Genomic DNA, 144,179 nt, shown 5'->3' with positions numbered 1-144,179 from the left:
GCCCATTTTATAGGAAAATTGAATATTTTAAAAGTTTGCTGTGTGTCATCATTAACAACATTTATAAACAGGAATATACTTAAGATTTTTAACAGAAGTATTTACTATTTTAAAAGAAGCAAATCCTTAATGCTAATAGGAATATATCTAATGTTTACTCAAATATAAATGCTTTCAGTCCCTCAGATCTAATTTTTTTGTGATTTCCTTAGAACAATAAATTTAATCAGATAGATATGAAATCATCTTGCTATTAAAATTGTTTTAAATAAGGATAACTATCTTAATGATAAAGCTTTATTTGAGAATGGGGTAGAGGGAAGAGAAATTCTAGAGTTTAGCAGATGAAAACTTGCACCTTAGCTCTACCACCAACTGACTTCTTGATTACCAACAATAAGCTAAACTTGTAAGAGGAAATCTCTTTTTCTGTAAATAGGAAGATAATTTTTACAATCTTAATGGGGTTTATGTGAATTAATAAGATATCTGGATGTACTTAGCACTCCTCCAGCCACTGGTATCGTTTATTTTCATATAGCATTTACAGGATACATTATGTAAATCATGTTTTGATTTAGTTATTCTCTTCAGAATATGGTCTGCATTTGTTTTGTTGTTTGCTTGTTTTTTAGTATAGGGTTTTGGTTTTGTGGAATGTCAAACGCTTCCAAATGATACAGTTTTACAAATTCTAATTAGACAAGCTTCTTTCTTTTTATTTATTTATTTTATTTTATTTTAAGTTCAGGGGTACATGTGCAGATCTTGCAGGATTGTTACATAGCTATACACATGCCATGGTGGTTTGCTGCCTTCATCCCCTGTCACCTATATTTGGTATTTCTCCTAATGTAATCCCTTCCCAATCTCCCCACCCCTGCTATTCCTCCCCTAGCTTCCTCCCACAACAGACCCCAGTGTGTGATGTTCCCCTCCCTGTGACCATGTGTTCTCATTGCTCAACACCCACTTATGAGCCAGAGCTTGCAGTGTTTGGTTTTCTGTTCTTGTGTCAGTTTGCTGAGAATGATGGTTTCCAGATTCATCCATGTCCCTGCAAAGGACACGAACTCATCCTTTTTTATGGCTGCTTAGTATTCCATGGTGTATATGTGCCACATTTTCTTTATCCAGTCTATCGTCGATGGGCATTTGGGTTGGTTTCAAGCCTTTCCTATTGTAAACAGTGCCACAGTGAACATACGTATGCATGTGTCTTTATAATAGAACAATCTATAATCCTTTGGGTGTATACCCAGTAATGGGATTGCTAGGTCAAATGATATTTCTATTTCTAGGTCCTTGAGAAATTGCCGCACTGTCTTCCACAATGGAGGAACTAATTTACACTCCCACCAACAGTGTAAAAGCGTTTCTGTTTCTCCACATCATCTCCAGCATCTATTCTCTCCAGATTTTTTAATGATCACCATTCTAATTTGACTGGGATGATCTCTTAATGTTGTTTTCATTTGCATTACTTAATAGCCAGTGATGATCAGCATTTTTTCATATTTTTTTGCCACATAAATGTATTCGTTTGAAAGGTGTCTGTTCATAGCCTTCGACCACTTTTGGATGAGGTTATTTGTTTTTTTCTTATATATTTGTTTTAGTTCTTTGTAGATTCTGGTTATTAACTCTTTGTCAGATGGGTAGCTTGCAAAAATTTTTTCCCATTCTACTTGTTGGTAGTTCACTCTAATGATTGTTTCTTTGGCTGTACAGAAGCTCTGAGGTTTAATTAGATCCCATTTGTCTATTTTGACTTCTGTTGTCATTGCTTTTGGTGTTTTAGTCATGAAGTCCTTGCCTATGCCTATGTCCTGAATGGTATTGCCTAGGTTTTCTTCTAGGGTTTTTATGGTGTTACGCCTTATGTTTAAATCTTTAATCCATCTGGAGTTAATTTCAGTGTAAGGTGTCAGGAAGGGGACCAATTTCAGCTTTATGAACATGGCCAGCCAGTTTTCCCAATACCATTTATTAAATAGGGAATCCTTTCCCCATTGCTTGTTTTTGTCAGGTTAGTCAAAGATCGGATGGTTGTAGATGTGTGGCGTTACTCTGTTGTTACTTCAGAGGCCTCTGTTCTATACCATTGGTCTATATCTCTGTTTTGGTACCAGTACCATGCTGTTTTGATTACTGTAGCCTTGTAGTATAGTTTGAAATAAGATATTGTGATGCCTCCAGGTGTTTTGTTTTGTTTTGTTTTGTTTTGTTTAGGATTATCTTGGCTATGTGGGCTCTCTTTTGCTGTTTTTTCCAGGTCTGTGAAGAAGGTCAATGGTAGGTTCATGGGGACAGCATTGAATCTTTAAATTACTTTGGGTAGTAAGGCCATTTCATGAAATTGATTCTTCCTAACCATGAGCATGGAATGTTTTTCCATCTGTTTGTGTCCTCTCATTTTCTTGAGCAGTGGTTTGTAATTCTCCTTGAAGAGGTCCTTCACGTCCTTTGTTAGTTGTATTTCTAGGTATTTAATTCTCTTTGTAGCAATTGTGAATGGGACTTCACTCATGATTTGGCTCTCTGTTTGTTATTGGTGTATAGGAGTGCTTGCAATTTTTGCACATTGATTTAGTATCCTGAGACTTTGTTGAAGTTGCTTATCATCTTAAGGAGATTGTGGACTCACATGATGGGGTCTTCTACATATGCAATCACATCTTCTGCAAATAGTAACAATTTGACTTGCTCTTTTCCTAATTGAATACCCTTTATTTCCTTTTCTTGCTTGATTTTCTGGCTAGAATTTCTAATTCTATGTTTAATAGGAATGGTGAGAGAGGGCACCCCTTTCTACTGCAGGTTTTCAAAGGGAATGCTTCCAGTTTTTGCACATTATGATATTGACTGTGGGTCTGTCATAAATAGCTTTTAACATTTGGAGATATGTTCCATCAATACCTAGTTTATTAAGAGTTTTTAGCACAAAGGGCTGTTGAATTTTTTGAAGGTCTTTTCTGCATCTATTGAGATAATCATGTGGTTTTTATCTTTGGTTCTGTTTATGTGATAGATTATGTTTTTAGATTTGTGTATGTTGAACCAGCTTTGCAACCCTGGGATGAAGCCTACTTGATCTTAATAGATATGCTTTTTAATGTGCTGTTGCATTCAGTTTGCCAGTATTTTATTGAAGATTTTTGCATTGATGTTCATCATGGTTATGGGCCTGAAATTTTCTTTTTTAGTTATATCTCTGCCAGGTTTTGGAATCACGATGATGTTGGTCTTATAAAATGAGTTAAGGAGGATTCCCTCTGTTTGTAATTACTTGGAATAATTTCAGAAGGAATGGTACCAGGTCCTCTTTGTACGTCTGATAGAATTTGGCTATAAACCCACCTGGTCCTGGACTTTTTTTGGTTGGTAGGCTATTAATTGCTGCCTCTAGTTCATACCTTGTTATTGTTCTATTTAGGGATTCAATTCTTTCTGATTTAGTCTTCAGAGGTGTAAGTGTCCAGGAATTTATTCATTTATTTTATGTTTACTGGAATAGATGTGTTTGTTAGTAATCTCTGATATTTTGTATCAGAGATTAGTAGTTTGTATTTCTGTGGAATTGATTATGATATCTCCTTTATCATTTTTTATTGCATCTATTTGATTCTTCTCTCTTTTGCTTTTTACTAGTCTGGCTAGTGGTCTATCTATTTTGTTGATCTTTTCAAAAAACCAGCTCCTGGATTTATTGATTTTATTGAAGGGTTTTGTGTGTCTCTCTGGCCTTCAGTTCTGCTCTGATCTTACTTATTTCTTGTCTTTTACTAGCTTTTGAATTTTTTGATCTTGCTTCTCTAGTTGTTTTTTTGTGTGTTTGGTTGGTTGGTTTTTTTGCTTTTTTTATTGCATTTTAGGTTTTGGGGTGCATGCGAATAACATGCAAGATTGTTGCATAGATACACATGTGGCAGTGTGATTTGCTGCCTTCCTTCCCCTCACCTATATCTGGCATTTCTCCCCATGCCATCCCACCCAGCTCCCCATCCCCTACTGTTCCTCCCCCGTTTCCTGCCAACAGACCCCAGTGTGTAGTGCTCCCCTCCCTGTGTCCATGTGTTCTCATTCAACACCCACCTATGAGTGAGAACATGCAGTGTTTGATTTTCTGTTCCTGTGTCAGTTTGCTGAGAATGATAGCTTCCAGGTTCATCCATGTCCCTACAAAGGACATGAACTCATCATTTTTGATGGCTGCATAATATTCCATGGTGTATATGTGCCACATTTTCCCTGTCCAGTCTATCATCAATGGGCATTTGGGTTGGTTCCAGGTCTTTGCTATTGTAAACAGTGCTGCAATGAACATTCGTGTGCATGTGTCCTTATAATGGAACAATTTATAATCCTTTGGCTATATACTCAGTAATGGGATTGCTGGGTCAAATGGAATTTCTATTTCTAGGTCCTTGAGGAATCACCACACTGTCTTCCACAATGGTTGAACTAATTTACACTCCCAGCAACAGTGTAAAAATGTTCCTATTCTCTCCAGCATCTGTTGTCTCCAGATTTTTTTTTTTTTTTTTTTGAGACGGAGTTTCGCTCTTGTTACCCAGGCTGGAGTGCAATGGCGCGATCTCGGCTCACCGCAACCTCCGCCTCCTGGGTTCAGGCAATTCTCCTGTCTCAGCCTCCTGAGTAGCTGGGATTACAGGCACGTGCCACCATGCCCAGCTAACTTTTTGTATTTTTAGTAGAGACGGGGTTTCACCATGTTGACCAGGATGGTCTCGATCTCTTGACCTTGTGATCCACCCACCTCGGCCTCCCAAAGTGCTGGGATTACAGGCTTGAGCCACCGCGCCCGGCCGTCTCCAGATTTTTTAATTATCGCCATTCTAACTGGCATGAGATGATATCTGTGTAGTTTCGAGTTGCATTTCTCTAATGACCAGTAATGATGAGCATTTTTTCATATGTTTGTTGGCCTCATGTATGTCTTCTTTTGTAAAGTGTCTGTTCATATCCTTTGCCCACTTTTGAATGTGCTTGTTTGTTTTTTTCTTGTAGGTCTGTTTTAGTTTTTTGTAAATTCTGGATATCAGCCCTTTGTGAGATGGGTAGACTGCAAAAATTTTTTCCCATTCCATTGGCTGCTGATTCACTCTAATGACTATTTCTTTTGCTGTGCAGAAGCTGTGGAGTTTGATTAGGTCCTATTTGTCTATTTTGGCTTTTGTTGCCAATGCTTTTGGTGTTTTGATTTTAGGTCTTTTCTCACTTCTCATATGGGCATTTAGTGCTATAAAGTTCCCTCTACATACTGCTTTATGTTTCAGTTGTGGCATTAACCTGTTTATATTTAAGGTTAATATTGTTATATGTGAATTTAATCCTGCCATTTTGATACTAGCTGGTTGTTTTGCCCATTAGTTGATGCAGTTTCTTCATTGTGTCTATGGCCTTTACCATTTGGTATACTTTTGCAGTAGCTGGTATTGTTTATTCATTTTCATGTTTAGTTCTTCCTTCAGGAGCTCTTGCAAGGCTGGCCTGGTGATGATGAAATCTCTCGGCATTTGCTTGTCCATAATGGATTTTATTTCTCCTACATTTATGAAGCTTAGTTTGGCTGTTATGAAATTCGGTGTTGAAAGTTTTTTTCCTTAAGGATGTTGGAATATTGGCTCCCACTCTCTTCTGGCTTATACGGTTTCTGCTGAGAGTTCCACTGTGAGTCTGATGGGTTTCTCTTTTTGGGCAACCTGACCTTTCTTTCTGGCTGCTCTTAACATTTTTTCCTTCATTTCAACCTGGTGAATCTAGCGATTATGTGCCTTGTGGTTGCTCTTCTTGAATATCTTTGTGGTGTTCTCTGTATTTCCTGGATTTGAATGATGGCCTACCTTGCTAGGTTGGGGAAGTCCTCCTGGATAATATCCTGAAGAGTGTTTTCCAGTTTGGATTTATTCTCCCTGTCACATTTAGGTACATTGATCAAAGTAGATTAGGTCTTTCCATATAATCCCATATTTCTCGGAAGCTTTGTTCATTTCTTTTCATACCTTTTTCTCTAATCTTGCCTTCTCATTTTATTTTATTGAGTTGGTCTTCAATCTCTGATATCCTTTCTTCTGCTTGATGGATTTGGCTATTGAAACGTGTATGCTTAGCAAAGTTCTTGTGCTATGTTTTTCACCTCCATCAAGTCATTTGTGTTCTTCTCTAAGCTGGTTATTCTAGTTACCCTTTCATCTATCCTTTTTTCAAGGTTCTTAGTTTCTTTGAATTTGATTAGAACATGTTCCTTTAGCTCAGAGAAGTTTGTTATTACCCACCTTCTGAAGCCTGCTTCCATCAATTCATCAAACTCATTCTCCATCTTGTTTCATTCCCTTGCTAGTGAAGGAGTTGTGATCTCTTTAAGAAGTAGAGGCATTCTGGTTTTTGGTGATTTCATCCTTGTTTTGCTGGTTTCTTCCTGTCTTCATGGATTTATCTAATTTTGGTCTTTGAAGTTGGTGACTTTCAGATGGGGTCTCTGAGTGGATATCCTTTCTGTTGATGTTGAAGCTATTTCTTTCTGTTTTTTAGTTTTCCTTCTAACAGACCCCTCTGCTGCAGGACTGCTGGAGGTCTTACTCCAGACCCTGCTTGACTGGGAATCATCAGTGGGGACTGCAGAGCAGTAAGGGTTGCTCCCTATTCCTTCTTCTGGTATCTTCATCCCAGAAGGGCACCCACTAGATGTCAGCCAGAGCTCTCCTTTATGAAGTGCCTCTTTGTATATATGGGGGTCATGGAGTCACTAGAGGAAGCAGTCTATCCCTTATCAGAGCTCAAGTGCTGTGCTGGGAGCTTGGTTGTTCTGTTTAGAGCTGCTGGGCAGGGATGTTTAAGTCTGCTACAGCAGAACTCACACCTGCCCCTTTTCCCAGGTGCTCTGTCCCAGTAAGGTGGGGTTTTATTTATAAGTCACTGATGTGCTGCTGTCTTTTTTCAGAGATGCCCTGCCCATCAAGGAGGGAGGAGTCTGGTCACAGTCTGCCTGTAGAGGTGTTGCTGAGCTGCCCCAGGCTCTGTCCAGCTGCTATGTAAATGTCTTTACAGTTTTGTTTTGTTTTTGTTTTTGTTTTTTTAAAGGTAAGGTTAGAACTGCCTCAGTAGTGGTGAACGGCCTTGGTAATGGTGAACTCCCTTGGTAATGGCAGATGCCTTTCCTGTCACAGAACTCAACTATCCCAGGTCAAGCTCAAACTGCTGTCCTGGCTGTGAAACTCTCAAGCCAGTGCATTTCAGATTGATGGTCTTTGTGGAGGTGGGACCTGTTGAGCCAGATCACCTGGCTCCCTGCCTTCAGCCCCCTCTTTTTTCAGGGGAAAGTGCAGCTCTGTCTCTCAGGCATTCCAGGCACCAGTTAATATGGCCACCCATATTTATGCAGATTTTTGTGCTGGAAACATGTGGTGCTTGTCGGCTGGCAGGAATCTCCTAGTCTGTGGATGTAAAGATGCAGGAGAAGCACAGTATCTGATCTGGATTGCCAGAGTGTCTGGATAAGCCCCTAATGGCTCTCTTGGGTGGGGGTTGGTCCTCCAGCCTTGTGTACTTCCAGGGTGAGACAGTGCCCCACCCTGCCTCAGCTCACCCTCCTTGGGCTACACCCACTGTCCAACTAGTCACATCGAGATGCACCTGGTACCTAGGTTGGAAATGCAGCGATCACTCATCCTCTGCATCACTCACACTTGGGAACTGCTCTCTGGAACTGTTCCTATTCTATCATCTTGGCGGAGCTCTGATAAGCTCTTTTCTTGTAGAGATTAAAGGGGCTGTAGATCTTTTATATCTAACTAGTTCAACCACATGTCTCTAAACACAGTCTTTTAACCTCTCTACTTGGCACTTTGCCCTCCAGCACATACATTCTAATGACTTCAGTGTCTGGCCTCTAACTTACTTCCTACTTCCCTAAGATGTTTAGGGAAATCAATTTGTTTTTCTCTCCCTTGGCTGCTCTCAATGAGGTATAATATTAGAACTTGATAATTTACATTTGAATAAATAATTTAACCAGTCAGGCGAGCATTTTTAAAGCGACCAATGCCTTAAAGTAAAGGAATATGTTACTTATTATATAAATTGAGCTAACTGGCTTTTGTGGTTTATTTGAATAAAGGGAAAGTTAATTACTTTCTAATGTTTCTCAAGCCAAATTATGATCTCTTGCCTCATATATTTCTGAATGTTGGCACTGCTCAGTAAGAAGGAAAAATAGTTGCCATCCACATCTGAAAGGGTAAGTCACACTACCTGCTAGGTATTAATACTCCCATAATCTTTTTGTGTGTTAAAGAGGTTTAGTATTACTCCTCATTTTATCTTAGTGAAAATCTAGTATCCTATCTGCTCTTTAGTAATAAGCCCAAGGCATAATCACTTTAGTTTTTGAGTGGTATTTAATTTTTCCAGATATTTTATAAGTACTTCACAAGTTAACTTACACAGTATTAAACCATAAGAAATAGAAGTAGTATTTTACAAAATGAGATATATCAGTCAACAATTTTATATTATTGAGAAAGTTTATTCTACAGAATTCTTACCTATGATTTCCCACAATAAAGGGGAAAAGTACTTGATTACATTTTAAGTGAAACAATGTCAGAATAATTTTCTACATTCAGTTATTAAATTTTTTATTTAGAAAAATTTCAAGGACTATTTTCTTCTGAATGTTTCAGAATTAACTAACCAAAATTACTTGAAGAATGTACCTAAACATGGTGACATTTTTAAATCTTACTTTTTAGAAAAAGAAATTCTTTCTACTAATAAAGTTTACATATAACATTAATTAACACATTAAAAATACAAAAACATATCTAGAAATAACAGTAATATTAGCAAGCATACACACGAATCCTTTTTGCTGAGTTCCTTTAATTTGTGAATGGGCTGTTGGGGTACTGGTAGAGAAATCATAGTTTGGCCAATTACGTAGACATTGATGCATACAACTTTGGGTTCAGATCTTGACTCTGCCACCTAACAACTTTGACCCTAGCTGCTACACCACACAGTCAAGGCTCAGTTACCTCAACAGAACATTAGAAACAGTAATAACCAAACTTTGTGAATAATAAAAAAATATATAAACTGTATTACTCCATCTGGAGCTAAATAATTATTATTATTCTGGATGAAAATGTGTCTATATCTATATTTTAAACCTTAATTGCTAGAAAGTTATGTGACTGAGAATATTGAGTTTCCACATACATTTTTAAGGCCTAAACACAAGCCTAAACACAAATTTAATTAACACACATTAATAAGTGTTTGTTAATCAATTATTCTGAAAATAACTAGTTGTTTTACAAAATTCAATTTTTTAATCAAACTGATTGTTGGGCATGCATAGATAATTAGAGATCAAGATTGTGTTCAGTTGTTATACTTAAAATTACATAAATTTATATATGTATATATCAATGAAATATTAGAGGTGGTTAAAATCAATACGCACAAAATGAATTTGGATGAAAAATATAATTGAGGTTTGTCAAAAATCATTCCAATTCAATAAAACTACTGAGATATTCCCTGGTAGAAATATTAACAGTAGGAAGCAAGAGCTTCCAAAACGCAGAGACAGAAATTGTCAAAATAGCCTGCAACATTTATGTGTGTTTGTATTGCTAGGTGTAATCAAACTGCCTGGGGTTGGCTTTCTGTTCTATGAAATAGTGTCATTTTAAGATCTCAGAATTGATATCTGATATCTGTTGGTAATAAGGCACTCAGAATAAGCCGTAAGCAGCTATTCTTTGGTTAACAGAACTTCATAATTTTGAGTCTATGTACTGCTGGTATCCATGCTACCAAGGATACATTGCAGATTGACCCATTGAGCAAACACTGGGGTACTTGAGAAAAGCGATTGCCTCATAGCTGAAGAATGATTCAGTTTTTCAATTTAATTGTTGAGAGACACCTCTGTAATGTTTTTAGTTGACATTCCTGTGGCACACCCATATTGTCACAGAAAATGTTTGTGCTTCATACATCTGTGTTTAAAACATGAAAAACCATGTATACTGCTTGAAGATCTGCCCATTGAGAATAAATTTCTTAACCATAGTCCTTCAAAACATCCTTAAGAGGGAATATGGTACTGTAGCCATATACTTTGTTATTAATTTGATTATTATGAATATATGATAGTTGTACATATAGATAAGTAAATGTGATATTTTTATTCAACCATTCAATGTGTAATGTTCAAAGATTAAAAGCTGTCCACTATTAGTCAGGCTCAGTATTTTTGCCCTTCAGTCATCTGACAAGATTCCTTTGATATCCCTGAAACCCATCATCTGGCAACAAATACTTATTCCATGTGGAGATAAAACCTACAGTATTAATTGTCAGAAATAATTTAATGTAAAGATTGTGAAAAGAGTTTAAGGAAATAAAAGGCAAAATTTGAACATTAATATATCATGGATGTAGCAAATGCAGGATGCAATTAAAAACCCTAGGGCTGAGCAAACACAAAAACCAGCTGAAATTACAAAAGTTTAGAGACTTGGAAGAGGAAGTTAACAACACTAAAACTTAGACTTTGTTGGTAGAGAAACTTGATTTTTAATGAAAGAAACACAAATAATGTATACACAAGGATAAGCAAACAATCGTGCCCTTAATATATTGCCAATTTTACATTATGGGTTCACAAATTTTGCAGCAAGAATTGTTTTGCCAGAGACTGTAAGTTTGTATTATAAAACAGTTAATTTTCCTATGATGTAGAAAACTCTATACAGTTAGATTGGATTTATATTTAAACTCATGCTTAAGCAGGTTAAATATGTACTGGTTTTTATACACCTGTGGAAGAACACCATTTGCCACCTAAGGAGATTCTTCTCATGCACAAGTCAAAATGAAATCAAAAATTCTAACTGGCCTCTTTGAGCTCACTGTTTTCTTTCCTTTATGCATTCCACATAGACAATTTTTTAATCAAATCTTTCTAAAGCATTGCATTTTTACCTTTGTTAGGAAACAGGAAAAAAGTCATAATGTAATTTACGTTTTTCATGACAGTGTATTTTTAAATTCCCTTACTCACCCTCCATTCCATGTTAACCTTATTTCTGTTCTTTTCTGTGTATTGTCTATATGCTAATACAATAGAAAAAAAACATAGAGTAATTCTGAGTAATCTTGTATTGTCTTTAGATTACTGATGCATAGAATAATTTGTAGCTAGAAGCATTAGTAAGATTTCACTTACTTTTAAAATTATAACGAAACTAGGCATTTTCTATTTGATGTAGACATAATATGCTTATTTTCCAAGTATCAGCTCAAGTTCCATTACAGCAATTTTACAGGACATTGGTGTTTTGTGTAAATCAGATTTTTTTTTCCCCCTGGGAACGGGACTATAAGGGCAAAAAATGGTGGCATGGCTTCTTTAGATATCTAAACTCACCGTGGATGTCTGTGAAGTGAACTGGGTGAGCTGGATTAGCTAAGTGAACTAACCCTGCAGGGATTGCTCTAGAGGAGGAAGATGCAAAGGGGAATTGTGGAAACTGAATTAGAAGCACAAGTCCTCTAGCCTTATCAAATCTCCTGTGACAAAATCATGGCTCTGAAGAAAATGGGACTCTCTTTAAAATATTAATTCTTAAATTATTGTCCCTAAATCCTTGGAGAATTCTCTGGTCCTTTTGCGGGGTAGGGGGAGTCAAGGAAATACAACCTATTTTTATGATAATTCTAAGATGTTATCTGCCTTTTTATTGTGTCAGTAAGCACACTGATTGTGAAAAGTAATGGGAGATAAACTTCCAGTAACATTTAAGATAGCAAGACAGTGTCTCCACACTTTATTACTAGCTACTGTATTGTAGTTACTAATAAAATTCATTGCCATGCACTGCCATATAATCCAATATCGGTTTAACTTAAGAACATCTTTAAATGGGCAGAAAACAGTATTTATAAACAAAAGCTTGATCCTTAAAGCACTCACGTCTATTTTTAACATTCTCCTGGACAAAAGGAAATATACACTTAAAACAAGTGAGCCTTTACCAAAATATGTTGGTTGTCTCAAGGAACATCAGCATTTTCTTTGAGTAGCCAGCAAAACTAACCATTTATTTCTTAGACCAGAATTTTTACTAAGGATGATGACTTAGAGACAAATTATTCTAATTCATATCTGGGTATTTGAAAGATGTCTCCATAAAAATTAGCAAAATAAGCCTGTCACAGAAGACAACTGACAATATATATGGAAAATAAACTTTTATAAAACAAAAATTAGAATTTTAGAGGTTTATTTCTATCACTATGAACTTGATGGCCTCTGAATACATAAAGGAATATTCTAACTAAATGGATAATTATATTAAACATGTTAATTTTTGGTACTGTAAAATGAAATTTGGCTACATTTGAAAGATGTTCATCAATCAGTGAACTCATGTTTTCCAAATGACAAAGGCATAATGTTATAAAATTTTGTATGAATAAAAGATTGATTCAAGGTTCTTCATAGGTCAATTGATTCTAATGTAACAGAATATAAAATTTTGATATTTTTCAGTTTCTATTTCTAAACTAACCTTTAAATAGCTTTCACCTCTTATTGAAGAACACTACCTACAATTACATTAAAGTACCCCTTCGTTTTTTCCAACTAAATATTTACGTGAAACTTGATTTTCTTTATATACCTCAGTCATCTTATTGTAACAAATTTAATGAAAAGCAGATATGAGAATTCAGCTGCCTTCTATTAAGGCAGACATTAAATAGATTTGAAAACAATGTAAAACAATAACATTTTTCACACAAATGCAATTTGACTAAGTTTATAGGTAGCAAGTGGAAGGGCATAAAAGAACATCATATAGCATGTAACGCCATCTAATTCGATTTTTCCTGTTATTACTTGGGACTATGTGAAATAGAATAATGAGTAAGAAAAATATCAAAAATCTCAGGTACCTTTCATTCTCTTAATTAGGACATTGGGAAATTGCTAATGTTTGAATAACAACAATATACTTTATCAAGTATTTGTGTTTATTTCTTCTATAATATTTATTTATATATTATTAGTCAATGAAGATAAATCTCTTATAAAAATATTATCAAGACACATGCGCACATATATTCATTGTGGCACTGTTTACAATAGCAAAGACTTGGAACCAACCCAAATGGCCATCGATGATAGACTGGACAGGGAAAATGTGGCGCATATATACCATGGAATACTATGCAGCCATAAAAAACAATGAGTTCGTGTCCTTTGTGGGGATATGGATAAATCTGGAAACATCATTCTCAGCAAACTGACACAAGAACAGAAAATCAAACACTACATGTTCTCACTCATAGGTGGGTGTTGAACAATGAGAACACATGGACACAAGGAGGGGAGCATCACACACTGGGGTCTGTTGGGGGACACTAGGGGAGGGACAGCCAGGGTTAAGAGTTGGGAAGGGATAACTCTTTATATTTAATGTTTAATATCTCGGTAGAAATACCAGATATAGGTGATGGGGAGATGGAGGCAGCAAACCACCTTGCTATGTATGTACCTATGCAACAGTCCTGCATGTTCTGCACATGTACTCCAGAACCTAAAGTGCAATTTTATATATATATATATATATATATATATATATATATATATATAAAGAAATATTTACTTATCAAATTTGTCTATGAAAAGCAAAAAGTAGGTTCTCAGGACCTCACTTTTGATGTATCTCTAATATTTTGATTAGGTATATAGGAAATAACCTAGATTGCTGTGTTTAGTGTGAATCTTCCTGACAATGAATGTGATAAAACTGTATTATGTTGTGAAAATTTTATCTTTTATTCTTAAAAATGTGCCATTTCTCTTTATTCTTCCAACAGAAAATTACCTATTAATGCATAATAACATACATATGGAAGCTCATCAATGATTAGCTTCCCCATGATCATACTTGAGGCAAAATACAAACATCAGAAAGTCATTGGCAGAGCTATGCTCTGAAATCAGGAGTAAAGTAGCATGATTTCAACCATAAAGGCAGTATATTTTTATTGGTTGCATTTTAGATTATACAAGGTTATGATACTTTTGAGTGAGCTGCATTCCTCCATTAATTTCTGTCATTGTGGTGAATATTAATAAGCACATCTTTTATCATCACAATATTAAACTTTATAACACAACATCTTGTCTTTCCCTTTGCCAAGATTTTTAAATAGATGAAATTTTAAGAATATCCACACTAACGTCATTAACATCACTGAAAATAGCTACAAACATAGTAGGAACAGTTAGTCTCTGTCGAGTAACATACATATATGTTGTATAATTAACTTGCCAATATACAGTTTGAAATTAGATGATCAATATCTGCATATTCAGAAACAATGTTATGTCAGAATTACATTGCAATGCACAATTAAAATAAAATGATTTTCTCTTATTCAATAGCCCCTTAATTCTGTGTTAAAGTTTGATAAACAAATCTATAAAAGATAATGTTTTGGTAATAACTAACAGTAAAAATCATTGGCAAAGGAAAAATCAACTAACTGGTTTTTAGTTGCCACATCATCACAGAATAGTGATTTTATTAGTTTCTTCTTTCCTAATAACAAATTACCACAAGTCTAGTGACTTAAAATAACTGAAATTTATTTCATGGTTTCCACAGGGCAGGAGTTATAGTACAAGGTAATTAGTGCTCAGGACCACCATGTAAAAATAAATATGTCATCTGGAGTCCCAATTCACATTCATGCCTCAGAGTACTATCAAAACTCATTAATTATTGGCAAGATTTATTTCCCCAAAGTTATATGACTAAGGCATCCTTATTCCTACTAACTTCTGAATAGAGACCACATTCAACATATGGGGGCAATGCTCAGTTCTGGCCACATATCCCCCAAAAAAGTTCACAACATGATTCTTTGCTTTCTTCCAAATAAACAGGAGCACATCTCTCTGACTTTTAATATTCCACCATATGCTACAAAGAGAGAAAAATACAAACATACACACACACATGTGAACGCACATGCACACACACAATCCCAGGAGTGACTCTGCCCTCACCATTTGCCATATAATCTAATTTAATCTACAGAGCAATTATGCTTTCGTATTCACAGATTCTGCCCACTCTCACTTAAAGGGAATTAATTCAAGGTACGTATTTACGCCAAGTAGGAAGAATCTTGGTGATCATCTTGAAATTCTGTCTCCAATAGAAATCTTTTAACCCATTTGGTTTTAAATAGAAAGTTTCAGTTCAGAAAAAAATAATTTATTGCATTATTTCCAAACATCTTTCTTTGTAGGAATAAATGATATTGGTATCATCTTATGACATTTATTGGGATATATACTCACCTTCAAATTGATGGATAATATTTATAGTCCCTCACTCTAAAACCAGATATAGAGATCAAATCATAAGTAAATTAATACAGAATTTTATTACACCCCTAGAAACAACTCTACTGGAAATAATATTTGAAATATATATAGATTTTAATTAACAAAAAAATTAAACTTTATTTTAAATCAGGACAAACATATGAAGGAAATTGGTGTATATTATTTTAAATGTGTGTGTGTGTGTGTGTGTGTTTTAATTTCATTTGTTGCTTGACACAATAAATGTATTTTCTGCAGAGGGTTACAGTGACAATTAGGAGAGTTAATGTGGATCTTTCTCATGTGAGAATCATAGCAATAACAGGTGGCTAGAATTCAGAAAAAGACCTTAGGCTTAATGAGATGTAGACAAATTAAACTCCCATCAGGTAATAAAAATCTTAACCTAAAAAATGTTTAATCTTACATGGTTACAGTTTGAAGCTACTGGTTAATTTTTCCTAAGAAACTTTTGGCCAGATCTTATGTTAATATATTCACATTTTAAAAATTATTTATTTATTTGTTACAGTTAAAGTTATAGGGTACCTATGCAGATCATGCAGGTTTCTTGGGTAATTTACTAAAAATATTTATATTTTGAGGTAATATTTTCATAAAATTGATCAATAAAATAGCAAGATTGTACTATTTTATCAGTCATGACTTCAGAGTCATCCCCAAAGAAACAAAAATGTCTTTTAAAAACACAAGGATAATATTATGAGAAATACATTGTTTTAGCCTAGGTACATCAGATTTCCTTTAATATTTAACAACTAGATACAATTTTTGGAGTATTGCTTAATGTATGTATTATAAAATGTGATATATTTGGATAAATAAAAGTGTCTAATTTTAAATACTTCTTTGCATTTATTTAAAATCTTATTTTATCTGCAAAAAGGCATTGTAAAATGGCAAATGCAGTTCACATTTCTTAAAAAGAAATAAATGCAAGAAAACTTATTATTGAGATAGCAATAATTTGAGTGGATTTAGAATCTCTGGAAGTAAAACATTTCCCAGTTTCAAAGTTACACAAATAACAAACCAACAGCTACAACAACAAAATGACTTGAGAAGAAAAATATAACCTGAGGCAAACTTTTCTATTTAAAGCATAATAAAAGCACAATAATAACAGTTAAACATTTCAAAAGGGGCAGCAATGAGGAGAGGCCAGTTATATATTGAAGGACTCTCATGAGTATAATGTTTATGTATATATATGTGCACTAATTTGCATACTCACACTGGCACACATACGCAAAAACAATACGTCTATTATTCCTGGTCCCATTTATGGTGTGTCATTATCTAATATCAAAAATTCACTGAAAATATACAGAAAAATTCACTGTAAATCTTTCTTGCAGTCTTTAAAGAAAAACAAAAAATAAATTAAAATATTTTATTGGCTGGGTCAATGTCTCAATTCTGGCACATGTCCCCAGTCTTACTTGTCTGTGCTAAGTTCAACAAACTACTCTTCCTCCAAGGATAAAAATAATACCTTTTTCTCTACCCCTGTGACCTATCATATCTGGTCTATTCTTCTTTATTAAATTTCACTTCCCAATTGTAAATCAGCATAAGAATTTTTCAATTATTACTTTTTTTTTTTTTTTTTTGAGATGGAGTCTCACTCTGTCTCCTGGTCTGGAGTGTGGTGGCATGATCTTGGCTTACAGCAACCTCTGCCTCCCGGATTCAAGTGATTCTCCTGCCTCAGCCTCCTGAGTAACTGGGATTACAGGTTCTCACCACTATGCCCAGCTAATTTTTTGTGTTTTTAGTAGACATGAAGTTTTACCATGTTGGCCATGCTTGTCTAGATCTTGTGACCTCATCATTTGCCTACTTCAGCCTCCTGAAGTGCTGGGATTACAGGCATGAACCACCATGCCTGGCCAATTATTTATCATTAATATATAATAAATCTACATATTTTAGGGTACCTGTGATAATTCGATACCTGCATATGATATGTAATGATAAAATCATGATAACTAGTATATCCATCACCTTAAACATGTATCTTTATGCTGGGAACATCTAAATAATTCTATTCTAGCTGTTTAGAAATATACAAAACATTTTTAAATTGTAGCCACCCTACTGATCTATCAAACACTAGGTTGTATTTCTTCTAGATAACAATTTTTTGTATATATTAATAAACCTCTCTTTAGCCCCTCCTCCTTTCTATCTTTCCTGGCCTCTGGTAACTACTGTCTTGATGGGATCCACCTTCTTAGCTCCCAAACATGAGTGAGAGTATCCTACTTATAGCAATCAGGCAAGAGGGGAAAAAAAAGGCATATTAGTTGGAAGAAAAGAAGTCAATTTTTTTTTTTTTTGCAAATGACATGATCTTGTATTTAGAAAAATCTAAACATTCCAGCAAAACCAGAATGAATGAATTAATTCAGTAATGTGCAAAATACTAAATCAACATACAAATACCAATAACACTGTGCAAAATACTAAATCAACATACAAATACCAGTAACACTGTGCAAAATACTAAATCAACATACAAATACCAGTAACACTTATTTGCCAACAGGGAACAATCTGAAAAAGGAATAAAAAAAGCAACCCTGTTTGTAATAGCTAAAAAATATAAAATACCTAGAAATAAATTTAACCAAAAGCAACCCTGTTTGTAATAGCTAAAAAATATAAAATACCTAGAAATAAATTTAACCAAAGAGTAAAAAATCTCCATGAGAAAAACTATAAAATGTAGGTGAAAGGAATTGAAGAGGACACAAAAAAAGGAAAAAAAAAATATGCTCAAGCATTGAAAAAACTTAATATTGTTAATATGTAAATGTTATTCAGGATGACTTAAAGACTCAATTCCTATCAAAATACTGGTTTTTTTCCAGATGTTTTTAATTGGGTGTTCAATTAAAGCACAAAAGTAAGGTGACAGAAACAGGATTTTTCAGAGTTCAGTGGGCAAGAATGGAGGAAAAGCTGAGAGAACCCATTTATGATTTTTATCTGATAGAAAACATCATCCATCAAAACAGCTCTTTGTGTGTTTTAATCACATGATTTGATATACCTTTTCTCATTATCATAGTAAATGTTCTTGAGTATGTTGTGTATTGTAAGGTAATATGTTTTGTATACTATAAAACCTCCTAATCTCTCAATGGCACTTCCATGTGTGAGGCAGTTACAAAAGTGAGGACCCAACACAAAGACAGAAAAATATAAGGGTTTTTAACAAATACAGAATAATTAAATTCTATTGCTTTGTATTTTTCTTTAACAGTAATTATGTTTTTGAGATACAATATATGTATACATTGTGAAATAATTAAATCAAGCTAATTAATCCATCACCTCACTTAAAATTTTTTTGTGGTGAGAATATTTACTTTTAGCAATTTTGAATTCTGAAAGTATTATTAACTGTGATAACCATGCTGTACAATGGATCACTAAATCTTATTCCTGCTGTCCAATAGAATGACCAGCATCTCCCTTTTTTCTCACCTTTCCACCACCCTCTGGTAACCAGCATTTTACTCGCAACTTTTGAGTTTCACTTTTTAATATTTCACATATTGCTAAGATCATACAATATTTGTTTTTCAGTTCCTGAATTATTTTACTTAGCATAATGTCTTCCAGGTTTTTTCATGCTTTTGCAAAAGACAGGATGTCCTACTTTTGTAAGACTGTATAAATTATATTATTTTGTATCCTAAAAGACAGTTAAATTCTTACTTACATGTTGGCAACTAAAGCAAACAGAGGACAGATTTGTGTTTAACATGTAGTTCCTTTCCCAGATTTCTGAAGTATAGAAATAAATGCAAATATTTTACTTTGAAGCATTATAGGAACACAAGAAAGGACTTTTAGAACTAAAGTTTACCTATTCAGAGACTGAGTATCTGATAATATCACTGCCATATGGGAGACAAGGCAATTTATCTCCAAGAAGATAGTTTCAACATACTTTCCAGAATATATTTTGTTTATGTAAGATTTTTAGCACCTACCCTGTGCCAAACACTGGACCAGGTACCTTAAATAATTGAACTAGTTTTAACCTCACTACAGCTCCATGAGCTTATCCACATTTTGCCAAAAAAAAAAAAAAAGCATGAAAACCTACCAGTATGTGTTACTTTTTCTTACTGTTAAGTATAATAACTATTTCAAAAGCATTTACTTGAAAAAACTAATATTCTAAGAATCTTTCCATATTAAAATTTATGATTACATTTTAAGGATTTTTGAAAACTTGATGTTTACATAATGCCAGACACTAAACGCACAGTTGGTATTTTCTTCATAATCTTTTATTCATGTTCTCTTACCCCTTACCTTTTCTACACAAGGTCAGCTTCCTCAAAATAAAGGTAAAAGTAGAGAATGGAAAGCTTAAATAAAAAAAATATGTTACTTTCTTCCACTGCATTAACTGCTTTTGTATGCCTTTGCCTATGTCCATTTGATATAGTTCTAATCTCATTTTTGTTACTTCTTCTCAAAGAGACAAAACAGTTAAATATTCACAGTAATCTTATTCACATACTTCCTAAAATAAATTTGAAAGTGTATCTCACCATTCACATTTTACTTGACTTCTATAATTTTCCATTATTAAAGCTTAAAAGGTTACCATTAAAGGCTTATGAGAATTAATGATATGTCAAACATACAATTACCGCATTTATTTTTCCAGGAAGCCTGGTGAGGAACTGAGGAAGTGCAGAAGGGCAATAAAGTAAATTAGAAGAATGTAGTGGGGTTAATGCATGAGTTACTGCTATGGACAATTGATGATTGCACGTAGGCAAGTTGCAAAAAGAAAGACTGGGAAGACAAAAAAATAATTAGAGAATACTTGTTAGAAAGGAGTGCCAAAACAGGCAAAAACCAAACCAAACCAAAACAACCTTCATAGTGATTACCACTTTGGGAGATCTGTTTATCGTAATTAAATTTGACAGACACTTGTGGCCACTAACTTAGTTTAGTCAGGTCCAACTGTCAGAATGACATGACTTCTATCAATGTTGCCAGATTTGTGGGGTGTTGGAGCCAATATAAAATGGTTTTGAAGGTTATTTTGAGAATATAGAAAGCTACAAAATAAAAAAGCAGTGAAGTTTGTTTTTCCCTGAAGATTTCCTGAGTGAGCTTTGCAAAAACTTTTGAATTCTCTGAAAATATACTAAACCAAGTTCTATTCTGTTTCTGAACTGTTTGAACCCCTTGGGACCTCTAGAAATTGCTAACAAGCTCTTAACTGTCTCCATTGCAGCATATCATTTTTAGAAAGACCAATTTGTCTCATCTTTGGGGAATGTGTTATACATAGAATATTTCTGGGTTTTTGTTTGTTTGTTTGTTTTGTTTTGTTTTGTTTTTTGTTTTTTTTTTTCCTAATTTGTTTCAGCATAGCCTGGGAACTACTGAAGTTCTTTAGCCTCCATCAGATAGAAATAAGGAAGCCAAGAAACTCAGTTTTTAATACAAAGTGCATGGTTTTCCCATAAATTTTAAGTCCTTCTTTGATAAGTCTTTTAGTGAGAAGTGAAGGATATGCACTGTTACAGCTGTACGTACTTAGTCTAGAAATTTAAAACAAGCAAAATATTTGGTATTTGCAATGTATTTTGATTGTACATAAACTTTGATATTATTCCTTCTATTTTTTTTAAAGATAGGATCTCACTCTGTCTTCTAGGCTGGAGTGCAGTAGCACAGTCATGACTTACTATAGCCTTGACCTCTTGGGCTCAAGCCATCTTCCGAATCAGCTGGCTAATATTCAAAAATGGTTTGTGGAAACGGGGTCTCACTCTGTTGCCCAGGCCAGTTTGTAACCCTTGGGCTCAAGTAATCCTCTTGCCTCAGCCTTCCCAAGTGCTGGAATTACAGGTGTTAGCCACTGTGACTGGCCTACTTCTATGATTTTTCTTTCTCTTTTTAAATTAAACTATTGGCTTAAAGGTAAAATATACTCTAAAAGTATTTTTAATAAAAATTGTGAATAATTTTTCTATATTAGGGTACCTGTAATACATTCAAGAATGTAGCCAGAGAAAGGTTTATAGCTGTAAACCATTTTATTAATAAAAATAAAAATTATAAATGAATGAAATCTCCATGTTAAATGAGATGAGAAAAGGACAAAAGAAAAATAAAAAAAAGACAAATCAAAAATCAACAATATTTGCTTTATCAATTTATCTAAATTGAAAAACAAGATATATAATTACTAAATAAAAATAATCATTTTTGGTAAAAAATTTCAAAAGGAACCAATTACTAGCTACCTTAACTGAGATATATGTATAATAAAGTACATGGGGGAAGTAACCAGTGACATGATATATGTTGCATTTTAAAAAATCCTACAATCTCTCTGCTATAGCTTTGAAAGTTGTAATGGGAGTTTCCTAGGAAAATATGATTTGCCCAAGTTGACCTTGCTATATGTAAAGAATTTGAATAAGTTCATTTCTCTGTTAGGAAAAGAAAATTTATTAAGACACATCCTCAAAATCAATCATTAAGCCCAGATGATTTCAAAGAATTGTATCAACATTTCAAAGCCTGGATAGTCCCAATGATTTTGAAATTTTTTGCAGCTTATAAAGAAGAGTATTTCAAAAAATTAAAGAAAATTTAATAATTTTGCAAAGTATGACATTTATACCTAAACCTAATACAGTTAAAAAATAAAATTATGAACCAATATCAGTTATTAATATTTATTGAATTATAAAAATATAACAGAATATAACACATCATTAAGAAACTGATACCTTTTGGTCAAATGTGATTCATTCTGAGTACATGGTGTTGACGCCGTATTAGGAAATCCATTGATATAAAAACCATTTGAATCATCTGGTTTGATGATTTGCTAGGAGGACTCATAGGACTCAGCATAGTCTTATTCATGACTATGACATATTACAGTAAGAGGATGCAAAGCATATAATTAAAGGGAAAAGGCATATGTGGTAATGTCCAGTGGAAACCAAGTGTGAAAGTTTCTAAGAGTCCTTTCCCAGTGGAATCATATAGGCTGCACTTAATTCCCTCAGCAACAGCTTTTGACAGCACATGTGAAATGTTGTTACCAGGGAAGCTCATTAGGGATTTAGCACCTAGGGTTTCTATTAGGGTCAAGTCATGAGGCACCTTCTGCCTAGCACCTATCAAAATTGCAGACTCCTCGGAGGAAACAAAAAGGTTAGAATAAACCACATTGTTTATACAAACAGCTTAGGCACAGTTAGCCATTCTTATCCATCAGAGTGATAGTAATACTTCCAAAATCTAAGTTCTCAGCATCAGTCAAGGCCCAATCTTTTCATTAGGCCTTTCAAAGGATAGAAATCAGGTCTGCTGTATGTTAACTCTTTCTGCACACTGTATTCATACATCTAAGAGTACAAATCAGCCATTTTTCTCTCTAGAGAGATGGAAAATCCTTTGCAAAATGTATAATTTATTACTGAGATGAAAAAAATACAAAATTTGTAATTGATGTTTAATTTCTTAACACAATGAGAATTTTATATAATCTTAGTCCTAAAATTAGTATTTTACTTAATGCATAGTTTTATTTCCCATAAGATCTTAAAAAATGAATTGCACTCTTATTAGGAATGTTCAACCTACTAGTAGAGGTTAGCTAATTCACTTAGACAAAATGAATCATACAGAGCAGGCATCCCCAAACTATGGCCCGCGGGCTGCATGAGTCCTCCTGAGGCCATTTATCCAGCCCCCGGCCGCACTTCAGGAAGGGGCACCTCTTTCATTGGTGGTCAGTGAGAGGAGCACAGTATGTGGCGGCCCTCCAGCGGTCTGAGGGACAGTGAACTGGACCCTGTGTAAAAAGTTTGGGGATGCCTGATACAGAGACATAAGAAGCAGAAACAAAAAGGAAAACTGTAGTTGCAGATGATAAGGTTTTGTAACTAGAAAACCCTAGAGATTTAGTAATGAAACTAAACTTAAAATAAAACAATTCAGTAGTACAGCAGACATAAAAAATAGCATATATAATATAATATATGCTGATAACATAAAATATATGCTAATAACATATATGCTAATAACACAAAATATGTCAATTATGCTAATAATACATAAAATCAATATTCTACAACTATAAAATACTAAGAGATAAATGTAAGAAGAAATGTGTAAAATCTAAATGAAGAAATTTAAAAGCCTGAAAAATACAAAATTAGAATTATTTAAATGGGAAGTATTTTACTTTTGTGTATGATGCTTCAATTTTATAGAATATAGCTTAGCTCCTCATAAGTTAATTTATAATTTGACTGCAATCTCTACAATATGTAAATAAGTTCCTTTATATAATTAGACAAGTTGATTCTGAAATTATATGTAAAAATAAACATATAAAATATATAAATATAAACATAACAGTATACAAAATATACAAAAATATAAAAAATAAATATACAAAACTAGGAAAGACTTAAAAGAAAGCTGTGATATAGGGGAAGAAATTGGCCTAACCCAATATTAAACATACTATATGAAACCTTGCAATTAAAACTACATTGGTGCATGCAGACATACAGTGAAGTAGGATAAAGAAGGAATTATGTAATAGAAATAAATGCAACTAAAAATAAACTTTAGAATCTAAAGGTAGAATCTTAAAACACTGAGATGATGAGGAACTTTGTAATGCCTGGGTCTGAGTTAAATAGATAAACAAATCAGTTTGCCATTTTGAAAAAGAATCATTTCCCTTCTCCCGTTATATAAAATAATAATTACAAATAAATTTAGGATTTATTTTTTAAAGAAATCACAATATTCCAGGATAAGATAAAATGCAGATGAATTACTATATAACCTGATTTAGGTCACAATCTTCTAAGTCTGAATAAAAATTCAGAGGCAACGAAATAAATTCATGAAACATTTGACTACATTTAAAAAAAGACAAACTTTGCAAAGCAACAACATCATACAGGAACATCAAAATACAACTGAAAAACTGGGAGAAAATATTTGCAACATGATTTTAACAAGAAAGGATTTCTTAATACATATTGAGAGGGAAAGACTAAAAATTTGATAGAAACAAAAAGGCAGAGATGTAAACCAAGAACTCACAAAATATGTCAAAAGCCCTTAGAAATATGAAAATTTAACTTTACTAATTGCAAAGGAACTATAAGCATAGACTAAGCTGAGATTTCATTTCTTTTTTTTTTTGTCATTTTAGGGAAAGTTAGAAAGATGAGAAAGAGTGACAGAGAGAGAAAGACTGGTGGAGATATTACAGCATTCTGTGGTGAGGATACATGGAAAATGCACTCCCATGAACTTTTGAGGAAATGCCAGTTTGCGCAATCCTAAAGAAGGACATTTGGTTTTAACCAACAAATCTACATAGTTTCTTATGACTAACCAATTTCACTTCCACAAATTCAACCAGAAGATAGGATATTACAGATTTAAGCACAAAATAGGATGTATTACATACACACACACACACACACACACACACACACACACAATGTGTGCATGAATAATTGTAATGTTTTAAATAGTAAAAATTATCTAAATGTCCAAACAAAGGAGAATGACTAAATCAGAAATGTATACAGACACAAATGAGTACTATGTAGCTATAAAAATGGGAAAATTGTCTTTAAGTTAATATGGCATGGTTACATTACAATTATATATTGTAATATATAGCAGGGTATATTTAGGCGAAAAACACATAAGAAACTATAATATATTCTACGTTGTATTTAAAAGGGGTAGGAGATCAGAAAACATTCTGGTGGCTCCTCTAAAATCAAATGTGGAAATACTAAGCCAGAGACGGATAGGATAGGTTACCTATGCAGTGGTAGATGGGAACACAGTGCAAATAATAGAAGGAATGAAGGTGATAACATTGCGTCATTCTCTGAATACACATTATGGTATGCTTCTGATAATAGGAACCATGTAAATCTTTCACATATGAGAGAGTGTGGGCGAACAAAAATAATCAATAATCATGGAAAACATACCATAAATAGAATTCAAATGGAAACAGATGAACCAAACTAAATTCAAATAAATAATATGTTCACCCTGAAGTGGCTTATGAATTAACCCAACTAAAGCCTGAACTCTGCATTTGGACTATATGCCCTAAAGCTAAAAGCAAATACACTTTTAAACATATATTAAAGTCTAGCTAGTAAGTTTCTTTTTGCGGAATTTAGGTTCGCATTTCTCAAATTTTTAATTGTACAGTCTAAGATTGAGCAAGCAGTTAAATATATTATGAATAATTAGATATTTCTCACTGTTATCCTATCTTAACATTCTCTCACTCATGTGTTTCTTTTAGTTCTGTTTGAAATTTTGGAATATTTTCTATTTGTTTCATGGGATATTATTAGTTATATAGCATAGCATTTTTTATTATTTCTATAAAATGTTATCTTTATTTGCCTTTCCAAGTTTTGTCTTCAGTTACAGAGTCACATTTTTTAAATGAAGAAATTTTCATTTTTAAATTCCAGAAATAAAATGTATCTTTTGGTCATTGTGTTTCATCAACACAGCAATGATAACTTCTGCTTGTCTTTTCTTTTAAAGTTTTTAAAAATTTACTTGAATAATAATCGTACTTGGTATTTTGATATATATTCATAATTTAATGATTGTATCAAGCTAAATAACACATCTATCACCTCATATTTATCTTTTTTTGTAGTGAGGACATTTAAAATATACTCTCAGTAATTCTGAAATGTACAACATATTATTATTAATTATGGTCACCATTCTGTGCAATAAGATCTCAAAATCTTATTCCTAGCCAGGCGCTGTGGCTCACTCCTGTAATCCCAGCACTTTGGGAGGCTGAGGCTGTAAGATTGCCTGAGCTCAGGAGCTTAAGACCAGCCAGTGAAAGATGGTGATACTCCATTTCTACTAAAATACAAAACATTAGCCCGGCATGGTGACACATTCCTGTGGTCCTAGCTACTCGAGAGGCTGAGGCAGGAGAATTGCTTGAACATGGGAGGGAGAAGTTGCAGTGAGATGAGCTCACACCCCTGCACTACAGCCTGGGCAACAGAGTGAGATCCTGTCTTCAGAAGAAAAAACCTCATGTTTCTCTTCCCTAACTGAAACTTTGTACTTTTGATCACCATCCCCCCGATGCCCCCACCCCAAGCCTCTGATAACCATTATTCTGCTCTCTACTTTTATAAGATCAACATTTTAAAATTTACATATAAGTGAGATCATGAAGTATTTGTATTTTTTGAAACTATTCTGGCCCTTTAACCCACTTGTGAGTTTACCTGAACGTGGTTTTAAAATACTTGAGATCACTTAACAGACAAGAAAGTATATTGAACATATTGGTATTTGCAGAGGGAAGAATATGCAACAGAAATAAGGAGTTTACCATAATTCCTTTGACAAGTTGGGACATCTCTTATGAAGAGTACTTAGTGGGGCCTCCATTCTCAAGCCTAAGCAGTAATGAACCTTCAGCAGCTCAGCACTACTGACTCTCTTTTCTGCTGCTGGAATCAATGATTCTTTCATTGTGCAACAAGTAGAAATAAACATACTGTCTGTTGTTGCTTATTGAACTGGTTGGTATCATTGAGAAATCATGGGTCTTGAAGACTTCACTGTGAGCTCCATTGGAGAGTTAAAACTATTTCCAATTCACTGAGTTTGACTCCAATTTCACCAGCCTCCCTTCCTAAGACATCACAAACAACAGCATCTTACAATGCAAGCTTTTCTGAAGAATGTGAAGATGTAGTTCCATATTGTTTCTTCTGCAGATTCTCACAGTCATCAATGATAATGCTAATAATAATGGATTTAACAAAAATAATAAAAGATTCAAAAAAATTAATCATAAAAGTATGGAACATAAATGTAGGGGAATGCAATTAATTCAGCTAAACAATAAAATGAATGGAGTTTTAACTGTTGAAATTAAAAGTGCTCCGAATAACTAAATAAAATAGGCAAATAACTAATAGGTACAGAATAATTAAACCAAACTAAAATGATAACTGTCAGATGTATTGATATTTTTCTGTAGGCTATGAACATATTAGGTTAATGTCACAGGTTAACAAATATAATACATATACTGTATAAATACATTTTAGTTATAAATTTAATTATAAAATTGAGTAAAATAACACCAAATTAAAGGTAACAGAGTTTAAATAATATGATTCACTCTCTTTGACTGAGGTTTAGCTGATATAAAATATTTCTTATTCCAGGTGACTTATTAATACATATTAATCAGTTGTGTTATAAACACATAGTTAAGAACTGAAATTTTGATTAAATTCATCCAATATTTAAAAAATTTAAGTGAAATTGGAATATGGTAAAAATGTCCTAATATGATAAAGAATCTTTGCAAACATTTAATCATACACATCATAATAAAAGTAAAACATTAAATTCAAGGCCAGGCATGGTGGCTCATGCCTATAATTAAAGCGCTTTGGTAGGCTAAAGCAGGAGGATTATTTGTGGCCGGGAGGTGGAGACCAGCCTGGGCAACTTAGTGGGATTCCATCTCTAAAAAAAAAAAAAAAAAAAAAAAAAAAAAAAAATATATATATATATATATATATATACATATATATATATATATAAAACAGCTGGGTGTGGTGGTTCCTGCTTCTAGTCTCAACTACTCAAGAGGCTGAGATGGAAGGATTGCTTGAGCATGGGAGGTCAAGGACACAGTGATCACACCATTTCACTCTAGCCTGGGTGACAGAGACCCTATCTTTGAGTTTCCTGAAACCATGTCATCTACTGTGGGGATACCAAGATATCTTTCCTGGATTTCAGGAAACAGGTTATAAGACAAGGATAATGATATGCCTAAAAGCAAGAATAGTTGTGTGTTTTACAGAAAAAGTATTTCAGGATGTTATTTCAATATTTTGGATTATTTCTAAATTTAAAGCTAAGTCTAAAATCTATTTAGATTATGAAAGATGGAAGTTTATTTCAGTTTTCTGAATATTTAAATGAGTAATATTTAGTTTTACAAACCAGAATTTTCAGGATAAATCTCAACTTCACAGTGAAAAATTAACTTTCTACTTAAATGGAATTTCATTAGTTTAAAAAATGTATCTTTACTGAATCTGTAATAGAAAAGACAAAACAATTATAATACCTTGAATGCATTTCATTTTGACATCCTAAAATTTACACATATAACTAGTTTCTTGTCATAGAAATAAAAATATTATGCTATTTTGATTTCACTACACTAGGACACTTCTATTTTTTAACTGTTCATCATAATTATTATTTTAATTGCATGTGTAATAATTCATAGTATTGGTGTGTTATGATTTAACCTTCTTGTGTCAGATAGATTATTTTGAATTTTCAAATTTTACTAATACATACTATTGAGCAATATCTTTGTGATAATTTACTTTGTTTTTATTGAACCATTTTTGAAAATGTCAAAAAGGAATAATTACTTTGAATTATTAATATTACAATAATACATTACTTTTTATATCGTTGTAACTGAGTGAGTTGTAAGGAAAGGGCCACACTCTGAGATTGAATCAGGAGTCCTTTATTGCTAGGCAACCAAGAGGCAGCTCAGGCTCAAAGTCTCTAGGCTCCGAAGAAGGGGGCTTGATTCCTTTTTATATCTTACTTAGAGAAGAGGGTGACAAAGGGGAATTTTACAGAAGCAGAACAAGCAAGTTAGTGGGAGGAAACTGGTAACCAGGAGGCAAAAGTTTCCCATAGTTGCTGGTTGACAAGGGTATTCCCATACAATCATCAAGGAGGGTACCAGGGTACCAGGCTGGGATTTCCATACAATCACCAAGGAGTTTTTTGTTTTGTTTTGTTTTGTTTTGTTTTGTTTTGTTTTGTTTTGTTTTTCACAATAGCAGCTGGGCTTGCCAAGCAGGATGCTGTTACATGGGTTACAGGTACTGAGAACAGTGTGACCCAAACCTCAACTGTTCAAGGCTCTGAGTACAGCCTGATCCAGTAATGCACCTGAGAGGGCCATGGCAGGGAAAGAGAAGCTAAGATGGAGCTTGTCAGTCTTACAGCTAAGATGGAGTCAGTTAGGCTACCCCAAGTTAGGCTAGCCCAATATTAATAAAGCAAACAAAAGTCTTATGACTGTTGCTAGTCAAAGTCATTTTATTTAACAGAATTGTGCAGTTCATAAGTCCTTCTGGAGGTAAATATGCTAATTTCATTGCAATATTTTTAAAATGATATAGTTTTAGTCATCAAATTGTGTTTATTTGTATTTTTTTGTTTATTAATATTTGCAAACATCAGTGTTATTTACTTTTGTAAATTATATTGGAGAAATTGTTATTTATTCTTATGAGCAGGCAAATTAAATACCTAATTGCTTGCATCTATGATTAGCTACATTTTCCCAGGTAAATTACTAAAAGAAAGATTGAGGAAAAAATATCTGCAATACTATTTTTAAATGCCTTTTATTTCTTGAGCATGTATTGAGTTTTATTCTTAGTTGTAGTGTATAAAATATTTTTTATCTTATCAAGAGGATGCATGTCGCTTTGGGATTAGATTCTTAAAAGAATATGAAACTTTAATGAGTATGACACATGAGCTCTTACATGTCTGATATTTAACAGATCGAGTTAAATTAAATAACAAACAGACAGGTACCATGTGGTAAGCTTCCTAGGAGATATTACAGTACAATTCTACCCCTATTATAATGATTTCTTATGCTCATTTTTATATAAAAGAAGAGGAAATGAGGAATCATTATGAGCAAAGTTAAAAGCATAGCAGAGAATATCATTAGTGTAAATAAACTAAACCTATCTTCTGTTCATCTAATGTAAGCATTTGCGAAGGGCTTATATGACCAGATTACAGTAAAATTACATAGAATATAAAAATCTTCTTAGTCTTATAACTCCAGTGTTTGCAGCTCATTACTGCTAGAATTATTTTCTGTGAGAGAAATCTGCTGTAAAAATTCACATTAGATCCATTGTCTGGCTTTAAGTAACGTTACCTGTTTCAATTTATACAACTCTCTTTTCCAGACCTTCTTCTACAATACCATAGAGTCAAAACACTTGAAACTTTCTCTCATTCTCTGAATAGGCTGTACATCAAGTTTTGCATTTTTCAGATTCTTAGGATGTCTTTCCCTATCTGTGTTAGTTTCCTATTGCTATCTGTAACAAACTATCCCAAACTTCCCAGCTTAAAAACAACACCAATTACTATTTTATAATTCTGAAGATGTCTGAAATGGGTCAGCAGGATAGCATTTCCCCTGATGGTTCTAGGAGAGAATTAATTTCTTGCCCTGCCCAGTTTCTAGAAGATGTATGCGTTACTTGGCTTGTCGCCCTGCAGCAACTCAACCTCTGCCTCTTTTGTCACATCTTTTTCTTTGGTGCTAATCAGCCCACTTCCCTCTGGGATTTTTATTTACATCAAGCCCATGTGGTGGGGTAATATCCATTTTGGACATTTAATATAATGCCATTTGCAAAGTCCCTTTTTCATTTTAAGTAGCATATTTACAAGTCAAGATATGGACATATTTTAGAAGGCATTATGTTACCTACTATATATTTTCTACCTAAAAAAATGGCAATCATTCTTTCCATTCCAAGTTCAAATGTCACCCCCTCATGTGACTTTTTGCCTATCTCCAGTTGGAGGTGATGTGTTCTTCATTCTCTTTCTTCAGGGACTGTAATGGCTGATAAACTTACTTTCTTTCCTTTGACCCCTTTATTTTTTTCTATTCATGAAAGCTTTTCTTCACCAATCTTATTTTCATTAATTTGTCCAGCTTGTCTATCCATAGAGACATTTTTCCTTTTTTAAAATCTAAGTCTATCTTATTAATGTTTGCTATTTTTCAATATAATAAATTACATGTATTAAAAATGCTATTTTATGCCTTAGAAGTTGAGGAAGGCCAGTAATATATAATAACTGAGGAAAGTGGAGCAAGATGTATGACAACAAGGCTCCAACAGTTGTCCACCCTACAGGAACACCAAATTGAAGGACTATCCACACACAAAAAACCACCTCCATTAGAGTAAAAAATCAGGAGAGCAATCGCAGTATATAATTTTACCATTATATTAAAGAAAGAAGCACTGAAGAGGGTAGGAAAGACAACCTTGAATCACCTACACCAGCCCTCCTTCATCCCCCAGCAGTGGCTGCATGGCACAGAGAGACAATCTGTGCATTCAGGGAGGCAGCACACAGTAATTGTGGGATTTGACATTCGAACTCACTGCTGCCCTGCCACAGCAGAAAGCAACGCAGGGCATAACTCAGCCAGTGTCTACACGGGGAGCTTTTAGATCAGCTCTAGCCAGAGGCAAATCTTCCATTCCAGTGGTAGGAGCCTGAGTTCAGGCCAGCCCCACCACCATGGGCTAAAGGTCTGTGGGGTCTTAAATAAACTTAAAAGGCAGTCCAGGCTACAGAGACTGAAATTTCTGGATAAGTTTTAGTGATGTGCTGGTCTTGAAGCCAGTGGATATTTGGTGGAGATGACCTAGTGAAATAGCAGCTAGTGCAACCAAGGGGAGTCCTTGATCGTCCCTGCCCCAAACTCAGGCAGCCCAGTTGGCAGCTGTGGAAGAGACCCCTTCCCTCAACCTAAGGAGAGGAGAAGGGAAAGTAAAGAAGACTTTGTATTGGAACTTAGACATCAGCAAAGCTACAGAAGAATAGGGTATCAGGAACAATCTTGAGGCCACCATTCCAGGCCCTAGCTCCTGGTTGACATTTCTAGACACAGCCTGGATTAGAAGGGTACCCATTGCCTTGAAGGAAAGATCGATTCCTGGCAAGATTTATCACTTGCTGACTTTAGACCCCTTGGGCCTTCAATAAACATCAGTGGTATCCGAGCAGCTCTCACCGTCAGCCTTCAGTGAGACGCAGGGCCATGCTGGCTTCAGGTGTGACCCAGCATATCCCCATCTGTGGTAACCATGGGAAGAGATTCCTTCTGCTTGAGAAACAAAGAAGAATGAATGAAAGGGATTTCATCTTTCAGCTTAGGTCCCAGCTTAGCCACAGTGATGTAGAGAATCAAGTAGGCTCATGGGGTCCCCAGTTCTAGACCTTGGCTCTTGGACAGCATTTATGGGCCTGCTCTAGGTGAGAGGAGAGCCTGTTGGCCTGAACAGAGAGAATCAGGCCAGGCAGGATTCAATGGCTCTTTAGTGAACATTGGCAGTAACCAGGCAGTAATTGCCATCGACCTGGGGTGGTGGTGGCCATGGGCAGAGATTTTTCTACTTGAGAAAAAGGGAGGAAGAGTGGAAAGGCCTTTGTCTTACAGTGTTGGTGCCATTTCAGCAACAGTACAATACAGCACCAGGTAGATTCTTAAGCTTCCTTTTGTGAGGTCTGGCTACCAGATGGCACCTCTGGACCCAACCAGGGCTGGAGGCAACTCTTGTCCCTGAAGGGAAGGACACAGACCTGGTGGGATTTGCCACCTGCTATTTGTAAAGTCCTTGGGCTTTGAGTGAACACAAGCAATAGCCACGCAGTAGCCACTTTAAGCCTTAGGCAAGACCAAGTGTTGTGCTGCCTTTGGATCTGATTCAGCACAGTCCCAATGCTGGTGCTCACAGGGGCGCATGTGTCACCCATCCCCCAGCTCCAGGCAGCTCAGAACAGAGAGAGAGAGAGAGAGAGAGAGAGAGACACTTTGTTTGATTAGGGGGAAGTAGTGAAGGAAAAGAATTTCCAACTGATATCCCAGGGGATTTTCCAAGACTACCAAGAGAGTACCTGTATCAGTCTGTAAGAGACACAGTAATTTTGTGCATGGGGTGCTCCCTAATGTCTACATGGCTACAGTGACCAAAGACTAAGGTCATAACACCCAAGCACATTTGAATACTTGGAAAAAATTGCCAAGGACATGTATAAACAATCCAAGACTGCAAAAACTGCAATAAATATCTAACTTTTCAGTGCCCAGAAAACAATGGACATCCCCATGCATCAAGACCATCCAGGAAAATATGATCTCACTGAATGAACTAAATAAGGTATCAGTAACCAATTCCAGAGAGACAGATATATACACAAAATATAAAGCAATAAACTAAGACATATCACAATTAAAATATCTCCATTAAAAGAAAGGAAGGAAGAAAAGATCACAAAACAATCAGGAAACAACAAATGGCAGGAATCAATTCCTACTTATCAATAGTAACATTGAATGAAATTGGACTAAACTCTCTAATCAAAAACATAAAAGAGGATAAATAGATGAAAAGGAAAAAGGGCCCAAAATTCTGTTGCCTACAAGAAACGTATTTCAACTATAAAGACACACATCAACTAAAAATAGAAGGATGGAAAAAGTTATTCCATGCCAATGGTAATAAAAAATAGAAAAAAAACTTTATATATGCTTATATCAGACAAAATGGATTTTAAGACAAAAACTATAAAGAGAGACAAATGTCACAATATAATGATAAAGGGATCAGCTAAGCAAGAGAATGCAATAATTCTAAATGTATGTGCACCCAAACAATGGAGCACATATATTTAGAATTGTTTATATATATATATATATATATATATATGTGTGTGTGTGTGTGTGTGTGTGTGTGTCTGTGTGTGTGTGTGTAAATACTGTGTTTGATTATATATAATATATAGTATATATAATTATTATATATAATATTTGTTATATATAGCAAATATTATCAGACCTAAAGAGAGAGCTAGACCTCAAAAAATAATAGCTGGAGATTTCAACACCACAATTCAGCATTGGAAAGATCAGACAGACAGAAATTCAACAGTGAAACATCAGTCTGAAGCTGGACTAGAGACCAAGTGGACCTAATAGACATTCACAGAACATTTCATCCAATGACTACAGAATTCTCATTCTTCTCTTCAGCACATGGATCATTCTGAAAGGTCTGCCATATGTTAGGTCACAAGGCAAGCCTTAAAATTTCCAATATTGAAATTATATTAAGTATCTTTGACTACAAGGCAATAAAACTAGAAATAAATAACAGAGGAATTTTGGAAACTATGCAGAAACATGGAAATTAAATATTATTCTTCCCAATGACCAGTGGATCAATAAAAAATTTAAGAAGAAAATTAAAAAAAAAACACACACACATGGAAACACAACATACCAAAACCTGCAGCATTAATCAAAAGCAGTATTTAGAAGAATGTTTATAGCAATAAGTGCTTGAATCAAAAAAGTAGAAAAACTTGAAATAAACCACTTAATGGTGTATCTTAAAGAACTGGAAAAGTAAGAGTAAAGTAAACCTACAATTAGTAAAGGAGAAAAAAATCACAGCATAAATAAAATTTAAAAGAAAAATTCTGAAAGCTGTTTTTTTAAAAAGTTAAACAAAATGACAAATCTTTAGCTTGACTACCTAAAAATGAGAGAAGATCCAAATAAATAAAATCAGAGATGAAAAAAAGACATTTTAACTGATACTGCAGAAATTAAAAGGATTATTAGAAGCTGCTATGAGTACTATGTAGAAGGAACAAACCTCAACAGAATAAAAGCCATATAAAACAGACCCACAGCTAGTATAATATGAAATGCAGAAAAACTGAAAGCCTTTCATCCCAGATTTGTACAAAAACAAGGATGCCCACTTTACCACTGTTATTCAACAAAGTACTGGAAGTCCTAGCTAGAGCAAGCAGACAAAATACATAAATATAAAGCATCCAAATTCAAAAGGAAGAAGTCAAGTTATAATTTGCAGAAGATATGATCTTATATTTGGAAAATCTAAAGACTCCACCAAAAGTTTATTTGAAATTATTAATTCAGTGATTGAAGAAAATAAATTCAACATACAAAAATCAGCAACATTTCTGTAAGCCAGCAATGAAACATCTGACAAAGAAATCAAAAAACAACCCTCTTTTTCAATAGCCATACATAAAATTAAATACCTAGAAATTAACGTAATCAAAGAAGTTAAAGATCTTTGCAATTAAAACTATAGAAAACTCATTAAGGAAATTAGAGAGGATGCAAAAAATGGAAAGACACTGCATGTTCTTGCATTGGAAGAATTCATATTGTTAAAAGCAATTCTATATTATTTTTAGCATCTACAGATTGAATGCAATCCCTGTCAAAATATCAATGACATTCTTCACAGAAATTAAGAAAAACAATAGTAAAATTTATATGGAACCACAAAATAGCCAGAATAGTCAAAAATATCCCAAGCAAAAAGAACAAAAGTGAAGAAATCACATTACCTGAATTCAAATTATACTACATTGCATTAGTAACCAAAACAGCATAGCTTTGGCATAAAAACAGACACTTTAACCAATGGAATACAATATAAAATCCAGAAATAAATACATACATCTGCAGTGAATTTGTTGTTGACAAAGGTGCCAAGAACATATATGGGGGAAAGGAAAATCTGTTACACACATTGTGCTAGGAATACTGGATATCCACGTGCAAAATAAGAAAACTGGACCCTCATCTCTCACCATATGCAATAATCAAATCAAAATGGATTAAAGACTTAAATCTAAGACCTCCAATTATGAAACTTCTATATGAACACACTAAGGAAACTCTCCAGGACATTGGGCTGGGCAAAGATTTATCTGGTAATACTCCCTGAGCAAAAGCAACCAGAGCAAAAATAAAAAAAATGAGTTAAAAATTTAGAAAGCTTCTGCTCTGAAAAAGAAATGATCAAAAATGTGAAAAAAAATCCTCAAAATGGTACACAATATTTGCAAACTATCCATTTGGCAAATATAAATAAACAAAATACATAAGGAGCTCGAACAACTCAATAGGAAAAATAGTCTAGTAATCCTGTCACAAAAATGGGCAAAAGATTTAAATAGACATTTCTCAAAAGAAGAAATACAAATGGCAAACAGACATATGAAAAGGTGTTCACATCATTGATTATCAGAAAAATGCAAATAAAAGCTACAATGAGCTATCACCTCACCCCAGTTAAAACGTCTTATATCACAAAGGCAAAGGCAATAACAAATGCTAGTGAGGATGTGGAAAAAAAGGAAACTCGTATACTTTGATAGTGGGAATGTAAATTAGAACAATGCCTTCGGAGAACTGTTTAGAGGTTCCTCAAAATAATTAAAAATACAATTCCTGGATGATCCAGCAATCAAACAGCTAAGTATATACCTAAAATAAAGAAAATTAGTATATCAAAGAGATAACTGCTCTTCCATGTTTATTGCTGTACTCTTGCACAATAGGCAATATTTGCAAGCAACCCAAGTGTCATCCACAGATAAATGAACAAAGAACAGATCATATATATACCTAATCAGTACTATTCAATAATAAAAAAAAATTAGATTCTGTCATTTACAATAAGATGGATGGAACTAGAAGACATTATATTAAGTGAAATAAGCCAGACACAGGTATACAAAATTTGCATGTTCTCATTCAATTTTGTGAGGGAAGAAAATAAAAGAATTGAAATAATAAAGAGTAGACTCATGTTTATCAGAGACTGGGAAGTGCAGTGGGGAGGGCATATGGAATGTGGATTGTTAATGGGTACAAAAATAGAGTTAAAATCAATAAGATTTAGTATTAGCAGAACAGAAGGACTACAGTCAACAATCATTTATTGTACATTTAAAAATAACAAAAAATATAATTGGAATATTTTAATAAAAAGAAAGGATAACTGCTTGAGGTAATGGATTCTCCATTTACTCTGATGTAATTATTATATATTACATATCTCCATCAAAATATCTTATATACCCATAAATACATACACCTATTATGTATAGACAAACATTAAAAATAAAATCTATATGTTGAAAAGTAAAGAAACAAGTAGATAATATTACAATAACTGGGAATATGTAAAAAAAAATAATTTTTTAAAAAAACAGGTAGTAATTAAAGAGGTTTTTTTTAAAGTGTGTTAAATGCCAAAGCAAGTAGTATATTCAACATTTGATTTTAAAAGACTGAGCTCTCACTAGAAAATATTTAGTTGATTAAATATTTAATTATAAATACATTTTTATTATTTATATTTGAATTACTAGCCACATACCTAAATTAAATCCACCACTGAGTTACAATTTTCACCACTGGGATTTTAGGGCATGTAATTAAAGACAACAGTAAAGACAAATTAATTTTCCCTAAATATCCTATCACTGGAGAAAAACTTCACCTGGAAATACTGCAAGGATGCTCTAATCACATGGAAATATCACAAAAATGCACTAATGCTAATTAGCTATAAAGCTTTTATACATTCAAGTAATGCCAAATATTAATTTTTCCACTTTTCTTTGAAAAATTTACCAAAAGTATACTTTCACCTGAAATGGTTGAGTGAATTATAACCCATTTTTGAATGCCTGATAAATGTTGTGTTTATATATCTATGCACTGAATTAATAAATATCTTATTCACTACATGATACTGTACTTAGAAACATTTGGGAATATAAATTTACTATAAATGAATTTGCTAAAGATAATATGTGGATGGCAAATAAACACAGGAAAACATGTTCAACATTATTAGACATTGGGGAAGTTTAAGTTAAAAGCATGATAAAATATCACTACACACCTATTTAATGGCTAAACTTAATGCTACTAACAAACTCAAGTGCTGATGAGGCTGCAAAACATTGGAAACTCATTCCTTGTTGCTGGAAATGTGAAAGATAACAGTAACTCAAAATATCTCATAGTTGTTGCTTTTTTTATATAGAGTTAAATGTACACTTATGACACAACTGAGCAATCTTGTGTATCTATCATAGAGAAATACAAAGCCTATTTCAAAAGTGTATAAACTGCATAATTTCATTTATGTAACATTCTGAAAACGGCAAAATTTTAATGATGGACATCAGAGGTGTGATTGCCAGGGATGGGATTTAAGGAAGGGTGTGATAATAAAGGGAGTAGATTAAGGGAGTTTCCTTTAGATGATTAAGCTGTTTTATCCCATTTGTGCTAGTAGTCATGTGACTTTATACATATGGTGAAATTCCATAAAACTATACAGAAGAAAAGGAAATAGAAGAAGGAAGGAAGGAAAGAAGGAGGAAGAGAGGGAGGGAAGGGAGGAAGAGATAAAAGAAAATACTGGAGAAACCTGAATAATACAGTTTAGTTAATAGTATTGAATTAATTGTATTGCACTAACTAAATGTTAATTTCCTTGTTTTGATAATTATACTTTGATTACATAAGATATCATTGGGGAAATCTGTGTAAAAAGAAACACAAGAACTCTCTGTAATATTTAAAAGCAACTTCTATTTGAGTTTAATTATTCACAATTAACAAGTTTAATTTTTTACAATGTCATACATACCAAACTCATAAATGATAATAAAAATGATAAGATGATAAACCTACTTGTTCAGGAGTGAAGCTATCCTGTGTTTGCTAATATTCTTGTCGGCTTCCTTAATTTTTCTTGCTATTTGACATCACCTCTTTAAAGGCAATCATCTCAGTCAAAATTATATTTTATAGATGATGTGGTGTTATTGTCTTCTGTTGTGTGCATTATTGCTTCATTACTATGCAGTCAAGTTTTCTTACATGTGATAATACATTCAACAAAATGAGAAAATCCTAGATTTGTCTTTTATCATTCTGTTCCCCTAGCAATGTCCTCAGCAGGGACACTTTGACCTCTCAATGACTGTCATAACTGTGAATTTATGTGTAAATTATCAATGTAACTCATGCCGAATAGAACCACCAGTATGTCGGAGCACACAAGTAAAATATTTAGACAAAGAAAAATAGATGGAGTGGTAGATGAATCAAGGACAGAAAATAAATATCATCTGATGGTAAAAAGCCAAAAGGATGAGATCATATTGAAGAAATTATTCATCAAATCTGATTCAATACTAAGCTAGTATTGAGAACCGAGCAGGTATGAGATAAATGGGATTCTAGTAGACTCAGGGAGGGTACAGCCTCTGAAGTGTGAAAGAAGCTAATGGGAATTACAAACATCTGTAGCATTCTAGGATTATTTTGTCTGAAATAAGTTTGATTAAAATAGGAACAAGGCCTTGTCATTGACTTGTAGGCAATGCTCTCAGGCATAATGCAGCTTGAGAGAATGGAAGAAATCACCAGCATCCTATTGAGGTATGCATGAGGAAGCATTTATTCCAAACCACCTCCTATGTAAGATGTTGGCAAGGTAGTGATTGTTCTTAACTTGAGGCAATGATCTCAGAAAACTTTTACCTATGGCATGATGCCTTGAAGACAAATTTGATCTTTAAAAAGATACCTTAAATCATAAAAAGCTCCTTTTGAAGGACATCTAAGATTGCCTCTAAGATTTAATAGCTTTCTTTTTTTAACTGAGGTATTAAAAAAAGAGATTTATCCAACATAATACAGCAGTTTAGCATAATTAGATGTTTATGGACCAACAAGCTCCATTGTTGAATGATTATATCTCACCTATAGGCATATTCAATAACTATAATATAGTTAGATATTCCTAAAATTGACAGCAGGGTCAAGCCTTTGCTGTTATTTAATTTCTTTTTAATATATATATTTTATTACGTTTTAGGTTTTGGGGTACATGTGAAGAACATGCAAGATTGTTCCATAGGTACATACATGGAAATACAGTTTTCTATCTTCCTCCCCATCACCTATATCTGACATTTCTTCCCATGTTATCCCTCCCCAACTCTCCACCACCCCTGACTGTTCCTCCCCTAGTTCCCACCACCACAGACCCCAGGGTGTGATGCTCCCCTCCCTGTGTCCATGTGTTCTAATTGTTCACCACCTTCCTATGAGTAAGAACATGTGGTGTTTGATTTTCTGTTCCTGTGTCAGTTTGCTGAGAATGATGGTTTCCATGTTCATCCATGTCCCTATAAAGAACACAAACTCATTGTTTTTATGGCTGTATAGTATTCCATGGTGTATATGTGCCACATTTTCCCTGTCCAGTCTATCATCAGTGGGCATTTGGGTTGGTTCCAAGTCTTTGCTATTGTAAACAGTGCTTCAATGAACATTCGTGTGTATGTGTCCTTATAGTACAACGATTTATAATCTTTTGTATATATACCCAGTAATAGGGTTGCTGGGTCAAATGGAATTTATATTTCTAGGTCCTTGAGGAATCTCCACACTGTCTTTCACAATGGTTGAACTAATTTACACTCCCACCAACAGTGTAAAAGTGTTACTATTTCTCCACATACTCTCCAGCATCTGTTGTCTCTGGATGATTTGCATTTCTCTAATGACCAGTGATGATGAGGTTTTTTTCATATGTTTGTTGGCCTTATATATGTCTTCTTTTGAAAAGTGTCTGTTCATATCCTTCACCCACTTTAGAATGGGCTTGCTTGTTTTTTTCTTGTAGATCTGTTTTAGTTCTTTGTAGATTCTGGATATTAGCCCTTTGTCAGATGGGTAGCTTGCAAAAATTTTCCCATTCTGTTGGTTTTCAATTCACTCTAATGATTGTTGCTTTTGTAGTGCAGAAACTTTGGAATTTGATTAGGTCCCATGTGTCTATTTTGGCTTTTGTTGCCAATGCTTTTGGTGTTTTAGTCATGAAGTCCTTGCCTCTGCCTATGTCCTGGATGGTTTTGCCTAAGTTTTTTTCTAGGGTTTTTATGGTGTTAGGTCTTATGTTTAAGTCTTTAATCCATCTGGAGTTAATTTTAGTGTAAAGTGTAGGAAGGGGTCTAGTTTCTGCTTTCTGCACATGGCTAACCAGTTTTCCCAACACCATTTATTAAACAGGGAATCCTTTCCTCATTGCTTGTTTTTGTGAGGTTTGTTAAAGATCAGACGGTTGTAAATGTTTGGCTTTGCCTCCAAGGCCTCTGTTCTGTTCCATTGGTCTGTATCTCTGTTTTGGTAGCAGTACCATGCTGTTTTGATTACTGTAGCCTTGTAGTATAGTTTGAAGTCAGGTAGTGTGATGCCTCCAGCTTTCTTCTTTTTGCTTAGAATTAACTTGGCTATGTGGGCTCTCTTTTGGTTCCTTATGAAGTTTAAGGTGGTTTTTCCAGTTCTGTGAAGAAGGTCGTTGGTAGCTTGATGGGGATAGTGTTGAATCTATAAATTACTTTGGGCAGTATGGCCATTTTCATGATATTGATTCTTCCTAACCATGAGGATGGAGTGTTTCTCCATCTGTTTGTGTCCTCTCTTATTTTGTTGAGCAGTGGTTTGTAGTTCTCCTTAAAGAGGTCCTTTACATGGTTTGTTAGTTGTATTCCTCGGTATTTTATTCTCTTTGTAGCAATTGTGAATGGCAGTTGGTTCTTGATTTGGCTCTAAGTGCTCTAAGTCTGTTATTGGTGTATAGGAATGCTTGTGGTTTTTGCATATTGATTTTGTATCATTTAATTTCTAGTGTCAGATTCAGGCACTTGAATGAATTTTGAAACTTGTGAAGGTTTCCTAGATAACAACCTAAAAATAGTTGGAAAGGAAGCTTTTTTTAAGATTCTTGTTTCCATCAAAACTGCTACTTTACCACATGTGGTGCCAATACCTCTCTGTAACTTCGATTACTTACCTCAGTTTCCTCGTCATTTTCCCTGCCCCAACATTGATAATTTCAGTGAGACTCTTATTTGACCAAGGAAGAAAAGATAGCCTGGAGATTGTTTCATGTTCTGTGGACTAAGGACCAGAGTAATAATTGACTAAACTAGAAAAAATAAAAAATAAAAGTTTAGAATTAAAGGTTTTAGCTGTTTGCAGGGTGAATAGAGTTCTCTTAAAATGTAATTGAAATGTATGTTTTATCTGCCCAAGCTTGGGATTAAAAACAAAATAAAAGATTTCAAAATTTCAGCCTCCCACTACCTAAATTCAAAGTTATCACTTCTATACAAAATTGATATTTTGTGTTCGAATTTGCCTATTTGTGATGGTGGCATATTAACAGAGACTTCTGAGTAATATAAAGAGATTAATAATTTCACTTAGCTAAGCAGTTTACATAAAAATTAAAACGAACTCTTTGAAATTCACTCACAGGAACTTGCCTCTTTTGACATGATGTGAGCACAACAAAAGCCTATAGGATCCTATAGGATCAGACATAGCAACAGCAGTGTTACATGTGAACCAAGCAATTTTTACTTACATAAATTAACCATGCTTTAATTCCAAATTGTAAACCATTACATCATATTTTAACTATCTGGCTATCCTTTACCATGGCATTTTATTAGAATATATTATTTTGTTGCATCTATGATTCATCACTATTTTATATGCCACTAAAAACGAAGACATTCTGATTTTTAAATCATGACACAAACATTTCTGTACTTTAAAATTTTATATTCTACTTTTGAAAAAAATACAGTTAGACTCTTAGTTATAAATTATAAAGTAAAAATAGACTATGTTTTATATGTAATAAAATAAAGTTTTAAGTATAATTAATTGGTTATGTTATAACTGAACGTTCTTCACATTCCAAGACCAAATTATTCATAGTGTTTTAATTCTTAGCCATTAATATCTATCTTTTTCTGTAGAGTGCTTTTCTTTTAAGAGAGTTCCTCATTCAGCGTTTCTTAAAGATGGGAAATGTATTATACCTATGAGAAAATTGTTAGATATTTTGGAAGTTAAAAATCAGGGATGGGGAGAGAGAAAAACAATAAAAAGGTTGAATATATGAGTAGGCAATACTGAAGAGAATATCTGCAATCTAGAAAATTGAGACATCAGAAGCTACCTTAAAATCAGGCTAATATAAAGAAAATAATTGAGAAAAGTTAGAAAAAAATATAGGATACATCTCCAAAAATCTTATTGTCAATCAAATAGGCATCACGATAAGAGAAAAATGAGAGAAAGGGTGGATATAAAACTAACAGAACATATCTTAATGCTGAATAAAGGCCAGTAAATTTAGTGGATTAAAAGGCCTAAGAAACTCTGGGCAGAACGTCTAGCTACCTACATCATGGCACATCTTAGCAAAATTTTAGTGGCAAAATTAAAATTTAAAAATAAAAACATTTTCTATAAAGAAAAGAAATATGTCAGCCATGTTTTAAGATATCGATGTCATTGCTGATGATAACAGTGTAATGCCTACAAAGATTTTGGAAAATTAAGTTTACCCCATAATTTTGTATTACATAATTCAATGAGATATAATTAAAATATTCTCATATTTTCAGACTCAGATAGTTTATTGCATATTAGTATCCTCTGAAAGACTATTGGGATGTATTTCAGTGCAACCAAAATGAACTAGAAAATTCAGAAAGGATCATTGAAAAACAGAAACAGTGGTGGGGGAAATGCAAAATTTATAATCAAGTCTGAGAAATTGCTGATCATTCTTGTTAACAAGCAGGAATAAGATGGTACTTAAACCCTCCAGTTATTCCATTAATATAGTCTGATAAGTTATTTGTTTTTTGAGCCATCAACATTGTAAAATATATTGACAGATACTCTTATTTCTTAATTGTTTCATCATAATTTAGTATTTTGTAATGTGAGGCTTTAAAGCTTTGGGTTTTACATTGAGTGGTTTAGCTTAATTGCATTCATAGTCCAAATGTGTAGTGGTTTTCTCCTTATTGTTTTTATGTATTTTGATGTCATTTTTATTTTATTTTCTACTTCAGAATTGTTGAAAAGGAAAGTATGATTTTTAGAGGATTTTAACTTACTCCTCTATATTCAATTAATATATTTTTATTTATAGTTTTAATGATCACTCACTTTTTATTTTTTAATGAACAAACTAGACTTTACTTTTCTTCTCATTTTTGTAATAAAGAATAGTAACATTCCAATGTATTTTTAGTTTTATGTTATTTATGCTGTTTACTGTAATTGAGTTTAGCCTCAGTTCTAAATTAAAACTAAATAAATAAAATAATCCTTATTACCAAGATGGTATCAATTAGAATCTGACTGGATGGATTTATTCTTTGAGTAGTGTTACTTTTATTTCTAATTCTTTTTTTAAGAGCAGCTTGGAAATGATACATTATCCAAATGTTTTGATGTTAAACACATTTTTGGTTATTTTCATATTTATATAAATGTGTAGCTTTGCTTATGCTAAATTAAGTCTCATTATTCTCTCAGCCTTCTGTAATTGATCATTGTTGGAATGAATTCTAAATCCTACATCTTTTTCACACTTTACTGAATTTTGAAAAAGAGGAAATTTATGTTAGAACAAAAAATAATAAACATTCTACATAGAGAAGCAATATTAGAACCAAACTAAGAAATGTCATTTTTTGTATATATTGATGGATTTTCATCTCCTGATCAACAATAACTCTTTTATCTCTGCCTGATTAAATTTTCCACTAAAACTCTCAGATATCTTTTCACATGTTATCCATTTGTCTTTTGCCTTCATCCTCTCCTTGTGTACATTGCATTCAGCATTCAAACACTAGACTTTAAAAATTCGCAACTCTCAAATAACCCATTAACTCTATCTTATCCCTTGTGCATTGAATTAATGGTAGTTTCCCCTCCTTTATATGTCTCATAACTCAATTTCAGCACCCAAAATTCTAACTTCCAAAATAGCTCGTCTCAACTTTATTAATGAATTTTCTAGTTACTAAATCCAAAATAATTTGGATTTGAGAAATCCAAATTATTTTGGATTTGTCACTATTTGACACTTTTCACTATTTGACACCTAGAACATGTAACATTGCTTCATCTTGAAACCCAGATTCGTACAGCTCCCTCTTTCATTTCCTTTTTTTCTTTCTGTAGAAACACTGTATCTTGTTGGTTGGTCATTTATTCCCCGCTTCTGTTTCTCTGGGGGGAAAATCAGGATTTATTTTGGAGGTTATTTTTCCTTTGCATAATACTATAATGGTTCAACATGTCAGTATGCATTTGTCCAGATCCATAGAATGGAGGACACTGAGTGAACCCTAATGTTGACTATGAACTTTGGCATATTATAATGTTTAAATGGAGGGTTATCACTTGTAACCAATGTGCTACACTGTAGGAGATGTCAATAATGGGGAAGGCTATGCATGTACGGGGCAGGGGGTATATGAAAAATCTCTGTACCTTTCTCTTTATTATGCTATGAACCTAAAATTCTCCTTAAAACTGTTGTTAGATATCAAACTCTTCAATTATCAATGTTTTTATTTTTGAGAATTGTATATACTGTACATTCTAATTTAGTTTGTTTTATCTTAATATTATAAAACATAACTCAATATTGTATGACATAAATACAATACAATATTGAGTTACATTTTATAATATTTAATTATTTAGTCAGTTATATTTACTTTTAAAATTGTCTCATCTAACTTTAATAACATTTAGCAATTATTATTTTTTTTGATGGCTATTTCTATATAATCAGTATATACTCATGAGGAAAAATGATTCATTATAAAATTCATGTGACCCAATAGTTAATTAAGGACATAATTATTATCTTTTTTTTGCATTTTAGTTTATCTTAATGCAGTTTTCTCTATATTTTGTTTTGTTTTTTTCAGAAATCCAGTATCAATAGCATGCTTTTAGTTATCAGGAAATATTTTTAAACTGTTATTAAATAATCAATTTTATTGGTTTTTTAAAAACATTGCTCCTCTAAAGTTAGTGGTTTAGTCCTGATTTTGACATCATTATTCATTTTCTATAAACATTCTATGTTCTTACTCATGTGGAAGCTAATCTGTGAGGATGCAAAGGCATAAGAACGATACATGAGGCTTTGGGGATTTGGTGGGAGTGGGTGGTGAGAGATAAAAGAATAAACATTGGGTACAGTATATACTGGTCAAGTGACGGGTTCACCAAAATCTCAGAAATCATTGCTAAAGAACTTACTAATGTAAACAAGTACTACCAGTCCCCCCAAAACCTACTGAAGTTAAAAAATAAAAAAAAAAATTAAAAATGGAAAAAGTCAATCAAAAAAGAAATTAAGTCAAACAATTGAAGCCAGGGAGTAAGTTATTAATCATGTTGTGTTTTCATTGTACATGACAAGTAGTTTTCTTTTTCACTTTCAGGTTTTCTCTTTATATTTGGTTTTATTAGTTTTTCTATAGGGTGTCGGCATGTGTATCTCTGTTTTTATCCTAATTGGAGTTTCTTGAGTTTTTCAGATGTGCAGATAATTGTTTTTCAATATATTTGAGGATATTTCTACTATTCAGTCATTTTTTTTTTTGGTTATTTTTCTATTCATTTCTTTCTCTCTTCTTCCATGACATGTATGTTGGTACACTTAGTAGTGTCCCACAATTCTATGAATCTGTACTATTTTGTGATTCATTTTTCTCTCTGCTCTTTGGATTATACAACCTCTGTCTTTCTTCAATCTCACTGATTTTCCCTATTGCTATTTCAAATCTAGTCTTAAGACCCACTAGTAAATTTTTTGTTTCAATTATTCTATATTTTAATTTCAGAATTTCCAGATGATTCTTTTTTAATAATTTCAGTCTCTTGACTAATTTTCTGTTTTAATGAGATATTATCATTATATATGCCTTTACTTCAATAAGTTTATGTTCCTGTGGTTCTTAAGCATAAAATATTAAAACAGTTGCTTTGAATCATCTGCCTGCAAACATAACATCTGTATTATTTCACAAATATTTTTTACCTTGCTTATAGATCACTTTTCTTTTCTTTTTTTTTTTTTTTTGAGACGGAGTTTCGCTCTTGTTACCCAGGCTGGAGTGCAATGGTGTGATCTCAGCTCACCGCAACCTCCGCCTCCTGGGTTCAGGCAATTCTCCTGCCTCAGCCTCCCGAGTAGCTGGGATTACAGGCACGTGCCACCATGCCCAGCTAATTTTTTGTATTTTTAGTAGAGACGGGGTTTCACCATGTTGACCAGGATGGTCTCGGTCTCTTGACCTCGTGATCCACCCGCCTCGGCCTCCCAAAGTGCTGGGATTACAGGCTTGAGCCACCGCGCCCGGCCTAGATCACTTTTCTGCTTCTTTTCATGTGTTATAAATTTCATTGAAAAATTATACATTTTAGATAATATATTTTAGCCACTCTGAAAACTGATCCTGCCCCCGCCCTCAGACTTGTTATCATTGGCCTTGTGTATTGCTTTAACTTGACTACTTTAGTCAGTTCTATAATCTATTTTTATCACAGTATGAATTATTTGATGTCATTCCCCAGAGTAAAACCTTAGGTATGCATGCAGCTATGCTGGGAAGACAGTAGTTTAGCAAGGTTCTCTTTGTCTCTTTCTATTATAACTCTGTTTACCTAGCTGTCTCTGTTTTAATCTCACCCCATTGTCAGACTTCACTAATTGTCACTGTTTCCTTTATTGTGTTGACAATGCCCTGAATGACACATTGCTCCACAGTTGGATTTAATAAAGTGTGGGTTCATCTGCAGGAATTATTTATGAGGCCAAATTTAAGGTTTATTTTGACTCCAGAAGGACCTTTCTTTAGCTATTAATTTAGTATGGTTTGAATATTTGTCCCTGCCCAGATCTCATGTTGAAATGTTATCCCCAATGTTGAGGGTGGGACCTGGTGGGATATTTTGGATTATGGGGGCAGATGCCTCATGAACTGCTTGGGCCATCCCCTTGGTCATAAGTGAGTTATTTTGATTTCACACAAGATCTAATTTAAAAATGTGTGGCACCCCTGCCTCCTTGCTTCTGTTTTTTGCCATGTGATGTAGCCTGCTTCTACTTGACCTTCCATTATGATCATAAGCCTCCTGAAGCCTCCTAAGAAGCAGATGCTACTATGCTTCCCTTACATCCTGCAGAATTGTGAGCCAATTAAACCTTTCTTCTTTATAAATTACTCAGTCTCAGTTATTTCTTTATAGAAATGCAGGAACAGCCTAATGTAAAATTGATACTATAAGTGGGGCATTGGTATAAAGGTACTTGATGTTGTGAAAGAAATTTTGTCATTGTGCAATAGGCAGAGGTTGGAAGAGTTTGGAGGGCTCAGAGGACTATAGGAGATGAGGGAAAATCGGTAACTTATTAGAATTTAGTTAAATGGTTATATCAAAAGGCTAACAGTGATGTGGGCTGTGAATTCCAAGCTGCCAAGGTCTTAGAAGGAAATTAAGAACCTGTTGAGGACTAGAGCAAAGGTCATACATATTATACCTTAGTAAAAAATTTGACTGCATTCTGTTTATACCTAGGAGTCTGTGGAAGTTTGAGCTTGAGAGTGATGACCTGGGGTATCTGGTGGAAGACATTTTGAAGTATTAAAGTGTTTAAGATGTTGCATGGCTGCTTCCAGTGGCATATGCTCACATGCAGGAGCAAATAAATGAATCTGAAGTTGGAACTTATACTTAAAAGGGAAGCAAAACATAAAGGTTTAGAAAATTCACACCCTGGACATGTAGCAGAGAAAGAAAAAGCTTTTTTTGTGTGTGAGGAATTCAAGCAGGCTGTGGAGTAACTACTTGCTGGAGAGATTTGCCTAACTAAAAAATCTAAGTGCTGATAGCATAGATAATTTGAAAAAAAGGCTCAAGGGCATATCAAGGACCTTTGTGGCAAACTCTCCCATAGGCCCAGATACACAAATTATCTCTGCATTGCCTGACCCTTCTTGAAACAAAGCATTACCAATGTATAGGAGGAAAGATTGGTTTTGTGGGCCAGGCCTCAAGTCTCCACTGCCCTGCACAGCCTCAGGACACTGTTTCCCACAACCTGGCCACTCTAGCTCCAACAGGTACTCAAAGGGGCCCAGGTACAGCTCAAGCTGCCACTCTGGAGAATGCAAGCCATAATCCTCAACAACTTCCATGTAATATTAAACTTGTGGCTACACAGATTACAAGAGTGAAGGAGGCTTGGCCTCTGCCTAGATTTTAGAGGATATATGAAAAAGGTTGCATGTACAGGCAGAAGCTTGCTGCAAGGGTGGAGTCCTCAAAGAGAGCCTCTACTAGGGCAATCTAGAAAAGAAATGCAGGTTTGGAGGCCCTTCACCAGGGCACACGTGGTGGGGCTTGGAAAAGGTGGCCACCATCCTCTAGATCCCAGAATGGGTAGCTCTACCAGCAGTCTGCACACTGCCTGGAAATGTGACAGGCACATGCGACATGTGACAGCAACTGTGGGAGACAAAACCTGCAAAATCACAGGGTCAGAGCTGCTGAAGGCCTTGAAAGCCCACTCTTTCCACTAGTGTGCCCTGGAAGCATGACATGGACATAAATGAGACTATGTTGGGGCTTTAACGTTTAATGACTGCCTTGCTGGGCTTTATACTTTCATGGAGGCTGTAATCCCTTTCTTTTGGCCAGTTTTTCCTTTTTAGAACAGGAATGTTTACCCAATAACTATACCCCAATTGTATCTTGAAAGTAAATAATTTGTTCTGATTTTACAGTCTTACAGATGATAGAAACTCATCTCCAGATGTGACTCTGGACTTGGGAATTTTGAGTTAAGCCAGAATGTGTTAAGACCTTGGGGGACTATTGGGAAAGTATGGTTGTATTTTGCAATGTTAGAAGTACATGAGATTTGAGAGGAGCAATGGGTAGATTATATCATTTGGACATTTGTCTCCACTCAGTTCTTATGTTGATATGTAATCCCCAATGTTGAAAGAGAAGACTACAGGGAGGTGTTTAGATTATAGGGGCAGATCCTTGACATATGGCTTGGACAACACCCTTGGTAATAAGTGAGCTGTTGCTCTGTATTCACACAAGTCTAGTTGTTTAAAAATGTGTGACACCTCCCTTGCATCCCTGTGCTCTGCTTTCACCATCTGATGTCCCTGATTCTACTTTGCCTTCAACCATAATTGTAAGCCTTCTGAGGCTTCCCCAGAAATAGATGCTACTGTGTCTGTTGTACAGCCTGCAGAATGGTGAGCCAGTTAAACCTCTTTTTTTAAAACAAATTACCCAGTGTCAGGTATTTCTTGATACCAATGTAAGACCATCCTAATACACTAATCTACTGATGCTCTCTACTAAACAAGTTGACTCATTTAGTTTTCTGCTCTCATCAAGTTAACTAGTCTCATTTTAATTGCTCATGATAAAAATCTTCATTGGTTTCTAATATCTCACTGCCTTGTATTCTATTCCAAATAAAGTTAGTCTCTTTGGAAAGAATGTCAGAGATCTATGCTTTTAGGTTTGCCTTTTCCATTGGGCAAAATCTCTTAGTCACAATTTCAGATTGGGAACAGGGACATTGGCCGGCTTCTTTCAGGATGACACACTTCCTTTAGGAATATGGAGCAAGATAGGAATGGTAGTCTCTGGTATTCTCAGCTTGCATTTCCCAGCATATTTCCTCTGCTCCTTAAGTGAGTTGGCATAAAGACAAACAGGACCCCATTCACATGTAGACTTTTAAGAGATTATTTTTGTTGCTGTTCAGTCTTAAACTTGATCCCACTCTTTTCTTTGTAGCTTTATAGGTAAATCATCTCTTTTCCAAGTATCAGGTTGTAACTTCATCATACGAATTAGAGAGATGGCACACTTCTACCAATACTTCATCTTACAAATATAATTGGACATTTTCATTTGCTATTTTTTAAATTTACAAATATTGTCTTGAGTTCTCTTGAAGAAGAGAAGATTGCCATCATGTCTAGCTAGAAATAGAATTATGTGTGTTATTTAAAAATATGATCTGGGAATAGTGACAAAATTGAAAATAAAATGGAATCAGTGTGAGTTACTAAATAAACAAGGTCCTAATAATACCTAGCAATTATGATGCCTTGAAATGTTTCTTGTGTAGACTATTAAAAAATAAGTATCGGCCAGGCATGGTGGTTCACACCTGTAATCCACCAACTGGCCAACGTGGTGAAACCCTGTCTTTACTAAAAATACAAAAATTAGCGAGGTGTGGTGGTGGGTGCCTGTAATCTCAGCTATTCGGGAGGCTGATGCAGGAGAATCACTTGAAACTGTTAAGATGAAGGTTGCAGTGAGCTGAGATCATACCACTGCACTCTAGCCTGGGCAACAGGAGCAAAACTCTGTCCTAAAAATGGTAAGAAAAATATCAGTTATAATGGGATAAATGTACATTTTCACAGATATAAAATTATTACTATCAAAGAATATGACTGAATCTACTGATTATATTCACATATGTAAAAGAGTAGATGACTAGCAAGTTTTTATATCTGGCCATTTCTATTGTTTGGATACAATGAGATACAAATGAGATACTTATGGTTTAAAATTAAAAGCCAGATTATTTTAGAAATGATTCTGGTGCCATTAAAGGATTTAATGAGCCATCAGGAATATATTTGATATAAATATCTTGCTATTTACAAGCAATGAACCCACTTTCACTCCTCTTTTAATAAGTATATAAACATGACTGAAATCTGTTCTTATTTTCTTCCTATTTCTATTTGTTATTTAATGCTTCACTGGAAGCAGAGAGCCAAAAGAGTTTTTAATTTTTATTTATTTATTTATTTTTTTTGAGACGGAGTTTCGCTGTTGTTACCCAGGCTGGAATGCAATGGCGCGATCTCGGCTCACCGCAACCTCCGCCTCCTGGGCTCAGGCAATTCTCCTGCCTCAGCCTCCTGAGTAGCTGGGATTACAGGCACATGCCACCATGCCCAGCTAATTTTTTTGTATTTTTAGTAGAGACGGGGTTTCACTATGTTGACCAGGATGGTCTCGATCTCCTGACCTCGTGATGCACCCCCCTCGGCCTCCCAAAGTGCTGGGATTACAGGCTTGAGCCACCGCGCCCGGCTTTAAATTTTTTTTATTGTTACTCAAATTATCTTTGCATTGCCAGACCATTTTAGAAAGAAAGCATTACCAATGTATTACTATTATGAAGAAACCATTAAACTGGCAAGATCATTTTCTATGTCACAACAATTCATTAGTGGCAGTGAACATAATATAGGTGGAGGCTAAGACCTTCTTAGGGTATGTGTGGGTGCGTTTGTGTAATGTGATAGAAATACTGAAAAACAATATGTAATTTTGGTTATTTATATTTTTCCCTTCAACCACATACCATAAGATTTTTAATGATGGGTATGGTTATATGTATAATCATGGAAACAAAATGAACCAAAATAAGCATCCGTGATAGTACTTGGGTCTTCTGAATGATTTCTGTCAGACTGAGGAGTGGTATATCTTATCTCTTCTTGCATTGTACCTATGTTTATCTTAATTAGAAAAGAGAAAAGATCCTTTCTACTCCTTTCTTCTTAACCTTCTTCCTTATTGTTGTTTGTATGCTCACTGGGGACTCAAAACTGTGGAACTATGGAAAAATTAAGAGATAGGAAATATTTTATATGGCTGATCACTTTCATACTCCCAGAACATGCAGATATTTAAAACAGCTTCTCTGCAAGTTTCCGGCTGGCAGGACAAGTCAGCCATCAGGAGCCATTTCTGTGCTCTTGAACAGTTTCTTGCTGGGTTTGTTTTTCTTCAACCATTTCTTTGACCCAGGCAGAAACACATCTACCTTGGATGATCTTTTGAGTTCTTACCACAGCTCTTGGCCACTGAGAGCTCTACTTTCAGACTCTTCTGCTGATTTTTCATTGTTTCCTCTCTTCCTACATCATCATGACAATAACCCTATTGAACAGGGCATGGGATGGATTTTTCTCTTGTGGCCAGTTTTAGTGCATCCAATAGAAGCATTTCACCATTCCCTGCTCTGACAGAGAATAGTAAATGCTGAATGACCATATCTATTCCTATGCAGCAGCAACCCGGTTCTCTTTCTGCTTTGCTTTTCATGGTTGTAAGTTAGGTACATAACTTTGATGTATACTAAGAGCAAAGAACATGTTAAAACTCTCTTATGGCTCATAGTGTACCTTTACCTTGTACACTAATTATCAGAATTCTTCCCCATTTTTGGACATTCATACCTATTCGTACTAGTGTAACTATGACCTAAATTAATTTTTAAAACATATCATGATTGACTAACAGTCAAACCACATTGTCTATAACTATTCTCTGGACTTTTATTATGTATACAACTAATCCTAAAACATATTAGACAAAGAGACTGTGAAATCATATATATAATAGTTTAGTTTATGGCTTAAAGATAATTGATATAATCAGAAATTCACAGTCCAGGTTAATTTTTCCAGGAAGACTACTCTTTATGTAGTCATGAGCTCAACTATTCTTATCTTGATCTACATAGTGACTTTGCTATCTTGCTAAATATAATTGGGTTTTTATTGAAAATATTAATAACATTAGCTAGTGAATGTGTTCTTAGAAGATGCTGACAATATTAAATATGTGTTGTCTGGCTAAAATATTTTACAGGCACCCTCCCATCTCCCCCAACATTAATGGTCTTTCAAATCTGGTTGGGCTTGCATGCATTCAGTATTTTAAGTCATCAGTTTCTGGGTCTGATTGTTAAAGAATATTGTCCAAAGAATTTTGGTTTCTAAAACCTACCCCTAAGCATATGAATATAACCATATTTTCCTTAAGTAATCTTTCAGCAAAAGTGTTTTGAAAACACCCAAAGCCATGATTCCCTAAGCCCACAAAATAGGTTGCCTGAGTGTTTGATTCCTGCTTGCTGATAAATACATATGCAGCAGAATTAGGTCAAAGAGATCACTTGTATGCTGACACATTTCAAGTTTTTCAAACTACTTGGCTATCACCTGCACCAGCTATTGGAGATTTACCAAAAGGGCAGTTCAAAATAGTAATAAAAGGTAAAAGATAAAGGGGCTGTGGAAAGAGTATCAGAAAAGGCTTACAGAGAAGATGACGCTTATAATTGAGTATTACAAAGTTAGTAAGACTTTGCCATGTTGACTGGGGCTGACGAGGAAGAAATTCAGCAAAGGTAATATTATGGAGACTGGCTTAGAGAATATGGTTTCTTCAGGAAACAAAACTATGACTGAAATTTAAGAATTTTAATATAACTGTGCAGGCAGAGGCAGGATTTTAAAGGGGCCTATGTGGTATACTTCAGTATTTTTCAAACTTTGTTGAGCCCAACTCACTGAAAATACACTTTTTTATTATATGATCTGACAGAAACACAATGGAAATATGAATGTTACAAAACTATATCTTGCTAGTTAATATGTACTCTAATACTGTACCTGCTACTGTTTTCTTTTATATGTTCTGTATTATTTTGCTGAAATGCTGATGTTGAATAGAGCAAAACACACAGTTTGATAAACATTTTCCTAGAAAACATAGCCAGCTTCACGAGTGTGCAAGCACTAGAGTGAGGAATGGCCATCCAGCAGGGGGTGGGCTGCTCACAAATTGAGTCATGGGGGCTTCAGCAGTCTTCTCTTGTCTTTTCTTTCCTATCAGTGTAATTGCACAACAAATGCCCATGTCAAAGAGAGTGCTGCATTAAATAACAAAATACACCACGGCATAGTGAGAGAGAGAGAATATGGAAGAAAAAAGTATTTTAGTACCTTTAACACCACGTTTTCTACTTTCTGTACAAGAGTTACCATATTTTGAATTTTAATTTTGCCTCCCAAAATATGTTGCTAGTCTTATAGAAAAGCACAATTCAATTATGCAAGCCACATAGGTAATTTTTAATTTTTTTGGTAGGAACATTTAAATAAAATAAAAAGAAACACGCAAAATTTATTTTGTTAATGAAGTATTACCTCACTGTATCCAATATACCATCTTCTCTGCGAGCCTTTTCTGATCCTCTTTCCACTGCCCCTTTATCTGTAACCTTCCATTGGTGTTTTTGAATTACCCATTTGGTAGGTCTCCAATAGCTGGAGGTAGGTGATAGCAAGGTAGTTCCTAAATACTTGAAATGTGTTAGCATACAGGTGACCTCCTTGACCTAATTCTGCAGCACGTAAATGTATAAGCTATAAGCAAGCAGGTATCAAACACTCAGACAACCTATTTTGTGGGCTTAGGGAATCATGGCTTTGGGTGTTCTCAAAAAGCTTTTGCTGAGAGATTACTTAAGGGGAATATGGCTATATTAACTTTGGCATTAAAGTATTTAAATCAGTATATCCAAAATATTAACAAATCTATAAAATAAAAAGATGGAATATTTTACTTCTTTGTTCTACTGTCTTTGAAATGTAATGTGTATTTTATACTTACATATTATCTTCATTTAAACTAGCCACATCTATAGTGCTCAATATCCATATGTGATTTGCCATCAACATATTGGATGGTGTAGTTCTTAATGATAGGGAATAACGAAAATTTTAAACTAGTGACTGTAAGGTAAATTTGACATTGAGAAAGATTTCTCTCCTAGCAGGGTAGTGTTGAAGTACATTTTGAGGTTGGAAACCAGAGAAAGATAATTATGGTAGTCTAGGCAGGAGACAGGTGCAAGAACTTGGCATTAACTTGGATTGGGGTGAAAGCAGATTTGAGAAGTTAGTGAGCAAAGTTATCAGGACATGGTCACTGATTACATGTGATTATTTGTCGGTAATAGGGGAAGAAGAAAGAGATAAAGGAAAGGGACTAGAATAACTTCCAGGTTTGCAGACTTGGTGATTGGGTAGATGGTGGCACCATCCATCAGGATAATGTTTCCAAAATGTGAACCACACAGTGTATTTTCATTCATTTTGTTAAAATTTCTTTTAAAATACTATGTTGTTATCCAGGTGGCCTAAGATGCTTTTTGATTTAATAATTTTTGATTAAAATTTATCCTAAAATAACTTGTATTTTAGAATTTGAAACAAAATTATGTAAATTGTTTGATCCACTGGGTTTTGCCTAGGAGAACTCTGAGGGTTAGATTCAGGGAAGTCTAGTGCTAGGACATAGAAATCACTGGTATAGACCAGTTTTTTAATGTACATACAAGAAATCTAAGACTTAATGACATTACATGACTTTCCCAAGACCTCTGTGTTGAGACACAAGGTAGAGCATAGATTTGGTAAACCATATCTATTTTGACATTCTTCTTGCTTCTGCGACTTTTCTCAAAACTTTATTCTCTGCTGTTGAGCTCACCTTATACTTTTAAAGTACAATTATTGAATGATCATTCCCTTAGTTTCACCTTTAAACCTCTCTACTTTTGTCTTTTCAGTCTTCCTTAGATTCTCTCTGTAAGATGTGCCCTTGTGGTTTTTGAACACTGGTCTCTCCTTGGTTCCTTTGTTCACACCTGTCTTCTTCCTCAGTCAATGTGTTGTTTCATTTGCTTTTCAAGTTCAATATTTTGAAATACTCTACCAGCATGTGGTTTGTTAAAACTCTCCTTGGTTATTTATATTGCTCCATAACTTTGTTTAAAGGTTATATTTCTTTATTAAGTTGATTAAAGCGGAAAAAAAACTATCCATGGTTTTGTGTGAAATGCCTATGAACTTATTCTAAATAGTTCAGTTTTACACCTTCAAGATTGCATTTTTTTCCCAGTGAATTTAACCATACTAAATATTCAGTCTTCAATGACAACTTACAACACTGTGAAGAAGTAATACTGACACATTTGTTAATAAATAAGTTGTTAAGTTGTATATATGAATGTGTGAGTGTATGTGTATGCAATAGTTTATATGTGTATTTGTGCATAAGTGTATTTCTTGTGTGGTAGCTCTTAATATATTTTTAAATGAGCAAGTTTCTGCAACATTACCTCTTTGTGTAAAGCTTCCCAGAGTTGGATTGGCAATGCAAACCTATTTACTGAGAGGAATTGGATTCAGACATCATTTTCATTTAAGAGATTAGTAGTCTCATTAATGACTAGTCAATTGTTGAGGTGAGTACAAATTTAAACCAAGAATGATTGCTTAGCAGCATGACTCAATTTTTGGCTTACATTCACAGTTAGCGAAAGCACTATCCATTAAATCTAAAATTCCACCAAGCAATATAGAAATGTTACATTCTTGTCTACTATATCAGCTCTGGAGAGAAAGAATATCCTTTAAATCCCAATGTACATATTTATTGTCCTTCTTACTATTGCTTCTGCCAAGTGGCAAGCCTGTATTTATCTATCATGTAAATAATCACAGCTGATTAGGCATTCAAATTATATTTTAGAAGTATTTACTCTTTTGACACTGAATAAATTAAACTCATGAGGCCAATAAACTGCCCAGATTAATTTGTAACTTAATGTGACCAGAAATTACTTAAAATATTAGAATCTGATTAAACCTCTTGGGACTTCAGAGTATAATATTAGTAAATTTACATCTCAAGTTAATTGTCATGATTTTAGAAGAAGTTATTTGTTCATTTTTTCATCAAATCATACACACATATAAAATAATCTTACAAACAGAATAGCACTCTCCCTATATCCTTACTCCAAAAGAAACACATCTTAAACAAATGTGTAAAGAAAGCATGGACAATTATACTTTTTTATACACTAAAATGATTTTCCTTATTTCAGATAATCTCTGACAAAAAATGTAAAATCCATAAGTATAATGTGATGTACAAGGTAATGATGTAAGAGAGACAATTTGGGGTCTCTACCCCCAAAAAAGCAAAATAACTATCCAATACGTATCTGCAATATTTTTGCTTTTCCAAGCTTTTTGTTTGGTTAATTCAAAGGAAAATTTTATGAACACATGCCGTATAACTGCTGATTTATTTACTTTTTAAAATAAATACCTTTTATAATTATAATTATAAAATAAAAAGCAATTATCAATTATACCCATTAAGTAATATGCTGAACTATAAGTTTTAAAGAGTTGATGGTGAATAAAAAGCAGGAGAAAAATGAGGGAGAATGAAAGGCAGTAAGGGAAAGAGGAAGACGTATTGGCTCTGTGTACTATTGTTTTATCCATTAGTGATACATCATCAAAATCTACTTTGTCCAGCTTTTTACCAATAAATAGGTAAAAAAAAAAGTTTTAAAATAATAAATCATGAAGATATGAGGGAACAGGCCTCTGGTTGGAATGTGGGCAATAATAACTTGTTTGGAGGATGATCTGACAACCCACTTTTCCAGGTTGCATTCATATTCATAGATCCATCAATTTATCTTGTAAAAGATGTGTTGTAAAAATAAATTTGCACAATTGCATCAAGATATATGAATACAATTTTCCTTACAGCATAATTTACAAAATTGAAAAAATGTGGAATGAGCTTATTCATAGATAACTAGTTATATTATCTCCATACAACAAAAGACTGTTTAAAATTAAAGTATATTTATATATATTAATGTGAAAGAATACTAAAGGTACATTATTAAATGGAAAAATCTTATGTGACACAGAGAGTGATCATTCTGTATTTATTACAAAAACTAGAGTCATAGACACTCTCTTTACATATACAAAATTTATAATGTTACACAGGAAAAAATCACATTATTATCTGCATAGGAAGCCCCTGGATGGGGACATAAGACCAGGGTATCACCATAGCTCCTCAAAGGACTATAGGCATTCTCCAAACTGCCTCCAAAGATACCAGTGCTTAATGCTTTAAGAATAAATAAAAATTGTTAATTTGCAACATTGCTGTATCCTGGCACAGAGTGATGATGAAATTATATGACAAAATATGCCCAGTAGGCTGGGTGCCGTGGCTCATGCCTGTAATCCTAGAACTTTGGGAGGCCAAGGTGGGCAGATCTCTTGAGCCCAGGAATTTGAGAGAGCAGTCTGGAACACGTGAAAAAAACCCATCTCTATTAAAAATACAAAAATTAGCTAAGCATGGCAGTATACATCCATAGTCCCAACAACTCAAGAAGCTGAGGTAGGAAGATCACTTGAGCCTGGGGAGATCAAGGCTGCAGTGAGCCATGATTCTACCACTGCACTCCAGGCTGGGCAACAGAATGAGACAGTATCTCAAAAAAGAAAGAGAGAGAGAGAGAGAGAGAGAGAGAGAGAGAGAGAGAGAGAGAGAATAGAAAGAAGGGAGGGAGGGAAAGCAAGTGCAGAGTAGAAGATGTCAGTTATTCAGTGACAAATGTTTCCAGCTTTGAAAAATACAATTTATGATACTTTCTTGAGTACTCATAATAATCATCTCTCTTTTTGGAAAAAATATGCTTATAGGTCTTGCAATTTTATTTATAAACCTATCTACCTACAAAAATTAGAAATAACATTTATTTTTATGTATACATATAAATTATAGACTAATACACTGATTTTCTAATTTATAAATTAGTTAATTTAAGCATGAGCTGATGTCTTTGGATAAATGGATAAAATTGTTATTCTGAATTTTACAAAGCTGAAGACCAGTACAGAGCTTAGACTACTTTAATAAGGTTTAAACACCAGATGAGGCCTAGTCTGTGCAGCTGGTTAAACAGCCTCTTTATTACTATCAACTTATTAACAGAAAAATCCCAGGCATGGTCCCACTTGAATCCTATCTAAGAGCTATTGAGAGTGTATTGAGTTTTCTCAAGGAAGAAAAAAGTTTTTCTTTATAGTGCTTCATCAGCAGGTAAAAAGAAATAGGTTTGTACTAGAAAAAAAGTAAGGCTAGATTTTTCTGCTAATAGCTTGATAAACAAAGTTGTGAGGAGAAGACTAAAACAAAATATGAACTACAATAAATCATTTTCCATCTTAGTGAGGGAACATGTTCTGTAGAATTTTTAGAAAATTAAAGTTAGGTAATCCCCTCAAAAATGTAAAGAATAATCCATCTTCATGGCCCAAACTCATTTCAGATAACATATCTGAGAACAACGGGAAATTCTGAGTTGTGATATGGGTCTAATAACGCTGTAGAATTCCAAATCACAGTTAATATCTGCTACTTCTACCTTTCTTATATTTTTTTTCTATGAGAACAGCTACACTAAAATTTAGTTTCCAGACACTCTTCTGATTGGATGATCAGAGTCTTTTTCATATGGAATTCTTCAAAATGACCAGTTAAGGATTTTCTAAAACCAAAACACTTTAATATTCACCTTACATTATAATCTATAAATTGATTGCCTGGATGGCTAACTCCTTATAATCCCAGATTTTCAAAAGGCAGTCAATAAAATTATAAATGTACCATTCTCTCTCCATCCTATTCTACCATTACAAATTATAACTTCAGGTTTCTCAGACAAATATTTATAATGAAGCACAGGTGGCTTTCAGCCATGGCTATTCCACCACTTATCATTTTCATTCTCTCAGCCTGGTAGAGGCCTCATTTAGGAATGGCATTAAACTTTATTCTGTGAAGTAGAAGTGGCTATGAATTACATGAATATTCTGTGTTCGATTACATAAATTTATTGTTGATGTCCAGATAGAACTATTTATAAAAAGTGTTTTTTTACTACATTGTTGGTCAGTGTTGGTTTAAATTGAATATAAAAAAGTGATGCATTGTATAATATATAACATAAATGTGCTTTTATCCTTAATGTCATTGATTGTTTTAATCATGCTATTTGAACCAAATCATTAGATAATTTGATATGAGACAAACTAAATGCATGTATCAAAGCTCTTTGAGTCTAGAAACATATATACCAAGGCAAGAAATACTATTGACTTGTTAGGAAAACTGGCAAAAGAAAATATTCAAAGAGTGAGTGATCATGAGGCAAGTTACACTTTTTCATGACTAACCAAGGAAAGAAAGACAGACAAGTGTTGCCAAGAATGTGGAGCAAAGGGAAATCTGCTACATGTAAATGTTAATGTAACCAAGGTGCAACAAGTTTGAAAACTAGTTGGCATTTCCAAGTTCAATTTGAAGAAGTCTACATCATGTGAACCAGCAATTCTACCTCTGAGTGTATGCTTAACAAAGATGTATGCACGTGGGCAAGTTTTAAATGTACAAAAATATTCTTGGCAGGATTGTGTGTGATAGTCCATGGCTGGAAAGAGTACCACTAATTGGAAATAGGTGCAGTATCCACAATCATGTTGACTTCTATTAACTCTTACTACCAAAGACATACTAACAGCTATAAAAATAACCAACCAAAATTCAGTGGATTATTGTAATAAAAGTGTTACTTACTTAGTCACCGTCTAATGTGAGACAGTGATGAGGAGAGGTTATTTCTCCACTCAGTCATTCTGATAATCAGGTTGCCTGCATCCATCTGGTGGGTCCATTCTCTTCTAGGATTCCATACTGTTCGAGTGAATAGTTTCTTTTCTGAAGGGAGGCCAGGAAAGGGAGCTAGTGCCGGCACCAGAGGTTTCAGGGCAGAGAGTTTGATGGCCAGCCTGCTGTCACAGGCTGCACTGATGGCACAGGAACCTAAAAAGCACCTTTTAAATGTGTACTCAGGATAAAGTCAATGTGGTCTGGTGACTCCCTACTAACTCTCTATCACAATACTGAAGGGAAATATAATATATATCTTCTCAAATTTTGTAACATAGGGAGGTCAGTAAAGATGTTATACTAAGACCTACATCCCTTGCACTGTCCAAGTGCCACAGATTTTAATTCCTGGTGGCTCTTTTCTAGTTTTCTGGGATGTTCAGATGACCAAATTCCTTGTTCCTCACTGACTGACATCCTGGAAAGTAGGCTTTACAGCTTCAGAGTAGTTATCTGTTCTGCCTGGCTGTTCCAAATTCTATTTTAAATATTCTTTCGATGGTACTTTAGGTCACTTTATCTTTCAAATTTCCCCAGGAGCCCCTCCTGTCCTCCCTATTCCCTGGAAGTGGGCCTTGAGTCAGTGACAGAACTCAGCACTATGTATCTGCTTCTCCTGGAAAAGCTGAAACACCGTCTTGGCTGACATTTCTGCATAAATCTCCTCTGAAGCAGGTCCCTTGGTACGGGCTATCACACCCTCTCGGCACAGCCACCAGATTAGTGTGTGTGGAGGAAGAGAAAGGCAGTGCAGGCAGAACTGATCCCTAAAAACACTGATTCAATAGTCCCTGGGGAAAAGGAGTAGAACTAGTGGTCTATACTAGTATTCAAAGATCCCAAGTCAACCTTTAGCTCCAAAATAGTTGTTGATGTCCCAGGGGCTCAATATGCTGTTAGGTGGCATTCTGGAAGCAGATAGCTACAAGGAGCAGTGCGGTTCTAAGTCACAAGGTAGTTCCTAGGTTATGGTTCTTCATAAGAAACAGGATTTAGCTTCTGTTGAGAACTGGTCAGCATGGAGGAAATGAGAAGTAGTTACAGAGGTTAAAAACTAGCAATTATGTAGGATGAATAAGTCTAAAGATGTAATGTATTGCATGAAGTAGAAGTTGAATCTGTAGCATTAGTAGAGTTATTCAGATTAACAAAGGAGCCATGAATATTGTATTTCAGGTATGGAAAACAGAGATAAAAAGAATAGGGTGTGAGAACAGAAGTTAGTTCAGTATTGAGAAAAGATTATGGATAGGTGAACAAAAGTCAAATCCTTAATGAATTTGTAATACATGTAGTCCTTATCCTGTTTAGGTCAAATATAAGCTTATGTGTTATTTTTTTTTAAATATCACATAAGAGCATTTTAAACAATTATTATGTGACTCATTTACTCTGCTTGGATAGCAGGTGTATGTAATACAAAGAAGTTAAAACCAAAAAAAATAAAGAGACAAGCTAGGAAGCTAATATAAACAAAAGGTTATAGAGTGCTAAGTTAAGGAATTAGATGTGAGAAAGGGAAAAAAGGAGCACAGAAAATACAATTGATAGGACTCAGTGATTAATAGAAATTTCAAATGAGATTAAGGAAGCAGCTAAGAATCATTGGTTTAAAAATAAGATTATTTCATCCATTAGGATAAAGACCACAGTTCAGAAGTGATGAACAGAAGATAGATTTATGATAAAATTGTTGATAAGAGTTTCCAAAGACAGGTTGACCTAGGAGACATGTAAAAATATGACCTATCTCTAATAACTATTTAACATCCTTTGAGAATGCATTTTATGACAAACTTAAGTTTATTAATTCAGTCTTTAACCCATTTCTCTATTTTCCTAACTATATGCAGTTTATGTTGAACTTAAATAAATCATGATAAGTAAAAACCCAATACTAAAATAAAACCTCTAAAGGTTTTTTTATAGTTTCATTGAGGCTAATCTTCGAAATTGCCTTTGGTTTCTCTGCTTATTCTCAGATATTAAAACAGTACAACCAATCTTCAAGTTGCTGACACATGAACCCGTCTAGCCTTATGTGTTAATCAAAATTTAGAACTTGACTTTGGGTTAAGCCTTTCTTACTCTTCCAACTTGAGTCATGTGCAAGGTAAAACACAATCAAATTCAATATCTCCCTCATTGACCTTGGTGAGATATGACACATCTCTCAATATCTGAAAGACCCTCTTCTTTCTCTTGGGGGTCCTGTTCCATCCAAGAAAAATGAGGCATGATAAAAGATGACCAAACTCAGTATCTCCCTCATTGCTATAACTTATTTGTGGTTTTTTAATCCCATGTCTCAACAATCTCTATGATACCAGGCTAATATCAAAACAAAATTACTTTTAAACTCCCCGGCCCTCAAGCAGCTATTCAGTTCAGCCCTTCTTTAACCTTCTAGGTATCTATAAATGTCATCAGACCCCAAAGGTGAACTTTAGCTTTCTTAGAGATAAATCAGACACAAATTCGCTTTCTCTTCAGTGGAGGTAAGACATTTCATCACTGCCCAAGTGATTACCTTGAAACATCTCTCAGAAGTAGGATGTTTTCTTATTTCACTTTACATAATGTCTTCTAGTTCCCTTTACATTACTGCAAATGATGGAATTTTATTCTTTTTGTGGCTAAATAATATTCTGTTGTGTATACAACCATGTTGTCTTTATCCATTCATCTATTGACGGACACTAAGATTGAGTCTATATCTTGGCTATTGGGAATAGTGCTGCAATAAACAAATATTTTGTGTTCTTACTCATATGTGGGACCTAAAAAAATGATCTAATGGAAGTAATATGTAAAATGATAGTTACCAGAGGATGGGAAGTTTGTGGGCTGGGACTGAGTGGCTACAAATACAGTTAGATGGAAAGAATAAGTTGTCATGTTCTATAGCACAATAGGGCAACTATAGTTAATGAGAATTTATTTTATATCTAAAAAGAGCAAAAAGAGAAGATTTGAAATGTTCCTAACACAAAAAAATAATAAATGTTTGAGGTGATGGCTATTCCATTTACCCTGATTTAATCATTACATATGATATACATGTGTATATATATATATACACACACACACTACATATATATATATATACACACATATATATATTCATGCTATTTTGCCATATATATAGCAAGTATATTATATGCATATATATATTTTGCTATATATATGTACAATTTTTATTTATTGATTAAAAACATTTAATAAGAAAGTTGGGTATTAGAAGGTAGCACTGTCTCACCATCTTTCTTCTACTGTGGGCATGTGATGCAGGAGAAAAATATTCCAAAGAGATCTCTAGAACAGTGTTCTCTCTTTTCTCTAATTTCTCTGTAAATGCTTCATGTTTCTGAGCAATTCAAGAGCTAAAAAAAAAAAAAATTTCTACTATTCTTTTGTAAATGTATATAGGAGCCATACCTTTCACAGTCACTTTGGTGTATAGGAATTGTCTCATTCTAATATTATTTTATATTTATATGTTTTATATAGTCAAATTCTTTGTATAAGAAAATAAAAAATCATTCATACTACATGACTGAATAAGAAACTTTAGCTACCAAGCCCATTAAAACATGATTAATTTCTTTCTTTGAGGTCTGGGAGATAGCTCTAAGGAAAAGAGATATACATGCTATAAAAGATGTTTCTATACTATCAAAGTAGAAAAGGAATAACAAATTATTAAATGAAATCATTATAGAAAACTTCATAAGCTGGAACTACCAAGTCCATTAAGAAGCCAGAGCAACAAAACCTGCTAAAGCATCATTAATTTTCTGTCCTTGAGGTCAAGAAAATAGGAATATGAAAAAGAGCTATATGTGCTATAAAACAGGCATGTATTATCTGTTATGGATGTAGAGATGAAGAAATATAAAATATTAAATAATACTTGAATTCAATGTTAAAGAATATATAGAGTTTCACTGATGCTTTTCATCTCCTCAGTTTTTGGAAAGACATTCCCTTCCTGCGGACCCAAATCATCCATTTCCACTTGGAGCACACTTGCTGAAATGATTCTATATAAGTTAGTAGAAGAATATAGTTAAAGTTTAATTTTAAAATAAAATGGGCATTGTGACTACTCATCTTCAACTATTATTTTTAGAATATTATCTAAGTGTAATTTTGGTAAGGTGAAATACAAAGATAGCCTAATTTTCAGTCACTTACAGTGAATTGCATCATAACTTCATAATATTTTCCCAATAATGTCTCCCTAAATATATTTAATTGACCATTTATCTTTTATAAAAATATGTTGGGCACTGCCATAAAGGTTGTTGTATTTCCTGATCTTTTAAAATGCTGATGTTGAATATGTGTGTCCTAAGTAATAGTCCAACTGAAAATTCTTTTGAGGATGCTAAATTGACGATTTATTATTATTATCATTACAGATCTCTCTCTCTCTCTGTGTGTGTGTGTGTGTGTGTGTGTGTGTGTGTACATGAGAGAGAAAGAGCACTAACATATACTGTATACCGTGAATTTATTATGGGTAAAGGGATTTACATGCGTGATCTCATTCAGTCTTCACATAATCCTTTGGAGCTGGTTATCATGATTATTCCCATTATACAGATTAACAGATGAAGGACCAGAGCATTAACTCATTTCCTAAGGTCAGATCAAAGATGTAAATACTCAGGTTCCAGCTAAGCCAGGCTAAATACAATGTCATTTGTCTATCATTACAAGTTATAATTTCTCCAAGTTTTTAATTCTGGCACAGATATCCCCATGCCAATGTACGGAATAGTCCATAATGTTTATGTAATTTTTATCCTATATACTCAACTCTATCCTGTTGATACTTACTATGGAATTACACTGGAGAAAAAATATGGTCTGTTAGCAGAAAAAAATATATATGCCTTTATAAAATTCCCGACAGACTCCTTTAGAGAAAAGGTAAATTTTACCTATACATGGTGGAAATAGACAACTTCTTATCTATTATATTTAGTTCATAGTGGTACTTCACATGACCCTTTTGTTAGGAAAATATAATTTCATGTGTACAAAGAGCAACTCTTAAATGTCAGTTAAAAACACTGATGTCACTATTAGGCACTTAGCACAAGTGTATAATGGATGCTGGATGAGTGAAAGGATGCATACATACATACATACATACATACATACTTTATTTAGCTAATATGTGTCTGAATTTCAGTTGTATTTTATGCAACCATATACACATACACACACCCTCCAGACCTATATACCTGTGTGATTGACTATATAGTTGCTGTTTCTTTTCTTCTATTTTATTTGTTATAAATTTAATTCTTTATGAGTGTGCCTATTTTGCCAAGATATGTGCTTTTGTGTATTTTTATAGCGTGTTCCCATATATCTCTGTGGTTAAGAAAGAATGATGATAACTAATAGGTAACACAGAGAAACAATCTCTCTGTCTCTTTTCTTCTCGTATATGTAACACTGCTCATAACTTCAGTGTCTTCCCACTTTTTATATCCTTGAAGTAAGCAGTAAGTTCATAAAAATTATGAATTTGAAAGCCATCAAAATGTCGGCCTTCCCAAGTCAGCCTTAAGTTTAGATTCAGCCACTTGGAGGTAAAGAGTGTGTAGCCACACTGTACACCCTAATCAGAAAGAGATTATGTAAACAATTAGTGGCACATACCTATGTCACCAAGTTGTAAATTACTACCAGAAATGAGGAAGAAGCCATGATATTTAATTACTGCAGTAAAGAAATAAAATAGAAGATTCACAAACTTGTTGTTTACCAGAATAGATATTTATAAAATAATAGTTTGTTGAGTGCTTCAGAAGCAATTGTGTGTGTATGTGTATGCATGTGTCTGTGTACAAATGTGTACACATTTGTTCTGCTATTCCAGCCATTACAGGTAAGGTTCATTTTGCTGTTAATAGCTTCCACAATAGATAGCTGGCATATTTTTTTAGCAGATGAGTCAGTAACATTTCTTCTTTCATCAATACTCAGAGAATAGCTTTACCCACAGAGTAGATGGCAAACTGTAAGAGAAGAGGAGCTGACCTTATGATAATAAGACCAAACTGTTGTGAACTCACATAATCACAGGTAAAAATAAAATCAATACTCAAAGGCAAGCAAGAAATGCAGATGTCAGCTACTACCTCTTAGTGTAGTCATAAAAGATTGCCCAGCTTATATAAAATCTATGATTAATTCTCATTTACTTGAAAGAATTTTATCATACCCAAAGGAATAGTTAAAGGATTATCGCTCTTATCACAATCAGAACACCCGGAATGAAAATCCCACTGGGGAAACAAATATTTTAATAATCAGTTCTATATCCACAGCAGTAACACAGTAGTAAAATGTCATGGATAACCGAGATATTTCAACTTTAATTTCCATCCTGTTTTAGGCTAGCATTCTAAATCAGACAACCAAAGGATCTCTAGAGTTCTGTGCTATTAAAACCTAACTCATTTCCAGAAAGTATATTGCTATAGTTTTACCATTTACAAATACTTTAGACAGTGTTAAAGTATTGACATGAGTCTTAGGGTTTCATCTCTCTACTACATCCTCTGTGAGAAGAACTGATAGTAAATGCTGACTACATAGACTGATTTTGACATAAAATTGTAAATTTCTAACAAAGTCCCTATGTAAATTAGTAGCATTAACACAGGCACATTTTTGTGTCCACACTAATTTTTAAAAACAAATGGATTCATTTGTTTTCCTAAGAGTAACAAAATAAATAACCATAAAAATCAGATGGAGGATGCTAACATACGTGTCTCTTAGAAGATTTAGAAAGCCTGAAATAAAATATCGAAATTAAACATTTATCAATAATTCCTTGAAGGCCACATTTAATGCTGATTAACTGATTGATGCTGCTACAGGAAAGGGGTGTGAATCCAGACCACAAGAGTGGATTCTTGGATCTGCAAGAAAGAATTCAGCGCAAGTCCATAAAGTGAAAGCAAGTTTATAAGAATGTAAAGGAATAAAAGAATGGCTAATCCATAGACACAGTAGTCCTGAGGGCTCCTGGTTGCCCATTTTAATTTATTTTTTGATGATTTGCTAAACAAGGGGTGGATTATTCATCACACTTGCTTTTTTTAGACCATACAGAGTACCTTCCTTACGTTACCATGGCATTTGTAAACTCTCATGATGCTATTGGAAGTGTAGCAGTGAGGACAAATGGAGGTCACTCTGATTGCCATCTTGGTTTTCTGGCATTTAGCCAGCTTCTTTACTGCAAACTTTTTTTCAGCAACGTCTTTATGACTTGTGTCTTGTGCCAATCTCCTGTCTCATCCTGTGACTTAGCATACCTTAACCATGTGGGAATGCAGCCCAGTGGGTCTCAGACTAATTTTACTCAGTTCCAATTCAAGATGGAGTTTCTCTGGTTCACATGCCTCTGATAAAACCTTTCAAAAAATTTGCTCTGCAGAATCAAGAGCTTAAGAAATACACTTAATATTTCCCTAAATAATGTCTTTTACTGTCTTCAACAAAATACCTACTAGTGCTATTTGAACAGGGCATATCAAAGACCAACCCCTTTTGATGATTGCAGAACAGTGAAATTCTATGTTTTGCATGGGATGTTGTTGGTTATTGTTTGTTTGTTTGTTTGTATTTGTAGCAGGGTTGGTTGGTTTGCTTGTTTTTTGCTCTTTGAGATGAGGTCATGCTCCACTATCCAGGTTGGAATGCAGTGGTACAATCTTGGCTTACTGCAGCTTCAGGCTCCTGGGCTTAAGGGATCTTCCTGTCTCAGCCTCCCAAATAGCTGGAACTACAGGAATGCACCATCATGCTTGGCTAATTTTTATATTTTTTTTTTTGTAGAGATGAAGTCTCATTATGTTGCCCAGGCAGATCTTGAATTCCTGGCCTCAACCAGTCCTGTTGTGTTGGCCCTGAAAATTGCTAGAATTACAGGCATGAGACACTGCACCACGTGTATTTTTTATATTACTGTATTTGATTTCATGTTATAGAAAAATCATTTTAGAAGCTAAAAATATATTAATATGGGAAAATGTTTATTTATATTGGATAGGTAAGAGAGAATAACTAATCTAGACTATTATGATATGAATCAGAAGTCATAAAAGAAAATAAAGGAAAATAAATAGTCTGTTTTCATTGTACACACACAAAAACTCTACTCAGAATGTATCATTTAAGCAAAAATATAGTGTATCTGAAAGTTTTAAAAGATGTCTGTAACATTCAGATTTATATTTTACACTGAAAGAGTGTTTTGTTACATAACAATTTAATACTCATTTTTGAAACATAATGGGGTGAAAATATTACATTTTTAAAGAATGTTCTGAGAATCTATTACATTTCCTGTGTATTCAACAGGGAATTATACATGAATTCTCATATACAACCACATTTCCATAAACACACCTAAAAGATGCAAATCTAGGGAGAGATAGAAATAAAACCAAGGAACTTAAGTGTGAATATAGAGTCACCCTTACATGAATTATCTTTGCAAGATATAAAATTTACATATGTAGAATATGATTATAATTAGACTTTGGAAATTAAGATATGATATGAACTACTACATAAAATCTACTGATGAAATAGCTTGACTTAGAATTTCTATACTGAAAACGACTATAGAGGCTGTTTATTTAATCTAATGTGAGATTTCTGACAATGTATTTTGCTTCAAGCATCGTATAGTCGATCCTCAGACTAGATTTCATCATGATGTGCCACCCTTCCAATTTAGATACTGTCTTCAATACTTTGAACACTGAATTAATAAATATGACATAACATCTGTTCTTTAGGATCTTAACAAATAGTGCACAGAGCCTGCGGAAAGGGGGTGGGCTGGTGATAAGTTATAGAGATAGCCCTACTTTCCAACTCAGACTCTTGCAAGTGGCTTTTAACAATTAATAGATTTCCAGGGTGGTCAAAGATTGTGGCATGAATCAGAATTTTTAATTATTGACATTGCTCTAACTTGAATAGTGGCAGCAAGAATATCTGAGTGATTTGAACTTCTGTCTTTTGCACACACAGCCAATTTTGGCCTTTTGTTTATTACAGAGCTCTATTGATGTGGCTTTGTCTAGAATATGTCATAAAGTTAATTAGGTCAAAGTAGATTATAGAGATACCTTGCATATATAAAAATAGTTCTGTCTAATAATAATACACTATCTTCCCTAGCTATATCCTCATTTTTGTGAGTGTAATAGGTATGCTAGCCAGTAACTTGGCAAACCTACAGTACTAGTTAAGATGACAAGCATACAGAGAAGATAGATGATTTTGTGCATCCATGTAGTTTACATTGCTGGAAAATATTCAGACTACGTAATTCCTAACTTTGTCCTCCTTGAGGCAAGAGCCGTATCTTTTTAATGTTTGCATGACCTAGCATATGTAATATATAGAAGACACTTCTTAAAGGAAACAATAGAGGAATAGTAATATCATGTGCAAATATGAGCATGCCATTTATTTTATATAACATAGCTAGTTTCAATGTATTAATGTAATATTATCATTATAAATAATAAGTACAGCTTTGTAGTGCAATTTAGGCTTACAAAATATCAGTTAGGTAGTAACAGTGATGTCCATTTATCACTGGCAGTTACCAGCTCTGGACCAAATTTGGTAACTATGGTGATTCTGTTATTTAGTTAAACTTAACTTTGACTAACTTCTTGAAATCTGAAATAGATTTATGTATATGAAGTGAAGTATGCATAACATTAGGTATTACTTCTCAGAGTAAGATTTCTGAGTTCATGTACAAAATGTGTACTTACAGTTTTTTATAGGTCCTCTAAGGGATCTCGACTGGGAATGTAAAAGTTATAAGTACGTATCTAAGTGACAATTAGCATTCAATAGAATTACCATGCTTCCAAGAGTCTCACTACACACTGGTACTATTTTTCATCCTCTGTTGATTTGCTTGGACTCCTTTCTATTTTTGCCATTATTAATTTCATGCTTCACATATGGAATTTGTTAGATGTTATGACTTGAGAAGGTTCAGGGAAATGCTGCCTTTTTTTCATGAAATATAAGCAAACAATTTTTTCCTTTAGTTTCCTGGAAAGAAGTCATGTAACAAAATAAGTTGACACGGAACAAGAATTTAATGGCATGCTTTTGTTATTTATTTGGTATTTTATTATATATGATGATTTTCTTAACCATCCTGTTTGTTTGTTTGTCTTGCTGAATTTTGCATTCTTTTTTTTTAATTGCCTTTTAGGTTTTGGGGTACATGTGAAGAACATGCAAGATTGTTGCGTAGGTACACACATGGCAGTGTGGTTTGCTGCCTTCCTTCCCCTCACCTGTATCTGTCATTTCTCCCCATGCTATCTCTTCCCACCTCCCCACCCCCCCGTCCCTCCCCCATTTTTAAAATGTCTTAGGAATTGGAAATAACTGAACACTCTGTTGAGATTTGCGACTGTCATCCTTCTGGTTATAATTACTCATAGATCTTACAAAAGTAGCAGAGATGCATCTATTATAACCATCAGTCAGGATGGTCATTAAGCACTTTCTGCAGTCAAGATTGCTGTGCCAGATGGTACTTGAGGAACAATAGACAATGCACTCCAAACTGCCAAGCATTTGTTCTGAGCAATTTTAACTTAGAGATTGAATAAGAATAAAATAAAGCAAAGGTACCTATGACAGTAAAATTTCTAGTGGTGGATTTCTATTCTTAGACTCTTTTATTTCCATACAAGGCCAAATTAGTCCCTATGTTGCAATATATATTGTCTAATAATACACATTTTTCTATAAAGACCAATAATTAGATAGCAAAAATATACTTTTCTTTATACTCTACTACTATCTTCCAAGTTTTTTCTTGAGGTGATCTTTCATAGTTTAAAAAGGAGCTTCTTTGGGAGCAAGATGAGCTGGACTTGCATTGTAATAGCAAAGTACCTATGATAGTACCGTAGTGGGGAATACATCTTTACTTATTGAAACATAATTTTAGATAAGTGTTATTTTACCTTTCAAACATTAATCGTCTTATAACCATCTCTATTCCCAGATTATGCAGAATATAATCTATGCATATGTCTGAAATGGTGAAGTGGATCTGATTGGGTCAAACTTGATTTTTCACCTGGCCATGCAGCCCTCAGTCCTATCACTCTTCATTCATAGAAATGGTTAATTTTCAACATTGCCTAGTTTATTGTATCTGCTCATTTGTGTTGTCCAATCAGTATCTTCACTTTGAGATAAGCAGCCCCCACAAGGCTTAGTCACATTTCATCTTCTCAAGTTTGGTCTACTTAAAATCTTCAATTTTTATTTTGCTTTTCAAATATCCTAGACATTAATTATATCCCACATAAAGCTTCATCTTTTCACTGAAAGCTTCTGAATCCCCAGTTCAGCTGCATGCTGTTTTGGTTACTGTGGCTTTGTAGTATATATTGAAGTTGAATAATGTGATGCCTCTGGCTTTTTTCTTTTTGTTTAGGGATTGTTTGGCAATTCAGGCTTTTTTATTTTTACTTTTATTTTTTGATTCATATCAGTTTTAGAGTAGTTTTTTCTATTTTCATTAAAAATGTAGTTGGTAGTTTGCTAGGAATAGCATTGACTATGTACATTCCTTTGGGCAGTATAGCCATTTTAACAATATTAATTCTTTTTTTTTTTTTTTTTTGAGACGGAGTTTCACTCTTGTTACCCAGGCTGGAGTGCAATGGCGCGATCTCGGCTCACCGCAACCTCCGCCTCCTGGGTTCAGGCAATTCTCCTGCCTCAGCCTCCTGAGTAGCTGGAATTACAGGCACGTGCCACCATGCCCAGCTAATTTTTTGTATTTTTAGTAGGGACGGGGTTTCACCATGTTGACCAGGATGGTCTCGATCTCTTGACCTTGTGATCCACCCGCCTCGGCCTCCCAAAGTGCTGGGATTACAGGCTTGAGCCACCGCGCCCAGCTAACAATATTAATTCTTTTTACCCATGAGTACAGAATGTTTTATCAGTTATTTGTACTGTCTCTTATTTCTTTAACCAGTGTTTTGTGATTCTCATTGTAAATTTTAACTTTTGAAATCTGGAGCAGAGAATCCAACCATGCTGTGTTGCTCTTCTAGAGATACTGAGATACCACTAAAGGAGTGTCATTTCAAGCTTCCAAATCCATAAAACATATTATACAATAATAGACAACTAATAGAATGGCAGCAATTGGAAATGAGTCGCCCCTCCCCACCCCCGCAGTGGGGAGAGATTTATATCTCACCTAAGGGCATAGGTATCCTCAATGATACAGACATGACATCTTTCCCTGAGAATAAGGAAGGTAGTGCACAAGAATAAAATCAAAGTCTGATAAGTGCCAAGTAGCTAGTGAGGTGTCTTCCCAGGTAAACACAGACATTGTCTTATCCCCATATATAATTCACTTCCAGATGACTTCATTTGTACAGTAATAAATCGTTACTCTCAAGGCAGTTGATTACCATAAAAGAGAACATTCACTCAGCCTGTACGAAAGTGCCTTCAATGAGAACTGGAAAAATAAAATTCATTCCAGTTTTGGAATGATAGGAATGTAAAACTCAATAAATGTCATAAAGTCTTGTTTTAGTATATATGAATGAATAAGCAGAAAATGTTGGTCTATAGGGGCATTGAAAAACACATAAATATTTAGGAGAGCAAAAATGGAAGAGAGAGAGAACACTACATTTTCTGGGACTGTTCAAATTGGTGTTAAACTGCATTTCTAAAACCTAACATAGTATTCCATAAAATATTCCATGTCCTCAGGAGACTTGGAAAGGAGAGGAATACCATGGCTAAGGAGACAATGAACTTATGTACAGAGAGATATATCTATAGAGACTGTTCAATATAATGATAAGGGAAGTAGAGGTATATAGATGAGGGATCAAATATTAAGTCCAAGAAAGGTAAGGAACTTCAGTAAAGTCACTGAGCATATAAAGGGCTCCTTACAGCACAGTTGGGAGAGTCCAAAATGATGTAAACAGTGGCGTTCATCAGGGAAAGCTCTCAAAGCAGTATTGAGATTAGGTGTTGGATTAGACTGATAGAGATATTGGAATTTTGCAAGGTGATTAATAAATGATGGCAGTCTTTGAGGGCATCAGCTAATGAGTGGTCGCCATAATCTGGGGCAGGGAGATTCTAATATAAAGGTTTTTGCATGCCAATGTAGGCAGATATGTTAAAAGGGGGCAAGTCTATAAAGGATGGTGCTTTAGAGTTCAGAACCCCAATAAACAGATCATAGCTTGAAAGTAGATTCTCTTTTGCTGGCTGAGTGTCTTGAAAAAGCTTTTTAATCTTTCTTATTTACAGCTATATACCTCTAAAATTAGAATAATAATGAGATATTTTTATAGGTTTATTGTGAGAGGAGCAAAGATATGCAATCTGCCAAGCAATGACATGCGATGAATCAAAACGATTATTACAAGATAAGTCTGTAAAAAAATCATAACATTTTGGTGCTTGCAAAAAACCCCCAAAACCAGAAACTTAATAGGAAGTATGATAAATGGATTTTGAATGTGTACATTTTAAATACTACTTAAGTGTTACATACTGAGAAATCCAAATAATATGTCTTACACTAAAGTTTTTGTAAAACTATAACTTTGCTGTCCTAGAATATATTAATTATAAATTTATTTAGGATGTTTTAGCTATAGGTTAATTATAACGAAAATAATTATCTATGGCTATAATTATTTCTTTCTACATTTTAATTGTTAAGAAAAAAATAAACTTTTTCTATATTTAGGGTGGTAATTAATTTATCACTCAAACAATGACACTTAAGAAATAAGGTGCACTCACAGTTCCACAGACTGAACAGGAAGCATGACTGAGGCATCAGGAAACTTACAGTTATGGCAGAAGGTGAAGGAGAAGCAAGAACTTTCTTTACATCATGGCAAAAGACAAAGGGAGTGAACAGAGCGGGAAGTGCCACACACTTTTAAACCATCAAATCTCATGAGAATTCACTGTTTCAAGAACAGCAAGGGGAAAATACATTTCCATGATCCAATCACTCCCACCAGGTTCCTCCTCCAATTTGACATGAGATTTGTGTGGGGACACAAATCATGTGCTAAACACAATTCGCAAGTACTAATTGATGTATTCAGGGATACAATGGGAAGATTTATGCAAATAGTCATCTTATCTACAGAATCTTAAATATCTGTTCATAATTACTTGATAGAGATGAGAGAAAGTAAAATTCACATTGTTCTGAATTGGGGAATTCATCTTCTTTTAGTAGTTATACTCTCACCACCAACCCCCATTCCATAGCACCTTCCACTTTCATTAAAATTATAGCTATTATTATCATCAGGTTTTCAGAGAGAACATTAATTTGTTTTGTTTTTAAAGTAGATGGATGGCAGAGGAAATAAGTATAGGATTTGGTGAAGAGAGCACTTCAAGTATTTTTTATCTTCTTCTCTTTTTTAAATCCAACTCATCTATATTTCTCAAGACAAGCAGCTTCTGACCCCAGGAGGTCAATGAGATAGACCTGGAGTGTGTGAATGAGGCTTCAAAGTGTACTGGAATTTAATAAGGTCAGCAAGTGCAGACCTTTTACCCCTTTTTGGTATGAATAAAATATAACAGTTAAAGCCCTAGAATATCAGAAAGGATATTCATTGTTTTAATGGTGTCCTTAAAGATAAAATTTTCTTGGTGTCCCTGGTCTCCTATTATATGGATCAGAGAAGAAGCTCAGCAAGTTGGCTGTCTTCTCCTCCCTGGTTCTGTAACTAGGAGGTAACATGAACGCTGATGAGGAAAGAGTCCTCCTTATATCTGGACAGGCACTGGCAACATGCCTGCTAGAACAAAGTTGGCCGTAGATTACTTTCTATTGTTCAAGCTACCACAAAACACCATGCAAGTCATTCAACGTTAGAACTTAATTTCCAAAAAAAAAAACCTAAAATAAAATATATTAAAAATACAAATAAATATATACAAATGAGTTTTCTCCAGCCTTCAGTTGGGTCTTGAGGGAGTACTAATTAATATCATCCCTGTGTTTCCCACCTTGTTTGGAATAAGTTGAGATTGGCAGAGGAGTGTAAACTGGGACCAAATCCATCACTAAAAGTGCTGATTTTAGAAAATGAAAGGTATATGTGCAACACAAATGGGCTTAATGATGAACCCCCAAATTAGATGAACTGTCCTACACAAATGTAGACAGGACAGGTCAATGACTAGTCTGTCCCTGTGAGAGTCTAGCCACATTAAACTTAGTGTTGACTGGAATGGGTCTTTCTTATATGTACCATATTTCTAAGAGAAAAGAAGACAGAGTGAGCTAAATTTTACGTGCCCAGTTATTTCCAATATTCAGTGATTGGGTAACTCATCCCACATGTATAATGCAATAATTGGGTTAAGAGCAGTTAGGGAAAACTTACCCTAGGAATATGGAAGATTTACTCTTGCATCATCCCCTTTACTCCAGCCCTAACATTTAGCATTTCACACAAGCATAAAATAATTAAGAATGTATTTAGTGCTAAAATCATAGGTCTTATAAAACCCTATTAAAAGACATATACTTAATTTGATTATTTGGTAGGACATTACACCTAGGATAGTACATACATTTTTATTGCAGCATAATACATTCAAATGTAACAGTTTAAAACTGTATTCATTTACTGTCTGACACTTTTCCTCCTAGCCCTCCTATTTCTCCCAGGCCCTCTCATAACAGTTTTCTTATTTCTGAGGAGTTAAGGAACCAGAGAGACTTCACTTTTACTTTAAAGTGTAGAGGGGTTGAGCATCTAGCAGGTATTAGGGCCTCTACAGTGCTTATCTTCTTTATTCAGATGAGCTACTCAGACCCAAACCCTTCCAGAGAATTTTTCCATGATGGCAAAAACAAACAACTGAAAATAGGAACCCACTTCTAGCTCAAGCCATTTTATACAAAAAAAGAAATTGACATTAATAATTTCTGCAGCTCAATCATAAGGGTATAGAATATCTACATTCAGAACATCCTTCATCAGTTCACAAGCGGGAGGTATGTGAAGGAGCAGTTGGTACTATCTCTGTTTACCTTTACATTTACTACATACACTCAGTATTTTTAATATTTTTCTCATATTACAGAACACACCATAAATATATAATTATCTGTGCAGATGAGACAAAGTATGCCTCTGTAAATTAAATTATCTCACTTATAACAGCACCAAAAGTACACTTCTACCATAAAGCATTTAGTAAATTATTCACTACTTTTATTAGGAACAGGCTTTGTACATTAAAAGTTTGAAATAAAATTTTGGTTCAAATTCAGATTGGCCTCTTAAAATGTACTGTTGTGTTGTATCACTGGAGTTTTAGGAACTCATTTTTATAATAAATATTTTCTTGTAGAAGCATTTTATATTTATAGAAATGTTGTGATGATAGCACAGAGAATTCTTATATACCTTATGCCCACTTTCCTATATTGTTAACATCTCATATTAGCATAGAGTATTTGTCACAACTGATACATCAAATATCAGTAGCTTGTCTAAGTCCATACTTTATTCAGGAAAACACAGGAATGTTTGTAGCAGCCATATTCCTAATCACCAAGAATTGGAAGCAGCTAAAAAATGACTACTGTATCTTATAGTAGAACTATGTTTTCCTGTTGATTTGCATCCTCACCAGAAATTGATATTGTGAAGTTTATTTTTGCATTTAGCACACTTAATGTTTGTGATAACTCATCGTTGCTTGAAATTGCACTTCTTACAAACCAAATTCTGTTGAATATCTTTTTATATGCTTATTTGTCACCCATATATCTTCTTTGTTGCATTTAAAAAATATATACTGTTGTATATTTAGAAGTCCATTTTAGAAGTATATTTTGGATATAAATCCTTTATATAGCATATTATTTCCATATGTTCAAATGATTCTCCTGGTGGTGACTTGTCTTTTAATTCTCTTAACAGTGTTTTTCATAGAGCAAAATTTTTAAATTTTACTATAGTCCAAATATATAGCTGAAGTTTTTCTTCTTTTTCCACGTCTTTGCTATATGAATTAAATAACAGCAAGAACAATATAAACATAAAGCCTAGATACTAGTTAGTATATTCTAAAATTTTTACATTATCAAATTCTTCCATAGTTCTGCTATTCAGCAAGATGGAATGCAGATGGAATATTGGTAGCTGGAAGTAGTCAAGAGCCATTCCACCTATTGCTTAATGTGACTGTCTCAGGGTTTTTTTTTAGGCCCTAGCCTACTTCCGAACACTTTTGTTCAAGTCTTCTTTGAGCTTTATATCTGCTTTATGAGCTTTTCACTTCATCTTTGGAACAACTAATCTATTCTTATTTCCTTGATGAAAACTGCTACTGAAGGAAATTAAACTGCCCATGAAGCAATAACCATGACTGTGGTTTTACTTTTTGACTTCTAAGTTGCATTGGACTATTTTATTTCTTAAGCCTAGGTTGGATAGGTGAATATAAAATTGTTTATCATAATAATGGTGACTAAAATTTAGTTTTAGATAAATAAGATGACATAATTTATTTCTAAAAACTCATGTCTCAAAAATCTATTGAGTAAAAACCTAAAATTTGTAAAAGCTCATGATTAGATGAATAAATTGTTTTGATATTATGAATTTTAAAGACTAATTATTTGATATCACTTTTTTTTAGCATTGAATGAGTCCATGAATCTAAAAGTGGTATATATTTTCCTTTACCTCAAAATTGGCATCAAAACCAAAATGCTAAATAAGTAAAGATTTCAGATTGAGGACTAAATATATTTAGAAAATTAATTTATAAAAACTAAGTGCCTTCACAGTAAGAGCTAATGTGAAACTTTTGCTTGAGTTTTTTGATTGATTACAACATATTAGGAGCTAGTACTTTTTTTTTCTTTTGACACTGTCCTTATTCATTGAAATAAATACATTATTCAGATTACCTATAGTTATTAATTTAATAAACCACATGATTTAATGACAGGCTTACCATAAGGTGGTATATACATGATTCCCTTAAGAGTATTTGGAAGGGATAGAATACTATGAAAAATAAATCCATCATACAGTTACAGCAATTGCTTGGTAACGAACCAACAAAGCCCGAAGCACAGGAAAAAACCCTGGTGGTAATGGTGATGATGTGTTTAATGACTTCAGCTGAGTGGCTTTTAGGGACGATAAAGACACTAGAAAATGTGTTTTAAAATGTACCAAGGAGACATTTTGGTTTACTGAACACATAATTTAATTTTAAAGGATTTTTTGAAACAAGTGATTGTGAAGATAAACCGAACAGTTACAACTAGACCTTCCTCAGAACAGGATTTCCAAGGGGCAACATTTATTGCTATTAGATTTTAATTTTCTGTATTTTCAAAGCTATTACATGCAAGGTTGCCTAACAAAGAAAATGTGGACTCAGAGCCCTTTTTATACTCGTTTTAATGTTGATGTTAAGTGTAATTAGCATCAAGAAAGCATGGTCAATGTCTTGAAGCCTAAACTAAAAAGAAAATATAAGAATGATTCGATTGGATTTAAGCTTACTACTAAAGGGTAAAGGTACTCTGAAAGGACATTCTACAAATTTAAACACTGTAAGAAAGTTCAAAAGTAATATATCTCAAAGCACCAAAAGAAGTTGCTATTATTTTTACAATCAAATTAGGTGTCATACCTTGCTGTTTCACTGAATGTTTACATTTGTATAAATTGAATTATGTAGACTTAATAATCTATTTGCATTCTCAGTTTTAGAATAAGAAAGAATAAAATAATTACTATAAAATATTTCTAATTTTAAAAGAGCGATTTTCGTTTAAAGAGATTACTTTGAACAGTTTTAGTTCAAAGAGTACATGCTCCTCTCTCAACATTCTTCAAAATTCCATTTGCAACAAATATGTTAATAAAGTACAATAATAAATAAATCCATAAGAATGATAGAAAATAAGAAATAAAATACATAGCCAATCTAAAATTTGGGAGGGATTTCTATAAAACAGAAGGCAATTAAACTGTAAGTTTAAAAAAAAAAACGAAAGGAAGAGGGTGGGAAGGATTGGATGAAGGAGTAAGTTTATGGAATTTAGTTGCAACAAATATCCATTAACTTGGTGGAGCACTTGAGTAAACTGTTCATCAGAGTCTTCTCTGTGTGGGCCAAAATAGCCAGTCTTATACCTGTTGACCATTTAGTCACTGGACATAGGATGTCCTATATGACGTTAGACAAGGTCACTCTCTGAAACTGAGGTTGACTCTAAAGGAAACAGCAGGAGAGCTTTCTGCTGTTAGCACTATTAAATAGCTGAACAAGTTTATCCTTAAAGGTAATTTGTATTTTGCATCTTTATGTCTTTTACATCCAGGTTCCCTATAAAACAAATCTTGAGGCAAGGATCAAAAGAAGCTAAGGACATTATGACAAGTGAAATAAGTCAGGTGTAGAACAAATATTGTCATCTCTGCTGGTTTTATTGATTACATGTTTTCAATTCTTATATTATTTCCTTTTGTTACTTCTGTTTACTTTTCATTTACTTCTATTTACTTGTGGGTTAATTTGCTCTTCATTTTATGCTTTCATAAGATGAAAGTGAAAATCGTTGATTTTACATTTTTCCCCTAAAATGGGCATTTGAGGCTTTAGGACATCATTAGATAAATTCTATAAATATCCATGTGCTGCTTTTATTTCATTTATATTACAATATTTTCTATTTTTTTCTTGTCATTTCAAATATGAAGCACATATTAATAAGTGAATTACTTAATTTCAAATTATATTGAGATGTTTTATTTCCCAGTTTAATTTTATTGTGGCCAAAGATCATGATCTATATGATTTTGGACCTTTAAAATTTATTGAGACTTATGAGTCAGTATATGGTCTGTCTAGGTGAACACTTCATGGGCACATCAAAATCTTTGAATACACATTCATTTTAGTGTGTAGTATTCTATAAGTCTCTGTGAGGTAAATACTTTCACAATGTTATTTATATCGCATCTGTTTACACTTTTTAATGTTATTGTTCTATCAATTATTGTAGTATGAGAGTTATGATCTCCAAATATTCCATAAATTTACTTAGTACTCTTAGTAGTGTATTTTGTTTTGTACATTTTGAAACTCTTTATTAGGTCTATACATCTTTAAGATTAGTATGTCTTCTCAATGAATTGCAATATAGAGGCCATATTTATCTTAGTAATATTTCTTATACTGAAATATATTAGTCCTATATTAAAAAACATAAACCTACTTTATTATGCTTAGTGTTCTAATGTTATATATAAATATATATACATATATATTTTTCATTCTTTTATAATGGCACTTATTTATTTAATTAAAATGTATCACTTGTAGATACATTTAGTGCTAGCTTTATTATCCAGATAGACAATTAATGCCTTTTAATTGTAGAATTTAGTCAATTTATTTTTCATGTAAATACTGTTACAGAAAGATGAGTCTACCATTTAGGTATTTGTTTTCTATTTTTATCACTTCATAGTGTTTTCAACTCTTTTTTTCTTTTTCACTGCTTAAAAATGATTTTTTTATTGTGATGAAAGTTATACATCCACACTGAATGAATCATAAGATGAATGCTCTTGTCCTCACTGTCCAGGTTAAGAGTGTTTACTGTCTGGGAAAGTGCTGATATCCCACAACTTGTGACTCTCAGGTTTTGCAAATGGATTCTGAAGCTGTCTGGGGCTGTGATCTTGTGCCTTGGCTGCCTTTGCTCTGAACATGATGTAGCTCCCTCCACTGAGGCCAGGTAGTGCCAGGCAGAGCCGCTGACCACGGCAGGGAGCTGCTGGATCGGCAGTTTCTGAATGATGTAGTGCCTTTGAAGGACTGGGTGCTCAGGCACCTGGCTTGGTGATTTCTTCAGTGCAGGGGAAGTGGAGCCTCTAGTGTGAGGGGTGACTTGCCTGCCACCCCCTCCTTGGCATGGGGTCTTCCCAGGGCTCTCCCCACTTTGAGCTCATATCAGCAGGCTCTCCTCTCTCATTTCACCTTTCTTCCCCCTCGGTGGGTTCCTGTTCATTTTTGCTTTACAAAACCCAGCCGGGCACAGTGGCTCATGCCTGTAATCCCAGCACTTTGAGAGGCCAAGGTGGATCCTCAGGTGGATCAGCTGAAGTCAAGGGTTTGAGACCAGCCTGGCCAACATGGTGAAACCCTGTCTCAAGTAAAAAAATAAAATAGGCCGGGCACGGTGGCTCAAGCCTGTAATCCCAGCACTTTGGGAGGCCGAGGCGGGTGGATCACGAGGTCGAGAGATCGAGACCATCCTGGTCAGCATGGTGAAACTCCGTCTCTACTAAAAATACAAAAAATTAGCTGGGCATGTTGGCGTGTGCCTTTAATCCCAGCTACTCAGGAGGCTGAGGCAGGAGAATTGCCTGAACCCAGGAGGCAGAGGTTGCGGTGAGCCGAGATGGCGCCATTGCACTCCAGCCTGGGTAACAAGAGCGAAACTCCATCTCAAAAAAATAATAATAATAATAAATAAATAAAATAAATAAAATAAAATAAAATAAAAATAATTAGGTCGGGTGCTGTGGCCCATGCCTGCAATCTTAGCACTTTGCAAGGCTGGAGGCTGAGGCAGGTGGATCACTTGAGGTCAGGAATTTGAGACCAGCCTGGCCAACATGATGAAACCCCGTCTCTATTAAAAATTCAAAAATTAGCCGGGCATGGTGGTGGGTGCCTGTAATCCCAGCTACCTGGGAGGCTGAGGCAGGAGACTCATTTGAACCCAGGAGGTGGAGGTTGCAGTGAGCCAAGATTGAGCCCACTGCATGACAACCTGGATGACAGAGCGAGGCTCCATCCAATAAATAAATAAATAAATAAATAAATAAATAAATAAATAAATAAATAAAACTCCAAAGCCCTAGAGATTTTAAAAAATATTTTATTTCCTCTTATACCTCTTTCAGAAATTTTTAGTGGTTGCTCTAGTGAATGTTTAATCCATCACAGTCTGTTTTCAAATAATATTATATTAATTCCTGCTGATGTAAGAACTTTAGAGCAAAAACTAAAATTTCATTTCTCTTTCTCATGTCATTTATACTCTTGTTCTCTTATCTTTGAGATCTATATCATTATAAGCCACATTAATTCATTGTATTCATTTTATTTTTATGATTTTCAATTTTATTATTTTCAGTTGTTGATAAATTTAAAATAATTTTACTTGTGTATATGCATATAAATTACATATATAATTAATATATATATGCATCCCATATTTAATCTTTTTCATGCATTTTACTTCATCTTGTAGATCCCAGCCCATATGAGAAATTAATATCTATTATCTTAATTCCATTATGAGATATACTTTCTGACTCTGCTGAATTTAAATTCTAATAGCAATTTACAACTAAAATCTTAACTGTCTCTCTTTTTTTTCACTTCAGAAATAGTTTGGTTAAAGAATATCTTCACAAAGTAAAATAAGGAGGAATCTGCCTGGGTGACTTACCAAGGTTCTAGGGTTCCCAACATGTGGGAGGCATACACTCTTGTCTATGAATAGGCATTTTCTGGTAATTTGGTGACCCCAGCATGTTTTTTCTTCAAAGGTTAGGGGCTTGCATTTCTAGACATAAAGTATCCATAGAAAAAAATGTACAAGTGAAGTTCAAGTATGTGAGTGAATGGAAGAGCATAAATCTGTTAAACAGATTTTTTAAAATCATTTGAATAAAACTTAGTATCCAGAACTTGGAAATCGAATAGTTGGCACAAAAACTGTGGGTTTTGGGTGCAGCAGAACATGCCAGATGCCTTGGACACTAACTAAGCTGTCTGTCCATAGTTTCTGCCTATGCACTGCCTTGTCTAGAAAGAGTGATAGAATTAATTATCAAGATGGAGAGAATACAGAGATGTGCTTTGATGGGACAGAAATTATGTTTATTAGTTTTCAAACATAAAGGTTCTACTTAGAGAGCAAGAGAAAGCAGATTTAGATGAGATATTGCTTAGAATGCTTATTATTTTTAGATATGTTCTCTCAATACCTCATTTATTGAGAGTCTTTTTAAATTTTTAATTAATTAATTTTTAGTATATTTTATGTTCTGGGATACATGTGCAGAATGTGCAGGTTTGTTATATAGGTATACGTGTGCCATAGTGGCTTACTATCCCTCATCAACCTGTTATCCACATTAGGGATTTCTCCTAATAGTATCCCTCCCCCTACCCCCAAGCCCTGACAGGCCTTGTTGTGTGATGTTCCCCTCCCTGTGCCCATATGTTTTTGTTGTTCAACTCCCATTTATGAGTGAGAACATGTGGTGTTTGGTTTTCTGTTCCTGTATTTGCTGAAAATGATGGTTTTCATCTTCATCCATGTCACTGCAAAGGAGTTGAACTCATTATTTTTATGGCTGTATAGTATTCCATGATTATATGTGCCACATTTTCTTTATTCATTCTATCATTGGTGGTTATTTGGGTTGGTTCGATGGCTTTGCCATTGTGATTAGTACTTCAAGAAACATGTGTGCATGTGTCTTTATAGTAGAATGATTTCAGCAGCACATTCAAAAACATATCCCCCACAATCAAGTCAGATTCATCCCTGGAATGCAAAGCTGGCTCAACATATGCAAATCAATATATATAATCCATGACATAAACAGAACCAATGACAAAACCGCATGATTGTCTCAATAGATGCAGAAAAGGCCTTTGATAAAATTCAACACTGCTTCATGCTAAAAACACTCAATAAACTAGTTATTGATGGAACACATCTCAAAAAACAACAACTGTTTATGACAAAACCACAGCCAATATCATGCTGAATGGGCAAAAGCTGTAAGCATTCTCTCTGAAAACTTGCACAAGACAATGATATCCTCTCTCATCACTCTTATTCATCATAGTATTAGAAGTTCTGGCCAGGGCAGTCAGGCAAGAGAAAGAAATAAAGGGTATTCAAATCGGAATAGAGGAAGTCAAATTATTTCTGTCTGCAGATGACATGATCATATAATTAGACAACCCCTCATCTCAGCCCAAAATCTCCTTAAGCTGATAAGCAACTTCAACAAAATCTCAGCATACAAAATCAACCCGCTAAAATCACAAGCATTCCCATACACCAATAAAGACAGAGAGCAAAAACATGAGTGAACTCTCATTCACAATTACTACAAAGAGAATAAAATACTTAGGAATACAACTTAAAAGGGATGCGAAGGACCTCTTCAAGGAGAGTTTTGTTTGTTTGTTTTTGAGATGGAGTCTCACATTGTTGTCCAGGCGGCAGTGCAGTGGCACGATCTCAGCTCACTGCAATCTTTGCCCCCCAGGTTCAAGCAATTATCTGCCTCTTCCTCCTGAATAGCTGGGATTACAGGCGCACACCACCATGCCTGACTAATTTTTTTTTTTTATTTTTTAGTAGAGACAGGGTTTCATAATGTTCACCAGATTGGTCTGGAACTGCTGACCTCGTGATTCGCCCACCTCAGCCTCCCAAAGTGCTAGGATTACAGGTGTGAGCTACCGTGTCTGACCCAAGGAGAGTTTTTAACATGAAGGGATGTTGAATTTTTTCGAAGTCATTTTCTTCATCTATTGAGATAATCATGTGTTTTTTGTCATTGGTTGTTTAAATGATGGAATACATTTGTAGATTTGCTTATGTTGAACCAGCCTTGCATCCCAGGAATGAAGCCAACTTTATCATAGTGGATAAGCTTTTTGATGTGCTTCTGGATTTGGTTTGCCAGTATTATAGTGAGGATTTTTGCATTGATGTTTATCAAGGATATTGGTCTGAAGTTTTATCTTTTTGTTGTGTCTCTGTCAGGTTTTGGTATCAGGAAGATGCTGACCTCATAAAATGACTTTGGGAGGAGTCCCTCCTTTTCAATTGTTTGGAATAGTTTCAGAAAGAACGGTACCAGTTCCTCTTTGTAACTCTGGTGGATTTTGGCTGTGAATCCATCTGGTCCTGGGCTTTTTTTGGTTGGTAGGCTATAAATTACTGACTCAATTTCAGAACTTCTTTTTGATCTATTCAGAGATCCAACTTCCTGATTTAATCTAAGTCCAGGAATTTATCAATTTTTTTCCAGATTTTCTAGTTTATTTACATAAAGGTGTTTATAGTATTCTCTGATGGTAATTTGCATTTCTCTGTGATCAGTGGTGATATACTTTTTATCATCTTTATTTTGTCTATTTGATTTTTCTCTTTTCTTCTTTATTAGTATAGTTAGTGGTCTTTATGTTTTTTTTAGGTTTTTCAAAAAGCCAGCTTCTAGATTCACTGATTTTTTGAAGAGTTTTGTTTTGTGTGTGTCTGTGTGTGTGTGTGTGTGTGTGTGTGTGTGTGTGTGTGTGTCTATCTCCTTCAGTGCTGCTCTGATCTTGGTTATTCATTGTCTTCTGTTATCTTTTGAAATTTTTTGCTCTTGCTTCTCTAGTTCTTTTAATTGTGATGTTAGGGTGTATATTTGAGATCTTTCCAGCTTTCTGATGTGAGCATTGAGTGTCATAAATTTTCCTCTTAACATGGCTTTTTATGTGTCCCAAAGATTCTGGCACATTGGTTTCAAAAATCTTCTTGATTTCTACCGTAATTTTGTCATTTACCCAGGAATCATTCAGGAGCTCTGAAATTGAATCAGTAATATAAAAACTACCCACCCAAAAGAGCCTTAGACAAGATGGATTCGCAGTTAAGTTATATCAGATGTATAAAAAAAGTTGCTACCAATTCTACTGAAAGTATTCTGAAAAACTAGTAAAAGGTTCTACTCCCTAACTCATTATATGAAGCCAGCATCAGCCTAATACTACAATATGGCAGAAATATGATGAGGAAAGAGAAATTCCGGCAAATATTCCTGATAAACATAGGCACAAAAGTTTTCTGCAAAATACTAGCAAACTGAACCCAGCAGGATATCAGCAAGTGAATTCACAATTACTAATTCACAGTTTTATCCTTGGGATGCACGATTTATTCCACCTATGCAATTCAACAAATGTAATTCACAACATACACAGAATTAAAAGCAAAAATTATATGATCATCTCAATAGATGCAGAAAAATTTCAAGATCACTTCAGGATGAAATTTCAGTAAATTTCAACATCACTTCAGCTTAAAACCTCTCAACACTAGGCATAGAAGGAACATACCTCAAAATAAGAAGAGCCTTCTATGACAAATCCATAGGCACAATCATACTGAATGAGTAAAAGCCGGAACCATTACCCTTGAGAAATGGAATAAGAAGAGGATGCACACTTGTATTACTCCAATTCAACCTAGTACTGGAATTCCTAGCCAGACAAGAGAAAGAAATAAGGCTTTCAAATGGAAAAAGAAGAAATCACACTATCTCTCTTTGCAGATGATGATGCTATAGTTATAAAATCCTAAAGACTCCACAAAAAGTCTAATAGAACTTTCAAATAATTGTATCAAGGTTTCAGAATACAAAATCAATGTACATAAAGTAGTAGCATTCCTATATATCAATAATATCAGATTGAAAATCAAATCGAGAACACAATCTCATTTACAATAGCCACACACACAAAAATGAAATATTTAGGACTGCAGCTACCCAAGGAGGGGAAAGATGTCTATGAGGAGAACTACAAAACACTGCTGAAACAAATCAATAATGATAAAAACAAATGGAAAATTATCCCATGCTTGTAGATTGAAAGAATTAATATCATTACAGTGGTCATTTTGACCAAAGCAATTTATAGATTTAGTGATATTTCTATCAAACGACCAACATCATTCTTCACAAAATTAGAAGAAAACTATTCTAAAATTCATGTAGAACCAAATAAGAGCAATAGCCAAAGAAATCCTAAGCAAAAAGAACAAAGCCAGAGGCATCACATTAAAGAACTTCAAACTATAGTATGAGCTACAATAACCAAAATAGCATAGTACTGGTGCATAGACCTATGGAACAGAAGACACATAGACCAATTGAACTGAAGAGACCATGCAAAAATAAAGCAACACACTTCCAAATGTCTAATCTTCCACAAGGCTTACAAAAACAAGCAATGGGAAAAGGACTCCTGACCAATAAATGGTGCCTGGTTAACTGGCTAGCCATATGCAGAATAATGAAACTGGACCCTTACCTTTCACCATATATTAAAGTTAACTTAAGATGGATTAAGATTTCAATGTAAGATCTCAAAATATAAAAATCCTTGAAGAAAACGTAGGCTATACCCCAAAATTTACAAGTGAGGCCTAATTAAACTAAAGAGGTTTTTTTTTCCCCCCAGAGCAAAAGTAACTATTACTAGAGTAAACAGACAAGATAAAAAAATGAGAGAAAATATTCACAAAGTATGCATCTGTCATAGGTCTAATATCCATGATCTATAAGGAACTTAAACAGTTCAACAACCTAAAATGAATAATCTTATTAAAAAGTGGGCAAAAGACATAAACAGACACTTCTCAAAAACAGATACTTTTACTAAAATTTTGAAAAACAATTACATAATTAATATAATCATATGTGTATTATACCTAAGTAGTTTTGTCTAATTTGGAATTTTGTCTAATTTGTCTAAAATATGTTCATTTTATTCCGCATACAATTATTCCTGCATTCACTGCATCAACCTTTAATTTTGAAAACAGGGTAAGAACACACTTTTAAAGTTTTATCCCTAGTAAGCTTCAGGAACACGCCAACTGGAAAGAAGTTCTAAGCCCTTAAAGAACATCTCTTTCATGGGGAAAAGTAATCGCTCATGAAACTACTCCAGCAAAATGAAAAATGAATCCAAAAATATCAAGTAGGGAGACAAGTAGGAAAGAGTTAAAAGTGAACATGGCCTGAAAACATTAAAATAAAAATGGAAATATGTGTGACCAGATAGGGTCTGATTGTCAGTTCAGACTCATAGGAATCAGAGATCTTAACAAGTACCAGGCTTTACTAATTGATCATAAGAATAGAAAACCAAGGGATTCTGACAAGGCAGAGAATGGTATAGGACATCAAAGACATTTTATACTACCTAGAAATGTGTATCTCAAGTGTTAGTTTTCAATGAGCTATGCTTCACAGAACTATATGTCCTGGGTTTTTACTTACTAGATACCTTAGCCAGGGATATCATACTAACAGCATTTCAGAGATGAGATGACTTTCTTTTAGCAAATATCATTAATCTCTTTCTTTAAAAGTACAATTGACAAGAAGATTAGACCAGCTTCTATGTCTTCTTATTTTATTTCCCTAGATACATTTCTTTAGTAGAGGTAGTAAATGAATTACAGGTCAACTGTTTTAACTTCTTTCTTCTAGAACATAAAATAAAATATATTAAGAATTGGGATTAAAAGATTCTTCTTTGATTAGATAAAAATTTAAAGGCATATGATTCTAAATCTGTGGATCCAGTTACACTACTTGGTTAAAGAATAGTATCTATCAAATATAATATTGTAATATGTAAGTACATATATCATACTTTGTTAATCAACATCAGAACCTATTACAGGATAGCTGGATTGACCCAGGCTGTGTTTTAGCTTCCATCCAGATGAGGATGATGGAACTCAGTGCTTTAGCTCAGTCAGTCATATTACCCCTGGTATATAACCCAGAGTGGGATGCCTTTCAGGGTCCCTCCACTTCAGTTCAAATGGGGACCACACAGACTTCATCTACCTCAGGCAGCTTTCTGACCCTTGAATTACTGGCTCACAATAAACCTAGACCACTATTGTCCCTTCCTGACTATCTGTACGTAATAAGCATGATTTATATAACTTCTTGTTTATGAGCCTGTTCTGTCTCACTAGACTCAGGCAAGTTGGTAACCAGTGCACAGTCAACCAGCTCCAAACCCGTATCTAGCTTTAAAAAAGAGAGAAGAGGAAAGTATGTGAGAAAGAGAAGAAAAATAAAGAAAAACAGGACCAAAAGATAGTTTATTGTAGGACACTAGAAATTAGCTGAAATTGAAAGAAATATGTTATTTTACATGATAATGTACATTTTCCTCCCAACTTCTACTTAAGGTAGAAAAATCTGAAGGGCATGTAACTCCAATCATTATGACAGGAAGAAAAGCCATATAATCTATATAACTATAGTTTTTCTTCATCCCCTCAGATACCTGAGATCACAGAGCAACAAACTAATATTAAATCTAAGGCAAGAGAGGCACTACCGAGGAGAGATGTGAATGTAAGCTCTTGTTACCTGAGGCAGATTCTGGATGCTATACAAACTGGAAATAATAATTCAGCTAAAATGTTAAATTAATTTTTCAAACCTGAATGTGGGATAGGCTGAGAGTATACCAATACAGGAGCGTAAAAAAACAAGGGGACTCTACACCCACCTACATGCTTTTAACAATGCATCTCATAGGTGCTTACTAGAAAGATAGGTCACAAGGCAGGAGGCTAGAGAAAGCTTGTCAGACATGGCAGGCTTAGGAGAGCCAATGAACAGCCACTGCAGGATGACTTGACTGGGGAGATCAGAGATGCTCTCTCCAATTTTTCCTGAAGAACTAAAGTCTGAAGACATTGGGGTAGAATGGTAAACCTGCCATACTCAGGGCATAGGGCAAAGACCATTACAACTATAGGAAAGGAATAGAAAGATAAGCTTCTGGCTTTGGGACCCAGGCCATAGCATATCCCCTACCATTGCAGAGATGGCAATTGCTGATTTTTTCTTTCTGAACACCCAAAGGATGGACCACATGCCTAAGACAAAGGCTGAAATGAGCAAATAGAATTCCAAGTAACATAGAAACTTCAGTCACTATTAAGGAATCAGAAGAATGAAGAAAGAGCACCTTTGATGTGTAGGCTTACAGAGGAAACCTAAAGCTGAGGTGGAAGAGAAAGATTGAGAAAATGAGTCAAGCAACCCAGCCATCGTTCAAAATACAATGTAACACTGCAAGAGTTTGAAGCATGTGGAAGTCCATAACAACAATAAAATCGAAAGCAAGCTCAAGCCCTGACTAGATCATGTCAAGCCCTCACACTAAAGACCTATCAAGATGGGGTTCTGTCGCACAAGAAAGTAAACATATCTATGCTTAATATGTTAAAGGCTATTATATGATAGGCATGAACATATCAGGAATTTCAGCACTGCATATAAAAACTGTTGAGGTAGATGCAGTGGAACATAATGTTTATACTAATGCTTCCAGATGGAACTTCCTGTGATGATGGAAATGTTCTATCACTCTTCTCTGTCCCATATGGTGGCCACCGGGCATATGTGGATGTTGAGCACTTGTAAAATAGCTAGTACTACTGAGTAACTGGAATTCTATTTTCTTTAATTTTAGTAAATTTAAATTTAAATAGCCATATGTAGCTAATGGCTACTATATTGGACAGCTCAAGATAACCACTTCTTATGAAAAAATCACTACTCTCAATTAAATATCTCCTGCGTAAGGACTTAGAATATCAATTGTATCTAATTAGAATGTTCACAGAAGTTAAAGGGAAAACTGATATTTGACTTTTATCACAGTAGGATATAGGATGTATTTATTCTTTTAAGTTTGCAGTCATTCTTCTGTTTCACAAGAATTTTAGTAGGAGTTTTCAACATAGGTTGTGTAACATTTTGAATATTTACTAGTTCTTAAATACAATACAGATACAATTCACAAAAACCCCCACAATTTACGTGTTCTCATTGTTCAACACCTACTTATGAGTGAGAACATGCAGTGTTTGGCTTTCTGCTCTTCTGTCAATTTGTTGAGAATGATAATTTCCAGCTTCATCCATGTCCCTGCAAAGAACATGCACTCATCCTTTTTATGGCTGCATACTATTACATGGTGTATGTGTGTCATATTTTCTTTATCCCGTCTATCATTGATGCATATTTTGGTTGGTTCCAAGTCTTTACTATTGTAAACATTGTGCCAGGGGGTGCAGGGGTGAGTAGGGGAAGGATAGCACAGCATAGGAAGATTGGGGAGAGCTAATGTTAGGAGAAGTACGTAATGTATATGATGGCGAGATGGATACAGCAAATCACCATGGCACGTGTTTACCTATGTAACAAATCTTCAAGTTCTGCACATGTACCCCAGAATTTCACTATACTTAAAGTATAATTTTAAAAAACCACAATTCAATAGAAAACATGACTATTTACCTTTGTTAACCTCATAGAATAAAAATAATAACAGATTATTGACAAAGACAAAAGATATATCTGATTAACCCTCTGATGATTTCCATACTAAAATTATTTTCCTAAAATATTTTAGGTAGCATTTTTTTCTTCAAATATTTTAGAGATAATCATTAATTTATAGTTTTAGTATTCTATGCCATTGTTTTTTAAATTGATGTGAGTGATAGCTAAATGCTTTTATATTATAAAAATTACTTGTGTTTTCCTTTGATTTTTTTTACAGAAAACTTAATATTTACAGAAATGCAAAAAAACTCTTCTTGTTTGAAATCATATTATTTGTGTAAAATCATGTATCTCTTCTAGATAACTAGTGCTTTTATTTTTATACTATATATATTTTATTGAGTAGAATAGCTCATCTAAACAATTTGCTTTAATTTTTATATGTATTTTATTTATTTGAAAAACACAAGGTGAATGGTTTAATAAAAATCATCAATAAACAGATTATTAGAAAATATATGTTTCTTAGAGCAAGAAATACTAGTCATTTTTTTAAACTGTCAAATATTTTTCAGTTTATACCATGAATACCTTTTGCCTCATTATGCTTTGAATATATGCCCTTGTATATATCATTTACCACAAAGTGATGTATGGAAGGAGCAGTGGGGGTAAATTATATGTATAAGGGCATATATCCAAGGTTACAGCCTAAAACAAGAACCATAATAGATATTGGAGTTGTGAGGGATTGGGAGTAAGGGAAGAGAGAGCATGAAGACAAATACCTAATGCAGGTGGGCTTAAAACATAGATGACAGGTTGATTGGTGCAGCAAACCACCATGGCACATGTATACCTATATAACAAACCTGCATACTCTGCATGTGTATCTCAGAACTTAAAGTAAAATTTAAAAATAAAATCAATAAATTGGACTCATAGGTTAATTTCTGATACTTTCTTGCACAGTATATAAAATTTAATAATAATTGAGGTTTCATTTTTAAGTATATGTGGAGAGCATTTTAATTTGACATTAAACTCTTATAACATGTATGTCTTGTTCACGTTCTTTCTTAAGTACCTAGAGTACCATCTGAACCTCCTAGTCTAATTATGCTTGTAAAACAGCAAATATTGAGAAAGGTGTTCACAAAATTTTGATCTTGGAAAAGACTTTGGAGACAATCTTGTTCATATGCCTACATTTAACATTAACCGCTCTTCTTTTTCCACTGATTATTTGAGCTTAGGTATATGTCTACTCACAAACAAACAAACAAACAAAAAAACAAGACTCAGTATTACTCGACTCTTTCCTTGAAGAGCAATACAGGAAATAAATATAGGCTATCCAGACCTCTAAGCTACATGTGACCTTGGTAAGTCCCCATTTTTTTCTTACCACAACTTGTCCCATTTTACCCCAATCTCATCTATGAACAACTTTTTTCCTGTCATGAATCGATTTTATAAATATAGAAAAGTGACATTCAAAATATTTAATCACAATAAAATTATACAAGTATGATCTTGTTAAAGTAGGGGATTAATTAGCCAAATAGCGTCAGTCACAAATATATTGTGCATGCCGCCATATGGGTATGAGTCTACTGGATATCAGCCCTGAAAACGTACAACTTCATAAGAAAGACAGAAATAATTCTAGAAGAATTATGTGTCAAGTGTTGTACAAAATCGTGATATTTAATTTTTGGAATACACATAAGATACTACTGTCTCTTTTAACAGTACCAGGACACTAAAGCTTAGTAAAATTAAGTTACTTTCATGAAAGTAACTGCAAAGGTAGAATTAGAAAGTAAGCCTTCAGTTAAAATTCAGTTTTGATTTGTTACATCAAGCACAGGAAATGTGTAAAAAGTAAAAGAATTCAACTAATCTCATAACAGTTTATATATATATATAATATTTTAAATATGCATAGTTATACATATGAAGAAGTATTTTATTTCTCTTTCCATTTGTGGTTTCATTTCAAGGATATTTGGAAATGGATTATAGACTATAAAATCCTGTGTACATGTTTGTCTATTTTTCTTGGACTAGAGAGACTAGAGACTTCCAGGAAAGGAGTGTTATTCATGTAAATGAATGATCAATAATCACTCATGAAAATGGAGATGAGGCCTTTGCAAATGTGTCATTTCAGAGAACAGTTCTGTAGATTTGGAAATACCCCACTGTACCTGGGCTGTTCTCTGCTTCCTCCTCCTATTCATCCTCTTAAGCTAAGCTTCTCATTTACCCCTTTTGCCAGTGAGGTTTCAGGTTTCAGCCTCCACAGCTCCTACATATCCATACATTCAGTGATCGATCCCTAGGCCACATTATGGTTCCCACCAAAATGCTTACAATCCTTTGTCTCAATGTTTCCAATCTTTTCTGATCATATATTTTATTTTATAAATGTGCATAATAGAGTTGCTGCCTCAGAATCTATTTTTAGGCCAACATAGTTGTTTGAAACTCAGTTGTAACTGTCATACTCGGTCTAGCTGAAACTTCTCCTTTTCATGTTCCTCATCCCACCGAGGCCAAAACAACACACACGCAGCTGCTAACCATGATAAAACCTAATGGTTAACATTAGTCATGTAAATAAATTTCCCTTTTTTAGTGTGCTTTCCTTAAACTATCCAACTTACAATCGTAGGAAAAGCCTAGGGATAATGCCAAGGGACCTTAATAAAAGCAGAGTCCCACAGTTCCTGTCTCAATCTCTCTCTCTCTCTCTCTCTCTCTCTCTCTCTCTCTCTCTCTCTCTCTGTCTCTCTCTCTTTTTTTTTCTCTTTCCCTGTCAAGCTCCCAGCTGTCTCTGGACTCCTCATGGATCCTCAGGGGCAGCCCTCTTCTCTCGTGGATCTATGGCTCACAAAGCACTTCTGTTCCTTCATACGTTTTGTCATGCTGTCTCGCCAGTATCTCACCTGACAGACAAACTCAGATCTAACTCTCCTCCTCTCCAGGCCTCTCCTGGAGTGCCTCTCTTGGCTCATAAACTGGACACAAGTCAGACAAAAACCACAAGGGCATCTGGTGATATAAACAAACTTCCTCTGAAAGGGACACCTGGTCACAGATTGAACACCTAGGCATTAGGCTGTCTGCCAGGATAATGAAGTATCCTGGGAGAGACAGGCTGTAAACAGCCATGACCACCTTCCCTTGAGCCTTGTCAGGGCAGGGCTGAAATTTATAGTCACTCTCCAGAAAGAAACAGGAATACCAAAATTGAGAAAAATACAGCAGTTTCATTTAAGTTGATCCATTTTTTTCTGTACTTTTAGCTTTTCAGACATATATGCAAAATACGTTTATTTACATATAATTGTACCTTAAGCATTAACATTCAATACATTACGAAATAAGAACACTATTCCGCTTTAAGACATACATAAATCTAAGGGCTTATAAATATTAGCAATATCTTGATAGACTGAATAAAGAAAATGTGGCACATATACACCATGGAATACTATGCAGCCATAAAAAAGGATGAGTTCATGTCCTTTGTAGGGACATGAATGAAGCTAGAAACCATCATGCTCAGCAAGCTAACACAAGAACAGAAAAATAAACACCACATGTTCTCACTGATGAGTGGGAGTTGAACAGTGAGAACACATGGACACAGGGAGGTGACCATCACACACCTGAGCCTGTGAACGGTTGGGGCTAGGGAAGGCATAGCATTAGGAGAAATACCTACTGTATATGACAGGTTTATGGATGCAGCAAAACCATCATAGCACGTGTATACCTATGTAACAAACCTGCATATTCTGCACATGTGTCACAGAACTTAAAGTATAATAAAATAAATAGGGCTAAAGTTATTGAAAGTACAGTTTTGTGATTTCCAAGTTATTAATTTGAGTCATCTATAGAAATCATGTTTATTATGCAAAAACAAATCCCTGAAATATTAGTTGGTTTAGAGATCTCTAAATATTCCTTAGTAGCTGTGTGAGTGGACAAAATCTGAGCACAGATAGCTGCCAATAAAAATATTCTTGAGAAAAACTATATATGTTTAATGTAGGACATTTTATGAGAGTTGGTAATAAACTGCAAGCCCTTTAGTGAAACACATTTTTTGTAGTATAATAATTATGTTAGAAAGATTACATCAGAACACACATGTATATTTTTGTCAAGGTATTCAATTTTTGTAGCTCAAAGGGCAAAGGTTTTCAGAACTTTCCCAAGACCATTGAATTTAGGTTAGTGAGGAGGCCTTCAAAATGAGAGGCTAGAGTCTCCCAATTCAAGCCTCGTAAAGCATGTTTATATATGTTTACAAATTATACAAGATGCTTGTATTGCCTCAGAGTTATGGTTAAAATAATTATACAGAAATATAGAGAACATAAGCTGTTTTGTTTAGCCTAAGAAACATCCCAGGCTCCAAGTATTGCCTCCCTGCCACCACTTTCAAACTACAGCAGATGGTCCCCTTATAAAACTAAATGTTTGTCAGGATCATACACATGAGTTTGAAACATTATTCTCACAAACCTGATATGTAATATTAATTCTGGGGTGTTTATCATAATAGTTATCATCTTCACACCACCCCATATAGCCACATCTTTCTCACACAAGTTCACTCAGGAGCATGTGTACATCCCTACATAAACACACACACTCACACACACACACAGTTTGAAAATATTGGAGGTTGGGCTTTCAGACACTGTGGTCATGTGACCTCTAAAAGTACAATGCTTTTGTTTTTTGTTTTGACACGAAAACATTTAGAAGAAAAATACAATAGGTTCATGAACATGAATATCTTCAGCAGGTATTGCATATAAAAAAAAAACTGAAATACAATAATCTACTAGAAAAACATTCTCCTGAAAATAATGCATAGATTGTGTCCCTTTAAAGGGACATTTGCTATGAGTAAATTATACAAAGTTCTTGTAAAATAATGCATTAATAATCTGAGAATTAAAAATTTTTGGGAAAATATATATTTCACTTATGAAGCTTATTAATTGTTAAAACAGTAATTATTGCATGATAAAATAGATATTCAGTTATTATATATTTTATGGAAGATCCATACCAGAAATATATCAGAAATAATTTCAAAATTTGCGGCGCTATTAATTCCACATGGCAGTTGCTAATGAGATATCTTCCAAAAACAGTCTGGAAACCTGAATGAGTGGTGAAAACTTTAAAAATTAGTTGATAAATACCATTACATAACAAATCTTTAAATAAAATTACAAAATAGACTTTTAGCATGAATAGTACAATTTCTCTCGTGCCAAAAAGCCCTTTCTTTGAAATAGGTAAGGTAAGCTAGTACTGATAATTTGGCACCAGAAATAGATCTGGCTGAAGTTACTTGGAGTTGTTTCCTGGGCTCTAAGATTACATTTTTATGACCGTAAACTCACTCACATTCTAAAACTGAAGCAGGTCATTTCAACACAATCATATTCAACAGAGCAGTATCTAAATGAATCAGTGTTTGGTAACAGGAGCCAACACAAGATCTTTTAGGGCAGAAGAGTTAGCTAGGAAATAACATTTTCTAACAGAATCAGTCAGAGAGAAAAAAACCCATCAGGTGGGAGACGTCCCAGTGCAATTATTACAAAATCTCCACCTGGCTGACTGAATAATCATTTTATAGGCAATCAAAACTGTTGAAATTGCACCTCATTGGTTAATGATTCTATTATAGCTGGAAGGCCAACACAGAGATGAAAAGAGATAGAGTTTATATTTCAAACCATTAATGCAAACAAATTCCTTCAGTGACTATTATATCAAAATCATATTTGGATACAAATTTTGACTTGCACTAGGTGAATATTGTGGCTGTCAACTAAACGCCTTATTTATGTCTTTTTTTCCCATAGTCACAATGACTTCCCATTCTTCCTAGGGTTGCAAATCACTGCCTTTGTTTCTGGCTAACTTAGAGCCCTTATTTCTATTCATGTTAAGTTTATGTTCTCTATTATACTTAGAAGAAGGTGATTTTCTAATACAAATAAATATAATTATTCTGAAACAAATATAAATATACTCATATAAATGGTCATTAATATTATAACAAAAAATAGATGCAGAGAAATAATTCAATCTCAAAATTTTAAAAGGTGTATCAATATCCCCTATAAGCAAGCTTCTTCATAAAGCCACTGTAAATTAAATTCACCTTTCCTAGTATTATTTTGCTCCCATAACTGTATTTTTCCTAGAGCAGAGCTTGAATGTATTATTCAATATTGTATAAAAAAATGACAAAAAACCATCAATCTTGGGACACCTGATACTTACACCTTTATAAAATGAGAGCAAATTTTGTGTCTATTATGATTTATTAAAGTTTGCTAGAAAAATAGTCCATAAATAGTATATAAAGTTTGGCTTGGAGAAAAGTAACATCTTAGCAGACTTGTATATCCTGTTTAATAAAGGGATTTGATTCATTTTCACACATTTTGATGTCATCTTTAGTCAATTATTGTCTGTGAAGTGCTTTCTTGATATATAAAAGTAGGAAAGTAATACATCTTAAGTTTATGACATCATATTTTACAAGCCACATGACTTAGGGATGTGACAAGTATTTTATTTAAAGTGTGTTTTTGTATGAGTTGACATTTCAAGTTGTAGTTAATTTTTAAAAATATATTTTAGGTTCATATGTGTGCCAGTTTGTTATACAGGTAAACTGCTTGTCATGGGAGTTTGGCATACAGATTATTTTGTTACCCAATAAACATAGTAACCACTTGGTAAGATTTTTGTAATCCTCATCCTCCTCTCATCCTCCTTCCTCAAGAAGACCTCATTATCTCTTCTTCCATTCTTTATGTTCATGTATCCTCATTATTTAGCTCCTACTTTTAAGTGAATATACTGTGCTTGGTTTTCTGTTACTACATCAATTTGCTTAGAATAACAGCTTCCAGCTGCATCCATGTTGCTGCAAAGGACATGGTCTCATTCTTTTTTTACGGCCCTGTAGTATTCCATGATGTATACATATCATATTTTCTTTATCTTAATGGACATTTAGGCTGATTCCATACCTTTGCTATTGTGAAGAGTACTGCAATAAACATATACACCATTTATCTCTATGTTAGGATAATGTATATTCCATTGACTAGATATCCAATACTGAAATTTCTAGGTCTAATGGTTATTCTATTTTAATTTGTTTAAAGACCTGCCACACTGATTTACATTTAAAATTTACATGTAAAATTTTAAAATGTAAATTTTAAACTAACTTGAATTTCCACCATCTGTGTATAAGCATTCCCTTTGTTCCACAATCTTACTAGAGTCTATCATTATCTGGCTTTTGAATAATAGCTGTTATGACTGGTGTGAGATGGTATCCCATTGTGGTTTTGATTTGTGTTTCTCTACTTGTTAGTGATTTTGAGCTTTTTTTCATATGTTTGTTGGTCATGTGTATGTTTTCTTTTGAAAAGTGTCTATTCATGTCCTTTGCTCACTTTTTAATGGGGTTGTTTTTGCTTACATATCTGTTTATGTTCCTGTGAATTCTAAATATTAAGCCCTTGTTGGATACATACTTTGCACATATTTTCTCAGATTCAGTAGATTATTTGTATACTCTATTGACTGAATGATTCTTTTGCTGTACAGAAGCTCTTTCGAGAATCAGGTCTCATTTGTTAATTTTTTGTTTTTGTTTTGTTGCAATTGCTTTTTGAGTCTTTGTCATAAATTTTTTCTAGGACCTATGTTTCCTAGGTTTTGTTGTAGGAATTTTATAGTTTTATGTTTTACATTTAAATCTTTAGTACCTCTTCAGTTATGTTTGTATATAATGAATGTAGGAGATTCAGTTTCAGTCTTCTGCACGTGACTATCCAGGTTTATTCTATAGCCATTTATTGAATAGGGAGTCATTTCCCCTTCACTTGTTTTTGTCACCTTTGTTGAAGATCAGATGGTTACAGTTGTGCAGCATTATTTCTGAGATATCTATTCTCTTCCTTTGGTACATGTGTCTGTTCTTGTACCAGTAGCATGCTGTCTTGGTTACTGTATCCTTGCAGCGAAGTTTAAAGTTGGGTAACTTGATGACTCTGGCTTTATTCTTTTTGCTTAGAATTACCTTGGCTATTTGGATTCCTCTGTGGTTCCATAGTAATTTTTAAAATAGCTTTTTCTAATTTGATGAATAATATCCTTGGTAGTTAATAAGAACAGCATTGAATCTGTATATTGAAGGTATTCAGGATGTGAAATCAACATGACCAAATGGACGTAATAGACACCTACAGAACTCTCCATTCAAAAACAGCAGTGTATACATTCTTCTCAACTGCACATTATATGTACTCTAAAAGCAACCACACCATCAGACATTTAAAAAAAAAAAAAAAACTCAGGAAATTAACCAAAAACCTGAAATCATACCAGCTACAGTCTTGGACCACAGAGCAATAGAAATAGATATCAACACCAAGAAAATCACTGAAACTCAGAAAATTGTATGCAATTAAACAACCTTCTCCTGAATTACTTTTGGGTCAATAATAAAACTAAGGCAGAAATCAAGAAATTTTTTGAAACTAATGAGAGCAAAATACAGTTCATTAGAGTATCTTGGATACAGCTAAGGCAGTAATAAGAGGGGAGTTTGTAGAACTAAATGTCTACATCAAAAAGTTAGGAAGATATTAAGTTAACCTAACATCGTAACTAGAGGAACTAGAGAAACAATAGCAAATTAACCTCAAGCGTAGCAGAGAAAAAGAAATAATCAAAATCATAGCTGAACTGAAGGAAAATAAGACATGAAAAACCATACAAAAATAAATGAATCCAGAAGTTTGTTTTCTGAAAAAAGCAAGGTAGATCACTACCTAGAAAAATAATAGAAGATAAAAGATCCAAATAAACACAATCTGAAGTAACAAAGGGGATGTTGCCACTGATCACACAGGGAAAAAAAAACAATAACAACAAAAAAAATCCCTTAGAGACTACAATGAACATCTCTATAAACAAACTAGAAAAACAGAAGAAATGGATAAATCCTGGACACATACACTCTCGCAAGACTAAACGAGGAGCAATTGAATCCCTGAACAGACCAGTAACAGGTTCCAAAACGGATTCAGTAATTAAAATAGAAGGCTACCAACAACAACAACAAAAAGCCCAGAAACAGATGGATTCACAGCCAAATTCTATCAGATGTATAAAGAAGAACTGGTGCCATTCCTACTAAAATTATTCCAAAAGATTTAAGAGGATGGACTCTTTCCTAACTCATTCTATGAGGACAGAATCATGCTGATACCAGAAAGAAGCAGAAACACAACAACAACAAAAGAAAACTTCACGCCAATATTCTTGATGAACATAAATGCAAAAATCCTCAACAAAATACTGAAAAACTAAATCCAGCCACACATCAAAAAGCTAATCCACCATGATCAAGTAGGTGTTATCCCTGATATGCCTCATTGGTTCAACATATGCAAATAAATAATGTGATTCATCATGTAAGCAGAACTAAAAACAAAAACCACATGATTACCTCAGTAGACATAGAAAAGACTTTTGAAATAATTAGACACCTCTTCATGTTCAATACCCTCAAAAAACTAGGCACTGACAGAACTTACTTCAAAATAGTAAGTGCCATCAATGACAAACCCACAGTCAGCATCCATATTGGATGAGCTAAAGCTGGAAGCATTCACCTTGAAAACCAGCACAAGACAAATATGCCCTCTTTCACCACTCCTACTCAACATAAAACTGGAAGCACTGGGTAGAACAATCAAGCAAGAGAAAGAAATAAAAGACAACTAAATAGGAAGAGAGGAAGTCAAACTATCTTCATTGGCAGATGATATCCTTCTATACCTGCAAAACCCCATAGTTTCTGCCCAAAAGCTCTCTCATCTGATAAACAATTTCAGCAAACTTTCAGGATACAAAATGATTGTGCAAAAATTAGTAGATTCTTGTACAGCAACAACATCTGAGCTGATAGCCAAATCAAGAACTCAATCCCATTCACAATAGCCACAAAAAATAAGGTACCTAGCAATACATCTAATCAGGAAGATGAAATACCTCTACATTGTAAACTACAAAACATTGCTTAAAGAAATCAGTGATGACATAAACAAATGGAAAAACATTCCGTGCTCATGGATAGGAAGAATTAATATTGTTAAGCAGTAGATTTTCAATGCCACTTGTCAAATGCTCCCCAGGTTGACTCTGCCTTCTCTCTCTGACTCTGACTTGGGCAATATATTAACAAAAGAAAAATAAACGAGGAGTTTTTGGAGCAGAAAAGTCTCTCAGATGTAGGTGACAGTGAAATAGTGAATATCAACAGTTTCAGTTTTCCAAAGACCAATAGAAACAAAAAAAAAAATTTTTTAAATAACTAGGAGCAATACACACAGAGACATAAAATTTAGGGAGGTTGAGAAGAGGAATCATGTCATTGCAGACTGCAGGATTATGTTCTGAGAATGAGACACTTGCACTAAAGCAAAATTATGATTAAATTCTATTCTTCTAGTGCCTTGTTTCCTTGGGGGTAGAAGGATGGATTTTGATCATTAATATTGGTTCTTTATAATAACATAGAAGTAGAGAAAAATATTCTAAATAGCAACTATCATTTGATTTTAAGGATTACTATATAAATTTATGTTAGTTAATTGCATTTAAAAGTATTTTATTTTAAATACTCATAAAAGTATTTTATGAGTAAAATATTACTTGTTATTCATTTTAAAATAATATCTTGGAATGATCATTTAAATAATGAAACACATAAAGTTGTTATTGTTAGCATTTAAAATATATGACCTAACTTTATGATATTTTGAGTTTAAAAATGTCAGTTCTACTTAGAATGCTTTCATATACCTAAATGTGAAAAAAAAAAAACCTAGGAAAAGGTTAGAGATAATTGTCAACCTATGTTTTATTTGTAACCCACAAGCCAAATGTTACACCAAAATTTCATGACTCAAAAAGTACATTAGACCTTTCCTGACAACATGATGCACCTTCAAAATTTTATAGGCAACAGTGCTTTTAAAAATCAGCTTCACAGCCCCATCATAAGACTTACTTCATTTTTCATGATTACCTACAGTCTAAACACTGTCATTATAAGACTGTTCTGTACACAACTTTAGGTTCCAAAATGAGGAAGGACATTTTCTAGGCCTCATGCTGTGTTTGGAGAGAATGATGAATAATATTTTCTCTCGGCAGTGAGGATCTGCAGTCCAGCATCTTTAATACAGAGACAGCCAGGGGACCAGGCACCAATGATGGGAGTTACTTTTTCCCATTTCCCTCTGTGAAGACTATGATAAATATGTCTAAAAGGGTAAAATGATTTAGCTTAGAGATTGGGTAAAAGATTACATTTCTTACTCTTTTTCTTCTCTTTGCTGATTAAAATCCTCTTCTACCTCCAAGGCAACAACTTGTCTTTGAGATTGAATTCTCTGTTTTCTCTGGGGAAATACAAACACTAACTTGATCTTTATTTAGCAGTAATCTCCAAAGTGTAGCACATGTATACAATTACAATGACTTTATAGAGGCTCTATAAGTTCCTTTGGCACCTACAGAGAACAGCCTAAGTGCTGATATTAGACTTCTCAGGTTATCATCTTATCCATTTATTTGTCCATTCAGGAGTTCAGTCAGGCTTTAGAGCTTTCACTTAGCAAGAGTCAACTACTAACCAGAGATATAGGTTTCTGGGAGAAAAACATAGACAACTTATGATTCACAGCTTCCAAGAGTTTAGTTTCAGAAGGCAAATATGTGAACAGATAATCATAATACACCTCATAGTGGCATATTTGAAGTATCAAAAAATAGATCCTAAATTACAGATTTCTAAATTCATGAATTCTATCCTTCATAGTGTACACACACACACACACACACACACACACACACACATAAAAGATCAAGAAAACAAATAGTTGGTTGGATGTGGTGGCTCACTCCTGTAACCCCAGCACTTTGGGAGGCTGAGGCAGGCAGATCCCCTGAGGTCAGGAGTTAAAGATCAAAATGCAGAAAAAATTATCCTGTCATGGTGGCAGGCACCTGTAATCCCAGCTGCTTGGGAGGCTAAGTCGGGAGAATCACTTGAACCTGAGAGGTAGAGGGTGTAGTGAGCTGAGATCACACCATAGCACTCCAGCCTGGGAGACAAGATTGAAACTCTATCTCAAAAAAAATGTAGTTTATATTTGAGCTTTTTAAATTAAAATCTTAAGATCAGCTCCTGGTGACTGACACTGGAACATACAAAGAACATCCCTCTTTGAAGATAGTGGTCAGATTAGGGCCAAGAAACAAAGCAGGCCAGAATGTCTTCTTTCACTAACTGTATTAAAATCATACAATTGGATTTTAGCACCTTTTCTTTGAACATAGCGATGGTTACAAAGAAACCTACAGAGGAAAAGCAAACCATACAGAAAGAAAATACAAAGCAAGAGATCCAGGAAGATTTGCTTCTTGCCTTTAGCAGTGTTGGTCTTCAGTTGCTGCCCTGAAACTTTAGGGCAGAGGTGTAGAGCACCAGCTTCAGCCTTTCAAAATTCTTAGGACTCATGGAAGAAAGGGCCTAGGAATATGGACAGACAGGACAGCAAAGGAGAGAGAGAGAGAGAGAGAGAGAGAGAGAGAGAGAGAGAGAGAGAGAGAGAGAGAATATGAGAGAGGGGGTGCTCACCGACTATTCTCAGTTGAAGGTAGCCTGAAGCCTTTTATTTTCTAAGTAAAAAAAGTATTCCAGAGGACCACCTGAAAGTCTAACTATGGCACTTGCTAATTCAGAGAATGAACTCCCACCTATTTAGTGACAGAATTAGATAGGATTGGGAAAGAAAGAAAGCTGAGTGCCCTAAAAGCCCACAAGTTGTAAGAGAGATATATGCAAAGTGCCATAGTGGTTTGCGATAGGAAATAATTAACTTTGTGTGGAGGAATTAAAAAAAAAAAAGTTGAACAGGCAGTGATATTTTGAGATAAGCATCTGTAATACTTCCACAGATATCCTGGAGCAACTCTGATTATGTCAGTCATCAGATTATGGTAGCTATAAACATTTCCATGACTCTCTCTAGCCATGTACCTGTTCTGTAATGTATGAGAACTTTTGCATTACTTTAAGATACACTCATGTTGAAAACAGGTTTACTAAATAATTATAAAGGCTACAACGACTTGATCAGAAAAGCAGTGACTTGTGGCACACAGCCGGAATGCGCTGTCTTTTCCTTGGATCAATGTTTTATTTATTTGCATTTTTATTAAAATCTCTCCATTGTAGCTTGGGAATATTTTTGCGTACAATGGTTACATAAAATGAAACCCTGAAAGCTAACCAGAACTGCTTTGACAATATTGTGCATGCTATGATGAGACCACTAGATATACCTACCTTCATTCTGCCTTCTGATTTGCCACATAAACACTTTTATATGTGAAGACGAAATGGGGCATAAAGGGAGGTGAAAGCTTGACTCAGAGAAACTCAGGTTATGCTTATATTCTGCCCTTCTAGGTTTGGGAATTAAGTCATGTAATTTCTCTGGATGGCTTTTACTTCATAAAGTTGTGATCATCGATTCAAAAAAATAATATATTTGATATCCTCATATGCTACTAGTAGTATTAATATGAAATAATTCAGAATATTAACACTTTCCTTCTTAATTTCCAAACTATTTAAAAACTGTGTAATGTTAATCACATACATAAAAATGATATTAAACAAAGTTATTTAATATAGATCAAATTATAGATTTATACTAGTTCCAAGTCTGTCTTAATATATTTATCCAGTCTATTTTAATTACTGACATTTCATTTACTCAGTAAGTGTAATCCTCATTGGGCAGAGTGTACACTGCTTGGGTGATGGTGCACCAAAATCTCAGAAATCATAACTAAAGAACTTATTTGTGTAACCAAACACCACCCATCCCCCAAAATTCTATTGAAATTTTTAAAAATGTGTAATTCTGTATTTAGCTCTAAATGATGAAAAAGAAGAAGAAAAATGGGGAAGAGTATCTGCAGTGATTACAACTTTTTACAAATGTTAATGAAACCCACACTTCTGCATTTTTGTATATCATAACATTGATTTTAAGTGGCTTACAATTTTGATTGTGTTTTCATACATAATTTAAATTTAATAGTTATTTTTAAAGAGGAGAAAGATATTTATATAACCAGCAGGCTTTCATATAACTGAACAAAGATTAATAAACACAAATCACATACAATTATGATGATTTTCTAGTAATAAATATATAATAATTTTCAGCAAAATATAAGATTTGTAATCTATTTTTATGCAACCAAAGCATATTCTAGAAATAAAATTATAAGGATAAATATTTTAAAATGTAAAGCTGTTAGGCATGCATATTGGGGATTAGGACTTCAACATAAGGATTTTGAGGGGACACAATTTCTAGCCACAGTCATCTTCACTACTTATTTGTCAGTCAGCATCTATTAAATTTAGCAGAGTGTTCCTCAATTGATTTAGATGGATTCTGTAAGCCTTAATTACTATTTAAGAGATGACTTTGCCATATTTTCACTGTTAAATATATAGTATACATATAATAGAACATATCAAATTACCATTTAAATATCTTTGTCTTCTGGACACTAGTAAAACTGTTACTGTGCCATTTTAGAATTATTTTATTTACTGGAGGAAACAGCTACCATCACCAAGTAAACAGAAAGTAAAATAAAAATGTTATAATTGAAAATATCTACTCAGGTGCAATCCACTATTAAGTCCCTACTAATTGATATACATGTCATTCTCAGAGTTTAATATGGCATGTATCGTTTTTATATTAATGCCTAAGATTTAGTGCTGTGTGATTACAATAACTTTTATCATTTTCCACATAGAATAAGTCACTAATAAGAAGTCAGTCTACTGCTTTTATTAGATAAGTTCACTCCAGAGCTCTTAAATAACCTAGGTATAATAATTAAAACGTACTAAGCTAATAATTTATTATTGTACTTATAAAGTCATTTGATAGCTTGTCCTTCCAGGATGTATTTATTAGCAATGAAGAATACACCCATATAACAATTGCTACTTATTTGTAATATGAAAGTAAATTATTGATAGATAACATTATGACAAATTTTTAATCTCCCATTGACAAAATTAGGTTGAGAAGGTTATTGAATTTACAGGTAGAGAGATGTAAATACAAATACAGCAAGAATGTAAATTTTTAAAGTCTGAAATTCATTTTCCATAATAAAATAGCATAAATGACCTACAGATTTCAGTTCAAGGTTCATCTGTTTACACAATCTATTGCCTGAGGGAGTGTTGAAGGAGAAAATTTATTTGAGAAGAAAATTAGATAATCAGTGGGGGAAGTTGATTGAATGCTGACAAAGTGTCAGCAAGTTGCTTCTTTAATTTATGGTTTTAATCACAGAAAGTTGGTCTGAGCTGGAAAATGTGCACATACTTTAACCAATATGCCAAGTTTCACAGGGCTTAACATTAAACTGCTCAACTGAAATATTAACACTATATTCAGTGTTTCATTAATTCATTCTTTAAATAATTATTCAACATCTGTTATCTGCAATGCTTTGGAGATCTGTAATTGTTCCACAAGTTAGTAAGATAGTGGAAGTACATAGCAGGATTTTCTATTCAGAAGGACGTCAGGAAAGGCATTCCAGAGGAAATGATATCTGATTTAAGCCTAAAAGGATGGTTAGGAATTAACCAGGTAAGGCAGCCAGGAGAGGGGCAGAAATGTTGGATGATACAGAAGTGGATGTTTCAGAAAGAGAAAATAAGATACATAATGACCTGGGACAAAGATGCATATAGCATATTCTGATTTCAATGTGGCTCACATGCAGGATGTCAGGTAGAGTCTGATGCAAGTAGGCATAGATAGCATATCATCTATATTAAGAAACTTGGAATGTGTAATGATTGCAATGAAAAGCCACGGAGGAGTTCTTATTTGTCACATATGTAAGCAACTTAGCATTTTGCAGAGTATTCCAAATGTAGAGTGGAGAATGTATTGAATAGAAAAATAACTAGAGGATAGAAGACTACAATATTACAGCTGTTAAACATAGCAGGAGTGTTTTGTACCTGGAAAATTGGGCCAGGACTAATGGAGACAGAGGAAGAAATGGTTGTAAAAAATACGTATTGGGTATTGAATTTTTGTTCTACTGGTGTGGATAAGAAAAGAGAATTGAAATCAAGAAATAATAGCAGCTCTGTGGTTTTGAGAAGAAGTTAAAATTCTGTCTAAACCAAGAAACTCAAATTAATGCACATTAATAGGTAACAGTAACCTATAGATTTAAGTTGAAAAGGCCTTCTGCTCATCTATACACCTTATTTAAAAAGTGCCATAATTGTTTCAATTATATTTAAAATGTTGATATTGGGTTCAGAAGATGATAGCATAGAAAGAATGTCTACATTTTGGCAACTAATTCCCCATACTTCTCTTGATTTAGTTGATCACATCACATACATATCATATCTTACCTTTCTTATCCTAGAGTACAGGAGGAACTTTAAATAACAGCTTTACGTTTTACATACCATGTAATTTCACACACTTTATAATTTACCTCCTGTATATGTAGTCAATATATTTTAGAAAATTTCTAGAGTTCTGTAACTATCATCATAATTCAGTTTTAGAACATTCCATCAAAAATTTGCCTTAAACTAATTTTTAGTTAATTCCCACTACCACATCCCAGTCTACAGAATGACTGATCTCTTTCTAGGTCTATAATTTGCATTTAATGGATATTTGGTATAAAAGGAGTTATACAGTATGTGATCTATTTTCCTTCACTTTTCTTTTAGTTTAATATTTTTGAATTCACCTATTTGGTACCACGTATCACTAGTCAGCTCCTTTCCATTGGTGAATAGTAGTCCATTACATGACAATGTTACTAGGTAACTGTTTTTCTATTTACTAGGTAACTTCCAGGTTATGGCTATTATGAAATACTTATACTGCTGCTATAAATATTTGCATGCAGGTGTTTATGTGTGTATGTACTTTTATTTCTCATTGATCCTAAAAGCAAAATTGATAGGCTTTGTGTTAATACTTGACATTAAAAAAAAATAACAAATTATTCTTCAGAATGGTTGCAACAAGTTTACCAGCAATGTCTAGATTCAAATTTCCCTGCATGCTTGCCAATATTTAATATTTTCTGTCATTTTATTATAGTCACTCTAATTCAGGTAAAATAAGGTTTTGCAGAGGTTTTAATTTGTGTTTCCATAATCACTGATGATGTTGAGCATCTTTTTATGTATTAGTCATTTGCATATCTCCTTTGATAAAATCTCTAATAAATGGTTTTACCTATTTGTAAAATTTTGTTACAGTTTTCTTATTACCATATAAGAGTTCAATAATATCTTGATTTCATGTTCCTTATCAAATATAGAAGTATAAAATTCCTAGACTATAATTTAGATGTACGTTTCATTCTAGAAATTTTATTGTTTTAGCACATTCAATTCATTTTGACCTGTGGTCTATTCTGTGTTAATATTTCATATGGTGTAAACTCAAAATCTCAGGGGAGTTACTTGTTTTCTTTTTCTTTTTTCTTTTTTTGGACACTCAATTATTCTAATTCCATTTGGAGAAAAGTAATACTGCCTGTCCTTTCCCCATGGAATTGTCTTGGTACATTTGTTAAAAATTAGGTCATCATAAATATAAAGGTGTATTTCTTTTTTAAATTATAATCTTTAAGTTCTGGGGTACATGTGCAGAATATACAGGTTTGTTACATAGGTATACACTTGCCATGGTGGTTTTCTGCCTCCATTCCTTCTCGTCATCTACATTAGGTATTTCTCCTAATGTTAGCCCTCCCCAAACCCCCCAACCAGCTGCTATCCCTCCCTTACCTCCCCAACCCCCAACAAGCCCTGGTGTGTGATGTACCCGTCCCTGTGTTAATGTGTTCTCACAGCATGAAATACTATGCAGCCATAAAGGTTTATTTCTAAATTTTTGATTTAATTTAATTTTTTATATACCAACTTTTACCCCAGTATCAAATTGTTTGATTACACTGGCTTCATACAGTTTTGAAAAAATACAGTTAACCTGGTATTTGTTCCATTTTAAAAATTATTTTGGCTTTTTATGTACTTTACATTTCCATAAGAATTTCAGATTATTTTGTTAATTTTTATTTTTAAAAACTGCTGGTACTTTGATAAGAATTGCATTAATTTTTTAGATCATTATGGGAAAAAAATACCAACTTGAAACTATCATATCTTCCAACCCATGAATTTTTATTTAGAACTTTAATTTTTCTCAGCAATGTTTTCTTTTTAAACCTTACGAGCCTCGTAGTTCTTTACTTTTTATTCCTAATCATTTTATTTTTTATTCTGTTATAAATGACATTATTTTCTTAATATTATTTTTGAATTGTTTTGAATATAAAATTGTATAAAAATACACCTAAATTTTGCAAATCCATATTATATTCTATGAAATTCTTATCTTCTTTAATTTTTTAAAATTATCTACATAAAAGATGATGTCATTTGTATATGAGTTTTACTTCTTTCCTCTCTGTTCTTCTTTTGTTCTTTCCTTCCTTATTTTTCTGTCTCAAATCTCAAGAAAGAAACTGTTAGATCACACTGATGGAAAAAGGTCTTTCCTGTTTCTGTTACTGCAGGTAGAGAAATCAGCATTTTCACAGTGCAGTATCATGTTAACTGTAGGTTTTTTACAAATGTCCTTTATCAAGTGGAAGATGTTCCCTCTACTCTTACTTTGTTAGGAGGGTTGTGTTTGCTTTTAACATCTCTGCCGTTTAGTCAGAAGTAGATTTTGGATATTGTCAAATATAATTTTTGTCCATTATTATGTTAACATCATATTATATTATTTTGAGATATTAAACTGATTTGGCATCCAACTTGTTCATGGTGCATAATCTGTTTTATAGGTTGCTGAGAAAATTGTACTAATATTTTATTAGGATTTTTGAGGTAGTATTAAAGAGGGGACTTCAACTGTAGTTTTATATTCTTGCAACATAATTGTGTGGTTGTGATATCAGGGTAATACTACCTCCTACAAAGAACTAGTTGGGAAATGTTTACTCCTTTACTTGCTAACAGTGTTTGGGTGGTTTAGTGTTACTTATTCTTCAAATATTAAATAGAATTCACCAATTAAAATATCTATGCTTTTCTTTGTGTGCAGATTTTTAATGACTAATTCAATTTCTGGATGTTTTATATAGTGTTTTTGTGTGTTCTATTTCTTCTTGAATTGGTCTTCAAATGTGTTCCCTTCTAGAAATGTTTCCATTTTATCACAGCTATTTTTTTATTTAATTTTCACAACTATATCCTCATATATTTTGTTAATGTTTTAATTACTACATATTCTTTTGTGGGGTCTTCTCTTTAATTTTGATTATTCAACTTTTCTCTACATTGTTCCAGTTGTTTTAGGTATAAGTCAGTAAGATTTGTTAATCTTTTCAGAGAACATATTATTTTTATAACTTTTTCTGTTGTTTTCTCAGTTCCATTTGATTTTGTTTCTTAGGTTTTTATTATCTCCTTCCTTTTGCTTTGTTTCTGTTTGCTTCACTTTCTTTCTAGTTTCATAAGCTGTGAGCTTAAATTATTGTTTTAAGATCTTTCTTCTTCCCTGATAAAGTGACTTTAAATACAAAAACTATAAATATTCCACAAATACTGGTATGTCACTTGTCTTTTTATTCAATTCAAAGTGCTTTCTGAATTGCCTTGTGCTATTTTCTTTGCTATGAGTTATTGAGAAGAATTTTGTTTAATTTACCAATATTTGAAGATTTCTCACTTTCCTTTCTATTGTTTAACTCAGCTTTTTATTAGAGAACATGTTTCGTATAACTTAAATCATTTGAAATGTATTGAGACTTTTTTATACAGCAGCATATGATGTATTTTGGAGAATGTTTCATGAGTTGTGAAAAGAATGCCGATTTTACAGTTATTGGGCGATTTATCATATATATATATGTCAATTACACCAACTTCAATGATCATGATTTTCTAGACTCCTTGCTAATTATACTTCTAATTGTTTTGTCAGTTAAAGAGAGTGAAGTATTTAAATGATTATTACTAAATCATTTCTTTTTTCTTTCCATTCCATCATTTTTGTTCTAAGCAATTTGAGAATTTGTTAGGGGTATATGGTTCTATAATTATTATATCTTCCTAATAAATTGAATCTTTAATTTCCATGAACTACCACCTTTTTTTTCTTGATAATATGGTGACCTTTGTATAGGATAAGTCTATATATGATAATATTGTGTCTATTTTGACCATCATTGAAAAACTACTTCAGCTCCCTTATATGTTGCTTTTGCTTGGTATATATTCTTTAACCTTTTTACTTTTAACCCATTTGTGGTTTTCAATCTAGTGGATATCTTTACTTTTTAAGACAGTATGTAGTTGGATTTAACTTTTCTAATCTGTCTGATAATCTCTGCTTTTTAAAGACAATAATTAGAAGTTTCATACATAAGGTGATTAGTGATGGATTTCCATTTGGCATTTTGCTATTTGCTTTTTTATGTATGCTTTCTCCATTATTTCCATGTCTTTGTTTCTTATTTACTGCCTTCATTTATGTTACATAATTATTTTTAGCGTACTTCTGGAGTATCTCTGTTGATGTTTTGTACTATATTTCTTAGTTACATTTTCGTGGTTTCTCTAGAGATCAAAATATGCATCTCAGCATATCTTCCCTGCATACCTATTGCCTTAGCCAGAAATATGCCTTCTCCAACAAAGACAGCATTCTTAAGCTATATGAATCATTGGCTTTCCCTGACGTTTGCCAGAAATACTGTCTCTTCCATCAACAGTATCACTGGATGTGGGTATGATTTGGCTTTGTATCCACACCCAAATCTCATCTCATCACAAATTGTAATCCCCACGTGTCCAGGGAGGTACCCAGTTTGAGGTGATTGGATCATGGAGCCAGTGTCCCTCATGATGCTGTTATTATTATAGTGAGAGAGTTCTCATGAGATCTAATGGTTTAAAAATTTGGCACTTCCTCTCTCTCTCTCTCTCTCTCTCTCTCTCTCTCTCTCTCTCTCTCTCTCTCTCTGCCTCCCTCCCTCCCTCCCTCCTTCCCTCCCTCTCTCTCTCTCCACTATGAAACTCGCCACTATAAAAGACCTGCTTTGCTTCCCCTTCAACTTCTGCCATAATTATAGGTTTCCTGAGGCCTTCCCAGTCATGCAGAACTGCGAGTCAATTAAATTTCTTTACTCATTCTCAGATAGTTCTTTACAGCAGTGTGAAACTAGACTAATACACCTATGCAGATTGAGTGATCCCTTCCCAGCTGTGGAAAAGAACCTTGCCTATCCTTGTCCTTTTCCCTGGCAGAGTCTCTGTGCTGACTGAGCTGGAAAAGGAGGGTACCAAGAAGAAATAGACCCAACAAGAATGTCTACTTCTATAGCTCTTACCTGAAGTTCAGCAATTTTTAATAATAAATGCTTGTCACATTATTTGCAAGCCTTTGGTTGATATCCAGCATGCTAAAATGATTATTTTTGTAAATTTTGATTATCTTTATGGTTTTCTGTGGAAATGATTTGCTGACCTCCTCACTTGGACATAGCAGAGAATTCTTTACCACAACTTTTGGATCATGATTTATAAGATGTTGAATAATTCAGGATGACTGAGTCCAATGTGTGTAATATACCAAAGATTAAGGGCCAGGGTTTTCAAAGGGTAGGATATGCAAGACAGCTCAATGAGCCTGTCATCTTTTATGTCTTAATCAGCTTATAACATTAAGTCTACCTTTGGATTAATCCAATTTTGAAAATATCTCCAGGTATAGTGATCTATACTCTAGAACTTGCTTAGTCATGGTATTATGACTGTTTTAGCATGTATGTCTAGAAATGTTAACTTATATTTTACCAGAATATTAATTAGGATGTTACACTTGCTTACACAATGAATTGCCAGTATAATATTAGATAATTACTGGAAGAAACTACTACTGCTATTCTCCAAATACCCACTTAGGCTCAAGTGGTTACTGGTTTATTCTTAGTAGGATGGTAACAAGATACGTTAGGTTGAGAAATCGAGTTTAAACCTGAGTAGACAGTCCCTTACTCATACAGTGCATCTTCTTCCAGATGTTTAAAACATGTATCTAGAGACAGAAGACAAGGATATCATGCTCAATTTAGTTCTAAAATTAAATGATATATTTCAGTAGATAGATTTAATTCATATTTTTATCTAGTAATTATTTACTAGTGCCTAATTCAGTAGGTATTGTGCAAGTGTAAAGGTTTGAAAAGAAATGGGAAAGGGTCTCAGTTTTCATAGGATTTTCAGAAAATAAATAAAGCAGTAAATCTGTTATTGCAACCGTTTTGGGAATGATGCTACGATAGAGATCCCTCAGAGTCTTCCTAGTTTTTGAAAAGAGAGTCTTCCTAGATTTTGTGAGTCTGTAATGACCATTTGCACTGCCCCAAGTATAGACTCACAAAATCAGATACAGTTACATAATTTTCTGTGCTCATAGATAACAGGGAAACAAAGCTTTCTTCACAGAGCCAAATCATAGACAACATGGTCACTGACATAATTTACAATGTGTCTATCCATGGACATTGTGCATTTCGTATAGTTAATAATGTATATGAAATTATGTATAGCTAAGTCATTTTGTTTCCTGAATGTTGACATATAGTGTTCATATTGCTTAGAGTTTCCAATTTGCAAGTAATGTAAAATATGTTACATATCTAACTATTAGTTTTTGAGGAAATGTTTTGCTTTATTCCTTTGCCGGTACCTACAGATCACAGATATAGAAATAATGTTTCTACTCAATATTATTAACTTTTTAATTCTGCCTATCTGCATTTAATTTCTGCAGAGAAAATAATTTTTCCTTCATTTTATCCTTTAGTTCAGTTTCTAAATGTATTTGTCTATCTCTTTGTGTCACTTTCATCAGAGTTTAATATTCAAATTCAGAAATATGAGATATCACAGTTGCAGCCAAAACTCATAAAATTTCAAAGACATTTTACAGCAATCAAAACCATTTTTAAATTATCAAAATATTTACATATTTTTGGCATATTATATTAGATGTTGAACAAAAACTTCTCTTTTAAAACTTCTTACATATTTTGGATTTCAAGCAAGCTTATACCTCCTGAAGATTTGCTTTGCTCTATTTGATTCCAAGCAATCATAATGAGGCAAGGTAATTTGATACAGAAAAATCAGAAATGTGTTAATATTTCAAGGAAAGACAGATGTAGTAAGATTGGAATATTTATATCTCAAATAGAAATTAAAAGTAACACCATAATATAAACTATGTTTCAGGTAGCAACTATTCACATATAAATAAGTAATAAAGTAAGGTAACATTAGAAGGTGAACAACATGAGTCAAAGATCTGTGAAAATCAATGAACAAAAAACAGCCTGTTCCAAAGAAATTGAAAGAGATACAAGTGAAGTCATACTTTAACCTTTAACGTACATTTGTAATGAATATATCTGCTAGACAATATTCCAATAATTTGCCTTTTTACAAAGACAATTTCTTTTTCTTTCTTTCTTTTTTTTTTACAAGACCATTTCTTCAGGGTTAGATGCACTAGGACACTTTCCTCACTCCACATGGAAAGTGCACTGGGATGCTAGGCTTTTATGTCTGAAGATTATTCTTTTCCCTCTAACTCAAAAATATCTTTAACCATATAATTTTGTTTACATTGACAAATTCTAACCCCAAGTCTTTGCTTATCAGATGGGCATTTGAATATTTTTCACTTGGAAATGTAGTGCAATAAGTGCTTCTTACTAAGCTACTCTTTGCCTAATTCTGTGCCTGGCCTCATACAACCAACATACAAACAAAATATCAGCTCAGTCACTATACTTTCTCCCTCAATCTTTCACTTCTATCCTCTCTTATTCTCTACATTTTTCCCTTTTTTTCTTTTCCTTTTTTTTGTCATTTCTCTTTCTATCTGAGAATACAATTGTTTCAAGGAGATATATATTTCCCATTAAGAAGATATGCTTATGAAGACTTATTGGTAGTAATTATGTGTGTAATACTGTAGCCACAAAAATATTGTAGCCAAAGCTGTAGAGGTGAAGGAACCCATCATTAAAAAAAGACTGTGAATTTACAAACTAACAGCTGTATAAATGTAAACAATAAACACAAGTTTAAAATTGTATGTGATAACAGTTCTCAGGACTTTTGTTGTTGTTTTTACTTTTGTGTGTCCTCTCAGATAATAATAATTATTTTTTCTTTAACTTTTATATTAAGTTCAGGAGTTCAAGTGCAGGTTTATTACATAGGTTAACTTGTGTCATGGGGGTTTGTTGTACAGATTATTTCATGACCCAGGTATTAAGCCTAATACTTGTTAGTTATGTTTCCAGATCCTCTCCCTCCTCCTGCCCTCCACCCTCTCAAAAGCCCCAGTGTGTGTTGTTCCCCTTTATGTGTCCATGTATTCTCGTCATTTTGTTCCACTCCTAAGTGAGAACATGTTTTTAATTGACAAATAAAATGGTATGTATTTATAGTATACATCTTGATATGGTTTGGCTCTGTGTTCCCACTAAATCTCATCTCAAATTGTAATCCCCTTGTATCGAGTGAGTGACCTGGTTGGAGAAGACTGGATCCCCCATGCTGTTTTTGTGATAGTGAGTTCTCATGAGACATGATGGTTTAAAAGTGTGACACATTCTCTTTCTCCTGACATCATGTAAGATGTGCCTTGCTTTCCCTTGGCCTTCTGCTGCAATTGTATGTTTCCTGAGACCTCCTCAGCCATGCAGAACTGTGTCAATTAACCCTCTTTTGTTTGTAAATTACTCAGTCTCAGATAGTTCTTTATTGCAGTGTGAAGACAAACTAATACACACCAGGACAACTGAATAATGTATGCATTGTGAAATGGCTAAATTAAGCTAATTAACATATGCATTACTTTACCACATATCTTTCTTTTATGTACTGAGAACACTTAAAATCTAGTTTCTTAATGATATTCAAGTATAAAATAAGAATATTGTTATTAACTATAATCACTCTGCTGTATGGTAGATCCCTTTTATTTGCTTCACTTGTCTAACTGAAATTTTGTATCCTTTACCCAAACTCTCTCCAGTCTCCTCTGTTCCCACTTCCAGAATCTGACAGAAAGCATTCCATTCCCTGGATTTATAAATTCTCCTTTTTAAATTTCACATATGGGTGAGATCATGTGATATTTCTGTTTCTGTGCCTAGCTTTTATATTTCACTTCACATAATGTTCTCCAGGTTCATACATATTGTTGCAAAAAAATAGAATTATCTTCTTTTCTAAGGTGTAGTAGTACTCCATTGCCTATGGAGAGCACATGTTCTTCATTCATTCATTGGCTGATAGGCACTTACATTGATTCCACATCTTGGCTATTGTGAATAGTACTGCAATGAACATAGGAATGCAGATATCCCTTTGACATCCTGATTGCACTTCCTTTGGAAGAAATATATATCCAGGAGTTGGACTGCTGGATCATATGGTAGTTCTGTTTTTAGTTTTTTGAGGAACGTGCACACTATTTTCTAGAATGAATGGACTAATTTATGTTCTTATCAACAGTGCAACATGGTTCCCTTTTCTCTACATATTTGGCAACCTTTCTGTCTTTTTGATAGTAGTTGTTCTAAAAGATGTTAGCTCATTGTGGATTAAATTTGAATTTCCCTGATGATTAATGATACTGAACATTTTTCATATATCGGTGGCCATTGGTATCTTTTCTTTTGAGAAATGTCTATTCAGGGCTTTTACTCATTTTTAATTGAGTTTTTTTTTTTATTATTGCTGGTGAGTTATTTGAAATCCTTATATATTTTAGATATTAACTTTTTATCAGCTGTATGGTTTGCAAATATTTTTTTCTTACTCCATAGGTTGTTCCATCAATCTGTTCATGTTTTGATTGTTATGCAGAAGTTTTGTAGTTTGTAATCCTATCTGTACATTTGTGCTTTTATTGCTTTTGCTTTTGAATTCATATTCAAAAAATCATTGCCCAGAACAATGCCATGCAACTTTTTTCCTATGTTTTTTCTTTAACAGTTTTACAGTCTCAGTTCTTACACTTAAGCCTTTAATGCATTGTGCATTGCTTTTATGTATTGTGTAAAATAAGGGTCTAATTTCATTATTTTTATTATGAATATTTAGTTTTTACAACACCATCTATTTAAGAGAATGTCCTTTCCCAGTTGGGTTTTCTGTGTATTTTTGTCAAAAATCAATTAATAATAACTGTGCATATTCATTTCTGGGCTTGTAATGTTTCATTGGTCTATGTGTTTGTTTTATGACAGTATCATGTACTGATTATTACATCTTTGTAGTAGATCTTGAGATCAAGTAGTGTGACACCCCCAGATTTGTGTTTTTGCTCAAGTTAGCTTTGGTTATTTGAGGTTTTTTGTGGTTTTATACAAATTATAAGGTTGATTTTTTATTTCTAGGAAAATCATCATTGAGATTTTATTAGAAATAGCATTGAATTTGTGGCTTGCTTCACATAACGTAAACATTTTGACAACATTAATTCTTCAAATCCATGAACACTGGGTAATTTCCATCTATTTTTTTCATCTTAAATTATTTTAATCAATGTTTCATAGTTGTCAGTGTACAGGTTAGTTCAGCATACAGGTTGGTTTTATAGATTCAGTGTACAGAGTATAAGCTCACCTCATTAGTCAAATTTATTCTTAAGTATTTTATTTTTTGTAGCTGTTGTAAATCAGTTGGCTATCTTGATTTCTTTTTCAGATAGTTCATTTTTAGTTTACAGAAATGCTACTGATTATTGTATGTTGATCTCGTATTCTTCTACTTTCCTGCCTTCATTTACTAGTGCTAATAGTCTCAATAGAATCTTTATGGCTTTCCATATATAAGATCATTGTCATCTGCAAACAAAGAAAATTTAACTTCTTCCTTTTCTATTTGGAGGACTTTTATTTTTTTCTGTTGCATAATTGCACTGACCAGGTCTTCCAGTACTATGTTGAATAGAAGTGGCAAGACTGGGCACACTTCTCTTATCCTGCTTGATCTTATAGAAAAATCTTTCAACTTCTTACCATTGCATATGATGTTCGCAGTAGGCTTGTCATATATGACCTTTATTATATACATTCTTTCTGCATCTAGTTTTTTGAAAGTATTCATTATGAAGTGATGTTGAATTTGGCCAAATGTATTCTCTGCATCTACTGAGGTGGTCATATGAATTTTGTTCTTTATTCTGTTAATGTGGTATCACATTTACCAATTTATATATATATGGAATCATCCTTGCATCTCTGTGACAAATACCACTTGATAACGGTAAAATTATCTATTTAATATATGTTGTTGAATTGGATTTGCTAGTATTCTGTTGAGGATTTTTGCATCTGTCTACATCAGGAATATTACCTTGTAATTTTCTCTTTTAGAGTCGTTGTCTGGTTTTGGTTTCAAGGTAGTAATAGCCTGATAAAATGAGTTTGGAATTATTTCCTCTTCCATTTATGGAAATCATTTGAGGGGAATTAGTGTTAGTTTTTCTTTAAATGTTTGGTAGAATTCAGCAGTGAAATAATCAGGTCCTAGACTTTTTTTTTTGATAGGAGACTTTTATTATTGACCAATCTCCTTACTCTTTATTAGTTTGATCCGATTTACTATTTCTTTATTACAGTTGCCTTTTTCAGCAATTCACTGTAATCAGGGACTTTTCAGGAAGGGATATTAGAAATTATAGGTTTGGATCTAGAAGTTAATTATTCTGGATAAAAATGCCTTGCAACATGAACTACATCTAGTATAAATACCAAATCCAAGCTAACAAGAGCCACTGCCACCAGCAAAAGTGACAAGGAGCTGCTGAATTGTTGTCAAGAGAAGTTGCTAGGATTGCTTCATGGGGACAGTAGTGAAAGCCTTATCCAAAAGCTGAAGATAGGCTTCACTTCTTTCTTTAAAATATTCATTGCACACTTCCTTGAGAATTAATCATCTCTAATTGCATTCCTATATGGGGATTGCATAGAGAAGATGGCTAATATTTTACTGTTATCTTCAGTAAGAAGAAAGAATTACATCTCCCTAATAGGAATCCTGAAGGTATAAGAAACTTACGAAGTATCTATTGAGGACTCAGATTATCTGTATAAACCATAAATTCTTGGCTTCATTTTGCTGGACAGAAGCATGTGTCCTGTGGAAAGGGGCTGACAGATATAAGAATGCACAGCTTATTATTATAATCATAATTAGTTTTCATAATTAGTCTTGTGCTAATATTGAAATAGTTTTGGAGATTTAGTCCATATTTACATGGATTTTGTTATATTATACTGCTTTTTAATAATGTATGCCAAAGTTATGTTTTTAACAATACCAAGTGTATTCTCACCAGGAAGCAGAGAAAGTTTTAAATTTTCAATTAAGAAAATTAAATACATTAGATCATGTTCATAATGCTACTTTGATGAAATAAATTTTATGAAGATGTAGAAATATCATTAATACTAATGTATATGAGATATATAAAAGATAACAGAATTAAGAGCATGTTCAGGGAAGAAAATGTTTTACCTCTTTACATGGAGTTAGGGTAAGTTAACACTAATAATACCTAGACATTTGCTTTATAAAATGCAATTATTCTTTGTTTTTACTTTAAGAAACTTATTAAGAGTGTGAATATATTTTATTTTGAATGCACTCAGCCTGGTTTCAAGCAATATGTTTTTAACATGGTTCTAATAATTGCAGTATGCTATCATTTCCATTGTTAGAGGTTGATCTAAGCAGAAATAACTACAAGCTGCCTCACCTTTCTTATCTCTTGCTCTGAGAAGTTTTAAACCTCAAACTTCAAAAATATAATGTGGTGTCACTAAGAATCAATACAATCTCATACTGTGTGTTTGCCAATAGAACAATCTTTTTGTTTGAAATGCTTATCGCTTTCCAATGCACAGACTATGTCGAAAAGATTTTTACATACATTTGTCAGATAAATATTAGATGCAGTTCTTGTAAAATTTAATAATGCAGAGTATTGGTAAGTAGATGCATAATTCACATTCTTGTATCAAATTCTGAAATATCTTGGAGGGTAAAAAGAAAACAAATATATAACATATTTGGCTATTTGAATGGGTGTTTGTTGGTAATAATAAAAAAGTCAGGTCTACTGAGTGATATCTAATATATAAAATTTCTTCTTTTCAAAGCTGTTTTGCATATATCACATCAGTAGTTTAGCTGTCATTATCAACAGTATCTGTGCTATTATACAGGGTTCCCCAGTCCCTGGGCCACCAACTGCCACCAGTCCTTGGCCTGTTAGGAACTGGACGACACAGCAGGAGGTGAGCCGCAGGTGGGTGAGGTAACATAAGGAAAAGAGAAATATATTCCAACTGAAAAGATCGGTTTAGGCTTCCTATATTATTTTTCATTTATTTCTGTAATTATATGTATACATAAATATATAATTGAATGGATTAGAAGAAATATTTCTAATTAGAGATTTCTCAGGTATGCTCTGTATTTTGCCTTCCCTGCCGAATGACTCCCTAAAAATATCCCATGTCACATCACCTGTGTAATTCAGAACAATGTATAAATAATATCTACTTGTTGGCTATTATGGGAAAATATTTTTGTAATACTATTTCAAGGAATTCTTGAAGTGAATGAAAAGTCTGAATATAGTAACTGCCCATGGTTAGGTTTGGTAGAAGAGCAACTAAAATATTATTTTGTTAGAGGATAAAATAGATATAGGCCAGGTGCAATGGCTCATGCCCGTAATCCCAGTGCTTTGGAAGGCAGAGGTGGGCAGATCACAAGGTCAGGAGATCCAGATCATTCTGGCTAACACTGTGAAACCCCGTCTCTGCTAAATATAAAAAGAATTAGCCAGGCATGGTGGCACAGGCCTGTATTCCCAGCTACTGGGGAGGCTGAGGCGGGACAATTGCTTAAATACCAGAGGCAGAGGTTGCAGGGAGACAAGATTGTGCCACTGCACTCCAGCCTGGGTGACAGAGTGAGACTCTGTTTCAAATAAATAAATAAATAAAATATAATATATTTCAGTTTCATATTTCCATGTATATTCTCTTGATACACTTCAACATTTGGCAGAACAACAGTGTGTTTTTGTTATCTTTTTATTCCAAATGGCATAGACAGTACCTGTCACAGAATAACCATTTAGAGATGCATAAATGAATGGATGAATGGCCAGCTGAGTCAGATTGCCTTTTGGATGGGCTTGAAAGTTATATGGGTTTACATGGGAGGTATGGAGGTAAAAATAAAGGATTTCAGGAGAAACAATTTCAGGAAAGGCCTAGAAGTGGAAGACTGCAGGACAGTTTATAAAAAATAATAGTGGCTGGTAGTAGAAGCATATGAGAAGAAGAAAGTATAGTTCAGCTTAACCTAGGACAAATTATAAAATCAAATCAACATCTTTTTAAAAAAATATTTTATTGTGTTCATATAAAATAAAATAATTTTACCTATAGATGGAATCCTAAGGACTATGTTAGAAAATGTGGTGTTGAGAAATCAAAGTAATTTTCCCCTCTTCTTTGCCGATACCTCATATTTACATATCCTATATTTATTCTATAGTTAGGATTTACAAAATTATGTTATGTAAAATCATTACTATAAGTAAAGCAAATGAATATACCTATCATCTCACATGTTTTTGTTGTTTTGTGTCAAGAACAGCTAACATTTGCTGATTTCCTGTGAACTGAGTATTTAGTACAGTTTTATTGCCTGTATGTCTGCATATTGCACATTATATCTCTAGACTTGTTCATTTTACATATCTACATTTTTTCATGTTCTGACCTACATCTTTCCAATTTTGCTCTACAACCCCATCCAATCCTTGACAATCAGGTTTCTTCCCTGCTTATTTGAATTTTTTTAAATTCTACATAAACGTGAAAGACCAATAATAATCAAGGAAATTAAAGCTGAAGTAAAATGTCTCCCAGAAAAAAAATAAAAATGAAAACCCACAGGGGCTCAATGGCTTCGCTACTGAATTCTACCAAATATTTAAAGAACTAACACCAACCCTACTTAAACTATTTCAAAGAATAGAGAAGAGAATAACTTATTCTACAAGGCCAATATTATACTGATACCAAAACCAGATAAAGAAGTATAAAAAGAGAAAACTGATGCAAAATCCTAAATAAAATATTCACAAACTGAATAATAATTAAAAAAAGCATTTAAAAAGATCATTCATCAGAGCTAAGTGGAATTTATCCCAGTGATACAAAGATGGTTCAAAATATGCAAATCAATCAATGTGATACATTATGTCAATAGAATGAAGGAGAAAAAATTTTTGATCATTTCAATTTATGCAGACAAAATATTTGATATAAGCATTTTTCTCTGACATATGGAAACACAAGGATGCCACTTTAACAGTTTTTATTCAACATCAGTGGGAGTCAAGCTAGAGCAATCAGACAAGGGAAAGAAAGAAATAGTCTCCAAACTGAAATGGAAGAAGTCAAATTATTATTGTTTGCAGATGATATGTTCTTATATTTAGGAAAACTTAAATACTCCCCCCAAGAAACTGTTGGAACTGATAAATTTATTAAGATTATTGATACAAAATCAACATACAGAAATTAGCATTTCTGCATCTTAACAGTAATCTCAAGAAAGTAATCCCATTTACAATAGTTACATATAAAATAAACTAGGGATAAGACTGCGAGAAATGCCTGATGTAGGTGATAGGGGATGGAGACAGCAAACCACCAGGCATGTGTGTACCTATGCAACAATCCTGCAAGATCTGCATAGGTACTCCAGAACTTAAAGTACAATAAAAAATATTTTTAATAAAGAAATAATAAATAATAAACTTAACCAAAGAAGTATAAGATTTCTGCAGTGAAAACTATACTACATTTATGCAATAAATTTAAGAGGACACAGAAAAAATGGAAAGAGATTCCATCTTCATTGATTGGAAAAATCAATATTGTTAAAATGTCCATACTACTCAAAGCAATCTACAGAGTCGATGTAATCCTTATAGAAATATCAAACCTCTTCTTCACAGAAATAGAATAAATAATCCTCAAATTTATATGAAACCGCAAGACTCATGATAGCCCAAACCATCCTTAGTAAAAAGAACAAAACTGGAGGGATCACATTATATGACCTCAACTTTCACTACAGGACTTTAGTAACCAAAGCAGCAGCATGGTAATGTCCTAAAAGCAGACGTATAGATTGATGGAACAGAATAGAGAACCCAGAAACAACGGTGCACACGTACAGTTAACTCACGTACCTTTAATAAAGGTACCAAGAACACACATTGGGAAAAGACAGTCTCTTCATTAAATGTTACTGGGAAAACTGGATATCCACATGCCAAATAATAAAACCATGTCTCTATATCACACCATACACACAAATTTTAAAAAAATGAATTAAAAATTTAAATCTAATATATCTAACTTTGAAATACTAAATGAAAACATTAGGCAAAATCTCCAGGATATGGATCTGGGCAAAGATTTATTGAGTAATACCCCAAAAGCAAAAATAGACACATAGGATCACATCAAGTATAAAAGCTTTTGCATAGCAAAGAATACAATTAACAATGTGAAAAGACAACCCATAGAATGGGGGAATATATTTTGAAACTCTCCATTTGACCAGGATTAATAATCAGAATATATTACAAGTTCAAACATCTCAATATTTAAAAAACAAATACTCCAGTTAGAAAATGGGTTAAAAAATCTGAATAGACATTTTTCAAAATGAGAAAAAACAAATTGGCAAACAAGTATATAAAAATGTACTCAACATCATTGATTATTAGATAAATGTAAATCAAAACTACAATATTATCTTATCCATTTAAAATGGCTTTTATCCAACATAGAGGAAATAATGAATACTGGCAAGAATATGGATAAAGGGCAACTCTAATAAACTGTTGATGGGTATGTAAACTAGTACACTCACTATGGAGAACAGTAGGTAGATTCCTCGAAAAACTAAAAACAGAGCTACACATAACCCAGCAATTCCAGTGCTAGGTATATGACAAAAAGAAAGAAAATTAGTATATTGAAGAGATATCTGTACTCCCATGTTTATTGCAGCACTGTTGATACTAGCCAAGATTTGAAATCAACCTGTGTCCCTCAACAGATGAGTGGATAAAAGAAATGTGGTACAATGAAGTACTATTCAGCCAAAAAATAGGATGAGATCCAGTCATTCACAACAATATAGTTGGAACTTAAAAGACACTACATCAAGTGAAATAAGTCAGGCACAGAAAAGCAAACTTTACATGTTCTTACTCATTTGTGGGGGTTAAAAATTAAAACAAACTCATGGAAGATATAAAGTAGAATGACAGACTGGGAAAGGTAGTTGGGGGAAAGTGGAGGGGAATAGCAAATGGGTACAAACACATAGTTATTTACAATAACTAAGATCTAGTATTTGATAGCATGACAGAGTGATTACAACCAATAATTATTATACATTTTAAAATAATTCAAAGAGAATAATTTGATTATTTGTAACACTAAGAAAGGATAAATGTTTGAGATGATGAATACCCCATTTACCCTGTTGTGATTATTATACTTTGTATATCTATATCAAGTATTGCATGTGCTCTAAATATTTATACCTACTATGCACCTGTAATTTTTTCTAAAATTTAAATTATTAAAAATTATAAATAAGTATTTAACTTTACTTAAATCTATGTAGATGAGTATTTAATGGCTTATAATATTATCAAATTTTATAATTTGATTTTCTACATTATTGTAAATAGTTTATTTTTCTACAGTAAGTAACATCCATTTTTGAGTTCAGCTTTGTGAGTTGGAGAATACAATCTTTAATCTTCAACCCAGTCAGGTTATAGAATGATTAAAGCCTAGAAGAGAATGTTTTCATTGTTCTAAAAGTTTTCTATGCTCCATCTACTCATCCTTCTCTTCTTTTCCCAACTTCTAGCAATCACAGATTTTTTTTGTAGTGGCACTATCTTGGCTCACTACAACCTCCACTTGCCTGGTTGCGATTCTCCGGCCTCGGCCTCCAGAGTATGTGCAACTATAGGCTCATGCCACCACACCCAGGTAATATTTTGTATTTTTGGTAGATACAGGGATTCATCATGTTGGCCAGGATGATCTGGATCTCTTGACCTCATGATCCACCTGCCTCAATCTCCCAAAGATCTGGAATTACAGGTGTGAGCCACTGTTCCCAGCCCATTCACAGATTTTTTTTTTTTTTTTACTGTTCTACCGTTTTCCCTTTCCAGAATGTCATATATATTTGGGCTACTGTATCCACCAATTTGACATTAGTGGATTCGACCAACTGCAGATTGAAAATATTTCAACAACAACAAAAAAGACAATAAAAATAACAAAACACTGAAATATAATACAAATAAAATATAGTACAACAACTATTTACATTGCATTCATAACATTTATATTTTATTAGGTATTATAAGTAACCTAGAGATGATTTAAAGTACAGAGGAGGATGTGTTTGATTATATGTAAATACTGTGACATTTTATATAAGGAATTTGTGCATCTGCAGATTTTGTTATCTGCAAGAGGTGGAAGGATTCTGTAACAATCCACCCATAGATACTGTGGGGAAACATTAGTTGGAAACATATAGTATAGTCATTTCAGACTTGCGTCTTTCACTAAGGAGTATGTATTTAAGGTTCCTCTGTCCAAGGTGTTCAAGCCAGAGCAACTCCATCTTGAGTGAGCTAGGAAAAATGAGGCAGGGACTTGCTAAGCCGCATTTCCAGAGATTCACATAGTCCTAGACTCTAGAGGTTTATGCTTAGGGGGATAGATTGATAAGGTTTACAAAACAGTCCCAGACTTAAGTGTTTCCTGATATCCCAGTGTTTGAGAACAAAAGCATTCCTAATATTGCTTTAAAGAGAATATCGATTCTTGCAAAACATAGTAATTAAGAAAATTAATCCTTTATCACACACTTTTGTAGCAGAATACATCTCCCCATGATCTTTTTTTTTAATCCTATATATAAACAAGTACCGTACTTAGGGTGGACACGTTCCTCCTCTTACTATCCTGAACACCCTAAGTGTCTTTGAAGTAGCTGTTCTTTCACCAGTTAACTTCCTTAATAAACTTGCTTCTGCTTTACACTGTGATCTCACCCTGAATTTGTTCTTGAGAAACATACAGAAACCCTTTATTGGGGTCTTGATCAGGACTGCTTTCTGGTAACATCTCCATGTCTTTACATGAAAGCTCATTTTATGGTAATGGATAATGCTTCACTGCATGAATATAATACAGTGTGTTTACCAATTCAATTAAGGATATACATATCATTATTTCTAATGTTTGGCAATTATGAAAGAATGCTGCCATAAATATTTATGTTAGTATTTTTTGTAAGTTTTAATTTTATGTTATTTTTATTGTACTTCAGGTTCTGGGGTACATGTGCGGATCATGCAGTATTGTTGCATAGGTACATACATGGCAATGATGTTTCCTGCCTCCATCACCCCATTACCTATACCTGGCATTTCTCCCCATGTTATGCCTCCCCACTTCCCTACCCCCTGCTGTTCCTCCCCTAGTCTCCCCCATCAGTCCCCAGTGTGTGATGCTGCCCTCCCTGTGTCCATGTGTTCTTACTGTTCAACACCCACCTATGAGTGAGAATATGTGGTGGTTGATTTTCTGTTCTTGTGTTAGTTTGCTGAGAATGATGGTTTCCAGATTCATCCATGTCCCTACAAAGGACACAAACTCATCATTGTTTATGGCTGTGTAGTAGTGTAGTATTCCATGGTGTATATGTGCCACATTTGCCTCGTCCAGTCTATCATCGATGGGCATTTGGGTTGGTTCCAGGTCTTTGCTATTGTAAACAGTGCCACCATGAACATACGTTTGCATGTGTCTTTATAATAGAAGGATTTATAATCCTTTGGGCATATACCCAGTAATGGAATTGCTGGGTCAAATGGAATTTATATTTCTAGATCCTTGAAGAATTGCCATACTGTCTTCCACAATGGTTGAACTAATTTACACTCCCAGCAACAGTGTAAAAGTGTTCCTATTTCTCCACATCCTCTCTAGCATCTGTTGTCTCCAGATTTTTTAATGATTGCCATTCTAACTGGCATGAGATGGTATCTCAATGTGATTTTGATTTGCATTTCTCTAATGACAGTGAGCATGAGTATTTTTTCACGTTTGTTGACCTTATATATGTCTGCTTTTGAAAAGTGTCTGTTCATATCCTTTGCCCACATTTGAATGGGTTTGTTTCTTGTAAATCTGTTTTAGTTCTTTGTACATTCTGGATATTAGCCCTTTGTCAGATGGCTAAATCGCAAAAATATTTTTCCATTCCCTTGGTTGCTGGTTCACTCTAATGATTGTTTCTCTTGCTGTTCAGAAGCTCTGGAGTTTAATTAGATCCAAGTTGTCTATTTTGGCTTTTGTTGCCATTGCTTTTAGCATTTTAGTCATGAAGTCCTTGCCTATGCCTATGTTTGAATGATTTTGCCTAGGTTTTTTTTCTAAGGTTTTTATGGTGTTAGGTCTTATGTTTAGGTCTTGATCTATCTGGAGTTGATTTTAGTGTAAGGTGTCAGGAAGGGGGACAGTTTCAATTTTCCGCACATAGCTAGCCAGTTTTCCCAACACCATTTATTAAACAGGGAATCCTTACCCCATTGCTTTTGTCAGGTTTGTCAAAGATAAGATGGTTGTAGATGTGCAGCATTGCCTCCAAGACCTCTGTTCTGCTCCATTGGTCTATATCTGTTTTGGTACCAGTACCATGCTCTTTTGATTACTGTAGCCTTGTAGTATAGTTTGAAGTCAGGTAGTGTGAAGCCTCCAGCTTTATTCTTTTTGCTAAGGATTGTCTTGGCTATGCGGGCTCTTTTTGGGTTCCATATGAAGTTTAAAGTGTTTTTTTTTTTTTCCTGTTCTGTGAAGAGGGTCATTGGTAGCTTGATGAGGATATGGTTCTATCTATAAATGACTCTGGGAAGTATGGCCACTTTCACGATATTGATTCTTCCTAATTATGAGCATGGAATGTTTTTCCATCTATTTATGTCCTCTCTTATTTCCTTGAGTAATGGTTTGTATTTCTCCTTAAAGAGGTCCTTTATACCCTTTCTTATTTGTATTCCTATGTATTATGTTCTCTTCATAGCAGTTGTGAATGGGAGTTCCCTCTTGATTTGTCTATTATTCGTATTGGTGTATAGAAATGCTTGTGATTTCTGCACATTGATTTTGTATTCTGAGACTTTGCTGAAGTTGCTTATCAATTTTGGGTGGAAAATACCTAGAAGTATAATTGGAGGATCACATGGTAAGACTATGAAAGTTTATTTTTTTTTTAATAAAATTAACCAAACACAGTTTCTCTACCATTTTGTATTCTCCCAGTTGATGAGTGGGATTTGTTCTTGCTCTATTTCCTGGCCACCATAGCCAGTGTAATTACTGTTTTGGATTTTAGCTATTTTAATAAGTGGGCATCTCACTGTTGTTTCAATCTGCAACTTTCTAATGACATCAAAATTTTATTTTCTTTTCATATGCTAATGTTCTATCTATGTATTGGAGTGTCATTCAGCTTCTTTGCCAACTATTTCATTAGATTTTTTGTTGTTGAGTTTTACAACTTCTTTGTATATTTTTTATTCACGTTTGGTATCAGATATGTGTTTTATAAATATTTTTTCACTGTTACTGTATTCGTTTTCTCTCATGATTCTATAAAATACTGCCTGGGACTAGATAATTTCTAAAGGAAAGAGGTTTAATTGACTCATTAGTTCTTCAGGGTTGGGAGCTCTCAGAAAACTTAAAATCATGGCAGAAGGTGAAGCAAACACATTCTTATTCACATGGCAGCAGGAAGAAGAATGAGCAAAGGGGGAAAGGCCCCCATAAAACCATGAGATATTGTGAGAGCTCACTCACTATCATGAGAACAGTTGCATGGGGCTAATTGTCCCCTTGATTCAATTATGTCTCACTGGGTTCTTTCAGGACACATGGGGATTATGGGAACTACAATTCAAGATGAGATTTGAGTGGAGACACAGCCAAATCATATAACTTGTGTTTTTATTATTTAACAATATATTTCACATAGCAGAAGTTTTTATTTAATAAAAGCCAACATCATATTTAGATTGTACTTTTGGTGTTGTATACAAGCAATCATCACCAAACCCAAGGTCATCTATAGTTTCTTCAGTGTTATCTCCTTGTAGTTTTGTAGTTTTGCATTTTATATTCATGTCCATAACCTATTTCTAGTTAATTTTTGTGGAAGAAATCAAGTCAGTATCTAGATTTATTTATGTGTGTGTGGATGTTTAGCTACTCCAGCACCCTTCATTTGGAAAGACTACACTTTCCCATTGGATGCCCTTAGTCTTTTGTCAAAGGTCAAGCCATGTTTTTTTGTGTGTCTATTTCTGGACTATCTGTTCTGTTGACCTATTTTTCTGTCCTTCCACCAATGCCATATTGCCATGGCTACTGTAATGATAGACCTCATAATGAAAAGGTGGCACATATACAACATGGAATACTATGCAATCATAAAAAAGGATGAGTTCACGTTCTTTGCAGGAATATGGGTGAAGCTGGAAACCAGCATTCTCAGCCAACTGACACAGGAACAGAAAACCAAACACTGCGTATTCTCACTCTAAGTGGGTGTTGAACAATAAGAACACATGGACACAGGGAGGGGAACATCACATACTGAAGCCTTTTGGGGGTGGGGGCTAGGGTAGGGATAGCAAGGGGTAGAGGGATTGGGGAGGGATAACGTTAGGAGAAATACCTAATGTAGATGATGGGATGATGGAGGCAGTGAACCACTATGGCATGTGTATACCTATGTAACAATCCTGCACAAGATGCACATGTACCCCAGAACTTAAAGTACACTCAAAAAAAGAAAATCTTGAAGACTTGAACATTGTCAATTCTTTGACTTTGTTCTTCTTTAGTATCACCTCATTATTCTGTGTCTTTCTTCTTTCCAAATAAATATTAGAATAAGTGTCAGTGTTCACAACCTAAATTGTTGACATATTGATTTGGAAATATTGAATATACAGATCAAGGTGGGAAAAACTGATTTCTTATCAACATTGAGTCTTCTTCATGAACATGTAACATCTCTGCATTTGATTTGATCTTTGATTTCTTTAATCACCATTTTATAATTTACCTCATTTAATGTATACATATTTTATTAAGTCTATATCTAAGTATTTCTCTTTTCCCTTATTGATGCTAAAATGTATGCTTTGTAAAAAATATTTAATTCTGATTGCACAATCCTGTTAAATACAAAAGCAACTAGCTTTTGTATATCAATCTTGTATCCTGCCGCCTTGCTATAATCACCTGTTAGTTGTAACTTTATTGTTGTTATTGTAAATTTGAGGTGATTATCTGCATAGATAATCAAATCATCCCTGAACAAAGACAGTAGTATTTCTTTATTCCCAACCTGAATATTTTTTCCTCTCTTTTCTTTTATTATCACATTAGCTAGGGATTTTAGTACAAAGTATCTAGGTTCTCACTATTTAGTGTGATGTTAGCTATGTGTATTCCATAGATGTTGTTTATCGAGTAGAGGAAGATCTCCTTATTTTTAGTTTGTTAAGATGTTTGTTTTATTGTTTGTTTTACCATGGGAATATGTTGAATTTGGTCAGCCACTACGATATAATTTTTTTCCTTAGCTTAGCAATGAGTTACAGTAATTGATTTTTAAATGTTGAAACAAACTTGCATACCTGGAATAAATATCTCTTTGTGGTATATACTTATTTTTATGCATTGTTAGATAGGATGTACTGTATTTAGTTGAAATTTTAAATTTCAAATTCATGATAGTTATTGGCCAGTAGGTTTTTGTTTTATTTTTCTTGTAATGTCTTTGTCTGCTATAATGCTGGACTCATAGAATGAGTTGGAAACCATCTCCTCTACTTTTATTTTCCGGTAAAGATTGCAAAGCATTGCTGTTATTGTTCCTTAAATGTTTGGTAGAATCTACCAGTGAAAATATCTGAGACTGTTGTTTACTATTTTTGAAAGTTATAAATTATTGATTCAATGTATTTAATCAGCATATTTTTATTATCTATTTTCTGTGAGTTTCTGTAAATTGTGTTTTTAATACATTGTTGTATCTCATCAAAGTTATAAAATCTGTAAGCCTAACAATTATGCACAATATTTTTAATCCTTTCAATGCTTGCAAATGGTAGTTATGGCCCTTCTTTCATTTCTGATATTAGTCATTTCTCTTTTTTCTCTTTTCTTTACTTGTTAGCCTGTTGGGTTTTATCAGTTTTACTGATTTTCTCAAAGAACCAGCATTTAGTTTTATTTATATTCTCACTGATTTCCTGTTTAAAATTTCATTAATTTGTTCTGACTTTTATTATTTCTTTCCTTCTACTTACTTTTACTTTGCTATTTTATCCAACTTTATAAGTAGATAGATTACTAATTTTAGATTTCTTTTTTTAATAAATTCAATGCCATAATTTTTCTCTGAGCATGTTTTTCTTCATCCCACAAATTTTAATATGCTTAATTTAAATTTTTATTTAGTTCACTGTAAATTTTGTTTTGAGACTTCCTATATATGTCATGTTTTCTTCAGAGGTGTGTTGTTCATCTTCAAATATTTGAAAATTGCCAAGCTAGCATCTGCTTTTGATCATAAAATGTCTATTATATTTAACTTTTCAAGGTGTGTTTTCAGGCCCAGAATGAAGCGATTTAAAGTTATTGTTGATATAGTTGGAGTAACAGCTATCATGTTTTTAACCCTTTTCCATTCATTGTCTTTGTCATTGGTTCTTTTTAGTCTTCCACCCTTTTTATTGTTTATGGTTTTGTTTGTTTTTTGATATGGAGTCTCCCTCTGTTGCCCAGGCTGGAGATGGGATCTTGGCTCACTGAAACCTCAACCTTCTGGGTTCAAGTGATTCTCTTGCCTCAGCCTCTAGAGTAGGTGGGATCACAGGGGCATGCTACCACGCCCAGATGATTTTTGTATTTTTAGTAGAGAGGGGGCTTCACCATGTTGGCCAGGCTGGTCTTGAACTCCTGACTTCATGATCCACTGGCCTCTGTCTCCCAAAGTGCTGGGATTATAGGCATGAGCCACCATGCCCAGACTTTTCTCTGGTTTTAACTGAATACATTTATATGATTCCATTTCCTCTGTCCCCTTAACATTTTATTTCTAAAAATAATGGTTTTCCTAGAATTAGCAATATATGTTTATAATTAATCCGAGTCTACTTTAAAACACTATACTGCTTTATTGTAAGTATTTTATATCAGGATATTCTCAATTCTTCCATCTCATATCTTTTTTTTTTCTTTTTTTTTTAAGATAGACTCTAGCTCTCTTGCCCAGGCTGTAGTGCAGTGGCACAATCTTGGCTCACTGAAAGCTCTGCCTCCCAGGTTCAAATGATTATCCTGCCTCAGCCTCCAGAGAAGCTGAGATTACAAACATGTCCTAACACACTCAGTTAATTTTTGTATTTTTTTGGTAGACATGGGTTTTTAGCATGTTGGCCAGGCTGGTCTCAAAACCCTAACCTCAAATGATCTGCTCACCTTGGCCTCCCAAAGTTCTGGGATTACAGGTGTGAGCCACCGCATCCAGCCTTTCCCTCTCGCATAACACTACTATCATTAAGTTATTAATAAACCATAATGAATACTTTGTGTTATTTTTGAACATACTGTTATGTGATAGATCAACTAAAAATTAAACAATTATATTTTACCTTTTTTATTTCTTTAATACTCTTTATGTAGATCTGAGTTGCTGAACAGTATGGTTTTCTTCTCTGAAAAACTGTAAAAATTTCTTGCAGGACAAGTATCTACAGTCAAATAAGTACCCTCAGTTTTTGTTTACTAAGAAAATAATTCTCTTTCACTTTTGAAGAATAATCTGCTTGATACACAATTGTAGGTTCATGTTGTTTCTTTCAACACTTTAAATATTTTACACCATTCTATTCTTGGTTGCATGGTTTCTAAAAAAAATCCAATATAATTCCTACCCTGTTCTTCTACAGGTAAGGGAATTTCTCTTTTCCTCTAGCTTTATTCAACATTTTTTTCCTCTCTTTGATTTCCTGCAGTTTAAATATAATGTGCTTAGGTATAGCTTTTTGGTATTTATTCTTTGTGATATTCTCAGGAACCCCTGATCTGTGCTCATATCTGTCATTAATATTGCAAAGTTCTGTTATTATTACTGTAAATATTTATTTTTTCTTTCCTATTCTCTTTTTTGAATTTTCTCTATTCTCTTTCTGGTATTTTGATTATATATATGTTATGCATTTTGAATTTTTTCCCAGTTCTTTGGTATTCTGTTAAATATTTTCTATTCATATTTTTTCTTTGCAGTTTGGAAGTTTCTGTTTATTTATAGATATTCTCACTGACTGATCCTTTTTTTATGTGTAGCCTAGTGATGAGCTCATCCAGTGTATTTTTCATTACTCCTAACAGTATTTTGAATTCTAGCATTTCTTTGTGAATTTTAAGAGTTATCATCTCTTTGCTTACAATAACCATGTTATACATTTTTCATATTTGATCCCTTAGAATATTTATCTTAGCCATTTAAATGTCTTATGTGATCATTCCAATTTCTGCCATATCTGAGTCGTTACCTAATATTACTTTGTCTCTTCAGACTGTGATGTCTTATAGCATTCCTGTATTTGTTGAAAGCTGGAAGTGATGTATCCAGCAAAGGGAACTGATATTGACAGACCTCTAGTGTGAAATCTTTTTATTCAGCTAGAAATTAAATTGTGTTTAGTGTTTGCTGTAGTTATGGTGTGTCAGAGGCTAAAATGTCTCCTAGTTGTATTTGCTTTTGTCTCCCTTATTGTCAGTAATCTTTCCTAAAGATTTTTTATATAGTTAAATGGGGTTTGAGATTTTTAGGTTTTTAAGATATATACCCCAGTTATTATACAGGAACCCTACTGATGTGGTGGTAAGGTGTGGCTCATTGTGAAACATTATATAATTTTGTGATTAGGTACTCAGTATTTTAGTGAGCCAGTTAGGTATTTCACATCCCCCAAATCAGTTAGGTTCTAGAAAACATCAGCCAGTTTGGCTTTGGCTAAGTAATTTTGTATAAGTTATGCCATGTTAAGGTGAATGGAAACATCTGAATTTATTTCACAATGGTTACCTTTTCTCCTCCCCCTGTTTGGAGTGTACATTTCTCAGATTTACATATATATATATATATAATTGCACTTTAGGTTCTGGGGTACATGTGCACATCATGCAGGATTGTTGCATAGGTACCTACATGGAGATGTGGTTTGCTGCCTCCATCCCCCTGTCACCTATATCTGGCATTTCTCTCCATGTTATCCTTCCCCTACCTCCCTACCCCCTGCTGTCCCTCCCCTATTCCCCACCAACAGACCCCAATGTGTGATGCTACCCTCCCTGTGTCCACGTGTTCTCATTGTTCAACATCTGCCTATGAGTGAGAACATGCAGTCTTTGATTTTCTGTTCTTGCATCAGTTTGCTGAAAATGATGGTTTCCAGATTCATCCATGTCCCTACAAAGAACACGAACTCATTGTTTTTTATGGCTGCATAGTATTCCATGGTGTATATGTGCCACGTTTTCCTTGTCCAGTCTATCATCAGTGGGCATTTGGGTTGATTCCGGGCCTTTGCTGTTGTAAACAGTGCCGCAATGAATATACGTGCGCATGTGTCTTTATAATAGAAGGATTTATAATCCTTTGGGTTTATACCCAGTGATGGGATTGCTGGGTCAAATGGAATTTATATTTCTAGGTCCTTGAGGAGTCACCACATTGTCTTCCACAATAGTTGAACTAATTTACATTCCCACAAACAGTGTAAAAGTGTTTTTTTTTTCTCCACATCCTCTCCAACATTTGTTGGCTCCAGACTTTTTAATGATCACCACTCTAACAACTGGTGTGAGATGGTATCTCAATATGGTTTTGATTTGCTTTTCTCTAATGACCAGTGATGATGAGTATTTTTTCATGTTTTTTGGCCTTATATATGTCTGCTTTTGAAAAGTGTTCATATCCTTCGCCCACTTTTGAATGGGTTTGTTTTCTTCCTGTAAATCTGTTTTAGTTCTTTGTAGATTCTGTATATTAGCCCTTTGTCAGATGTGTAGATTGCAAAAATATTTTTCCATTCCATTGGTTGCTGGTTCACTCTAATGATTGTTTCTTTTGCTGTACAGAGATCTGGTGTTTAATTAGATCCCATTTGTCTATTTTTGCCTTTGTTGCCAATGCTTTTGGTGTTTTAGTCATGAAGTCCTTGCCTATGCCTATGTCCTGAATGGTTTTGCCTAGGTTTACATTTCTCATATTTTTACTGTGAGAACCTGGCTGGATTCCTGAAGGTAAAACTAATGAAACTGTGGGTCCTACCAAGACTGGGGTCCCTATGAGTTTTAATTTTCAGGCTACTCTTCCAGCCATTTTTCAATCACAATTTAAGGCTTCCTTATCTTTGTTGGCTACAGCTGTGGGGTTCAGTCCCCAGGCTTTTGCTCCTTATAAGTTGTAATTCTCCATATCTATTTGTCTGTTTCTTTAGTTTTGGGGGTACAAGTTTGCCTATAATCTCAGTTTATCTGATGAATGTTAGAAGAGTTCTTGACTTTTCAGATTCTTCAGTTGTTTTTTTTTCTTTCTTTCTTTTTGGTTTGTTAAGATGGATGTAGTGACTTTCAAGCTCTTTCCATGTCAGGTGCGGAAGCAGTAGGTGTTTTTTTTTTAATATTTAAAAATTCAAAACAAATTCTAAAGACCATAGAATTATTGACCAAAGTAGAAGTTCAATTAATATATTTGTAAGATCTGCTTCAGTGTCTTAGAATTTAATAGGCAACTGGGCCATAAACTGTATTAAAACATTATGCAGTGTATTTATCTTAGGCAGTTGATTCCTTTATCATAATTCATCATCTATACAAGCCAAAATTTATAGGAGTGGTTCATGCTTGCTGTCAAAGAAATTTAATGTAATGTTAACCAGAATTCAGATTTTAACATTAACATCAATTTAAAGTTTGCAATGATTTAGTGAAGCTACTAAAAGACAATTTGCTTTAGAGAACATGGGACATTCTTTTTGGCTTTAGAAACTTATTTAATAATAAAATTAAAATATAAATGTCCTGAAACTCAGAAGATATTGACATCTTAAATAAGGAATTAGGTTTTAACTATTGTCATGAAGCGGGTGATGTTTCTTACACCCTGCAACTTGCATTTTTTGCAAATGCTCCATGGATCTGATGCCTACAGCAGTAAATCATTAACTATAAGCTCATAAATGACTTTGGAAATTAGTTGGAGGTTAATTCTCTGCCTCATTGCCCCCACCCCCCTCAATTGGACAAACAGTAATTGATTTTGATGGCATTCACAAAGTATTTTACCCTGTTGAATAATGGAGTAGCACTCCCAGAGACGTCCCCTCGATACAGGTGAAATTAAGTGGATATCAATGAGATGTCATTAAGAGTTTATGCTTGTGTACATAATCAATCTGTGTCTACCTTTAGCAGTTGTATTGCTTTAGGAGAACTATAAATTCTAAGATGTCAAAATGCTTTATATGTTGTCCCAAATATTTTTTTTCTTATAAAATATCCTTAATAGATCCTGGTAACTATTCAATATTTTTTACTTTAGTAAAATATCCTGAATAGATCCTGGTAACTACACCAAAATAGAAGTCATGATTAGATGATTAAAGTAATTAACTTATTGTATCTAATCATCACTTACATGTATATATATCATGCTAAATTTATTGAAGGCAATAAAGCCAACATTGAATCCACTAGGGGCTTTTGGCAGTCAGAATTTTTACCTCCCTCTCATTCCCTGAAATGTATCTACTTCCTAATCTCCTAAAACTTACATGGCAAAAGAGATTTTTCTGGTATGATAAATTAAATCTTGAAATTGAAAAACTATGTTTGGGCTCCTAATGAGCCCAATAAAATCTCAAATATTATTGTAGGTAAAGGAGAGAAACAAGAAAGTTAGTTTCAGATAAAGTTGAAGATACTATACTTTTAGCTTTGAAAATAGAAGAAGGGACCACGAGCCAAGGAATTCAAGTGGCTTTCTGGAGATCATTTTTAAAAAAGCAAGAGAACTGATTCTCCCCTGGAGTCAACAAAAGGAATGAAGTTCTGTTAACAACTTGATTTAGACAAGTAAAACTTATTGTTTACGTCTGAACTCCAGAGATTCATGATAAATTTGTGTTGCATTAAGCCACTTAGTTTCTGTCAATTTGTTACTGAGGTAAAATAAAATATTACACACTGAGTTGAAAAATTCTGGGATACTTTTGATGATGAGGGCAACATAACGATGAACAACTGCTGAGTTACTATTGTGTGCTGAGCAGGAGGTCTAATGAATTTTATGTATAATTTAACAATCACATCAAATCTTTATATATAGGTTTGGTGATTATTTCCATATTACAATGTCAATATAGAGTCCTCGAGAGTCTATACAGCTGGCTTAAACAGATGTAGTAAGATTAAAGCTAGAATTCTAACAAAGGAAGTCAGATATGGAAGGCACTAAAATACCTTATTTTCCTCTATAAAATGTTTCATTTTTACATAACGGCTAACGCAGAGATGATATATTCATTTTAATAGGTCCACCAAAGGTACCTGTACGGATTAAATCCAACTCCTAACTTTAGCACTACCAAAATAGTATAAAAGAATAATTTAAAACAAATCACAAGAGTCTTCTATTCCCTGCTAGAATAGGGGTTATGAAAACTACACATTAAAAAGAGACTATTATTGTCTTCAGGAATTGTATACTCTATTTGAAAATAGCATAAACTGGAATATTCAAATACACTTTTCAATCTTTAAAATCTGTTCTTGGGCATTAGCCCTTGAGCTAGCCTTTCTATATGTAATTTAATAATTGGGAAGAAGTGAGGATATTGTATTTTGTAAAGTATCCAAACAATGAGGGGAAGTATTAGATCAAATCTAGGCTCCACCAAGTTTCTGCCTAGGAAGTTTATTGAAATATCTCTTGATTTACTTGAATCTTATTTAAATATGTTCCTTCTGAATCTTTCATATTGTAAAGGTTTGTGAATCTGAAACAGGAAAACTATTAGAGCTAAATTTACGTATAAATTTCAAGACTTGGAGTACTTCAAAGCATTAATTTATTAATTGATAAAATAGAGATAAAAATGTTTACTTTTATGATTAGTATGTTGTTTGAAGAATGTAATGGACATATAACACCTAGGACAATGCCAGAAACTCAAATGTACAAATAGACAATGCTTCTAGTTTGTATTTTATATTTTTAAAAGTAGTCATTAGTATAAGCTCCAATTTCATCTCAGTTCATGCAGTTTGTGTGATATAATTTAGATCGTATTCCTGTAAGTGTCACCAAGTTTGCCTGATTAAATCCTATGCTCCTCTCTCTTTTAAAAATTGTTTGTGGAGAAGCAAAGAAGGCTTTCTTTTTTCCTTTGTTTTCTTCTCTGAACTGTTTCATTAAGGTTGAGCACAGAGTCCTTAGAGGCTGGATAGAGCTACTAATAATAGGTCTAATAGCTAGAGTGTAATTCTTCCTCAGATCTATAGCTTTACTAGAATACTATAATTGTTTTCGTCAAGCGATCCTAGAGCTGAATGTTTAAACAATAAAATTGTTTCAAAATAGGTTTTACTGACAATTTTCCACTCAATAATTGGAGCTGCCAATGAACTGCCTCTATGAACTCGGTTTGCTATTCTTCTCTGAGGAGGCTGATGGCTGTCTGAGGTTTTTCAGAGATTCTTTGATTCGGCAAAGAATTAAGTACATTTTCTTGTTCCTCTCTTACTACCTCTTTATATGAGTAGTTGGTTTTCACAGACAAAATTTAGCAGAAAAACATTCTGAAATAATAGATTCTGACTTAATAAAGTGTATGTTATGATTGTTCCTTTCACATTTCATTCTTGAGATGATTACAAGGGTATTTTTATTTTGTGATGTCTTTTTGTCTTGTAATTTTAGCAAAAATGCTACCTTATATATTATTTCGATTTGGCTACTCTATACATGATTCTTTCTTTCTATGGTTCACAGCCTTGTATTTAATTATAATTTAATAAGTATTGTAATAAATACATAATTAATCAAAACAGAATATTTAAAATAGCCTAAAAAATGTTTCCAGAATCCAATCTAGTCTATACTTCATCTGATTATGGAAAAATATCAATTTATGTTTCTCATCAGCAGGAATAATCTATCTTTCATATTTGACTCAACTATACTCACTGTAAAACCTTTTCTGCATGTCTGGATCTTTAAAAATGGAAAGTTTCATTGCTAGTAATGACTTTGGTATTTCAATGATGGTGTATTTAAGAGTGCAGATGGTATTATCAGTTGGCAGAGTTACTATATATTTATTTTTATGAAGCAGAATATACCACAAATAGCAGCACTTCCTTAGTGTAAGATATGTTCTTGTTGATTTACAGTTGCCAGTTAACAATTATAAAGTAATTAAATTGTGAAAAATGCTTCCAATTGTGGAGAAATAATAAATGTAGCATTTAAGAATTAAAATATTCACAAAACAACATCATTTATTATTTTGAGACGGAGTCCCACTCCATCACCCAAGCTGAAGTGCAGTGGTACGATCTCATCTCACTACAACCTCTGCTTCCCAGGCTCAGATGATTCTCCCGCTTCAGCCTCCAGAGTAGCTGGGATTAGAGGCATGTGCCACCACCACACCCAGCTAATTTTTTCTTTCTTTTTTTGTGTGTTTTTAGTAAGAGACAGGTTTCATTCACCATGCTGGCCAGTTGGCCAGGCTGGTCTTGAACTCCTGACTTTAGGTGATCCTCCCACCTCAGCCTTGTAAAGTGCTGAGATTACAGGCATGAGCCACAATGGCCAGCCCAAAGCAACATTTCTAATGTGCTCAGAAACAATATTGCTATACTTTTTGTATCTTTTTCTAGAAATGTTAATGCCATAAACTGAGTTCAGTACAATCATATTTACTTTATAGATGTGAAAAGAGATAAAAATATGACTCGGGGTTTTTGGTGGCAAAAATAGGATAGTTCTCTTTATTGTGAATGCATTTAATGTCTTATCCAGATTAAATATCCCTTAGCAAAAGTGCTTTGATGAAATGTTTTTCAATAGATATACACTTTAATTACTGATGTGACTTTTTTCCCCATATATAGGTATTAATTAGATCACATTCAAAGTAACCAAAAACATTTCACTATCTACATAAACTAGAACATCAGAGTCCTTCAAATTTCTCTCTTCAAATTATTTCTTGGTCTCTCAGGGGTATGTCACACACATAATCCTTTTGTGTCCCTTTAATCCAGTCCATTGACTTCTGTCTGAAAAGCCAAATGAGATGGTATTGTGCTACTGCTACCAGCATCCTCCATTATAACAAAGGAAGGCTTTGATAAAAGTCCTTCTGTTCCTTGATGTGTCATGGTTTTAAGACATGCTCTATTCTACCTAGAAGTGGAAAGAACTCTCCTTTTTGAACCTGCCCCATATTTTGTTACCTGCGTATCAAAAACATAGTACCTTTGTTTCACAGAGTCCTTCATGAATACAGTTGCTTTCTTTATGCAGACTTTCTCTTTACATGTTGCCTTCAGAAAATGTATCCAAGAGGCTGTTATGACAAGTGAGTTTTAACTGCTTGAGACAAATAACACACTTGCTTCCAGGACTTCAAATGATCTTCTACCTTGTAAAAACTTTCTCTTTCAACAACAAATTTCCATTGGATTTCTCTAGCGTCTATTTGCTATATCATTATTTAAGGCTAGTATTTTAGAGTAAGACATGAGAGACAAGCTCTCATGTGGAAACATCATTGAAAGGAAATCATAAAGATTTTTAAAGTTGTCATGTTTGTATCATGTTCAAAGGCTAATAAAAAAATTAACAAAAGAAAAATGCTTACACCGTATTTCTATATCTTGTGATTGGAATTGTCAGTATTTTTCTGAAATAAGCTTTTAAATAAAAGAGAAGTCAGCCTCATCTCCATTTCTACAATAGGCTGACTTACTTAATCTTTACTTAGTGCTTTCAAAAAGAAGATAATTTTGTTTCCTCTAGCAGCAATAAACCTCCCAAAAATAGTTTGAAGTTCAGAATTATTTTTATCTCTTTACGTACTCTCATTTTGATATAAGTTGATTAATAGTCTAGTTTTTAAAGCACAAAAGGATTCTCATTTTGTTTTCATGACTTTTTTTTCTAAAAATTCAAGGGGTGCTCATGAACTCAATGAAATGTAAAAAATATTACTTTTAATTCTATCAATTTTCTCTAAAACATGTTTGCATTCTTATCAATCTTTTTAAAGGTATAAAAGGAAGATTTTACCATATGAAAAATGAACACAAATATTCACAACACAGTATTTGTGAATATTTTTTCTTTCATTTTCTGTTGTCTTCTGTGTCTTTCTATGAGGCAATTGTAAATACAAATCCATAGTTAATATCTGTATTTAGAATATTTAGCTATATGCCATCTATCTCTAGCCATGATCCATCTATCTGTCAATGTAATTATTATTGAGACTATAAATAGTGGATGTGTAGA

Source organism: Saimiri boliviensis, chromosome 10 (assembly GCF_048565385.1).
Source record: "Saimiri boliviensis isolate mSaiBol1 chromosome 10, mSaiBol1.pri, whole genome shotgun sequence".
Lineage (NCBI taxonomy): Eukaryota > Metazoa > Chordata > Mammalia > Primates > Cebidae > Saimiri > Saimiri boliviensis.
Note: the sequence above shows the minus strand (reverse complement) of the source record.